General features: G+C 44.6%; 1 protein-coding gene across 1 annotated transcript; it reads right to left on the bottom strand.

Annotated features, from left to right (window-relative positions):
* Positions 1 to 47,410: 47,410 nt before the first annotated feature.
* Positions 47,411 to 141,530, bottom strand: RMI2 (RecQ mediated genome instability 2). The gene is made up of 2 exons (XM_073591195.1): positions 141,113 to 141,530; positions 47,411 to 48,162 (listed from the first exon to the last, which is right to left on the bottom strand). Exons 1-2 carry the CDS (start codon positions 141,405 to 141,407, stop codon positions 48,008 to 48,010), a joined length of 450 nt encoding a protein of 149 aa, XP_073447296.1. The 5' UTR covers positions 141,408 to 141,530; the 3' UTR covers positions 47,411 to 48,007.
* Positions 141,531 to 144,179: the final 2,649 nt, after the last annotated feature.

Here is a 144,179-nt window from a genome sequence, read left to right as displayed (position 1 = left end):
CTCTGTCCCCTGCACCCCCCACTGTGGTGTCCTCTGTCCCCCCCACAGTAGTGTCCTCTGTCCCCCTCCCACTGTAGTGTCCTCTGCACCCCCCACTGTAGTGTCCTCTGTCCCCTGCACCCCGCACTATAGTGCCCTCTGTCCCCTGCACCCCCCACTGTAGTGTCCTTCATACCCTGCACCCCACAAACACATACACTGTGTAGGAAGAACTCTTCTGTACAGCAAGCAGAGCAGCAGAGATCGACATCACAGGGCTGGATGGGGGCGGGTACTACTGAAGTTAACTTTTCACATTAACAGGCTGGTGATTGGTTGCTAGGATCGCCCAGCAACCAATTACTTGCTGTTTAATGTAAATAGTTCCCAGACCTGGGATACTGGCTGCTCGCCACTGTCCAATGAGGAGGACAGTGGCAAAAATGTCCGCAGGCTGGGTGCCCGCATTGTGCGGTGGCGGGACGGGTGCACCCCGAGGGCCGCGGGTTTCAAACCCCTGCCATAGAACCTTGGGGCTATAGCCCCAGTAGCCACCCCCTAGCGATGCCACTGACTGCAGCTGCCCCACAGAGCCCCTCCTTTTCTTTCCTGAAACCAATCGTTCCAGCGAAAGGGACAAGCACAGCAGTTCCAGCCGCTGTCTCTGGTCCTCATTGGATAGATTGATAGCAGCAGGAGCCATTGGCCTCCCGCTGATATCAATCAAATTCAGTGACACAGAGTCCTGCTGTCAACGGGAGCGCGCCTGCACGAGTGCCCCAATGGAAAGCAGCTTTCCGCGGGGGCACGCGATGAAAAGGAGGAACCAGGAGTGCTGCCAGGGGACCCCAGATAAGGAGGAGCGGGGCCGCTCTGTGCAAAACCCTTGCACAGAGCAGGTAAGTATAACATGTTTGTTATTTAAAAAAAAAATAACCTTTACAATCACTTTAACTTTAGAGGATTTACACCCCTTACACTTGGCGCAAGAAAAGGTGCAAGTTAGAAATTGCAACAACCTATGGTTTCTCACATGACGTGGGCCAACTTATTATGAAGGGTATACACAAATTGTAGGTATGGAGGAAAAACAGGTCCAAGGATCCCATGTTCCAAAATAATCCTCCACTATTTTTTATTAATTCTCTCAGTGTGCTTAAATTACACATTATAATCCAATATTATTTTAAATTCATTATTCTCTTTATTCCTACTCAATGTTGCATCCTTATGCTGGAACAATTCAAAGTGTCCCTCTCCATCCTCCTCCTTTTTTCAATCTCTGTCCTAATTATATCCTCCTGATATCCCTTCTGGATAAAACGTTTAGCCAACACATCAGTCTGTTGGAGGAAATCACTAGTGCAATTTTGCCATAATCTCGTGAACTGGCCCCTGGGGCTACTAAAAAGCCAGTTATTATGATGGCAACTATCTATAGCTATATACTGTATCTATTATGGTAAGTTGGTTTGAAATATTTTTTTTCTTTACCTGATTATGTCCAAATCCAAAAAAAGAAATGTTTGTTCTGTTCATCTGCCATGACAATACAATATATCTATTATTGTTGTTCAACCTCTCCATAAAAGGCCTTTAAATTGGATTCATCTCCCTCCCAGACCAGAAACAGGTAATCTATAGATCTCCTTTTAACTGGTACGTCAGTTTTTAAACACAGTTTCTGTCCCCCAGTGGGCTATAAAAATATTGGCCACACTGGGAGCAAACCATGCTCCCATTGCTTCCCCTGTAACTTGCAGGTAATACTGCTGGTCACACCAGAAGTAATTGTACTTCAGACCAAACTCAAAGCATTCAATTAGAAACTTTTTATGCTTCCTGGAGACGTCCGACACCTGTAAAGCTCATTTAACAGGGGAAATAGCATCCTCATGGGCAATAATGGTATACAAAGAATTAACGTCTGTCACTAGGAAACTAGATTCAAACCATGCAGAGCTTATTACTCATGTTCATATAAAAGAACATCTGAATAGCAGTGACCATAACTTGATTTCATTTAAGGTTAGCTGTAGGCAACAAACACATACTGGAAAGATAGGGCTGCTCTCCAAGACTTGGACTGGGAGGGAATATCGATGAACACAGAAGATAATTCTTCAAAAAGAGAATTCTTCAAAAAGACAGTATGTAAACACACTGAAAAATATATTCCCATGGGCAATAAGTGTAAAAGGCTAAAAATAAAACCAATAAAGCTAAAAATAAAAAATAATCAAAAAAGAGCTTTTAAAAATATAGAAATGAAGGAACACTATCATCGTTTAGTTTAAATGTTACAAAGAATATAACAGAAAATGTAAAAAGGAAATCAAGGCCGCAAAAAATCAAAACAGACGACAGATTGCAAAAGATAATAGGAAACCCCACAAAATTCTTCATATATATTAATAGTAAAAAAAGGTCAGGTCTGAGCATGTAGGCCCTTTACAAAATAATCTACAGTGGGTGACTGGGGACAAAGAGAAGGAAAGTTTATTAAATACCTTCTTCAGCTCTGTGTATACAAAGGAGCATAATGGGGATCGTATTGACACAGCCCCAAATGATCCACAATGGCTCAAAATTGATATGGTTCAGAAATATTTAGACAGCATAAAGCATAAAGGTGAATAAAGCACCTGGACCAGAGGGCATACACCCATGGATCCTTAAAGAGTTGAGCTCCGTCATTTCAAAGCCTTTGTTTATTATTTTTGGGGACTCTTTAATGACTGGAATAGTACCACTGAATTGGCGTAAGGCCAATTTGGTGCCTATATTTAAAAAGGGATCAAAGTCTTTACCAAGTAACTATAAACCTGTTAGTTTAACTTCTATAGTTGGGAAGATACTGGAGAGTTTATTAAAAGACCACATAGATGAGCTGTTGCTGGAAAAAAATATATAAAAATAAAAAGGTAAACAGAGTAAGCGTAGTCAAAGCATAGCCAGAGTCCAGTAAACGGATTGGGTAGTCAGCCAAGCCAGAGTTCAGTAACCAGATCGGGCAATCAGCCAGGCCAGAAGTCAGGGATCCAAGTAGAGGAACAGCAAGCAGGATAAGGAGCCAGAAGGGATGTCAGCAAAGCCAGTCTTTAAGCAGGAACGCAGGAGATGGTTTCTTGTAATGTGACCAAGGCGAAGGCAGAGATCAAGTAGGCAGGACTGACGAACAGATCCACAACAGCTGGTTAACTGTGGAGAGAGATGAGAGCTGGCAATCAGCCGACAGCTGAGCGGCCAGCTCAGAGAAGGAAGGGCTGAGCCAGCCTTGACAGAACCCCCCCTCCTCAATGACCCCTCCCCCTCGGAGGACCGCCGGGCTTGAGGGGAAAACGTCTATGGAAATCACAGAGGAGGGCAGGAACATGTATGTCCGAGGATGAGACCCAGGAGCTTTCCTCTGGACCGTACCCCTTCCAATGCACCAGGTACTGTATGCGCCCACGGAAGCTATGGGAATCAACAATGGATTGTACCTCATACTCCTCATGATTCTTAACCTGTATAGGGTGGCACTGAGGTGGTAAAGCAGTTGCAGACCAACAGTTTCAATAAGGAGTCATGAAACACATTTGAGATGCGCATACTAGGAGGAAGGTCCAACGTGTAAGCCACTGGGTTAATCCTGCGAAGGATACGGAGAGGCCCGATAAACCGAGGTCTTGCGGTCAGCACGGAGTCTGTACCTATCATTAGCATGACGCAAAGCCTCCTGGACTTGTGCCCAAGTGGAAGAAAGACCACGGAGATGCTCCTCTAGTGCAGGAATACTCTGCGGAACAAACGAGTCAGGCAACATGGAGGATTGGAAACCATAATTCGCCATAAACGGAGACAATCGGGAAGCAGAATTCAAGGTACTGTTGTGAGCAAACTCTGCCCATGGTAATAGGTCTAACCAGTTGTGATGGTCAGAAATATAGCAACGTAGGAATTGCTCCAAGGACTGATTGGCTCGTTCTGTGGCCCCATTAGACTGCGGGTGATACACAGAGGAGAAAGCAAGCTGAATTCCCAGCTGTGCACAAAAGGCTCGCCAGAACCAGGACACAAACAGACTACCCCTGTCCGAGACAATCACCTTGGGTAGCCCATGTAAGCGAAAGATCTCCCGAGCAAAAATGGAAGCCAGTTCCTTAGAAGTGGGCAACTTCTTAAGTGGAATACAATGACGCATCTTTGAGAACCGGTCAACCACTATAAGGATAACTGTGTTGCCCTGGGAGTTGGGCAACTCCACAATGAAATCCATAGACAGATGGGTCCAGGGCCTCTCTCCATTGGGTATGGGTTGTAGGAGGCCCACTGGAAGGTGTTGTGGAGTCTTACTCTGAGCACACACGGAACAGGCAGCTACGAAGGCAGATACACATAGACTAGTCCACCAGAATTGTTGGCAAATGGCTCAAACAAATTGATTCTTACCAGGGTGGCCAGCTGCCTTGGGAGAATGGTAAGTCTGGAGCACGGCAGTACGGAGACACTCTGGGACAAAGCAGCGGTCACAAGGTTTCTCAGGAGGAGCATCGACCTGAGCAGCAAGAATTTTATCACCCAAAGGAGAAGTAAGACTGGTGTAAACCGTAGCCAGAATACAATCAGGAGGAATCATAGGAACCGGAACCGACTCCAATTTGGAAGTGGAGGAAAATTGTCATGACAAGGCGTCAGCCCTTACATTCTTAGTACCTGGTAAGAATGAGACAATGTAATTGAAACTTGACGAGAAAAGAGCCCATCGCACCCTTCTGGGAGAGAGGCGTTTAGCCTCAGACAAGAATGTGAGATTCTTATGGTCAGTAAGAATGAGAACCGGCACAGTGGTATCTTTGAGATGCTCCATTCTTTCAGGGCTAAAATGATTGCCAAGAGCTCTCTGTCACCAATCTCGTAATTGCACTCGGCAGGTGACAATTTCTTGGAAAAGTAGCCACAAGGATGCATAGCACTCTCAGAGATAGGACGTTGAGACAGAAGGGCACCAACACCAGTCTCAGAAGCATCAACCTCAAGGATAAAAGGTAACGTAGGATCAGGATGTGCCAACACAGGAGCAGAAACAAAGGCAGCCTTGTGACTTTCAAAGGCCTTAATGAACTCCGAAGATTAACTCTATGGGTTTCCGTACCTTCTGGTCATGGGGCTTGACCAGAGACGAGAAGTTACAAATAAACATAGTTGGCAAAACCCAGGAAACGCGGCAGAGGATGTAAACCCACCGGTCGAGGCCACTGTAGGACTGCCAAAAGTTTCTCTGGGTCCATAGAAAAACCAGCAGTGGAAATGACATAGCCCAGGAATTTAACCTGTTCCCAATGGAACTCACACTTCTCCAGTTTACAATAGAGATTGTTCTCTCTTCATTTCTGAAGCACACGACAGACATCTGTGTGGTGGCTCTCCAGGGACTTGGAAAATGTGAGGAGATCATCGAGATAAACCACCACACATAACTGCAACAATTCTCGGAGGACATCGTTAATAAATTTCTGGAAAACTGCTGGGGCGTTACAAAGGCCAAAAGGCATTAAGAGATATTCATAATGGCCTGTTCTGGTATTAAACGCAGTTTTCCACTCATTGCCCTCTTTAATCCTCACAAGATTGTAAGCCCCTCTCAGATCAAGCTTGGTGAAAACCGTTGCTCCCTTGAGGCGGTCAAATAACTCTGTAATCAACGGGATCAGGTAGGCATTCTTAATCATGAAATGATTGACACCCCCTATAATCAATACAAGGTCTCAGTTCACCGCTCCTCTTCTTCACAAAGAAGAAACCAGCACCAGCAGGAGACGAGGATTTGAGGGATAAAACCCCGAGAAAGTGCGTCTGCAACATTCTCCTCCATGGCTTTATCCTCCAAGACCGACAAAGGGTAAACCCGGCCACGAGGGGGATAAGGATCCAGAAGGGATGTCAGCAAAGCCAGTCTTTAAAAAGGAACGCAGGAGATGGTTTCTTGTGATGTGACCAAGGCGAAGGCAGAGATCAAGTGAGCTGGAGATCTTTAAGTAGGCGGGACTGACAAGCAGATCCACAACATCTGGTTAACTGTGGAGAGAGATGAGAGCTGGCAATTAGCCGACAGCTGAGCTGCCAGCTCAGAGAAGGAAGGGCTGAACCAACCCTGACAGTGGATTTATGAAAGACAACAGTTGTCAGACAAGTCTGATTTCTTTTTTTTTAAGTAGGTAAGAAAAATCTTAGAGAAAGGAGTGGATATGGAGATAGTATACTTAAATTATGCAAAAGCGTTTGACGTAGTTCCCCACACAGTTAATCTGTAAGGTTAAGTCTACAGGCCTGGAAAAATCAGTTTGTAAATGGATAGAAAACTGGCTAAAGACTGTATTCAGAGAGTAGTGGTTAATGAGTAATTTCTCTGAATAGTCTAGGGTTGTTCCTGGTGTACCCCCAGGTTCAGTGTTGGATTCCTGTTAAATATCGTAATTCATCTCGATATTCTGTAAACTTATATTGGTGAGAAAAGTCCCAAAATAGAAAGTCCTTCCAGTTCTTATGTAAAATCTCAAAATGGATTTAATAATAAAATAGCATAAGAATAAAAAGCAAAATATTTAAATAAAGAATGTAAAAATAATATCAATAAGGTAGTTATATTCTTGAAATAAACATTGTTTATGTATATTCAGATGTGTGTGTGTGTGAGCCTCCTCACGTCTGCCCAACGAAGGCACACTTTAGTGTGATGTGTAGTAGTAAGGCTGGAGCCCACCAGGAAGATCGCCACTCGCAGGATGGAGACAATAAGGTAGCAGGCCAAGGGAGATGATGCGGCCACTCCTGTGGCCCGTGTCAGAGGAAGGAGAGGGACCAGGGGGGCTCTCTCTCCAATCAGATAACACATTTCAAAGCTCACTGCTTCTTTGTCAAATCTAGTTTGGTGAGGGAGCAAGGAGGATAAATAGTGGTTAGAGTCTTTGTTTTCTTTAGTCATCACCTCAAGTGCTGTTCACAAAAGATTAATGAACACATCTAAAAAATGGTTTGGAAGCAATATAGTTGTATAATGGTATATACTATTATCTAATATATTATATTATCAAGTATATCCTACACCCCATTAAAGGAGGTAAGTATTATGCCAACAGAGTATAATAAATACATAGTTCAATAAATAAACATCCATATAAAAATCATATTTCATGTATATAGAATAAAATTCAAAAATCACAAGATTAATACAAATAATAATAATATTGGTATTGATATTAGAAAATATACATACAATAAAAAAAAATTATAGACTAAAAAAAAAAAAAAATAGCGAATAATAAAAAATGCAATGTACAAAATATAAATGAATAAAGGATCATGATATATACAAAACAAAAAGACACTGATCCAAGGACTACCCACAGACTATGTACGTGACATCACACATTTCTGCACAGGACAACTTGTATGAACCACTACATGCATATACACACAAAACACCTCTATGACATACATGCATGTATATACACTCACGCCCACTTACACCAACACATTCACATGCATATACGTATATGTGTGCATACATATACATATGGCAGCTAGCTGCCATAACCCTGGTATACTCTTCTTCGGCCAGTGGTCTGGTTTCCGATAATAGTAGTCTCTGCGGCAGAGTCGCCGAGAGATCACTTTTAATCGGCGGCAGGAGAGGCCCCCCCACCACGCTCCGGTGCCCTCCGCCGCTTACCGGTGTCCTCCGCCACTTACCGGAGCCGTCGGCAGTGGCGGAGGCGACTGAATCCTTTTCCTTCCTGGGTATGGAGACGAGTGAGGGGAAGATGGGCCCCCACCCGTTTCCATATCATTGCAGGGCAGAAGAGACGTCAAAACGTCACTTCCGCCCATAGCTCTTAAAGGGCCATTTTTTCCAAATTTTTTCAAATGAAAACATTTTTATTTTTTATTACATTTTAGTGTAAATATGAGATCTGATGTCTTTTTGATCTCATATTTAAGAGGTCCTGTCATGCTTTTTTTTTTCTATTACAAGGGATTTTACATTCTTTGAAATAGGAATAAAAGTGACACATTTTTTTTAACCACTTAAGGACCGCCTCACGCCGATGTACGTCGGCAAGGTGGCACGGGCAGGCAGAATCACGTATATGTACGTGATCTGCCTCCCGCGGGCGGGGGGTCCGATCGGACCCCCCCCAGTGCCCGAGGCAGTCCCCTTTTGTCCAGCGGCAATCGGAGATGAAGGGGAGACCATCTGTTCGTGGCCCCCCCTCGCGATCGCCGCCGGCCAATCAGATCATTCCTATGCTGCTGTATGCTAAACAGCAGCAAAGGAAATGATGTCATCTCTCCTCGGCTCGGTATTTTCCGTTTCGGCGCCGAGGAGAGAAGACTTCAATGTGAGTGCACCAAACACACACACACAGTAGAACATGCCAGGCACACAAAACACCCCCCTTTACCCCCCGATCCCCCCCCCCGATCACCCCTAATCACCCCTCCCCCCCTGCCACACTGACACCAAGCAGTTTTTTCTTTTTTTTCTGATTACTGCATGGTGTCAGTTTGTGACAGTTAGTGTGGTAGGACAATTACTGTTAGCCCCCTTTAGGTCACTACCCCCCCTAATAAAGTTTTAACCCCTTGATCACCCCCCGTCGCCAGTGTCGCTAAGCGATCATTTTTCTGATCGCTGTATTAGTGTCACTGGTGACGCTAGTTAGGCATATATTTAGGTTCGCTGTCAGCGTTTTGTAGCGACAGGGACCCCCATGTACTACCTAATAAATGTTTTAACCCCTTGATTGCCCCCTAGTTAACCCTTTCACCACTGATCACCGTATAACCGTTACGGGTGACGCTGGTTAGTTAGTTTATTTTTTATAGTGTCAGGGCACCCGCCGTTTATTACCGAATAAAGGTTTAGCCCCCTGATCGCCCGGCGGTGATATGTGTCGCCCCAGGCAGCGTCAGATTAGCGCCAGTACTGCTAACACCCACGCACGCACCGTACACCTCCCTTAGTGGTATAGTATCTGAACGGATCAATATCTGATCCGATCAGATCTATACTAGCGTCCCCAGCAGTTTAGGGTTCCCAAAAACGCAGTGTTAGCGGGATCAGCCCAGATACCTGCTAGCACCTGCGTTTTGCCCCTCCGCCCGGCCCAGCCCAGCCCACCCAAGTGCAGTATCGATGGATCACTGTCACTTACAAAACACTAAACACATAACTGCAGCGTTCGCAGAGTCAGGCCTGATCCCTGCAATCGCTAACAGTTTTTTTGGTATCGTTTTGGTGAACTGGCAAGCACCAACCCCAGGCAGCGTCAGGTTAGCGCCAGTACCGCTAACACCCACGCACGCAGCATACGCTTCCCTTAGTGGTATAGTATCTGAACGGACCAATATCTGATCCGATCAGATCTATACTAGCGTCCCCAGCAGTTTAGGGTTCCCAAAAACGCAGTGTTAGCGGGATCAGCCCAGATACCTGCTAGCACCTGCGTTTTGCCCCTCCGCCCGGCCCAGCCCAGCCCACCCAAGTGCAGTATCGATCGATCACTGTCACTTACAAAACACTAAACGCATAACTGCAGCGTTCGCAGAGTCAGGCCTGATCCCTGCGATCGCTAACAGTTTTTTTGGTAGCGTTTTGGTGAACTGGCAAGCACCAGCGGCCTAGTACACCCCGGTTGTAGTCAAACCAGCACTGCAGTAACACTTGGTGACATGGCGAGTCCCATAAGTGCAGTTCAAGCTGGTGAGCTGGCAAGCTCAAGTAGTGTCCCGCTGCCACCAAGAAGAAGACAAACACAGGCCCGTCGTGCCCATAATGCCCTTCCTGCTGCATTCGCCAATCCTAATTGGGAACCCACCACTTCTGCAGCGCCCGTACTTCCCCCATTCACATCCCCAACCAAATGCAGTCGGCTGCATGAGAAGCATTTTCTTTATGTCCTCCCGAGTACCCCTACCCAGCGAACCCCCCCCCCAAAAAAGATGTCGTGTCTGTAGAAAACGCGGATATAGGCGTGACACCCGCTATTATTGTCCCTCCTGTCCTGACAATCCTGTTCTTTGCATTAGTGAATGTTTTGAACGCTACCATTCACTAGTTGAGTATTAGCGTAGGGTACAGCACTGCACAGACTAGGCACACTTTCACAGGGTCTCCCAAGATGCCATCGCATTTTGAGAGACCCGAACCTGGAACCGGTTACAGTTATAAAAGTTAGTTACAAAAAAAAGTGTAAAAAAAAATATATATATATATATATATATATATAAAATAAAAAAAAAATAGTTGTCGTTTTATTGTTCTCTCTCTCTCAATCCTCTCTCTATTGTTCTGCTCTTTTTTTACTGTACTCTATTCTGCAATCTTTTATTGTTATTATGTTTTATCATGTTTGCTTTTCAGGTATGGAATTTTTTATACTTTACCGTTTACTGTGTTTTATTGTTAACCATTTTTTTGTCTTCAGGTACGCCATTCATGACTTTGAGTGGTTATACCAGAATGATGCCTGCAGCTTTAGGTATCATCTTGGTATCATTCTTTTCAGCCAGCGGTCGGCTTTCATGTAAAAGCAATCCTAGTGGCTAATTAGCCTCTAGACTGCTTTTACAAGCAGTGGGAGGGAATTTCCCCCCACCGTCTTCTGTATTTTTCTCTGGCTCTCCTGTCTCAACAGGGAACCTGAGAATGCAGCCGGTGATTCAGCCAGCTGACCATAGAGCTGATCAGAGACCAGAGTGGCTCCAAACATCTCTATGGCCTAAGAAACCTGAAGCTACGAGCATTTCATGACTTAGATTTCGCTGGATGTAAACAGCGCCATTGGGAAATTGGGAAAGCATTTTATCACACCGATCTTGGTGTGGTCAGATGCTTTGAGGGCAGAGGAGAGATCTAGGGTCTAATAGACCCCAATTTTTTCAAAAAAGAGTATCTGTCACTACCTACTGCTATCATAGGGGATATTTACATTCCCTGAGATAACAATAAAAATGATTAAAAAAAAAAAATGAAAGGAACAGTTTAAAAATAAGATAAAAAAGCAAAAAAATAATAAAGAAAAAAAAAAAAAAAAGCACCCCTGTCCCCCACTGCTCTCGCGCAAAGCGAACGCAAGCATCGGTCTGGCGTCAAATGTAAACAGCAAATGTGAGGTGTCACCGCGAACGTCAGATCGAGGGCAGTAATTTTAGCAGTAGACCTCCTCTGTAAATCTAAAGTGGTAACCTGTAAAGGCTTTTAAAAATGTATTTAGTTTGTCGCCACTGCATGTTTGTGCGCAATTTTAAAGCATGTCATGTTTGGTATCCATGTACTCGGCCTAAGATCATCTTTTTTATTTCATCAAACATTTGGGCAATATAGTGTGTTTTAGTGCATTAAAATTTTAAAAAGTGTGTTTTTTCCCCAAAAAATGCGTTTAAAAAATCCCTGCCCAAATACTGTGTAAAAAAAAAATTAACCACCCACCATTTTAATCTGTAGGGCATTTGCTTTAAAAAAATATATAATGTTTGGGGGTTCAAAGTAATTTTCTTGCAAAAAAAAAAAAAATTTTCATGTAAACAAAAAGTGTCAGAAAGGGCTTTGTCTTCAAGTGGTTAGAAGAGTGGGTGATGTGTGACATAAGCTTCTAAATGTTGTGCATAAAATGCCAGGACAGTTCAAAACCCCCCCAAATGACCCCATTTTGGAAAGTAGACACCCCAAGCTATTTGCTGAGAGTCATGTCGAGTCCATGGAATATTTTATATTGTGACACAAGTTGCGGGAAAGAGACAATTTTTTTTTTTTTGCACAAAGTTGTCACTAAATGATATATTGCTCAAACATGTCATGGGAATATGTGAAATTACACCCCAAAATACATTCTGTTGCTTCTCCTGAGTACGGGGATACCACATGTGTGAGACTTTTTGGGAGCTTAGCCGGTTTTTGGGACCCTGAAAACCAAGCACCGCCTTCAGGCTTTCTAAGGGCGTAAATTTTTGATTTCACTCTTCACTGCCTATCACAGTTTCGGAGGCCATGGAATGCCCAGGTGGCACAAAACCTCCCCCAAATGACCCCATTTTGGAAAGTAGACACCCTAAGCTATTTTGTGAGAGGTATACTGAGTATTTTGCAGACCTCACTTTTTGTCACAAAGTTTTGAAAATTGAAAAAAGAAAAAAAAAAAGTTTTTTCTTGTCTTTCTTCATTTTCAAAAACAAATGAGAGCTGCAAAATACTCACCATACCTCTCAGCAAATAGCTTGGGGTGTTACGCGGCTAGGTTCCCAAAAAGTCCCACACATGTGGTATCCCCATACTCAAAAGAAGCAGCTAAATGTATTTTGGGGTGCAATTCCACATATGCCCATGGCCTGTGTGAGCAATATATCATTTAGTGACAACTTTGTGCAAAAAAAAAAAAAAATTGTCACTTTCCCGCAACTTGTGTCAAAATATAAAATATTCCATGGACTCAACATGCCTCTCAGCAAATAGCTTGGGGTGTCTACTTTCCAAAATGGGGTCATTTGGGGGGGTTTGTGCCATCTGGGCATTTTATGGCCTTCAAAACTGTGATAGGTAGTGAGGAGTGAAATCAAAAATTTACGCCCTTAGAAATCCTGAAGGTGGTGATTGGTTTTCAGGGCCCCGTACGCGGCTAGGCTCCCAAAAAGTCCCACACATGTGGTATCCCTGTACTCAGGAGAAGCAGCTGAATGTATTTTGGGGTGCAATTCCACATAGGCCCATGGCCTGTGTGAGCAATATATCATTTAGTGACAACTTTTTGTAAATATTTTTTTTTGTCATTATTCAATCACTTGGGACAAAAAAATAAATATTCAATGGGTTCAACATGCCTCTCAGCAATTTCCTTGGGGTAAGTAAATGAAATGAGAATAAAGACGGCGCTGCCCTCTAATTAAATAGGTGCTATACACTAATGTGGTAAGTGAATCCTGGCAATTAAATTAGGTGTCAATAGTGCAATCTACACAAATTATTCAGAAATGACCGAAAAAAGAAGTAACGCCAGTAAATAAGACACTAATAAATAACTAAATCAGATCCCCCCAGTGGGATAATAACATATGCAAAATTAGAAAATAAAAAGATAAAGTGAACTTCTATGATTAAATGAAAAAAGTAAAAATATTGTGTTTCCTCAAAACTCAAAAGTTTTGGGACAAGATGGCGCCAGGGGTGATATGAATTGTGTGATGAAAAAATTATTATATGTGTATGTAATGCTGCTGTAGTATCCGTGTTACCATTACCATGTGTATGTAAAAATTAGGGTCGTGAATTACCCCACTATTCAAAAGTATTGGGACACCGTGGCTCTTGTGAAACGTGAAATATCTTAATGTAACAGTGTAGTGATTGCTTGTCATGCACTTATGAAATCAGAATTTATGGCTTATGTATGCTTTTATATATTTGGATTTAACATACAGGGAGTTTGTTGATAGGGTGTTACATTAAGATATTTCACGTTTCACAAGAGCCACGGTGTCCCAATACTTTTGAATAGTGGGGTAATTCACGACCCTAATTTTTACATACACATGGTAATGGTAACACTGATACTACAGCAGCATTACATACACATATAATAATTTTTTCATCACACAATTCATATCACCCCTGGCGCCATCTTGTCCCAAAACTTTTGAGTTTTGAGGAAACACAATATTTTTACTTTTTTCATTTAATCATAGAAGTTCACTTTATCTTTTTATTTTCTAATTTTGCATATGTTATTATCCCACTGGGGGGATCTGATTTAGTTATTTATTAGTGTCTTATTTACTGGCGTTACTTCTTTTTTCGGTCATTTCTGAATAATTTGTGTAGATTGCACTATTGACACCTAATTTAATTGCCAGGATTCACTTACCACATTAGTGTATAGCACCTATTTAATTAGAGGGCAGCGCCGTCTTTATTCTCATTTCATTTACTTATTCATTAATTGGACCCCTCGGGGCACCAATTGGGGATAGGCAGCAGCTCTTACACTGTCCTAAGCGCGGACCTATCTACCTATTTCCTTGGGGTGTCTACTTTCCAAAATGGGGTCATTGAGGGGGGTTTGTACTGCCCTGCCATTTTAGCACCTCAAGAAATGACATAGGCAGTCATAAACTAAAAGCTGTGTAAATTCCAGAAAATGTACCCTAGTTTGTAGACGCTATAACTTTTGCGCAAACCAATAAATATACGCTTATTGACTTTTTTTTTACCAAAGACATGTGGCCGAATACATTTTGGCCTAAATGTATGACTAAAATTGAGTTTATTGGATTTTTTTTATAACAAACATTTAAAAAAATATTTTTTTTCAAAATTTTCGGTCTTTTTCCGTTTATAGCGCAAAAAATAAAAACGGCAGAGGTGATCAAATACCATCAAAAGAAAGCTCTATTTGTGGGAAGAAAAGGACACAAATTTCGTTTGGGTACAGCATTGTATGACTGCGCAATTAGCAGTTAAAGCGACGCAGTGCCAAATTGGAAAAAGTCCTCTGGTCCTTAGGCAGCATAATGGCCCGGGGCTGAAGTGGTTAAAAAAGAACAGTGTAAAAATAAAAAGGTAATATAAATAAGAAAAAAAAAAATATTTTTTTTAAACGCGCCCTGTCCCACCGAGCTCATGTGCAGAAGAGAACGAATCCGTGAGTAGCGCCCACATATGAAAGCAGCGTTCAAACCACACATGTGAGGTATCGCTGCGATCGGTAGAGTGAGAGCAATAATTCTAGCCCTAGACCTCCTTTGTAACTCAAAACATACAACCTGTAGAATTTTTTAAACGTCGCCTATGGAGATTTTTAAGGGTAAAAGTTTGTTGCCATTCCACGAGTGGGCACAATTTTGAAACGTGACATGTTGGGTATCAATTTACTCGGCGTAACATTATCTTTCGCAATATAAAAAAATTGGGCTAACTTTACTGTTGTTTTATTTTTTAAATTTAAAAAAAGTGTATTTTTTCCCAAAAAAGTGCGCTTGTAAGACTGTTGCGCAAATACGGCGTGACAGTAAGTATTGCAACGACCGCCATTTTATTCTCTAGGGTGTTAGAAAAAAAATGTATAATGTTTGAGGTTCCAAGTAATTTTCTAGCAAAAAAACCTGTTTTTAACTTGTAAACAACAAATCTCAAAAAGAGGCTCGGTCCTTAAGTGGTTAATGTGCTTTTCAAGCATACCCATTTTTCCTCTGTATTCTTTGCTCCTAAGATTTTATCCCAATTATTATCTTCTAGCAAGGATCATAGTTTAGGGAAGTTGGCTCTTTTGAAATTCAGTGTCTTTGTATGTGTAACGAGCCCCTGCTCGCTCGATTCCACTCTCCCGACACTCCTCTGCTGCTATAGACTCAGATTGCAGATCGCAACATGTGATGGTTCGGTCATCCGATGCTCCAGGACTAGAACTACAGCTATGTGCCGTTCTAATCCAGTTGTGTAGCTCAGAACAAACACCAGGCAGGCTGTATGTAAGTTCAACCAGGAATCTCTCTATTATTGACAGGACTACTGGCTCTTTTATACAGTAAAAGAGGTGTATACCTCTTGCTCATATTACTCTAACAATACACCTATAACCTAATTAACCTAATTAACATGAGCTAGTTTACTAACATGACCTTTTGCCCAGACTTGTGGTGACCGAGCTTCACACAGTACATTATACATTATCATAAGTACAACCACAGGACATTTTCACAATAGCAGGAGCTAATTACAATTAACAATACAAACAGTGTTCTCCCCCCTCCTCAGCCTAGTCATCAACACTTATAGTAGGAGTAGATTGTTCGTCTCCTAGCCAGTCCTGGAGGCTAATGTGATCAGCTCACTCAATTAACATGTTGAGTTCAGAATCAAACAAACCAATAATAGTCTTTACATATATATCCTGGGAGATATTGGGGATAAATATTACTGTCCCATTTTAAGCAATCCAAGGCATACCCTCCAAGTCACCATTTCCCATATGGCATACACAGGGTCCCCAGAGTCTGTGTGTCCTGGGGGACCAGGACCCGAATCCACAGTAATACCACCTCAAGGGTCCCCAGGCATACAGCTCACAAAGAGCACCGTTCCCCCAAATGCCAGGGCCCACGATCGATCGGCAAGAGGCTAGCATTCAGTCCCCTCCAAAAGTCTCTCTCCCGGCTAGGTCTGTCACATTTCTCCCCTTCCGGCAGGAGACTAACACAGGAGGAGACCCCAGACGGGTTGACTCCGAAGTTAGTCAGTAGTTCCAGTCCTCTAATGCCTGTACCCACACAGTACCCCAAACAAATTGTTCCAAACAAAGCATTACTCACCCAGCCAACCTCTGCCTCTCTCAGAGAACATATCTGCTGCTGGGGAGAGGCCTGGACTGGCCCTTCTCCCTGAAGTCCTTTCTGCCACTGGAGAGAAGACAGGGTGTCTGGGCTCACTCCATCATGCGGTTGGGGATCTGGGCCGACTGCCTGGCATCCCTGGGGTATACAGGTGGAGACTGAAGTCCCATCCACCTTCACAGGAAATCCATCCTCTGTTAGTTGAGGGCAGCAGTACTCGGCCCTGTTGCCAGCCCTTCTGCCCCACACCATCTGCTCCAGCTAACTGTTGGGGAGGGACAACACACACCTCCTCTCCCTTCTCCCCCTGTATCTGCTGCTTGGAAGTGATTGCTACCTTCTCACCCTGAGCCTCCGAAACTGCCACAGGTGTGGGGCAGAGGTCTTGGACCCTCTGTCCGGTTGCCAGCGCTTCAGCTGGGGAAGTTCCTTGTAACTTCACAGATACTTCTGTTGGTGCTGGGCAGAGCACAGTGAAGTTTGGCCCTAATAACAGCTCTTTTTCTGCTGGAGGCTCACCAAGTTGTTCTTCCTCAGCAGAAAAGTCTATCAAATCCCCTGTCTCTGCAACTGGTGTCTGGGGATAAAGGTTCACCATCTCCTCTCCGTGGAACCCAGAAGATGCTATCAGTGCTGGGCAGAGGTTAGCAGAGCTCTGCCCTGTTGTCAGCACTTCAGGTTTGGGGATGTTAATCTTCAGATTTTCCACTGCCGATTCTCTGGCATGCTGCTGGACAGGCACATTCCTCCATCCAAGATCATCCCATGCAGAAACAGGATCATCAAGGTCAGTCAGCACTTGCTGCATCCGCCATAAGATCTCCGCCTCCCTAGCTGTGGAGGCAGGTTGGCAAAGCACACTGTTACTCTGCCACATTGTCAACTCTTCAGCCAGGATTTCAGAGTTCTCAACTGGTATTTCCTGATAGTCCCAGGCAAAGGGAGCCCCACCCTGCTGCTGAGTGGACTCTAGCAGCTGTCTGTAAGCCATCTCAAGCTCCCATTCCTGAACGGCCAGAAACTCCAAATCTTCCTGTGCCCAGTGCACTTCCGAGACATTCAGTCTTCGCTCTCTGTGCTCCATTATTTCCTCCAAACGCCACTCCCGATTACTCCCAAAGTCAGGGTCCTCGGACAGCCTCCAGTACAACAATCCCAGGCCATCGTAGTCAAAGCCTTCCGTGGGGCTGTCATCCGCTGTCCACGGGCACACTTGGGCTACATACCACTGGAGGGCTCTGTAGCTCTTGTCCAACCGCATTTCTGCCCGGATCAGCCTGCTTAACTCAGCTGTCCACTCCTGGTTCGTCTGTTCCCCAAATAACAGCATTCGCACTTCATACTGCGACCAGTACCTTACATGGATGGAGGAGAGAACCTTTCCCTGGTTTCGCTGCTCACGGGCTAGCGCTTCCTTCCAGAGTTCGCAGCGGATAGAATTAAACCATTTTAGCAGGACCTGCTCTGATACTGGTCCTCTGTGCTGTATCTGCATCTCTCGCAACCTCCTTCTGAATTCCTCTTCCATGGTGGCTGGTATCTGTACCTCTCCTCTCCTGCTATCTGGACCTTGGATCCAGGTGATGATTTGGATGTGTTCACGGCAAGGAAGCACGATCCCACCATTCCCTCCATGGCTCTCAAGTAAGTCTTTCAGCGTGGCTCTCCTGCAGGCTGGTTTGCAGTGTCCCAGTAACTGGAGAGCAAATCCCACGGCTGCCAACCAATGTAACGAGCCCCTGCTCGCTCGATTCCACTCTCCCGACACTCCTCTGCTGCTATAGACTCAGATTGCAGATCGCAACATCTGATGGTTCGGTCATCCGATGCTCCGGGACTAGAACTACAGCTATGTGCCGTTCTAATCCAGTTGTGTAGCTCAGAACAAGCACCAGGCAGGCTGTATGTAAGTTCAACCAGGAATCTCTCTATTATTGACAGGACTACGGGCTCTTTTATACAATAAAAGAGGAGGTGTATACCTCCTGCTCATGTTACTCTAACAATACACCTGTAACCTAATTAACCTAATTAACATGAGCTAGTTTACTAACATGACATTTTGCCCAGACTTGTGGTGACCGAGCTTCACACAGTACATTATACATTATCATAAGTACAACCACAGGATATTTTCACAATAGCAGGAGCTAATTACAATTAACAATACAAACAGTGTTCTCCCCCCTCCTCAGCCTAGTCATCAACACTTATAGTAGGAGTAGACTGTTCGTCTCCTAGCCAGTCCTAGAGGCTAATGTGATCAGCTCACTCAATTAACATGTTGAGTTCAGAATCAAACAAACCAATAATAGTCTTTACATATATATCCTGGGAGATATTGGGGATAAATATTACTGTCCCATTTTAAGCAATCCAAGACATACCCTCCAAGTCACCATTTCCCATATGGCATACACAGGGTCCCCAGAGTCTGTGTGTCCTGGGGGACCAGGACCCGAATCCACAGTAATACCACCTTAAGGGTCCCCAGACATACAGCTCACAAAGAGCACCATTCCCCCAAATGCCAGGGCCCACGATCGATCAGCAAGAGGTTAGCATTCAGTCCCCTCCAAAAGTCTCTCTCCCGGCTAGGTCTGTCACAGTATGTATGTATGTTTGTATGTATGTTTCCTAATCGTGTGATTTATACTAAAACTAATTGACCTGTGATCACTGTTTCCGAAATTGCCCCGTATTTCCACATCCGTGATCAGGTCCGTATTGTTGGTAATCAATGGGTCTAGTTACGGCAGCCTCGCCCAGCTCAGGGAAATCGGTCTCCCCAAAACCAAAGGCACAACACCGGAACAGCAGCTTAGCAGCAGATAGTGCTCGGGAATAGTTTTCTCCCCCGATGTTTGATCTTCTGCAGGACTTGTTCTGCTGACAGCTTACGATTTCTTTCATCACATCACCCAGTCTGCCATCATTTCTGGAGGCTCCAACAGCTTTGTGCACATTTAATTAAAACCGGAGTGTGGTCGGTGACACCGACACCGCTTAGAGATTGGAGATATGTACTGTTGGAAACTCCCGAAGAAATTATTGATCAAGGAGGGTGGATGGTGATCCCTGAGAGAAAGGATTGGCACGGTCTACGGTTATAACTGTAAGAAACCGTTCCCCTCATTCCGTTGCAATTGATCCTCGTCAAGATGTTGCCCACTGTTACCCAGTGCTTGGCGTGAACCCCTATGCTGAAGTGTTTAGCGTTAAGGTCAGGAATGCAGCTCCCAACCTCAAATTTGATTTGAGTGATCAAACCCTACCAGGGGCTTGGAGCCAGAAGCTGACAAAGCAATTGTCGGATTTACCAGACGTGTTCTCAATAAATGACATGGATGCGGGCTGTGCTAGAAGTGCCCAACACACTTTTCAACTAATCAATGTTACTCATTTCCAAGAGAGACCTCAAAGAATAGCACCCAAAGATGTTGATGAGCTGAGACAGACCCTAAAACAGATGAAGGGCCAAGGGATTATTGTGGACAGTAAAAGCCCCTATGCCTCCCCCATTTTAGTAGCGAGGAAAAAGTGTGGCTGTGTGTAGATTACCAAACCCTCAATCGGAGGACCATACACACTACCCAGGATAGAGGAAGCTTTGGAAGCTCTTAATGGGAATCGGTGGTTCACTGTACTAGACGTGTGGTCTGGGTACTATCAAGTCCCGATGGCATCCGAGAACCAGGAGAAGACTGCATTCATATGTCCCTTGGGTTTCTACCAGTTCACACGCATGCCACAGGGCATAAGAGGTAGAAAGTAGACACCCCAAGCTATTTGATGAGAGGCATGTTGGAATATTTTATGTTTTGCCACAAGTTTTCGGAAAATTACCAACATTTTTTTTGTACACAGTTGTCATTTAAATTATATATTGCTCACACATGCCATGGGTATATGTGGAATTACACCCTAAAATACATTCTGCTGTGAGAGACTTTTTTGGCAGTCTAGCCACATACAGGACCCCAAAAACCAATTACCATCTTCAGGCTTTCTAACAGCGTAAATTGCTCATGTCACTTCCTCACTACCTATCACAGTTTCGGAGGCCCTGAAATGCCAAGATAGCACAAACCCCCCCAAATGACCCCTTTTCAGAAAGTAGACATACCAAGGTATTTGCTGAGAGGCATGTTATGTATTTTAATAAAAACATAAGTTGCGCTTAATATGAAAAATAACACAATAAGTGACATGTAATGCAATGAGATTTGATAAATAGTGAACATTCACAAAAGTCCATATGCACGAAATTGGTGAAAGAAAAAATTGATTGTGACAAAAGAAGCAAAAATTTAAATAAAAAATAAGTCCATTGAGGTAGTAAGTTCCAATATTGTCCACCTTTACCAACAGAAGAAGAGGGGGAGAAGGAGGAAATTCTCAGTCTGAGGAGAAGATCCCACTCTGTGTATGGAAACCCTTACCAGAACCGGTGGACCCCCTCAAGAGCGAGGTCATAAATGCAGGCAGATTATGCCCTCTGCGGGGACTGGTAGATCTCCGGCTCCTCCAAAATACTCCTGTTATGACTGACAGACACTCAGCGGAGCTCGATGGAACCAGGCACACAAACACTCCAATCTAGGGATGTACACTCGGACCCAAAGACACGAATGTAAAAAAAGGATAAAAAAGGACTCCAATAGTGAAATACCGTATAAAACTGAGCCTTTAATGGTTAAAAGGAGCGAGTGGTGAAAACTGCAACAATAAAAAAAAAAAAAAAAAAACTTTTTCTTTTATTTGTATTGTTGCAGTTTTCACCGCTCGCTCCTTTTAACCACTTGACAACTGGGCACTTAAACCACCTTCCTAACCAGACCAAGTTTCAGCTTTCGGTGCTCTCACATTTTGAATGACAATTACTCAGTCATGCAACACTGTACCCACATTACTTTTTGTCCTTTTTTTCACACATATGGAACTTTCTTTTGGTAGTATTTGATCACCACTGGGTTTTTTTATTTTTTGCGCTATAAATGAAAAAAGTCCTGTTAACACTCTCTCAATTCAAACTTATGATCCAACTAATAACGGCTGCAAAACAAACAGTGGCCAAGGCATGGAAATCTCCTACATTGGTACTAGCAGAAACAATTCACAGAATGAATAATACAATGTCCCATGCTAAGATGGTAGCCATCGATCAAAATCAAATTCCAAAATTTGAAAAACTTTGGCATCCTAGGATAAAACAACAGTTCCTGTCAAACTTCAATGACTCTGTCCTGTTGCCATGGTAACAGATTAAATGACTTACAGAGACACCCATTCTAAGGCTTCAAAGAGAACTAAAAAGAATAATAAACTGACGAGCGGGACAACCTTGTGGACCATACCTCTACCTTTCAACCCTTTTTCTTCTTTCTCTTTCCTTTTCTCCACCTTACGATTAAAGCTCATTATCAGAATTTATTTGACCTATATACACTCTACTTGTAAACAATATGTATAGTAGGTATAAATCATTTAAATACCTACAAAAGTAACTAAGGAAATGATATATATCTTTAATTTAGGTTTACGTGAACCCAATGTTTAATATTTGAAATTTCATGATATTTACCTATATAAACCCTACTGTAAAACAATGAGCTTACTTTATAGATCCTTGTAAACTTACTTTATGTATCTTTATAACATTGTATACTCAATAAACTTCTTTTGACAAGGAAAAAAGTCCGAAAATTTTGTAAAAAAATGCATTTTTCTTCGTTTCTGTTATAAAATTTAGCAAATTAGTAATTTTTCTTCATAAATTTAGGCCAAAATTTATACTGCCACATATCTTTGGTAAAAATAACCCAAATCAGTGTAAATTATTTAGTCTTTGTGAAAGTTATAGAGTCTACAAGCTATGGTACAAATCAATGAAAATTCTCATTTCCTGAGACACTAACAAGCCAGGAAAGTACAAATACCCCCCAAATAACCCCTTTTTGGAAAGTAGACATTCCAAGGTATTTAGTAAGAGGCACAATTAGTTTTTTTGAAGTTGTAATTTTTTCCCACAATTCTTTGCAAAATGAAGATTTTTTTTTCTTTTCACAAAATTGTCAAATTACCAGGTTTTTTCTCTCACATGGCATGTCCATATCACAAATGACACTCCGAAATACATTCTGCTACTCCTCCCGAGTATGGCAATACCACATGTGTGAGACCTTTACACAGCCTGGCCACATACAGAGTGTCACGTACCTGGTAAGTAGAGCCCGGAATGCAGGGAACGGCCTCTCGTATACCTCCGACTCGGGAACCCCTGATAGTGATGACAGGAGCTCGGGAGAGCGAAGGGGCACAAGTGCCTGACTGGAAAGCTGGATCAGAGAGCTGAGTCTGGTAGTCAGCAGCAGGATGATGAACAGCAGGGAGGTGTACTGTAGTCCAGCAACGGGATGTAGACAGCAAGCAGGGGTACTGTAGTCCAGCAACAGCAGGCAGGTGTCTTTATAGTCCAGCAGCAGGATTGAACAGCAGGCAGGTGTTCAGTAGTACAGCAGCAGGGTACAGGCAAGCCGGGTCAAACACAGGCAGGCAGATCAGGTACAGAAGGTAAATCCAGGAGAATAGTCAAAGTCCAAAGCCGAGATCAGGGCAGGCAGCAAGCAGAGTAATCAGGAACAATCCAACAGGTTATCAGGTAAGCAGATGCAGAGTACAAGGTAACAGGGCAGTAGGGGTCTTCAGGAACGCTGTAGACCGGACAGCAAGGCAGCAATGGAGCAGTTCTCTTTAAATAGCCTGTCTTGGCGCCAAGTGTTGACACAGGGGGCGCGCGCGCGCACCCGCGCGTGCCCGTGCGCCGCTATTGGCGCTATCGCGCATGCGCGTACGCCCGTTCGCGCTATTGGCGCTATTGCGCATGCGCGTACGCCCGTTCGCGCTATTGGCGCTATTGCGCGCACGCGAACGCCGGATGGCGCTTCTGAGCACAGGCACTCTTTTGAACTTCAGTCTGCTGGAATGTTTGCAAGAAGGCCTTTCCTGACACAGAGGCCCAACATTGAAGTAGCACCTTTAGGCATTCTAGGAGCATAAATTACACATCTTATTTCTCAACCACCTATTACACTTTTGAAGGCCCTGGAGCACCAGGACAATGAAAATGCCCACAAAATGACCCCATTTTGGAAAGAAAACACCCTAATGTATAATTTATGAGGCATAATGAGTCTTTTGAATGGTTCATTTTTTTCCAAAAGTTTTTGCAAAATGTGGAAATAAAATGAAAACACTTTTTTTTTTTTTTACACAAAGTTGTCCATTTATAAGATATTTCTAACACATAGCATGTATATAGCAAAAATGACACTCCAAAATACATTCTGCTACTCCTCCTGAGTATGGCAATACCACATGTGTGAGACTTTTACACAGCCTGGCCACATACAGAGGCCCAACATTGAAGTAGCACGTTCAGGCGTTCTAGGAGCATAAATTACACATCTCATTTCTCAACCACCTATTACACTTTTGAAGGCCCTGGAGCACAAGGACAATGGAAACGCCCACAAAATGACCCCATTTTGGAAAGCAAACACCCCAACATATAATCTATGAGGCATAATGAGTCTTTTGAACGGTTAATTTTTTTCCAGTTTTTGGAATAAAAATGAAAATCTTTTTTTTTTTTTTTACACAAAGTTGTCCGTTTATAAAATATTTACAACACATAGCGTGAGCATAGCAAAAATGACACCCAAAAATACATTCTGCTACTCTTCCCGAGTATGGCAATACCACATGTGTGAGACTTTTACATTGAAGTAGCACCTTCAGGCATTCCAGAAGCATGAATTACACATCTCATTTCTTAACCACCTATTACACTTTTAAAGGCCCTGGAGCACCAGGACAATAAAAACGCCCACAAAATGACCCCATTTTGGAAAGAAAACACCCCAATGTATAATCTATGAGGCATAATGAGTCTTTTGAATGGTTCATATTTTTCCAGAAGGTTTTGCAAAATATGGAAAAAAAATGAAAACACTTTTTTTTTTTTTACACAAAGTTGTCAATTTATAAGATATTTTTAACACATAGCATGTATATAGCAAAAATGACACCCCAAAATATATTCTGTTACTCTTCCTGAGTATGGCGATACCACATGTGTGAGACTTTTACACAGCTTGGCCACCTGCAGAGAACCAACATCCAAGGAGCACCATCAGGTGTTCTAGGGACATAAATTACACATCTAATTTCCTGACAACCTATCACATTTATGAAGGCCCTTGATATTTCATGGCCCAGATAGCTTGTACATACCAAGAATTACACCCCAAAATACATTCTGCTGAGCAAAGGGTAAACAAAAGATTACCTGTGGTTTTAGTAGTGCGGTTCTCTACAGGAGGAGAGCCCTGATCCAGGCAGCAGGCAGGGACGTGGCCAGCGACAGTGAATGGAATTGTCTAGGCAGAAATATTGTCCATAGTACAGCTAGGGATACTGTCCATATACAGTCCAGGTAGAGATAATGCCAGCAGTGCCAAAATATTAGTCCTGGTAGTAAGCAGGAACATGGTCCAAGTAGCAGTCCAGGAAAGAATGGGGACGGGGTAGAGGCTTCTCCCACCCAAATCTCTTTGAAGCCTCCGAGTCTCCAGACCCTAATCTGGGAATGAGAAAACTAAAAAATTAGCTTTCTTCATCCAGAAAAACAATTCTGGAGCCCCTCACATATGTGAGACCCCTGTGTTATTAAGCACACTACTCCATTAGCAGAGTAAAAGATCAGTCCAAGAGGCAGGCAAAAAACATGGTCAAACAGTCCAGGGTCAGTTCCAAAGCAGGCAGAGGTAGGTACAGTTTAGCGTTAGGCAGAAGCGTGGTCATATAACAGGCCAGGGTCAGTTCCAGAGCAGGCAGAGGTAGGTACAGTTTAGCGTTAGGCAGAAGCGTGGTCGTTTAGCAGGCCAGGGTCAGTTCCGGAGAAGGCAGAGGTAGGTACAGTTTAGCATTAGGCAGAAGCGTGGTCATTTAGCAGGCCAGGGTCAGTTCCGGAGAAGGCAGCTGTATGTACAGTGGCATAAAGGGGTGTGGCGGTAAATGACAATTACGTTTATCATACTTCCCTAATAATGTAGAGAAGTATGGTAAAGGTGGAAACATTCACCAATACAAAGCCCTGGTTGGGAAGAACATTGGGGACAATAATACACAGTGTCTCTTCTAGCTCTAACTCTGGAGCACACCCGGCATTTCTTCTGACGTTTCCGGTCTGTTTCATGGTGGGGGAGTTTCTCAGGAAAGTGGCGTTTGTGGAGTCTGCTCAATGAATCCGAGCGAATGCTTTCTGGTGGGCCTTCAGGGTACAAAAGGGTGGAGATAATTTCTTCTTGGTACTGAAGATAAGATACGGGGCTCTCTGTAGATTTACGGTAAATAACAAAACTATTGTAAATGGCCAAACTAAAAAGATACATGGAGACTTTTTCATACCAATAGCGGCTTTTTCTTGTGGGAAGGTAGGGTTCGGTCATCTGATCATTGAAGTCGACTGCCCCCATGAACAAATTAAAGTCATGGTCACATGTTGGTTTCTGGATTGGGCCGTTTCTTCTGGGGATTTCCACGTAGGTGTCATTGTGGATCGTTGTGAGCATGTGGACGTTCCATCTGTCTCTCCACCTGAGAGCCAATATCTCTTCATTCCACAAAGACGCTGTCTCCCCTAGTCATAGTCTTTCAGTAACGAGCATCAAAAACACAAAAGGCTCCGCGCTTAGGATGGACAGATAAAGAAAAAGAAAGGTAGGAGTGATCCAAAAGGGAAAGAGAAATGAGAGAGGGGAACGGGAAACAAACAAAAAGAGGAACAAGAAGAGAAAGAAAAAGAAGGGAAGTTAGAAAAAAGAAAAGGGCAGAGAAGAAGGTGTGCTGCCTCCCCTATTTAGACCCACGAAGGGCTAAAGACGTGAAAAAGTATTGGTGGGGGTTAATGGCGCTCCCTTATGGGGGGTATATTATTAAATAAAGTGAATAATACTATAGCATACACCATACTAAGTGCGTAGCCCCCCCTTGCGCGTTTCGTCATCGACGTTATCAAAGGCGGCGCCATCTTACTACACCTCACAGGTTATATGGTAAGCGGACATGCTGGGTCCTCCCCTCCCCCAATGCTATAGAGGATGTAATTGGATGTTCAATCGTAGAGCCCCCCCTCCAGGTACAGCCCTATTGGAAGAAATATAATCCAAATACACTTATCCATAAGCAAATAATATCACGGAACCATGCATCTCTGCTACCCCTTCCACATAATGGCAGACATATTAAAACACATAGAATAACATTGGCATCATACATCTACAGATTAATATATAATACAGACTGAATTGTCCAGATAGATGTATTCCCATAGCAGAATCCTCAGTGGTGAACTACATGTTCACCATCTTGCAAACCCAGTAACTATCTTGTAAAAGTGCAATAAAGAATAAATGCAAAACTGGAGTCCCGATAAGGGCATATATACATATTAAAAGATTCAGAGTGTGTCAGTTGGTGTATTTTATGAGGTACCAGCCTCAATTCTCAAAGCAAAAAGGAGAATTTGCATCTAAAACATAAAGGTTAATACAGACCGGTGTTTATAAAATCACCCATGTATTACATACTAATATCCACTTAAGTATAGATACAAGAGATATTAGTAAAAAGGATGCCCATAGACGCCCCTATATTGGACCGATATATTCCTGAGCATAAATTTTACATAAACACTTATAAATGCAGAAAACTGCCTTCATGTGGGTTGTATCTCATATGCAAAAAACCTTCCCAGTGATAAGTCCCGGTATTATACGATCACCCCTGCAAACCCAGATATTACTTTGCAACCCATCTCAAAAATGATACCTGCAACCCTGAGATGCCAGGGGGGGCCTATACACATGTAGTAGAATGCCAAAAATGCCAGAACATATAATATACATAAAAGTTGCATGCAGGACATGAAGAATATCTATATGTAAAAGCAGCACCCATGTATTTGGGTGTTGCATATAGCGCCGTACATATGGGTATAGGTACCAGCCCCTATCCCTATATATGCACATTTGAAATGTTATTTATGTAGGCTAACTCTGCCTGATTTACTACGTATATACAAACCCAAACGGACAACAAAAATGAAAATGTTTAAGTCATGTCTGTGGCATTGCCCACTACTATCCCATATATCCACTATTTACCTCCCAGGGCAGGCAGTGCAAAAGCAGTGGATTAATTACCTAATGACATTGTGTGTTATTGCATTATAATCATACCCCTCTAAAGCAAAAAAGCGTGGGGGGGGTTAGCACCCCAAATGTTAATAATATTGATCACGTCTATGAATTGGCTATAAAACAGTTGAGGTCTATGTCCAAATTGAGGCCCTTGGGGGCAATAGACCCCAACCGATATATCCAACCCGTCTCATTCCTAGAGACCAATGTCTCTTTATTGCCCCCTCTCCAGTGGTATTTTACCTGATCGATACCATAAAAGATAAGACCGCTTGGGTCTTTTTGATGGAATTCAGCAAAATGGCGCGATAGATGATGTTTAGGGAACCCTTTCTTGATATTTTTAATATGTTCCCCTATTCTAACATAGAGGGGGCGGGTGGTTCTCCCTACGTACTGCAAATGGCAAGGGCATTCAATAATATAGGTGACGTGGGTGCTATGACACGTTATCAACTCCTTAATCTGATATTCTTTATGGTCCACAGTTGACCTAAACTTTTCTTTCTTTCTTGGTTGGGGTTTACTAGCTCTACAAGGTAGGCATCTGTGACATCTATAAAATCCCTTCATATCAGATATAATCTGGATTTGCTTAGGGGGGTCAATGACATTATGTACAAGATGATTGCGAAGAGTAGGGGCTTTCCTATATACAAACTTCGGTTTAGCAGGAAGAACTTTGGCTAGCACACGGTCCTCTTTTAGAATGGGCCAATATTTTTTGATGATACGCTCCACATCCTTATATTGATTATTGAACCCTGTGATAAAGGTTATTTTCGCTTGGTCATTTTTGGCCCCACTTTTCTTCTTAAGTAGTTGATTTCTATTAATGTTCTTGATCTCCAGTTTCAGCTTAGCCAGGTTCTCCTGTGGGTATCCCTTCTCTTGGAATCGTTGAATAAGGACGTCTGCCTGGACTTCAAAATCTTCAAGTGTGTTACAATTCCGCCGTATCCTTAGTAGTTGGCCTTTCGGGATGTTGGATTTCCACTTCGAATGGTGACAACTTGAAGTAGGTATGTATCCGTTCCGATCTGTACTTTTAAAAAAAGTGCGGGTATTGAGGGAGTCCTCTGATTTAAAAATTTCCAGGTCCAGGTAGTCTATTGCCTGCAGGTTCCACTTGCCCGTGAACGTGATCCCATACCTGTTCGTATTCAACTCTTCAAGAAATTTCTCAAACATGTCCAGTGTGCCATCCCATAAAATGATTAGGTCGTCAATATATCTTCGGTACATCTTAATTTGGGGAATGTTTCTATTATAGATGTATTTCTCCTCCCACATGTTCATAAACAGATTTGCAACACTTGGTGCATAGCGTGCCCCCATTGCGACACCTTTAGTTTGCACAAAGTATTCTTTGTTGTACCAAAAGTAGTTGCATTCCATCGCCATCTGTAGGCCTTCCCGAATGTAATTGATCTGCCTCTGTTTCATTGCTGTATTCTCGTATAGAGCCTTTTCTACTGCAAGCAATCCATCATGTTGTTCAATGCTTGTATACAATGAATTGACATCTATTGTTGCCAATACCCAGTTTTCTGCACCCTTTATGCTTTGGAGTTCTTTAATAAGCTGTAAACTGTCAAGCAGGTATGATTTCCCTTGCTGTACCAAAGGTTTCAAGTACTTATCTAGATATTCCCCTAATCTTGAAAAGATCGAGTTTATCCCACTAATGATGAGCCTTCCAGGTGGTTTATCCAATCTTTAATGGATTTTAGGTGTATAATATATCACTGGGGTCATTGTAGAGTTGGAAAATAAATATTCTGCTTCTTTAGCATTCAATATCCCCATGGCCTTCCCTTTAGTGATAAACTTCCTTAGTTTGTCCTCATATTTTTTCTTTGGGTTTGTTTTAAGTTTCTTATACTTATTTTCCACATTTAGTAGATTACCCATCTCTTCTTGATAGTCTTTTTTGTCCAAAATGACCAATCCTCCTCCCTTGTCGGCCGGACGTATAACTACCTCATGTCGCTTCCCTAAATCTTTAATAGTCATCCAGATATTTTTACTCTTCTTTTCCCTGCTTTTTAAATTTCTTAAATCTTCCTCCACCATTTTTTTAAAAGCAGTCAGACACTGACTACCTGGCGTTTTAGGGTTGAAGATAGAGTTGTTCCTAAGGCTGGTTTGAATGTACTCTGGGTTTTCCTTATTTCTAATATCTGTATTCATAGCAAAATGTTTTTTCAGATTCAGTTTCCTCATGAACTTCTGGAGGTCAATGTAGGCCTAAAACTTATCCAAGGACTTGTCTGGAGCAGATTTTAGGCCCAAATCAAGCACCTGGAGTTCTTCAGCTGTAAATGTTGCATTGCTTAAATTATAGATGCCTTTTCCTAGTGTACCCTTCTTCTTTTTCTTTCTGCCTCCTCTGCATCCTCTTGTCTGCCTCTTCTTTCCGGGTTCCTTCGCATCTCTTCTGTGTTCCTTCTCTGGCCGTATTCCTGCCCGTAATTGGAGTTCGTCCTCTCTCCATGTCCTCGATTTATAATTGGGGTTCGTTCTTCCCCAGCTCCCCATTGATCTCCTCTCTGCACATTGCCTCTGTTCGCATTCCGTCCTCTCCATCCATAGACCCTGTGGGGGGGCGGATTTTCCATCTTCCCGGAGGTCTGTTTCTCTGTCCTCCATGAAAATCCCTCTCCTCCCTGAAGCCCCTTCTGTAGAGGGAATAAGAGTCATACTGGTTTCTTAAAGGTGAAAATCTATTATGTATGGGTACATTGTACCTCACGTTACTGGGTGTTCTATACTCGTGAGGTCCTTGATAACTTGCTCTTCTGTGGTTAGATCTATCCAGGATCCTGTTAGGGGGTCTTGATCTCCCACGATTCCTACCGTTGGAGTACTCTGGGGATAAGAATTGGGGATTATCATCCACCAGTCCCATCATCCGAGTTCCAATAGTTTCCTCTGGGGTCTCATCCATACTAATGTCATCCAGTTCATCATTCTGATCTCTCATCATTGATTGCCACTTGTATACCTTCTCATTCCTATAATCAAGGACATCCCTCTTAAATTTCTTCTGTTTCTTCGCCTGGATCTCCCCATCATATTTTTTAATGATTTCCTGAAGTTCCTTCTCTTTATCTTTGTATTCCCTTTGAGTAGAAAAGGGTGCTAGCATATTTTTGATCTCTATGATATTTGCTTCTATGCCCCTCAGCTTAAATTGTCTTCTCTTGACAATATTTCGAAGCAGCTCTCCCTCGCATTTATTGAAGAAAGAGTACCAGTCACCCATAAGGTCTCCATCATCAATATTGTCATTGGGGTGTAAGTCCCGCCTAAGTCTTCTGGGGGTCATTTTTTCAGTAATATACATGTCTAGGGTGGCAATGTCCCACCAGACTCTTAACTGCTTTTCCATAGCATGTCTGAGCTTCCTCATGAGGCTATGCATATCTTGTGTGTTGGTGACCTGTTCCTGACTGAACACGCCCCCTAGATCTATGTTTCTATTGGTCATATACCCAAAGATGTCCATAGCTGCAGAGTGTATTCACACCCTAAGGTGATCAAATAGTATCAAAAACACAAAAGGCTCCGCGCTTAGGACGGACAGATAAAGAAAAAGAAAGGTAGAAGTGATCCAAAAGGGAAAGAGAAATGAGAGAGGGGAACGAGAAACAAACAAAAAGAGGAACAAGAAGAGAAAGAAAAAGAAGGGAAGTTAGAAAAAAGAAAAGGGCAGAGAAGAAGGTGTGCTGCCTCCCCTATTTAGACCCACGAAGGGCTAAAGACGTGAAAAAGTATTGGTGGGGGTTAATGGCGCTCCCTTATGGGGGGTATATTATTAAATAAAGTGAATAATACTATACCATACACTAAAAAGTTAAATACCACTAGTGTACACAAATCTCATTACCCATACAATGAATAATACCTTCAAAGAAGTGAAAGAATGAAAAATATTAATAAAAAACAATTGATAAAAAACATCCCATCCACATATAGTGGGTAAGTGTGGAGTGCTGACCAATTGTGAATAAATATAAAGTGCTGACCAATTATATGCTAATATATATAGTGCATGTGTAATCTCTGACAATAGTCCAACATGCTCCAACAGTTGATATCAAATGCAAACCAGTAGAAAAATAAAATGTTCAAAAAGTCTCATAAAAAAAAAAAAAATTATATATATATATATATATATATATATATATATATATATATATATATATATATATATATATATATATATATAAATATGTGGATAGCAGAACAAAGTTCCAACTGCATTGGTGACTGTGGTGCCCACAAAGAAGGAAATCCATGACTTCTGTGCTCCCCCTTTTGGCTCCCCACTCACCGACTCCCAGTAACCCTACAGGGGTGGCAGGCACTATAAGATTCCAATGCCGTCCTCATGGATGGTGTCCCGTGGTTGCTGAAGTATGGTTCTCCTCTATCCCAGGAATCCCAGGTCAATCATCCATAGCAGCTTCCACCACCACATCCAAGAAGGGGAATCGCCAGAGAAAAAAATCCTCATAGGAAAAAATATCCCTTCATAGTGTAGTATGTATTAAAAAGGCTTTATTAAAATAAACTAATCCCCATATGGGAACAAAAATAAAATAGAAACCAACACTACACCATGGGTAAAACCAAAACCAGGAAGAGCTTTCCCGCGGCGTGCGGTCCAGCTGCGTTCCAGGCTCGCTAGCTCCGTACCCGGAAATGACGTAAGTGCGTAGCCCCGCCTTATGCGTGTCCTCATCGACGTTATCAAAGGCGGCGCCATCTTACTACACCTCACAGGTTATATGGTAAGCGGACATGCTGGGTCCTCCCCTCTCCCATTTCTATAGAGGATGTAATTGGATGTTCAATCGTAGAGCCCCCCCCTCCAGGTACAGCCCTATTGGAAGAAATATAATCCAAATACTCTTATCCATAAGCAAATAATGTCACGGACCCGTGCATCTCTGCTACCCCTTCCACATAATGGCAGACATATTAAAACACATAGAATAACAGGGGGTGAGCGTATAATACCGGGACTTATCACTGGGAAGGTTTTTTGCATATGGGATACAACCCACATGAAGGCAGTTTTCTGCATTTATAAGTGTTTATGTAAAATTTATGCTCAGGAATATATTGGTCCAATATAGGGGCATCTATGGGCATCCTTTTTACTAATATCTCTTGTATTTATACTTAAGTGGATATTAGTATGTAATACATGGGTGATTTTATAAACACCGGTCTGTATTAACCTTTATGTTTTAGATGCAAATTCTCCTTTTTGCTTTGAGAATTGAGGCTGGTACCTCATAAAATACACCAACTGACACACTCTGAATCTTTTAATATGTATATATGCCCTTATCGGGACTCCAGTTTTGCATTTATTCTTTATTGCACTTTTACAAGATAGTTACTGGGTTTGCAAGATGGTGAACATGTAGTACCGGAACTCACCACTGAGGATTCTGCTATGGGAATACATCTATCTGGACAACTCAGTCTGTATTATATATTAATCCGTAGATGTATGATGCCAATGTTATTCTATGTGTTTTAATATGTCTGCCATTATGTGGAAGGGGTAGCGGAGATGCACGGGTCTGTGACATTATTTGCTTATGGATAAGAGTATTTGGATTATATTTCTTCCAATAGGGCTGTACCTGGAGGGGGGGCTCTACGATTGAACATCCAATTACATCCTCTATAGCAATGGGAGAGGGGAGGACCCAGCATGTCCGCTTACCATTTAACCTGTGAGGTGTAGTAAGATGGCGCCACCTTTGATAACCTTGATGACGAAAAACGCGTAAGTGGGGCTACGCACTTACGTCATTTCCGGGTACGGAGCTAGAGAGCCTGGAACGCAGCTGAACCGCACGCCGCGGGAAAGCTCTTCCTGGTTTTGGTTTTACCCATGGTGTAGTGTTGGTTTTTATTTTATTTTTGTTCCCATATGGGGATTAGTTTATTTTAATAAAGCCTTTTTAATACATACTACACTATGAAGTGATATTTTTTCCTATGAGGATTTTTTTCTCTGGCGATTCCCCTTCTTGGATGTGGTGGTGGAAGCTGCTATGGATGATTGACCTGGGATTCCTGGGATAGAGGAGAACCATACTTCAGCAACCACGGGACACCATTCATGAGGATGACATTGGAATCTTATAGTGCCTGCCACCCCTGTAGGGGTACTGGGAGTCGGTGAGTGGGGAGCCAAAAGGGGGAGCACAGAAGTCACGGATTTCCTTCTTTGTGGGCACCATAGTCACCAATGCAGTTGGAACTTTGTTCTGCTATCCTCATATTTTTCATATATATATATATATATATATATATATATATATATATATATATATATATATATATATATATTTTTTTTTTTTATTAGACTTTTTGAACATTTTATTTTTTCTACTGGTTTGCATTTGATATCAACTGTTGGAGCACGTTGGACTATTGTCAGAGATTGCACATGCACTATATATATTATCATATAATTGGTCAGCACTTTATATTTATTCACAATTGGTCAGCACTCCACACTTAACCACTATATGTGGATGGGATGTTTTTTATTGACTGTTTTTTAGTAATATTTTTAATTCTTTCACTTCTTTGAAGGTATTATTCATTGTATGGGCAATGAGATTTGTGTACACTAGTGGTATTTAACTTTTTGGTGTATGGTATAGTATTATTCACTTTATTTAATAATATACCCCCCCATAAAGGAGCACCATTAACCCCCACCAATACTTTTTCAGTAACGAGCCTTTGCGGGAATCCCTTCCTATTGGCTCGCACTGTACCACATGCTGGAGTGTCCTTGCGGTAAAGATTGCGGAAGATGGGCAAACTTGTATAGTAATTACCCACATAAAGATGGTAACCCTTTCCAAGGAGTGGATATACAAGCTCCCAAACCACTTTTCCGCTGGCTCCGATGTACTCTGGACATTCAGGGGGCTGCAGTTGGGTGTCCTTCCCTTCCTACACCAGGAAGGTGTAGATGTACCCTGTGGCTCGGTCACATAGCTTGTAGAGCTTAACCCCATATTGGGCCCTTTTGCTGGGGATAAACTGCTTGAAGCCAAGCCTGCCTGTGAAGTGGACAAATGACTCATCCACAGAGATATTTTGGTCGGGGATAAATAACGGGGAATTTCTCAGACAAAAAATTTAGAAGTGGCCGAATTTTAAATCATTTGTCATGTGATGGGTCATTTCGGGGGGCACTGGGTGTTGTCATTGTAATGGAGGAAATGCATTATCATGAGGTATCTTGATCTTGGCATAATGGAGGAATAGATTGGCATGTGGTGGATGGGGTTGGTGGACCAATAGGAGTATAATTCATTTTTTTTGTGAGTCCCAAATTGAATGTTAGGCCTAAAAATTATTTGAATTCCACCACTGTCAATGCTCTCCACTCATAGGGACGGGCATAACTTGAACCAGGGGTTGCTTGTTATGAATTGCTGTGCATAGAGGTTGCACTGGGCCACAATGGAGGATAATAGGTCTTGGGTAAAAATTAAATTAAAAAAATCAATAAGGGCAAAGTTCTCTGTGTTCACCTGAACATCTGGCTGGGCGGTGAAAGGGGGGATGTTTGCTGCTCTTGAATTAGGGGGAAGCCACAGAGGGTTTTCAAGGGCATAGGGAAGGCCGGCATGGGTCCTAACACTTTGCGGCCAAGATGACACCCTGCTAGTTCTTGGCCTTTGCTGCAGTGGTACTTCATTTCTTCTGAATGGTACTGTGCTACTGGTGGATGGCACTGAGCTGCTAGTTGATGCCACTGCATTTCTGGTGGATGGCACTGAGCTGCTGGTTGATGCCACAGCACTACTTGTGGTAGCCTGCTGCTCCATGCCAGAACGCATTCGTTTCATGGGCACACTTTGCTCTTCCTTCGCTTCTGTATCAGACCCACTGCTTACAACGGGTTCATATTCTGAACCAGAATCAGACGTAGCCTTAGAGAGCTCCCCGCTGCTCTCGCCATTCAAGCTAAGCTGTTGGAATGCCTCCTCAGCAGAAAAAAATCTTTTTGCCATACTGGTGTCTGTGGGCTGTGGTGACAAACTGCTGTGGTAGGGACACTTGGACAGATATGGCTGCACTGATGGGTGCCGATGAGGCTGGTCTAATGAGGCTGCACTGCTGGGTTCTGATGAGGGTGCACTGATGGGAACTGATGAGTCTGCCCTGATGGGTACTGATAAGGTTGCACTGATGTACACTAATGCACAACACTGAGGATGCACTGATTATCTGGCACTGATAAGGTACCACTGATGACCACTCACTTATGGGCACTTATGTGCACTATTGGGTACTGTAGTGGCACCGATGAGCGCTGCAGTGGTGCAGATGAGCACTCTAGTGACGCTGATGTGGTACTGATGGCACAAATGAGCACTGTAGTGGCACTGGTGTAGCACTGACGTGGCACTGCTGGGTGCTGTTGTACTCTATAAATTAGTCACACTCACTGTTTGGCACTCAACCTCTCTTCTCTCCTCTCACACTGTATCGGTGTGAGGAGAGAATAGAGCTGGACCTTTGCATGACCCCAGTTTGTTGACATTGTGATCGCTCCCTCATTGGACCATGATCCGTGTTGCATGGGATCCCGTGAACCCGGCGAGCACGGACACTTCCGTGCGCGCGCCCCAGTGGGCGTGCAGGGAGAGCGAGTTCCGGAGGATGACCATGGATGCCCTTCCAGAACAAGCCGACCGTGCTGTAGCCGTCTTTCGGCTATGGCCCGGTCGGCATGTGGTTAACCACTTCAATACCAGGCACTTAGACACCTTCCCGCCAATTGCGCGGTCATGCTTCACTGTACTTAAATTTTTTTTTTATCATTTTGTTCCCACAAATAGAGCTTTCTTTTGGTGGTATTTGATCACCTCTGCAGTTTTTATTTTTTGCGCAACAAATAAAAAAAGACCGAAAATTTTGAAAAAAAACAAGTTTTTCTTTGTTTCTGTTAAAAATTTTTGTAAATAAGTACGTTTTCTTCTTCAATGATGGGCACTGACAGGCACTGATGGGCACCAATGAGGTGGCACTGATGGGCACTCATAGGCAGCACCGATGGGCACTCGTAGGTGGCACTGATGGGTACATATGGGTGGCACGGATGGGCACTGACAGGTGGCACTGATGACACTGATTGGTGGCACTGATGCCCCTAAGGGTGGCATTTCTGGGCATCACTGCAATATAATGGTGCCAATCAGTGCCCATTTGTGGGCACTGATTGGCACAGATTGGCACTGACTGGGCGCATGTGGATGGCCATGGGGTACATACCTGGCCATCCACATGTTGCCCCCTTCCCTGGTGGTCCTAGTGGCGATCCCTGGTGGTCCAGTGTGGTCATCTGAGGGGGGGCTGCGCTGATAAACAATCAGCGCAGACCCCCCCTGCCAGGAGAGCTGCCGATCGGCTCACCTCTACTCGCGTCTGTCAGACGCGAGTGAGGAATGCCGATCAATGGCTCTGCCTATTGACATCGTGATCAGCCGTGATTGGACACGGCTGATCACGTAGTAAAGAGCCTCCTCAGGAGGCGGCATGTTATCCTGCTGGACGTCATATGACGCCCAGTCATAATAATGGAACCACCGCCCGGCGTCAATCCACTATAGGTCAGGCGGGAAGTGGTTAAGCATTCAAGTATTTAAAAATCTTTGGTTTAGGAGATTTTCACGTCTTTCCACAAATCAACCAAATAATTCAAATTTGTTTATCCATGCTAGTTTGAAGACAAAAAGGGAATACAACAGTGTGCTAAAATATATATATTTATTTACTAAAAATTCAGGGTCAAGTAATAATAAATATAATTGGCGACGATACAAAATTATATATACATATACACCTTCAATTATATGGGTAATACAAATGATGAGAAATTTTACTACAAGCTCTTGCTACAAACACTTCATGACGGTTTAGTAAATACCGTATTTATCGGCGTATAACACGCACATTCATTTTAAGAGGGACGTTTCAGGAAAAAAACTTAAATTTTAAATAAGGAACTTTGAAGTAAAATAAGGGTCAGTGCCCATCTGCAGCCTCACCATTGCCATCAATGCAGCCTGATCAATGCCCATCTGCAGCCTCACAAGTGCCATCAATGCAGCCTCATCAGTCCACATCAATGCAGCCTCACCATTGCCATCAATGCAGCAGCCTCACCACTGCCATCAGTGCAGCCTGATCGATGCCCATCTGCAGCCCAGAGGGGACAGGGAGGGGGGGCGGGATGAGTGCTGACAGATTACATACAGTGAGAATCTCCTATGATAGACAGAACAGTGGTCCAATGGCGGCCCAGGAGACGGAAGTTCCTATTACAGAGGCCGCCAAGTAAACAGGAGATTCTCACTTTATGTAATCTGACGGTGCTCGTCCTGCCCCCCCTCCCTGTCCCCTCCGAGGCAGCTAAAACTGAAGTATTGGTGTATAACACGCACGCACTATTTGCACCCGATTTTCATGGTGAAAAAGTGAGTGTTATACGCCAATAAATACAGTAGCTTTCCGTGGCTTTACAGACTTATGAAAACAAACTAGGTGTTGATTTTAACACGTGATTTCTTCTCAAAACAAAGACCTTCACGCTTTCAAGCTTAAACCTCTTTTACAGTATATGGACAATTTTGTTAACCATATACAAACTTGGTAATTTAACCAAGACTCATTATTAAATAAAAAAAATGTTAGAATTAATCTACGGTTCAACACATACTATGACTGATGACTGATCCAATTATAAGACTTGAAAATCAGTTTTGTTGAGTTATAACATGATATGTATCTCTTTGTTTGAAAGGGAGTCAAATTCATACTGCAGTTAGAATTCAATTCACTCCAAGACTGACACTACCAAGGTTGGTTGGGTTTGTTAAGTATATGCTCAAACAAATTCAATTACCCAAAAAAGGTAAAAGTATAAAGGAATACTTTGCCAGAGATTTAAAAATCTGTTTTGAGAGGCATCAGCTGGATGTCCCCAAAGGACTTCTCTACCATTCCTACATCTTTCCGCCTGCTCTATCTCTCGATCCCCATTTCAAGATTTTCCCCTCCTCCAAGTTATGTGTATACACTTTTATCCCACCCAAAAAGTGTGTGTGTGTGTGTCACTACTACGCAATTAATGTCAAATGATGTGTTGTATCCATGTAACTATGACAACAAAGTCTGGGCAGCATTTTGGACTCTAAATAATTTCATCACCAGGGAGCGGTATTGTATTACAATTAAATATTTTTAACATATCAAATTTAATTCCTGAATAACCTTTTTGACTTAAGCTTAAATAAAAACTATAAAGTACCATGAACTGTCAAACTTGGTAGACTTTGCGTCTAAAACAAGGATATATTTATTATTATACAGGATTTATATTATTATTATTATTATACAGGATTTATATAGCACCGACAGTTTACCCAGTGCTTTACAACATTAGGGCAGACAGTACAAGTACAATACAATTCAATACAGGAGGAATCAGAGGGCCCTGCTCGTTAGAGCTTACAATCTAGGAGGGAGGGTCAAGTTATACAAAAGGGTAATAGCTGTGGGGGATGAGCTAATGGAGAAAATAGTGCAGTTGTTAGATGGAGGCAGGATAGGCTTCTCTGAAGAGGAACGTTTTCATGGATCGCCTAAAAGTGGATAAAGTTGGAGACAGTCTGACAGATTGGGGTAGGGAATTCCAGAGGATGGGCGAGGCTTGGGAGAAGTCCTGGAGGCGGATATGGGAGGAGGTGATGAGGGAGCTAGAGAGCAGGAGGTCTTGGGAGGAACAGAGATGGCGATTAGGTTGGTATTTTGAGACTAGGTTAGTGATGTAGCTGGGGGCAGAGTTGTGGATGGCTTTGTAACTTATTGTTAGTGTTTTGAATTTAATTCGTTGGGCGAGTGGTAGCTAATGGAGGGATTGGCAGAGAGGGGTAGCAGACACTGAGCGGTTTGTAAGGTGGATGAGTCTGGCAGCAGCATTCATGATGGACTGAAGGGGGGATAGTCTGTTTAAAGGTAAGCCAATGAGGAGTGAGTTGCAGTAGTCAAGGCGAGAGATAACCTGGGAGTGTATCAGGAGCTTTGTGGTTTCATTGGTTAGAAAGGGACGTAGTTTAGAGATGTTGCGGAGGTTGAGGTGGCAAGCTTTGGAAAGTGATTGGATGTGGGGCTGAAAGGAGAGTTCAGAATCTAGGATAACACCTAGCACCCTGACATGTGGGGACGGGTGGATGGTTTTGCCATTGCTCTTGACAGAGAAGTCAGGGGAAGAGGAACGTGGGGGAGGAAATATTATAAGCTCGGTTTTGGACAAGTTGAGTTTGAGGAAGTGGTGTGACACCCATACAGATATGTCGGTTAGTAAGTTAGCGATGCGTGAGGAGACTGATGGAGTGAGTTGAGGGGTGGAGAGATAGATTTGTGTGTCATCAGTATAGAAATGATATTGAAAGCCGTGAGAGGCTATCAGCTGACCCAGGGAAGAGGTGTAGATTGAAAATAAAAGAGGTCCAAGAACAGAACCTTAGGGGACTCCGACAGAGAAGGGAAGAGGAGTGGAGGAAGTAGAATTGTAAGTGACACTGAAGGTGCGTTGGGATAGGTAGGATGAGAGCCACTGAAGAACACAGTCACGGAGGCCGAGGGAGTAAAGTTTTTCAAGGAGGAGGGGGTGGTCAACCGTGTCAAAGGCAGCTGAAAGATCCAGAAGTAGGAGTACAAAATAGTGTCCGTTGGTTTTTGCAGTTAGTAGGTCATTTGTGAGTTTTAAAAGAGCAGTTTCTGTGGAGTGTTGAGGGCGAAATCCAGATTGAAGGGGATCAAGAAGGTTGTTTTTAATGAGGTGGTCACTCAGTTGGTTGTAAACCAGGCGTTCAAGGAGTTTAGAGGAAAAGGGGAGCAAGGAGATTGGGCGTAGGTTGTTAAGATTGGTAGGGTCCAAGGACGGCTTTTTGACTATGGGGGTGACCAGTGCATGTTTTAGAGCATCGGGGAAGATGCTAGAGGTGAGGGAGAGATTGAAGATGTGGGTTAGAGAGTGTAGGATGGGGTCAGAGGGTGACCGTAGAATTTGAGAGGGAATAGGGTCCAGGGGACAGGTGGGCGATAGAAAGGAGTTTAGCAACTTCGTCTGTAGTAGTGGATTTGAATAGGGGGAGTGTCAGTTGTACCGGTTGACATGGGGTCTTAGCTGGGGGAGATACATGTAGAATGGAGATTTCATCACGGATTGTATCAATCTTGTTTTTGAAGTGATTAGCGATTTCCTGGGCAGTGAGTAAGTCAGTGGGTGGAGGCGGTGGAGGACAAAGTAGAGAGTTGAAGGTAGAGAAGAGTTCACGGGGATTGGATGAGAAGGTGTTAATAAGAGTTGTAAAATAGGTTTGCTTGGCAGTGTGGAGGAAAGAATAGTATTTTTGGAGGGCAGATTTGTATTGGTTGAAGTCTTTGAGAGACTTAGTCTTGTGCCACAGACGCTCAAGAGCGCGACTACGTTTTTTGAGAATTTTAGTGTCATCTGTTTGCCAGGGTTGTAGGGGTCGAGGCCTGATTCTGCGTGTAGTAAGGGGAGCAAGCTTGTCCAGGGTGGAGGACAGAGATTTATTGTAGATGGACATGGCTTTGTTGGGGCAGGACAGGGGAGAGATTTTGTCATAGAGGTGGTCAGTAGCAAAATAGAGGAGAGAGGAGTTGAAGTTGCAAAAGTTTCTACGGGTGATGGTTAGGCGGTTGGAGGGAAAGGTGGTGGAAGACAGGGGGAGAGAGAAACTAATAAGGTGGTGGTCGGAGAGAGGAAAAGGATTGCTTGAGAAGTTGCATGGAGTGCATAGGTAGGAGAATACAAGGTCAAGGGTGTTGCCATCAGAGTGAGTAGAAGCCTGTACCCATTGCTTCAGGTCAAATGAAGAGGTTAGACTAAGAAGTTTAGAAGTAGCAGGAGTGTTTGTATTAGCAGGGATGTTGAAATCACTGAGAAGGATTGTGGGAATATCCGAAGAGAGAAAGTAGGGTAGCCAGGCAGAAAACTCATCAAGGAAAGTCAATAATGGTCCAGGGGGCTGGTAGATCACAGCAATTCTTAGGGAAGTAGGAGAGAATAGACGTATACAGTGGGCTTCGAATGATGAGAGGGAAAAAGAGAGAGGAGGGTGAATAACCTGGAAGGTGCTCTGGGGGGATAGGAGGAATCCCACTCCACCTCCCTTGCGTCCATTAGGCCTAGGGGAGTGAGTCCAGTGAAGGCCACCCTGGGAGAGGGAAGCAGGAGATATATAGCGCCGACAGTTTACGCAGCGCTTTACAACATTAGGGCAGACAGTACAATTACAATACAATTCAATACGGGGGGGGGGGGGATCGGAGGACCCTGCTCTTTAGGGCTTACAATCTAGGAGGGAGGGTCAAGTTATACAAAAGGGTAATAGCTGTGTGGGATGATCTAATGGAGAAAATAGTGCAGTTGGAGACAGGATAGGCTTCTCTGAAGAGGAAAGTTTTCAGGGATCGCCTAATGGTGGCTAAATTTGGAGACAGTCTGACAGATTGGGGTAGCGAATTCCAGAGGATGGGCGAGGCTCGGAAGAAGTCCTGGAGGCGAATATGGGAGGAGGTGATAAGGGGTAGGCTAAGGAGCAGGAGGTCTTGGGAGGCACGAAGAGGGCGATTAGGTTGGTATTTTGAGACTAGGCTATCGATGTACCCGGCTATGAGACAATTTGGATAAGGTCATTAACTTAACCACATACCTTGAAAGGTAAGTCACGGTATAAGAAACATCCTGGTTATTCAAAATACAAGGATTATTACACAAGTATAGTTTCTATACCCTAAAACTTTTCATAGCCTTACAAACATGCTATATCCATCTTAATAAAGATACTACCATATATATATATATATATATATATATATATATATATATATATTATATATTATATAAAATGATATATTATATAAAAAATGCAAACCAAAATGTGACACTGTTCAGTTAAGTAAACATATACTTGCCCTATTTTAATGTAATATATAATAGGAATTTATGGCCAATATAATTACTTGCAGTGAAAATTGCAATACATTTTAGGTACAGCTTGTTTTGTAAAATAATTTTTGAATGAGCCCTATTCCCTTCTCACATTTAAAGGAAAAAAATACGCCTGTCAGCTCATTTGAAATATGAGTCTCTAGTCTCACTTTAGTATAAACACTGGCCATGGGCCTTCTTATCTCTTCTGGCTGACAGAAATAGAATTTACGATCTGAGAGAACTTAAAATAAGACACTTAAAACCTTCTTGTGAGGGTTTCTTAGTTTTAAAGACAATGATCATAAAATCATGTATAACAATATATGATTTTGGCCTTCTAAATTGATCCTTTTAACCTCAATAGTCCTGACATTACCGCTTTGCGCAGCTTGTTTTCACCATTTCAAAAAAAGGTGCAATTTAAAATGTGCAAATATTTGTTATTAACGCAGTACAGTTTTAAATTTTATATTTAGTAGGAATTTTTGAAAATTTGCCATTTATGAATCCACCAAAGATGATTATAGAATATTTTCAGCACAAAAATATTGTTTTGATAAATATTTGCAGGGCCTTAAAAATCAGTAGCACATTTTTATTCTACTGGCCATGTGCTTTCACAAAATATATGGTTTGGGGGGTCTTTTACAAACTTTGAAAGTTGTAATTGAAAAAATTAAAACCTCCAGATTTTTTGAGGAATTTTTGTGTACATCCGATTTTCACCATTTCTCAAAAAGGCACCATTTAAAATGTACAAATATTTGTTTCATTATTAACTCAATACTGGTTTAGCTTTGATATTTAGAAGGAATTTAGCAGGAATTTTGTAAAATTTGCTGTGTTTGTATCCGCCAATAATGATTTTGGTGCATTTTTAGCAAAAATATTGCTTTGGTAAACATTTGCGCAAATATCATGGGGCCTTATAAAGCAGTAGCACCTTCCTTTTATTCTACTAGTCCTATGCTTTCAGAAAATAGATGGTTTGGGGCTATTCTACAAATTCTGAAAGCTGTAAGGAAAAAATAAAAACCTCCAGATTGAGAGAAAATTAGATATTTACATTTTTGCGTATGTTCGTTTTTCACCATTTCTCAATAAGGCGCAATTTAAAATCTACAAATATTTGTTATTTATTAACTCCATACAGGTTAGCTTTTATATTTAGCAGGAATTTTGAAAAAATTGCTGTGTTTTTATTCTACTGATTATGTGCTTTCAGAAAATATATGGTTTGGGGGTCTTTTACAAACTCTGAAAGCTGTAAGGGAAAAATAAAAAAGCAATAGAAAAAATTGCAAGAATGGTCTGGCCAGTTGAGTTTAAAAGTGGAGCACAGAGCCTGGAGACAAAAAAAAGTTAATGGCACCCCAGTCTTAGTCCGTATGGTTGAATATGGCGTTGGCCCACCCTTTGCAGCTATAACAGCTGTGTCTATGGGAATGTTTGACCATTCTTCCAGAAGAGCATTTGTGAGGTCAGGCACTGATTTTGGACGAGAAGGCCTGGCTCGCAGTCTCCACTCCATTTATCTCAAAGGTGTTCCATCGGGTTAAGGTCAGGACTGTGCAGGCCAGTCAAGTTCCTCCACCCCAAACTCACTCATCCATGTCTTTATGGACCTTGCCTTGTGCACTGGTGCGCAGTCATGTTGGAACAGGAAGGGGCCATCCCCAAACTGCTCCCAAAAAGTTGGGAGCATGAAATTTTCTTGGCATGCTGATGCCTTAAGAGTTCACTTCACTGAAACTAAGGGGCCAAGCCCAACCCCGGAAGAACAACCCTGCGCCATAATCCCCCTCCACCAAATGATTTGGACCAGTGCACAATGCAAGGTCCATAAAGACATGTATGAGCAATTTTGGGGTGGAGGAACTTGACTGGCATACACAAAGTCCTGACCTCAACCCGATAGAACACCTTTGGGATGAATTAGAGCGGAGACTTCTAGCCAGGCCTTCTCGTCCAGCATCAGTGCCTGACCTACAGCTGCACCAGATTTTGCAATCTCCAGTTTTAGTAAAATCAACACCAATGTGTTGCAACAGCTCCTAGGAAAAGGTGAGAAGATTTATTTTCCCTTAGGCAATGTTCACACTGATCCAACACAAAAGTCGCACGACTTTCGTTCTGACTTTGCCCTGCGACTTCAGGTCTAACTTCCATTCGACTTCTATGAACGGGATCTGATTTTGAGATGAATACGACTTTGACCAGAACAATCTGCCCCCCCCCCCCCAAGACCATACCAGACCCTTCATTCTGGTATGGATTTTGAGGTGAAACCCCCACGCCAACAAAACCAAAGAAAAAAAAAAAAGGGGGGGGGGGGGGACGAGCGAGTATCCCCGCAACGCCCCTGAACCATACCAGGCCACATGCCCTCAATATGGGGTGGGTGCTTTGGGGCTGGCTTAACCACTTCCAGACCGCCTCACGCAGATATACTGCGGCAGATGGGCACGTACAAGCAGATTAATGTACCTGTACGTTGCCCTTTAAGAGGCGGCTCGCCGGCGCCGCGTGCGCCCACCGGGAGCTCTGTGACCGTGATCGCGGGTACTGCGGACATGATGTCCACGGGGATACCCACAATCGTCTCATGGTGAGGAAGAATGGGGAGATGCTAATGTAAACGAGCATCTCCCCATCCTGCCTAGTGACACGGTCACTGATCAGCGCTCCCGATTACAGGGAGAGCTGATTAGTGATGTGTCACACACAGCCCCTCCCCCCCACAGTTAGAATCACTTCCTAGGACACACTTAACCCCTACAGTGCCACCTAGTGGTTAACCCCTGCACTGCCAGTGACATTTTTACAGTAATCGATGCAATTTAGCATTGATCGCTGTATAAATGCCAATGGTCCCAAAAATGTGTCAAAATTGTCCGATGTGTCCGCCATGTGGCAGTCACGATAAAAAAAACAAAAAAAAAAAAAACAAAAAAAAAAAAAAAAAAAAACACTGATCACCACTATTACTTGTAAAAAAAAAAAAAAAAAAAAAAAAAAAAAAAAAAATTACCAATAAAAATGCCATAAAACGATCCCATATTTTGTAGACGCTATATCTTTTGCGCAAAGCAATCAATAAATGCTTATTGCGATTTTTTTTACCAAAAATACGTAGTATACATATTGGCCTAAACTGAGGAAAAAATTTTTTCTTCAATATTTTTTGGGGTTATTTATTATAGCAAAAAGTATGCGTTTTTTTTCAAATCTGTCGCTATTTTTTTTATAGATCAAAAAATAAAAACCGCACAGGTGATCAAATACCACCAAAAGAAAGCTCTATTTGTGGGGGAAAAAAAAAAAAAAAAGGACGTCAATTTTGTTTGGGAGCCACGTCGCACGACCGCGCAATTGTCAGTGAAAGCGACGCAGTGCCAAAATGGCAAAAAGTGCTCTGGTCAGGAAGGGGGTAAATTCTTCTGGGGCTGAAGTGGTTAAGCTTTAAAAAAAAAAAAAAAAAACACAAGGTTGGATGAGTGATCTCTCATGCGGTGTCTTTGTATTCTGATCGGTGGACTCCCCCCCACACCAGAATACACTGATCAGCGCTTGTATCCATTGGCTACCATGGCCGATCGAATGCTGGTTTCCATCATGACTGTTCAACAGAAGCTGACGGTTGGATTGCTAGCTAGTCTGTGTATACCCTGCATTACTCCATAACAGCTACTTAGTCAGCCCATAGATAATACAATTTGTTTCGTTCAACCAGGAAGACGAAGACGAGGAAGAACTCAATTCCCCCATCCAAACATTCTATGTGGATGGGGAAATTTTCCCCATTTAGTTATCGTCTGATAGGGGGGAGACTTCAATGATCAGAGCTTCTGGCTGTAGCCATCAGGTCCCTGCTAAACCGTTCGGATTTCGATTTATGTATGGCTGGCTTTAGAAGCACTGCGATTTTTCTTTGTAGACTTTGTAATCACGCCATTGAGGATTTCTACAGGGTGTTGATGCCTGCTGTTAAGAGGTTTCTACTATTTGGTACCATCAATCCTGCAACAGTATCTCCAAGTTCTCTTGTAATAAATGTGGATCCTTTAATTATTGGGTACTCAAACCAATCCTAGATGCTCGAACTCCCTTTGCATAAGGAGTCCTATGTGAGGCAGAGATTTGAACTTCCCCCTATATCCCAACATTGACACTGGCAACATAAACATGATAAATCATGCTCAAAGATTGCACTCACCTCTGTAAAACATCCCAAAACATGACCATGGTGCCTAACAAGAGTCTGCTCCAGGACCCCCAAATTTTACCAGTTGCAGTCAAGGCATTCATGTTCCTAAGGACTCTAGAAAAAAGAAAACGATAGCCCTAGTGGCAATCAATTCTCCTACATCCATCCAGTTTTCACTAGAGTCCAGTCCTCCTTTAGACAGCAGTATAACCCATTTGTTTACTAATCCAGTGTCCCTCAATAACTGAAAGAGAAAATTGGTTTATTCGGGCATTCAACCTGTTACCACCATTCTAAAATGGTCCCGCTATCCAGGTTACATTTCACACCTTAGGAATATCATCTTGATTTGCTGACCAATTAACTGGTAAACTTTTATTGTGCAATTTGGGGGATGGCAGATACACAGTTTTATTCAGAAAATCAAATTAGTTATACAGTATATAATTACACACTGGCAATTCGACTATATATTTAATAGATAAAGCACAGAAAACAGGACAAAAATTACAAATGTTCTGGTTTCCACCATACAAATATTTATTAAATTAGGAGAAAAAAAGCAAACCTGATACTATTACAGACTCTTTGCGAATAGCTATAAATTTGAAAATATCCACAGTCGGTTTGGTGGCGACTCATTTTTTTAAATTCTTCTTATTAGATGTACCCATTTTCTGCAGAAGAAAAATAAAGAGCAGCGCCACGCCACCTAAGTGCAGCAATGTGTTGACATTTATTCCAAGACAGACAAGTGAAAACTCACAGGATTTACAGGGTGTCCGTGCATGTAGGGATATTAAGGTTCATCCACTCCCGGGCAAGACGAGCTGCAGACAGCTGATACTTTCGGCTGCGCTGGTGGCTCCCAGGACTCACAATGGCTCGGACCACATCATGTGCAGTCTATTGTGTCACGTCCGGATGACAGGAGGAGCGCGTGATTGGAGCATGTGTGCTCTTCCATCATACAAACATTTATTTAATATGTAGAAAAAAAAAGCAAACCTGATACTAATACAGACTCTTTGTGAATGGCTATAACTTTTAAAATATCCACAGTCCAGTTTGGTGGAGACTCATTTTTTGAAAATTTTGCAGATGCTAGGTACATCTAATATTCTTGTGTAGATCGTCCACTTCAAACTTCCACATACCCTGGTGCACAGGATTGTCTGAGAGATCCGTGATCTTCACTGCACGTAATACAGGCTCAGGATTACAAGATAAAACAATGCCCATCGCCATTACATATTTCCCTGCATGGAAAGACATTTCAGGTCAGGTCAAATTTTCAGCAAGGTTTCATCCAGCAAAAATGTATTATGTTATTACATGTACTTATATAGCGCCATCAACTTACACAGAATTTTACATATTATACATTCACATCAGTCCTCAAGGAGCTTACAATCTAAGGGTCCCCAACTCACATTCATACATACACATACTAGACAAACTAGCCAATTCAGACAGGAGCTAATTAACCTACCAGCAGGTTTTTGGAGTGTGGGGGGAAACCAGAGTACCTGGGGGAAACCCGCACAGGTAGAACATACGCAGGTGGTGCCATGGTAAATGGTGGTGCTTACCACTTGGCCAGAAATAGTTTTTCCAGTAGGCGAGTGGAAAATTTGGGGGCTGCTAACACTATTACATTTTAATTTTGCAAAGAGTAGGTCAACCTTGTAAAATGTAAAGGTACAGAGCTAGCAAAATATATACACACACACACACACACACACACACACACTGTATCTCACAAAAGTGAGTACACCCACCCCTTTTTGGAAATATATCTTTTCATGTGAAAACACTGAAGAAATTACACTTTGCTACAATGTAAAGTAGTGATGTAGTACAGCTTGTATAACAGTGTAAATTTACTGTACCCTCAAAATAACTCAACATACAGCCATTAACGTCTGAACCGCTGGCAACAAAAGTGAGTACACCCCTAAGTGAAAATGTCCACATTGGGCGCAAAGTGTCAATATTTTGTGTGGCCACCATTATTTTCCAGCACTGCCTTAACCTTCTCAGGCATGGAGTTCACCAGAGCTTTACAGGTTGCCACTGGAGTCCTCTTCCACTCCTCCATGACGACATCACGGGAGTGGTGGAGGTTAGAGACCTTGCGCTCCTCCACCTTCCGTTTGAGGATGCCCCACAGATGCTCAAAAGGTTTTAGGTCTGGAGACATGCTTTTGCCAGTCCATCCCCTTTACCCTCAGCTTCTTTAGCAAGGCAGTGGTCGTCTTGGAGGTATGTTTGGGGTCGTTATGTTGAAATACTGCTTTGCAGTCCAGTCTCCGAAGGGAGAGGATCATGCTCTGCTTCAGTATGTCACAGTACATGTTAGCATTCATAGTTCCCTCAATAAACTGTAGCTCCCCAGTGCTGGCAGTACTCATGCAGCCCCAGACCATGACACTCCCACAACCATGCTTGACTGTAGGCAGGACACACTTGTCTTTGTCCTCATCGCCTGGTTGCCGCCACACAAGCGTGACAACATCTGAACCAAATAGGTTTATCTTGGTCTCATCAGACCACAGGACATGGTTCCACTAATCCATGTCCTTAGTCTGCTTCTTGTGCATCGTCTTTAGAAGAGGCTTCCTTCTGGGATGACAGCCATGCAGACCAATTTGATGCAGCGTGTGGCGTATGGTCTGGGCACTGACAGGCTGACCCCCCCACCCCTTTGGATATGACGCTGAGCATGTGCACTCAACTTCTTTGGTCAACCATGGCGAGGCCTGTTCTGAGTGGAACCTGTCCTGTTAAACCGCTATATGGTCTTGGCCACTGTGCTGCAGCTCAGTTTCAGGGTCTTGGCAATCTTCTTATAGCCTAGGCCATTTTTATGTAGAACAACAATTTTTTTAGTTTTGGTCCAATTTTAGTCTTCTGCAAGTGTTTTAGTCAAAGTCTTACTAAAATGCTATTTACGTTTTAGTCCCATTTTAGTCATCTAAAATCTCTAGTACAAAATTTAGTTGAATAAAATCAATTTAGTCAACTAAAAGAGAATGTGTTTAGTTATATTGTAACGCATTATTTAAGCATTTCTCTATATTTTCCAAACTCATTATATACTCCTGGAGTAAAAAATCTAATGTTATTATTTATAGTATTAAGGTTTGAACAAACTCACAGATACAGCTCAGTGAAAACCGTAAATTACTGTATTTATCAGCATATAACACGCACCCTAATTTTTTGGAGGGAAGTTTTAAGGGAAAAAAAAAAAAAAAACACCTTTCCACAGTCCCCCACCTCTGCACAGTACACAGCCCCCCACTCTCCTGGGACAGCACTACCAGCATACTCTAAAATGAAAAATAAATCACTGCCAGCCCTCTCTCATACACCGCTCCTTCTGTGTCACTCATTGTAAATCAAAGTCTCCCTCATTAGCTCTGTTCTTTCATTGACCTGGTCACATGATTGCTCTCCTCTGACGTTTCATGGATGGTCATGTGACCGCTCTCCTCCTCCAACAAAAAAGCAACACTTGAAAAAGAAGCGAGAGGAGGAGAGCGGCCGACAAGGAGCTATTGAGGTATTTAGGAGCTTTGTTTCACAACGAGAGTGACACGGGAGGAGCAGTGTAGAAGGGGCCGGCAGTGATTTTTTCCTAACTTTAGACTATGCTGGCAGTGCTGTCCAAGGGCCAGGAGAGGTGGGGCGGCCAGCCTGACACCCCCCATAATGTGTGGCACCCAGGGCAGACCGCCCAATTAAAAAAAAAAAACCCCATTGGTAAACGTCTCTCCTTGCCATTTTCGTCCCGTTTTCATTCCTTAATGAAAACGGATTTGATTTTTGTCATAGTTTGTGGACGAAACGGTGCTGTACCTAGTTTCATCACTGTAAATATGCCGCTGACGAAAATGGTTTTGTTGACGAGGTTAACACTGGTAGCAAAGTGTAATTTCTTCAGCGCTCTCACATTAAGAGATTTTATATATATATATATATATCTATTTCAAGGGACTAGGGACTATGTGTTAGCACACCAGTGCAATAACACCATAAAAAGGATTCAGTGTTCAGAAAAAGAAAAAAAAAAAAAAAAAGAAAAAAAAGGGGTAGCTTCACTGTTATTAAAGGAGAAGTGCAGCCCAAGCTCATTTGGCTGGGCTTCTCCTATGGGTCACAGGAGTGCAATTCCTTATGCACTCCTGTGACCCAGTTTCAGCAGAGAGCGGACTGAAGTCTGCTCTCTGCTGACGTCACAGAAATCAGTCCAGGCACTGTGTCATCGCGACAATGGAAGTCGGGATCCACCAGGTGCTTGGACTAATACCCGTTCTCAGCCTCTCAGCGAGCAGCTGAGAGCATGAGATGGCCACTCCCTGCCCCTTCACAGCTCAGCGCTCCAGTGAGCATGGAGGAGCAAAGCTGAGAGGTGCTGATTGACAATTAGCAGCTCTCTGCTTGGGGAGCTGTGAGAAACAAGCCATCAGCGATGTTTGATCCCTCGGTTCTCAGTGTAGAGACACCGGAGGACAAATGCTGCATCCACATAGGTAAGTATGATGGAGGGAAACCCCCAAACCTCTACTTCTGTTTTGAATTTCTGAAATTTTTCTCTACTTCTCAGCTGATTAAAAGAGATCTTACTACACTATTTTTTTCTAGGTGAGAGATCTGGTGTCTATATGTCACTAATTAGCCATTAAAGTGACCACTTCAGGACTGTAGGATGTCCATGGAAGTCCTTAAGTCAAAGTGCTTATACCAGGATGATGCCTGCACCTTGGCATAATCTTGGTATCAATATTTGCAGTCGGCGATTTCCTGTTAGCAGAAGTGATTTCCTGTTCAGCCACTCCATCACTTCTGCGGGTGGTCGAAGGGGGTCCGCGATTAGATGACAGAGCTCGGGTGCGATGCAATTGGGGGCACTACACAGAGAGCGAAAACAATGTTTTTCCTCCCTGTGACCCCAGAAACGACAAGGATTTTGTCACGATTTCAGCTCTTGTTTACCTGGCTGTTTACGGAAAGGAAAGCAGCGAATCAGACTGATCTGTGTCTGATAGGCTGCATTGGAGGCCAAAGAAAAGACCTGGGATCTAATGGTAATGACACACACTCAGTTTGAACTGGATGGACTGAGGTCTTTTTTCAGTTTTACCAACTATTTAACTATGTATCCTCATCCTGAAAAGGGGCCTTTTTGGTTGCCATCACCTGTCAGACATGTCTATGTTGAAGGCTCTTTAAAGGTGCTCCTATGCCCAAGTACATTCTTTCTTCATAAGGTGGTATCAGTCTTCCACCTCATTGGAGACACTGGGGTCAATTCACTAAGCGTTAAATAACGGCTAATAAAATGCAGGAAAAATACCAAATGTGATAAAACGGCTGGGAAGCCGGCCTCTGCGTCCTTAACGGATGACTCATCAGCTGTCAGTGGGTTCCCATACTGGATCCAATTGCTACCAAATCGGATCAAAAGATGAAAGCTGGAGGAGACTCGAAAGCAAATCTCCATCCAGGCCATAAGTGGAAGGCCCCCTGAGCTGGGAACGCACAGCAAAACTACGTCTCTCAACGCAATGACGTTACATGCCATCAGTGTGATGACGTCCCATGTTCCCTGGTGCACATCTAAGCCGCATTGTAAAGTAAATAAGAACTGACGAGCCACCCCTCAGTTTGAGATGTAACCCTTCACGTTACATTGTATGGCAGAAAGGTCGCTCGTCACAAGTAGGACAGCAGGCGACTGTGGCCTGAGTGCGCCAGGCAGCTAAAAGAGGTGGGGAAAGAAGGGGATGTAAAAATGTGCGTCGGGATGTCTATGTATGAAAATGTGATACACGTCACATATCGCCACACAAGCCACAGTGAGAGCAATATTTCTAGCACCAGACCTCCTCCATAATGCTAAACTGATGATCTATAGGGGGCGTTTAAAGCATCGCCTATGGAAAATATAGGGTACCAAAGTGCACCACAGATTTAGGGTTTGACAATCCCTGGCAAAAAAGTATGGAATCACCACTCTTGAAAAAGGAGAGAGAGGGAGAGAGAGAGAGAGGGAGAAGGAGAGAGAGAGAGAGAGAGAGAAGGAGAGAGAGAGAGAGAGAGAGAAGGAGAGAGAGAGAGAGAGAGAGAGAAGGAGAGAGAGAGAGAGAAGGAGAGAGAGAGAGAGAAGGAGAGAGAGAGAGAGAAGGAGAGAGAGAGAGAGAAGGAGAGAGAGAGAGAGAAGGAGAGAGAGAGAGAGAAGGAGAGAGAGAGAGAGAAGGAGAGAGAGAGAGAGAAGGAGAGAGAGAGAGAGAAGGAGAGAGAGAGAGAAGGAGAGAGAGAGAGAAGGAGAGAGAAGGAGAGAGAGAGAGAGAGAGAGAAGGAGAGAGAGAGAGAGAGAGAGAGAGAGAGAGAGAGAGAGAGAGAGAGAGAGAGAGAGAGAGAGGAAGAGAGAGAGAAGGAGAGAGAGAGAGAAGGAGAGAGAGAGAGAAGGAGAGAGAAGGAGAGAGAGAGAGAGAGAGAGAAGGAGAGAGAGAGAGAGAGAAGGAGAGAGAGAGAGAAGGAGAGAGAGAGAGAGAAGGAGAGAGAGAGAGAGAAGGAGAGAGAGAGAGAGAGAAGGAGAGAGAGAGAGAGAAGGAGAGAGAGAGAGAGAAGGAGAGAGAGAGAGAGAGAAGGAGAGAGAGAAGGAGAGAGAGAAGGAGAGAGAGAGAGAGAGAGAAGGAGAGAGAAGGAGAGAGAGAGAAGGAGAGAGAGAGAGAGAGAAGGAGAGAGAGAGAGAGAGAGAGAGAAGGAGAGAGAGAGAAGGAGAGAGAAGGAGAGAGAGAGAGAAGGAGAGAGAGAAAAAAGGAGAGAGAGAGAGAGAGAGAGAGAGAGAGAGAGAGAGAGAGAAGAAGGAAGAAGAGGAGCCACGTTGTGGGCGTCGGCGGTAAAGTGCCGCTATTTTTAGCGGCGCTATTCGGCCGCTAGCGGGGCGATTTCATCCCCTGCTAGCAGGCGAAAAGGGGTTAAAACTGGCCACAAAGTGCTGTATGTGTAGAAGGTGTATGTGGTTTTCCTTCATTTTAAAAACAGAATGTTAAAAACAAGTGAAAATTTCAAAACAACTTTCTTTCATTCAGCGAATGTACAAAGATTTTCCGTCTGAATATTCTTGTCTGTAAATTGATCCGTGTGGCCAGCATAAGGCTCTGTACACATCTATGCACTTTGCTTTTGATCTATTTCTGCAGTGCTCTTTGCTGTGCATTTTGATTTTTGCACACGTGATTTTGCTGTGATTTGCGTTTTTGCATTTTTTTTGGCCAAGTTGTTGTTGGGCAGATTAAAAAACACAAATTTCTGCAAAAATGCAATACATGCTTTTCTGCAGCTACTCCATTGAAGTATATTGAGCCAAAAAAGCACCGTTTTGCGTTAAAAAAAGTCACTGACCCTTTCCAAATACGCAGCGGCTAAAAAAAAAGCATAGATGTCAATGCGTCCCATAGGAAACCATGTAAATGAACTGTAGTGCAACCAGGTCTAAGACGTTTAGTAACATAATGGGGTTAAAAAAAACCCCTAAAATTAGCCCTTTATAGTACAAAAAAGCAGATAATCACTACTGCAAGAGGTTCATTTTTTTTTACTGTAGAACTGTGAAAGTAATATTTACAGTAGTGATTATTTGCTATTTGTACTATAAAGGGCTCAATTTAGTTTTTCTTAACCCCATTATGTTACTGGCCGATTAATCGATTATAAAAGTAGTAATCAATTAATTTCATAATCGATTAGTTGTCGATTAATCGATTAGTTGTTTCAGCCCTACTGCCGACTCACCAAAATTACAGGTGGTGTTCCTGGAACCTAAAACCAGTATACAGGCTAGGATGATTTGAACTCAAGATGAGTCCACATTAAAAAAAAAAAAAAAAAAAAAAAAAAAAAAAGGGGGGGGGGGGGGGGGCTACAAGTGGGAACAAACTGTGGCATTACAAATAGGGATGCACCAATACTTTTTTTTATTTTTTTTATTTATTACTCACCGATACCTAACCCAACTGTTTTGTTTTCACTTCAGCTGTCACCAATGGTACAAAGCATTGAAAAGTTATTTACAAATGAAATAATTGTTTTTTTTTTTTTTTTAAATTTGGGCTTTTCAATGTGAAATGTGTAAATATATGTTAGTTAATATTAAGCAAACAAAAAAAAAAAGTTTTAAATGTTTATCGTTTATAAAATAGACGTGAACGAAAAAAAACAAAAAAGCAGGAAGATAATTAAAAAGGAGGAGAATAGGGAGTTAATTAACGCTGATTAGAGTAAATTAATGGTTAATAAGGGGTTAAACAGAGGAACATTTGTTCATCCCTTTGATCTGCAGATGAAGAAACAGATACAAAAAACAACAACATTTCTTTTTATTTTAATGTTTCAGCGCTGAGCAATTTTTGACAGCTCCAATTACCAGACTTCTATAACACTACAGCTGTCAACAGGGGAGACCCACTGACAGCTCAAAGAACCGAGCCTGAAAGTATCGGTTTCAGGTATCAGTGCATTTGCATGAGTACCAATACTTATGCAAATACGCGGTATCAGCACCGATACTAGTATCAGTGCAACCCTAATTACAAAAGCTCAGTTTTTTTTTTTTTTTGACAAAAATTACATAATAAATCGTCAAATAATAGTTCCTTGCTTGTCAAATGCTGCTCAGTAACATCATAAGCATGCAGGACAAGGTAAACAGAGAGCTCTGCAGGGTGCAAAGACAAAATTGTGTTCCAGCTGAAGAATGGATTCATTCTGATTAGCAAATGGTCAAAGTATCCCAAAATGGGCAACCCCCCCAGGACCCTGTGTCTGAAGCTGTCTCTCCACCTCAATCATGGGTGAACGTTCACCTATGATTGCGGTGGAGAGACAGCTTCAGACACACACGGCTCCAGCACTGTACAAAGAGTTATTGTCCCTCTTCCATCCTCCTAGAGCACAGGACTGCCTTCTCCCCCTAGGACGTACACAGGCTGCAGCCTCTCCTCCATCCAGCCCGTGAGACAAGTCCACCCCAGTCTCACATCAACAATTCAAACACACATACCGTTAACACACCACATAGAACGTTTGAACGTGGACTGGTATGGAGCTCAGAATAACTAACTATTCATCACAGGATACACCTCCCAACTAGCCATTCCTTTTTATGTACACATGTTGGCCTACTGGCCTATACAGACTGTTCTCTGGTTCTCAAGGCTCTGATGAAGAGGTTATCCTCGAAACGCGTCAGTCAATTTTAAACACTCACCTTAACCACTTGACGACCGCCTCACGCCGATGTACGTCGGCAAGGTGGCACGGACAGGCAAAATCACGTACATACACGTGATTTGCCTTCCGCGGGTGGGGGGTCTGATCGGACCCCCCCGTTGCCCGAGGCGGTCGCCATTTCTTCCCGGGGACGATGAGAGGTCAGGGGGAGGCCATCCATTGTTGGCCACCCCCTCCCGATCGCTCCTGGCGAATGAAAACGCTTCCTTTCCCTCTGTAATGTAAACAGAGGGAAAGGAAGTGATGTCATCCCTCCTCGAGCTGGTCTTTTCGATCCGGCGCCGAGGAGAGAAGACATCAAGTAAGTCTGCACAACACTACACTAACAGTAGAACACGCCAGGCACACTTGTCACCCCCCTTCACCCCCTGTCACACTGACACCAATAGCAGTTTTTTTTTTTTTTTGCATTGGTGTCAGTTTGTGACAGTTATAAGTGTTAGGGCAGTTAGGTTAGCCCCCTTTAGGTCTAGGGTACCCCCCCTTAGGTCCAGGGTACCCCCCTAACCCCCCCTAATAAAGGTTAACCCCGTGATCACCCCCCGTCACCAGTGTCGCTAAGCGATCGCTTTTCTGATCGCTGTATTAGTGACACAGGTGACGCTAGTTAGGGTGGTAAGTATATAGGTTCGCTGTCAGTGTTTTATAGCGACAGGGACCCCCATATACTACCTGCTAAAGGTTTTAACCCCCTAATTGCCCCCTAGTTAACCCTTTCACCAGCAATCACCGTATAAGTGTTACGGGTGACACTGGTTAGCTGGTTTGTTTTTTGTAGTTTATTATAGTTTTAGGGCACCCGCCGTTTATTACCTTATAAAGGTTTAACCCCCTAATTGCCCGGCAGTGATATAAATTACGTTTTTAGGGTCAGATAAGGTCTGCGTCGCCCCAGGCAGCGTCAGGTTAGCGCCAGTACCGCTAAAACCCACGCACGCAGCATACACCTCCCTTAGTGCTATAGTATCTGAGCGGATCGATATCTGATCCGATCAGATCTATACTCCCCAGCAGTTTAGGGTTCCCATAAACACAGTTTATGCTAGCACCTGCGTTTTGCCCCTCGGCCCAGCCCTGCCCAGCCCACCCAAGTGCAGTATCGATCGATAACTGACACTTACAAAACACTAAGCACACATAACTGCAGCGTTCGCAGAGTCAGGCCTGATCCCTGCGATCGCTAACAGTTTTTTGGTAGCGTTTTGATACAGTCGCTGACAGTCAGGAGCTTTTTTGCCTGTGAGTCTCACTAGTGTACCCCTAAATTTAGAGCCCAAAATGGCAAATCGAAGGTACACTAGTGAAGAGGCCTACACGTTTCTGAGCATGACAGATAGTGAAGAGGAAGTCACTCATCTGTCAAGTTCAGGCTCAGAATACGATCCTGTAGAGGACAGCGGCTCCATGACAGATAGCTCTGACGACGGAGTTGTGGTCCCTGCTAGGGTCAGGCGTACCAGACTCCGAACTTCTTCTGTCCTTGAAGTGCAAGAACCGCAGGGCTCTCGTATGGAGCAGAGAAGTACTAGTGCCGCTATCCCTTCTGGTGAACTGGCAAGCACCAGCGGCCTAGTACACCCTGGTCGTACATCCAGCACTGCAGTATCACGTGCTGACGTGGCGAGTCCCATAAGTGCAGTTCAAGCTGGTGAGGTGGCAAGCACTAGTAGTGTCCCGCTGCCACCAAGAAGACAAAGACGGGCCCGTCGTGCCCATAGTGCCCTTCCTGCTGCATTCGCCAATCCGAATTGGGAACCCACCACTTCTGCAGCACCCGTACTTCCCCCTTTCACTGGCCAACCCGGAATTTAGGTGGAAACAGTTGACTTTACGCCACTGGATTTTTATTCACTGTTTTTCACCGAAGATCTCTATAGATCTATTGTGGACCAAAGCAATTTGTATGCTGGTCAACACATCGCCACTATTCCCCAGTCCTCCCTTGCCAGAGATTGGAGACCAATTACGGTCTCCGAATTTAAGATCTTTCTGGGCCTTTCCCTCCTCATGGGCTTGAATAAAAAGAGTAAGTTGCGGTCATATTGGTCCACTGACCCAATTTACCATTCGCCCTTGTTCTCTGCTTCCATGGCCAGGGCACGATACGAGCAGATTTTGCGGTTCATGCACTTCAACGACAATGAACTCTGTCGTCCTTGTGGAGACCCTGCATACGATCGGCTCTACAAAATTCGGCCCCTTGTAAACCACTTCAACCAACGTTTTGCAGACTTGTTTACCCCCCATCAAGTTGTCTGCGTTGATGAGTCCCTGATTAAATTTTCTGGCCGCTTGTCATTCAAACAGTACCTTCCCAGCAAGCGTGCCAGATACGGGGTCAAGATGTATAAGCCACAGACTATACATGTAGTTTTATGGTTTACGAGGGCAAAGATAGTCACGTAGAGCCGACAAACTGCCCCGACTACATAGGAAGCGCTGGCAAGATAGTGTGGGACTTGGTGTCACCCTTATTCGGAAAGGGGTACCACTTGTACGTGGACAATTATTATACGAGCGTGCCACTTTTTAGTCACTTGTTTGATCATCAAATTGGAGCATGTGGCACCGTGCGACCTAATCGCCGGGGCTTTCCCCAGCGGCTTGTAGATTCCCATCTTAGGCTGGGGGAGAGAGCCTGCTTGAAGTATAATAATTTGCTCGCTATGAAGTGGAGGGATAAGAAGAATGTTTTCGTTCTCACCTCCCTTCATGCAGACACGACGACCCAAATTACTACGGCGACTGGTGTTGTGGAGAAACCCCTCTGTGTCCACGAATATAACTTTAATATGGGAGGGGTGGACCTCAATGACCAGTTGTTGGCGCCGTACCTAGTTGCCCGTAAGGCCAGACGCTGGTACAAAAAAGGGTCTGTTTATTTATTTCAATTGGCTTTGCTGAACGCTCATGTGCTATACAGAGCTTCAGGACGTACTGGATCCTTCCTTAAATTCCAGGAAGAGATCGTCAGAGCCCTTCTGTTTCCAGACGGTGCTCTACCTCACCTTCCCCAACCAAATGCAGTAGGCCGGCTGCATGAGAGGCATTTTCCTTATGCCCTCCCGAGTACCCCTACCCAACGAGCCCCCCAAAAAAGATGTCGTGTCTGCAGCAAGCGTGGATTTAGGCGTGACACCCGGTGTTATTGTCCCTCCTGTCCTGGAAATCCTGGTCTTTGCATGGGTGAATGTTTTGAACGCTACCATACACTAGTTGAGTATTAGCGTAGGGTTCAGCACTGCACAGACTAGGACACACTTTCACAGGGTCTCCCAAGATGCCATTGCATTTTGAGAGACCCAAACCTGGAACCAGTTACAAAAGTTAAAAGTTACTAAAAAAAGTGTAAAAAAAAAAAAATAAAAAAAAAAAATAAAAACACAAAAAAATATAAAATAAAAAAAACAAAAATAGTTGTTTTATTGTTCTCTCTCTCTCTATTGTTCTGCTCTTTTTTACTCTATTCTATTCTGCAATGTTTTATTGTTATTATGTTTTACCATGTTTGCTTTTCAGATATGCAATTTTTTTATACTTTACTGTTTACTGTGTTTTGTTGGTAACCATTTTATTGTTTTCAGGTACGCCATTCAGTTGCAGCGCGGATTTATTTATCTTGACAGCAACAGCGTTTGCTCCCACGATATATAAAGGCGTGACTCCAGCGCTGTCGGAGGTGATTTCACCACCACAGTTACATACTACATATATGCCGAAGCGTGGGGGCAGCAGTGGGTGGAGGAGTGATTTGCTCCTGCCTTTTGCGGGAGGATGCCCCCATGCTTCGGCATATATAAATGGTGCATGTATGCCCATCATTAGAAGTGGGTGGATGAAGGGAGGTATTCTAATGGTGGGCATACCCACCGATCAATATCTTTTTTTCGTTCAGACCACAGGCTGCATGAAAAAAAAGTTTACAATATATGCCCAACAAGGACCAGCAACGTACTGGTATGTTGCTGGACTTTGAGTGGTTATACCAAAATGATGCCTGCAGGTTTAGGTATCATCTTGGTATCATTCTTTTCAGCCAGCGGTCGGCTTTCATGTAAAAGCAATCCTAGCGGCTAATTAGCCTCTAGACTGCTTTTGCAAGCAGTGGGAGGGAATGCCCCCCCCACCGTCTTCCATGTTTTTCTCTGGCTCTCCTGTCCCAACAGGGAACCTGAAAATGCAGCCGGTGATTCAGCCAGCTGACCATAGAGCTGATCACAGACCAGAATGGCTTCAAACATCTCTATGGCCTAAGAAACCGGAAGCTACGAGCAGTTCATGACTTAGATTTCGCCGGATGTAAACAGCGCCATTGGGAAATTGGGAAAGCATTTTATCACACGGATCTTGGTATGGTCAGATGCTTTGAGGGCAGAGGAGAGATTTAGGGTCTAATAGACCCCAATTTTTAAAAAAAAAAAAAAAAAAAAAAAAAAAGAGTACCTGTCACTACCTATTGCTATCATAGGGGATATTTACATTCCCTGAGATAACAATAAAATTAATAAAAAAAAAAATAAAAATGAAAGGAACAGTTTAAAAATAAGATAAAAAAGCAAAAAAATTAGAAAAAAAAAAAAAAAAAGCACCCCTGTCCCCCCCTACTCTCGCGCAAAGGCGAACGCAAGCGTCGGTCTGGCGTCAAATGTAAACAGCAATTGCACCATGCCTGTGAGGTATCACCACGAAGGTCAGATCGAGGGCAGTAATTTTAGCAGTAGACCTCCTCTGTAAATCTAAAGTGGTAACCTGTAAAGGCTTTTAAAGGCTTTTAAAAATGTATTTATTTTGTCACCACTGCACGTTTGTGTGCAATTTTAAAGCATGTCATGTTTGGTATCCATGTACTCGGCCTAAGATCATCTTTTTTATTCCATCAAACATTTGGGCAATATAGTGTGTTTTAGTGCATTAAAATTGTCACTAAATTGCGAAAGCATTTGACACAGTTCCCCATAAACGTTTACTGTACAAAATAAGGTGTGTTGGCATGGACCATAGGGTGAGTACATGGATTGAAAACTGGCTACAAGGGCGTGTTCAGAGGGTGGTGATAAATGGGGAGTACTCAGAATGGTCAGGGGTGGGTAGTGGGGTTCCCCAGGGTTCTGTGCTGGGACCAATCCTATTTAATTTGTTCATAAACGACCTGGAGGATGGGATAAACAGTTCAATCTCTGTATTTGCAGACGATACTAAGCTAAGCAGGGCAATAACTTCTCCGCAGGATGTGGAAATCTTGCAAAAAGACCTGAACAAATTAATGGGGTGGGCGACTACATGGCAAATGAGGTTCAATGTAGAAAAATGTAAAATAATGCATTTGGGTGGCAAAAATATGAATGCAATCTATACACTGGGGGGGAGAACCTCTGGGGGAATCTAGGATGGAAAAGGACCTGGGGGTCCTAGTGGATGATAGGCTCAGCAATGGCATGCAATGCCAAGCTGCTGCTAATAAAGCAAACAGAATATTGGCATGCAATTAAAAGGGGGATCAACAGCAGAGATAAAACGATAATTCTCCCACTCTACAAGACTCTGGTCCGGCCGCACCTGGAGTATGCTGTCCAGTTCTGGGCACCAGTCCTCAGGAGGGACGTACTGGAAATGGAGTGAGTACAAAGAAGGGCAACAAAGCTAATAAAGGGTCTGGAGGATCTTAGTTATGAGGAAAGGTTGCGAGCACTGAACTTATTCTCTCTGGAGAAGAGACGCTTGAGAGGGGATATGATTTCAATTTACAAATACTGTACTGGTGACCCCACAATAGGGATAAAACTTTTTTGCAGAAGAGAGTTTAATAAGACTCGTGGCCACTCATTACAATTAGAAGAAAAGAGGTTTAACCTTAAACTACGTAGAGGGTTCTTTACTGTAAGAGCGGCAAGGATGTGGAATTCCCTTCCACAGGCGGTGGTCTCAGCGGGGAGCATTGATAGCTTCAAGAAACTATTAGATAATCACCTGAATGACCGCAATATACAGGGATATGTAATGTAATACTGACACATAATCACACACATAGGTTGGACTTGATGGACTTGTGTCTTTTTTCAACCTCACCTACTATGTAACTATGTAAAATTTAAAAAAGTGTGTTTTTTCCCCAAAAAATGCGTTTGAAAAATCGCTGCACAAATACTGTGTGAAAAAAAAAATGAAACACCCACCATTTTAATCTGTAGGGCATTTGCTTTAAAAAAATATATAATGTTTGGGGGTTCAAAGTAATTTTCTTGCAAAAAAAAATAATTCTTTCATGTAATCAAAAAGTGTCAGAAAGGGCTTTGTCTTCAAGTGGTTAGAAGAGTGGGTGATGTGTGACATAAGCTTCTAAATGTTGTGCATAAAATGCCAGGACAGTTCAACCCCCCCCCCCAAATGACCCCATTTTGGAAAGTAGACACCCCAAGCTATTTGCTGAGAGGCATGTTGAGTCCATGGAATATTTTATATTGTGACACAAGTTGCGGGAAAGAGACAAATTTTTTTTTTTGCACAAAGTTGTCACTAAAGGGATATATTGCTCAAACATGCCATGGGAATATGTGAAATTACACCCCAAAATACATTCTGTTGCTTCTCCTGAGTATGGGGATACCACATGTGTGGGACTTTTTGGGAGCCTAGCCGTGCACGGGACCCCGAAAACCAAGCACCGCCTTCAGGCTTTCTAAGGGCGTAAATTTTTGATTTCACTCTTCACTGCCTATCACAGTTTCGGAGGCCATGGAATGCCCAGATGGCACAACCCCCCCCCCCCCCCCAAATGACCCCATTTTGGAAAATAGACACCCCAAGCTATTTGCTGAGAGGTATAGTGAGTATTTTGCAGACCTCACTTTTTGTCACAAACTTTTGAAAATTGAAAAAAGAAAAAAAAATACATTTTTCTTGTCTTTCTTCATTTTCAAAAACAAATGAGAGCTGCAAAATACTCACTATGCCTCTCAGCAAATAGCTTGGGGTGTCTACTTTCCAAAATGGGGTCATTTTGGGGGGTTTTGTGCTGTCTTGGCATTTTATGGCCTTCGAAACTGTGATAGGTAGTGAGAAGTGAAATCAAAAATTTACGCCCTTAGAAATCCTGAAGGCGGTGATTGGATTTCGGGGCCCCGTATGAAGCTAGGCTCCCAAAAAGTCCCACACATGTGGTATCCCCGTACTCAGGAGAAGCAACAGAATATATTTTGGAGTGTAATTCCACATATGCCCATGGCATGTTTGAGCAATATATCATTTAGTGACAACTTTGTGCAAAAAAAAAAAAAAATTGTCACTTTCCCACAACTTGTGTCAAAATATAAAATATTCCATGGACTCAACATGCCTCTCAGCAAATAGCTTGGGGTGTCTACTTTCCAAAATGGGGTCATTTGGGGGGGGTGTGCCATCTGGGCTTTTTATGGCCTTCAAAACTGTGATAGGTAGTGAGGAGTGAAATCACAACTTTACGCCCTTAGAAATCCTGAAGGCGGTGCTTGGTTTTCGGGGCCCCGTACGCGGCTAGGCTCCCAAAAAGTCCTAAACATGTGGTATCCCCGTACTCAGGAGAAGCAGCAGAATGTATTTTGGGGTGTAATTCCACATATGCCCATAGCCTGTGTGAGCAATATATCATTTAGTGACAACTTTTTGTAAATTTTTTTTTTTTTTGTCATTATTCAATCACTTGGGACAAAAAAAAATAAATATTCAATGGGTTCAACATGCCTCTCAGCAATTTCCTTGGGGTGTCTACTTTCCAAAATGGGGTCATTTGGGGGGGGTTTGTACTGCCCTGCCATTTTAGCACCTCAAGAAATGACATAGGCAGTCATAAACTAAAAGCTGTGTAAATTCTAGAAAATGTACCCTAGTTTGTAGACGCTATAACTTTTGCGCAAACCAATAAATATACACTTATTGACATTTTTTATACCAAAGACATGTGGCCGAATACATTTTGGCCTAAATGTATGACTAAAATTGAGTTTATTGGATTTTTTTTTTTAACAAAAAGTAGAAAATATCATTTTTTTTCAAAATTTTCGGTCTTTTTCCGTTTATAGCGCAAAAAATAAAAACCGCAGAGGTGATCAAATACCATCAAAAGAAAGCTCTATTTGTGGGAAGAAAAGGACGCAAATTTAGTTTGGGTACAGCATTGCATGACCGCGCAATTAGCAGTTAAAGCAACGTAGTGCCAAATTGGAAAAAGACCTCTGGTCCTTAGGCAGCATAATGGTCCGGGGCTCAAGTGGTTAACATGGGCTTGTGTGACTTGTAACCTATTTTTTCCTTTTATTTCATATTTTGTTACCTGTTTGCATGAAACGTAGTAGTTATTTATTTGGTTTTACTTTCATTATATATGAATAAATTATACACACTTTGATGTGAGCAATTGATCACGCACCCTCCATCCACCCTTCTCCATATCCAACTATCCATAGTATCAACTATCCAGCTACCTCAAATCCTGCTTCAGTCCACGACAAATCCCTTGCCAGTGTTCATTTATTAATACAATGCTTCAGCGGGATTAATACTCTTATTTCAGAAATATACTCTAACCTTGTCACCCACCAGGCCTCCTAGTACCGCATCCTTCCTTTGAAATCCTGGGCATCTATCCCGGATATCCAAGATGCCCCAGAAAAGATTCTTGCAGGATACCAAATAATCCGCTCCCTAGTAGTCTGCGAAGAATGGCGAGAAACTCAATTCAAAACCGCTCATTGTGCATATCTCCCATTTTGACACAGCAAATTAGATCCCTCCCTCTCTATGTGCCCCTGGTGCGACACCTCTTGACCGTCTGTTTCATAGACTGTGGACTTGCCAAGCTACCTCCACCTTCTGGAACCAGGCACTTAAATATATATTAACAAGATTCAACAGAGACTCCACCCCAAAGACCCATCGCTGTGCTTTTTAGCTGTGATGCCTTGATGTCCTCTTCCTCTACCTGTGCCTCACTCCCACAGTGGGTCCATATTTGCCTTTTGATAGCACGTAGAGTCCTCATGCAAGTCTGGATTCATCCCACCCGCCTCCTATTGCTTCAGTAAAACATGCGCTACAAACCCCATTTCTCATGGAAAAGATGGACACTGTTACCCAACACTCTTAAGTCCTTGAAATGTTTTATTGCCAGATGGCAACATTATATGGAGCACTCCTTTTCTCCAGTAGAGATCTCTCAACATATGACACCCTTCCAATATACGGACTGGTACTTGCCTGCGGACCTTGCCAATACGCTGGGTAATAAATGTGTGTAATGTGAAAAATTAAACAAAAGCTGCTGATCTCCAAACTGGGTGAGAAATCCAGTGCAAATGAGAGAATGTGTGTAGTGGGGGGCGGAGTCTACTGTTAGCTACAATGTATAAAAATGTGGAACCCAACAGCAATATTTTAAATATACATCAATGTGCTATACAAAAAAGCTATATATTAGCATGTAAATACAACGTATTGGAAAAGGATAACATCCGTGTCGTTTAAGCATGTATTGAAAATAAAAATAAATGTCCTTTGTGAGAAAAAAATATAAGAAAACGTCCATATGCAATTTCATAAGGTTAGAAAAATAACTCAAATAGGTGACTCTTCCGCTGATTAGATGAACACGTTCACCACCAGTGTTAAACACCCAAAGTGCTCTGTGTATGGATGTCCGCTTACCAGAAGTTGTTGACCTTTTTAGTTAAAAAAAAAAGATCAAATGGGCTTTTAGCAAGAAATGACTTGCTGTAATGAGAAGGATGAGCCGTGCTGGGTAGCCTTTTCCTCTCGACCGGTAGGGCACCAGGATATATGCATAAGGATACAAGATGGGTTACAATAGTGTAATCCCATTTATTGAAAAAACAGTTAAAAACAAAAAGCCAAATGGCTGCTTACATCTCAGGGTGCCTTCTCCCGGCACTGAGGCTAAACTGCTCGTAAGAGGCTGAGAGCTCAGCTCTGCACGTGGTGACTGGTGTGCATTCCAGCATCAGCTGCAGACAACCACAGGAACCGGAATTGGAAATCGAGAAAATTACGTAACCAGGCACGCCTCGACGTATGTTTTGTTTCTCGTCTTCAGGAGGCGTGCCTGGTTACTGAAAGCTCATACTAAAATAGTCAAGCGATTTAGCCAATGAAAATTTGAGTTGTATAGTTGCTAGCAGATTAGATGTTCTGGAAGTTTGACCAATAGAAATTAAACCTGGATAGTAGTTAGGCAGTATGACAGCCTCAGTGTCGGTAATAAATATGACTGGACAACACAGTTAGCATGCCTATCTATGGACACCAAAGCACTACATATGCAGGCAAAAGACCATAAATAAATGACCTCCTCTCATAACCAATCCATAGATATTCTCATGAGGACAGTAGATTATAATATATAAATAGTACTATAAAAGTTACATATGAATACAGATAAAAATATATGACAATATAGAAAATAATATAAAAATAAGAAAAATTGCTATTATGAATACAGATAAAAAAATACATGACAATAATAGCAATTTTTCTTATTTTTATATTATTTTTTATATTGTCATATAGGAGATATGAAACCTTGGTAGCTGAAATTAGGGAAACCTGCAGCGGCATCAGACAACATATTGCGCAACTTCCATACACCTGGCTCAGGAAACTCAAAAGGAACACCATCAGACAAGTAAATGACCTTATCCAAAACAAACTAGGATAATTCAGGAGGGATATTGGTGATTATACCAACAACAAGGTTTTCTGCTGGAAGAAAAAACTGGTTGCTCCACCACCCTGGGGACCTGCACCTAGGTCACTCTCAACAGGCCCCTCACCGACAATAACCACCCAGCACTCCCACCATAACCCTTCACCCGTCCCTGTTCCCCAACCCCTCCTCCCACTTATTCCCAAACCAAAGCAAGTGGTAAAAATCAACAAAAACAAAAAAAAAAAAATAACCCCCAGTCAAAAACAATGCCCACACCAGTCAACAATACCCATGCGGATCCAGATCCATTACCAGCTTCACCTTCAAACCCAGTGGTTGAACCAAACTCTACTACACTTTGCCCAAGTACTCCTCCCTTCAATACTAGGGTTTAAACAATAACACAGTCCAACCCAGTTACCACCCTTTTTCCTACTTCATCCTATAGCCCCACAGTGACCACAAACCCAGAAACAACCAAGGATGATTTTTTAGGGTCAGCCCCCCCACTCGGCACCTTCAAAAGAAAGTACGCAAGAGAGGAAGAAGGGGGGCAGAGGAAAACTCAAAAAGAAAAATACGGAAAGTATAAAGATTTTCAACTTATCCACCCATATATTATCTATGGAAGAGACTTCACTTTTGAGCAAAGGTCTCACCTTTGCACCTACCATCCGCCCAAACTTATTCATGTTATTCAAAGACCTTAATAAAATTTATACGAGACTTGACAGTGAAAAGATTCTACAATATCCAATCCTCTCTGAAACCCCCACCCTCGCAAGAACCCATTGAAACCATTAACCATGATGCCCTCTCAATAGATACAGACACAGATTCCTCCATCATCTTGGACCCAGATGAACTCCACACAGAAAATCCCTTTGCAGATATGGAATTGTACACTCAACACTATCAAACATCCCCTCCGATTCAACATACAAAATTCAAACCCAACTCCATCTTCAACCCAGTACATAGAAAAGGTCCCTATTTACAGACAATCAAGTCATGTATACCGACCTTGTCCAAATGTGTAAATCGGCTCCCAAGAAAAGAGCTAACCTCTCTAAAACAGAACAGAAGGCCCTGGATGAATTAACCAACAATCACATCATCATCATAAAGGCAGCAGACCAGGGAGGCGGCATTGTAATACAGAACAGTTCAGACTACATGGCGGAATCACTCAGACTATTATCCGACACCAACACTTATTCTAAACTCACCCATGATCCCTTACCAGAATTCACCCAGAAAGCTACGAAATTAGCCCACAGAGCCCTAGAAGATGGTATTATTTCCAAAGCTGAACTGTCATTTCTCATCAAAGGTTTTCGTAAAACTCCCTATTTTTACCATAAATCCATAAATATCAGTCTAACCCACCAGGCCATCCCATAGTAGCTGCTATGGAGAGCATCACCAGTGGGTTTTCTATGTACATAGACCATTTTCTCCAACCCCTTGCGCAACACCTCCCATCTTATATTAGAGATAGTACCCACCTATTGGAGATGCTTTCCTTCTACACCTGGGAACCCACCTACCAGTGGGTGTCCTTGAAAGTTACATCTCTATACACTTCCATCCCCGACACAGTAGGCCTCAGAGCAGTAGAACATTTTCTCTCTGAGGACCCCCTCATCAATCCCAGACAGGCACAGTATATCCTGGAGGCCACACAATTCTGTCTAGAACACAACTATTTTGAGTTTGACCACACCTATCTACAAACTCAATGTACTGCCATGGGTGCCAATTTTGCCCCAAGCTACGCCAACTTGACTATGGGCTACTGGGAACTACAGTACGTCTCACATAACAACCCTTTTGCCGCCCATATCATATACTATGGGCGCTACATCGATGACATCATTCTGATCTGGGAGGGCACATCAGAGAGTGTAGAGTCCTTCGTCAAGCATTGCAACTGCAACTCCCTAGGGTTATCCTTCACCCATGTCATAGACCCCGAAAAACTAATTTTTTTGGACTTAGAACTTTTTAATAGTGAATCTGAAATACATGCTACAAACTTTGTCAAACAACACTTCCACCCTGCGAACCAGTAAGTGTAATCTTTACACTAACTTTCATTTTTGCAAAAATAAGCTACTACAGTTGGCGCCTCCACACCCCCCCTTTCTCAACATTTCTTGCTAAAGGCCCATTTGATCTTTTTTTTAACTAAAAAGGCCAACAACTTCTGGTAAGCGGACATCCATACACAGAGCACTTTGGGTGTTTAACACTGGTGGTGAAGGTGTTCATCTAATCAGCAGAAGAGTCACCTATTTGAGTTATTTTTCTAACCTTATGAAATCGCAAATGGACGTTTTCTTATATTTTTCTCACAAACGACATTTATTTTTATTTATTTTCAATACATGCTTAACCACTTCAGCTCTGGAAGAATTTACCCCCTTCCTGACCAGAGCACTTTTTGCGATTCGGCACTGCATCGCTTTAACTGACAATTGCGCGGTCGTGCGACGTGGCTCCCAAACAAAATTGATGTCCTTTTTTTTCCCACAAAGAGCTTTCTTTTGGTGTTATTTGATCGCCTCTGCAGTTTTTATTTTTTGCGCTATAAACAAAAATAGAGCGACAATTTAAAAAAAAAAACAAATTTTTTACTTTTTTCTATAATAAATATCCCCCAAAAATATATAAAAAAAACCCATTTTTTTTCCTCAGTTTAGGCCGATATGTATTCTTCTACATATTTTTGGTAAAAAAAATAAATAAATAAAAATCACAATAAGCGATTGATCGGTTTGCGCAAAAGTTATAGCTTTTAAAAAATAGGGGATAGTTTTACGGCATTTTTATTAATTTTTTTTTTTTTAAATGGCAGCAATCAGCGATTTTTATTGTGACTGCGACATTATGGCGGACACATCGGACATTTTTGACACATTTTTGGAACCATTGTCATTTATACAGCAATCAGTGCTATAAAAATGCACTGATTCCTGTGTAAATGACACCGGCAGTGAAGGGGTTAACCACTAGGTGGCAGTGTAGGGGTTAAGTGTGTCCTAGGGGCGTGTTTCTAACTGCGGGGGGTGGCTACATGTTACACGTCACTGATCTCTGCTCCGATGACAGGGAGCAGAGATCGAGTGACACTGTCACTAGGCAGAACGGGGAGATGCCGTTTACATCAGCATCTCCCCGTTCTTCCTCCTCGTGAGGTCAATCGCGGGCATCCCCGCAGTGATCTAGTCCGCGGGACCCGTGACCCGACTCACGGAGCTTGGCGTGCGCGCGCCCGCTTCTTAAAGGGCAACGTACAGGTACGTGGTTTTGCCTGTACCAGCCCTTCTGCCGCAGTATATCTGCGTGAGGCGGTCGGCAAGCGGTTAAACGGCACGGATGTAGTCCTTTTCTAATACCTTGTATTTGCACGCTAATATATAGCTTTTTTGTATAGCACATTGATGTATGTTTAAAATATTGCTGATGGGTTCCACATTTTTATACATTGTAGCAGTAAATTTAGACTCAGCGCCTCCCACCACACACATTCTCTCAACACGCTGGGTAAACTCAGGATCCGAAGTACCCCTGAACACCAGAATCCACTCGTCCCTCCCATAGCATTCCATATACTCCATTTTCTCTTTTGCTGCTCTATTTGAGGTTAAATGTGTACTTGTTATTAAAGGGGTTGTAAAGGTAAAAATTTTTTCACCTTAATGCATTCTATGCATTAAGGTGTAAAAACTTTTGACAGTACCGCCGCCCCCAGCCCCCCCGTTTTACTTACCTGACGCCTCGAATCTTCGCTGCTCGTCCTCGTCATCTTCATTGCAGCTCAGCCTGGTCGCTGATTGGCTGCAGTGGATGGATTGAAAGCAGCGCAGCCATTGGCTCGCGCTGCTGTCAATCACATCCGATGACGCGGCGCGCCGGGGGGCGGGGCCGAGTGATACAGCGAGCGGCTATAGCCGCCGGCTGTATCACGGGAGCGCGCCCGCAAGCACTCACCACCATGCGAGGGAGCTCGCATTAAGGTGGTAAATGCTTGCGGGGAGGAGCTGAAACAGCCGCCGAGGGACCCCAGAAGACCAGGTTCGGGGCCACTCTGTGCAGAACGAGCTGCACAGTGAAGGTAAGTATAACATGTTTGTTATTTAAAAAAAAAAAAAAAAAATACCTTTACAACCCCTTTAACACTAATAGTCCCTATTCCCTTATCCGGTTAGAATGTATACTCGCTGCCACTCAGGTTGTTTCTTTGGTGCAATTTCTTTTTTTTAAACAGAAAAGAGTTTTTATTAACAAATCAGCATTACAATATATTCAACAGTCGGTATTCAAGTATTTAGTTTTTTTACAATGTCAGTCTGAGCTATCCATTTCAGAAAGTTAACATCTTACAAGTCCATAATGTCATTACCCTTGCATTCCTTAACCGGTGAATTCCAAGCGTATTCCCGTCTAGTGCCCACCCTCAAGTTCAGTATAGCATTTAATCACTTTCCCTCTGGGAGACCGTCAAGTACATAAAACATTTAAATTCAATTTCTTTAATCTTCATCTGGTAAAATTGGGTAGCGCTCCGTGCCAGGGGAAGGGGGGGGGGTGAGTAAGCCCAACCGAGCAGGAGGGGGATCCATCACTTGGTCCCCTACCTCCCCGGTCCCTCATCCACTCATGCCGACCAGACTGTCAAATTTGCAAGGGCACTGTCTGCTCTCGTAGGCGAGTTTGTATAGGGGTAACACTGAATCCACTGCCTTTTTACAGGAGTTAAGGGTAGGGGGTTCGACCGACTTCCAGTGCAGCATTATCTCCCTCCTAGCATAGCACAACGACAATGTAATGCAGAGCTTAGTGTATCTGTCCCCCTCCACCTTGCCCAAGTCGCTCAGCAGGAGTACCATGGGGTCTAGTGGCACCCTAGTTCCCCCCATGTCACTAAGCATGTCCGCTACTCCCTCCCAGTATGTTCTGAGCCTTGGGCAGGCCCATACCATATGCCAGAATGTCCCCTCCTTAGTCCTGCATCTAGGACAGTACTGGTCCAGATGTGGGTATATCCTGGCTATTCTGTGCGGGGTGAAGTAGGCCCTATGTAGAAATTTGAGCTGCATGAACCGGTCTTTGGCGGCCATCATAGATGGAATGTAGGTAGAAACGCAGTCCTCCCACTCATCTTCCCCCAGAGCTGGGATGTCCTCCTTCCATTTGTCCATTGAGCGGGTGGATTTAAAGTTGTGGGCTACCGTCAGGTATAGGTACAGAGTGGAAAGGGGCTTCCCCATCATGCTCGAAGTCAGCAATCGCTCGATTGAGTCTGGTTCCAGACTCAACTTGTTTGGGAGTTGAGCCCTCGTCGCATGTCTCAGTTGCCAGTATTTAAACTGAAAGGACTGGGGCAGGGAGTACTGTCGTTTCATTTCATGGAAAGGCATGATCTTGCCATTTACTATTATGTGCATGAGGGTGGTGATCTCCCGTTTGGCCCATTGTGAGGGGTCTGGTATTTCGTAAAGGTAGGGGAGGGCAGGGTTACCCCATAATGGGGTGTGTGGAGAAATTAAGTTTGGTTTAGCATAGATAGGCCTCCCTCCATGCTGTAATAGTTGTCTTTATGAGGACCGTCAAGGGATGGGGGGCTTTGGGTCCCCTATACACTAGATTGGTCAAGGCCGCGTACGATCCCAGAATGGCCGCCTCGAATCTTACCACAGGATTTTGTCTGGCCTGAGAGAACCACCAGCACACCGTAATCAGGATGGCTGCCCAGTAATACAACAAAAAATTTGGGAGAGCCAAACCTGCTCCCGACAAGGGAAGATATAGTATCCACTTTGCCACCCTAAGTGGCCTCACTTCCCAAATGAAGGCGGTCGGTACTCCCTTCAGGCGTCTAAAAAATGATCTAGGTATGTGGGAAGGGTTGTTATTGAAGAAATATAGAAATTTAGGAAGGAACACCATTTTGAGCAAGTTGACTCTGCCCACCGGGGTGAGCGGTAGGGTGCACTTGACTGCAAGCAGGGAGAGGAAAGGATGCACATTCTTTTCTATAAATTTGTGTGTGGTGTTGCTAATTTTAATGCCTAGATAGGTGAATTCACCCACCCATTTGAGCAGGGTACCGGTATCTGCCCTGGGAAGCGAGGGATGCAACGGAAATAAGACAGACCCAGTTTATGCGGATGCCAGAGAAACGGCCAAAGTCCTCAAATAGGCCTAGTGCCTTTCTCAGCGATTGTGAGGCATCCGCAAGGTAAAGTAGGGTGTCGTCAGCGTATAAGGACACCTTTTCTTCTATTGCACCAACTACTATGCCCTTCACCCCCACTTCAGCCCTCAGAGCAATGGCAAGGGGCTCTACGGCCAGGGCAAATAGCCCTGGTGATAGAGGGCAGCCCTGACGAGTGCCTCTGCTCAGTGGAAAGGTTTTGGAGAGCATACCATTCGTGCAAATCCTCGCTCTTGGGCCAGCATAAAGCATCCTCAACCATGCCATGAACTTCGGTCCAAATCTGAACTTTAAGAGGACCCCCCACAGGAACTCCCACTCCGAGTCGAAGGCTCTTTCGACGTCGAGTGAAGCCACCACTCCTGCCGACTCCGGCCGTGCCCAATCCATATGAGTGAAAAGTCTTCTGATGTTGATGTCTGTTCCCATCCCTAGCATGAACCCTGTCTGGTCTGGATGTACTAAAGCGGTTATGGCTAACACTTTGGCCAGGAGTTTTTGCCTGGCTTGGGAATCACAACTACCACTGCCTCGCTCAGGGAGTCTGTGAGTGCCCCTAACCTCTGCGCCTCAGTTAACATAGCATGTAGTTTGCCTGTCAACTCTTCTGCATATTGTTTGTAAAACTCACCAGGTATGCCATCACTCCCCAGTATTCCTGCAACGCTCCCTTAAAGTGACCATCCACCGCCTCGTCCGACACCCAGAACCTAGACAGTCTCCACAAAGTGTTTTCTGGGGTGGAGGAGAGTTCCAGCGTCAGGAGGAGCCGCGCATGGACAAAGCAAGGCCGCCCAGATACGCCAGAGGGATGCACCGATACTGGTATCGGTGCCGATACTTAGCATTTTCGGGGGTATCGGTACTCGTGAAAATTCACCGATACCAGAAACCGATACCGGAAGGAACGTCAGCTTGTGCGGAGCTCGGGAACTGGATAAGGTTGCGGCCTCTCCACGCGGTGGTGAGTGCCGTTTCCCTCATGACAGACATGCGTTTTGCTGCTGCTGCGACTGCTACATGGCTGCCCCACATGGCGAGCATCCTCCTTACACCATGTCCCCTCATGGCAGCCAGTGAGTGCTCTTCTTTATTTCTGACTGTTGCTTGCTTGCTTTCTTCTTATGTGTCCCACGGCCGGTGATTGCTGTACAGTACTACTAGCTTACATCATCATTTGCCTAACATAGCGGACGGCCTGTGTTAACTTAAGTTAGTTTTGTCCCACACTGTCTCTCTCTCTTGCCCAACATAATGTCCACTGTCCAGCATGGCCGCCAGCCTGTTTGTGTGTGTTACATAACTTAGTGTCCCACATTGTCTCTGTTGCCTAACATGTCCATGGCGGCAAATGACTGCTGCTGTTACTTAAATCATCATTGTCTGTTGCTATAACAGTTTCCTGCATGTGCCTTTCTGACACCATCCTCTGCTTTTTGTATTGTAGAGATACCGACCATACCCAACTGATGGATGTCATCATCCCCGCTGGTTTACTTGGCCATACCAAGATGCTGGGATGCAGCAGGAACACACAACAAGCACCAGTGAGAGCAGCTTCATTATTCTAAAAAATAGTAGCTGTCATGTGTGGGAAAAAAAAAAAAAAAAAAAAAAAAATCAGAAAACAAAACATTTGGGCTCAAAATCCCCCCCCCCCCCCCCATTTTCCTCATTTTTTCCCCCCCTTAAGGTGGAGAGACTTGCTTATTTCTGACTTCAAGTGCAATGCAAACGGATGCCACTGCCACCAGCAAAATGTCAGCTGTCTGGAAGTTTTTTAAAATTGATGAAACCAAAACGCATTGCAGACTGCAAACTCTGTTCTGCCAAAATATCCAGAGGAGGTTCAAAAGTTAGTTCTTATAATACCAGTAATCTCATAAAACACCTCAAAATGAAACACAAGACTGAGCATGGCGAATTTACAGATGTCACTAGCTCTTGCATGACATGTTGCCACAATTACACAACACAGGGAAAAAACACATTACCAACATGCTACAGGAGGACATAAAGGCTATCAGTTTAACCACAGAAATTTGGTGCAGTAGTGTGAGTCCCATGTCTGTAATTAGCTTAACTGCACAGTGAAATGATGCCAAGTCATGCTGCACGCAAAGAAATTTCAAGGCTCTCACACAGGCCAAGCTATAAGAAGCATACTAGAAGATATGCTTGACACTTGGGCGATTCCCAAAAGTTCTGTCCATGTGGTAGTACATGATAAATGGCAGAAATATGATAACAGGTGTACAAGATGTTGGTCTTCAGAGTCTTTCATGTGTGGTACATACACTGCAGCTGGCTGTCTCAGAGGGGCTTTTATCACAGTGCAGCATTACGGAGGCTGTGGGAGTTGGGGGCAAAATAGTTGGGCACTTTAAACATTCAAACCTGGCATATTCTCGGCTGCAAGATATTCAGATCCAGCTTGGTCAACCCATTAAAAGACTTCAACAAGATGTTCAGACTCGCTGGAAAAGCACTTTTTACATGCTGTAGTCTCTGATAGAGCAAAAACGGCCATTGGAGTATATGTGTCAGAACATGAGCTGCCTAAAACTATCACTGCAAATCAGTGGAATCTCATGGAGAAGATGATCAACATCTTGGCTCCCTTTGAAGAGTTGACTCGGCATGTGAGTTGTTCAGATTCTTTTGCCTCGGATGTAATTCCTGCAGTGACTGTGCTACAGCGATAATTATCTAAAGAAGTGGATGAGGACCACTGTGTTAAAACAATGAAGAACACATTGCTTGGTATTTTGCAGAAACGGTTCTCTGACATGGAGCAAAATCCACTTTACTGCATCGCTACCTTACTCGATCCAAGGTAATCAATTATTGCTGGCTGCTATTTTGCATTGTTTTTATTTGAATATTGATGATATGATTTTGTTTTTTGGATGAAGGTGATATTTTACAATGTTATTATCACTTGCTTGCATTAAAAAAATTTTTTTTTGTAATGCAAGTGATAACACTGTAAATCTCACCTTCATAAAAAAAACACAAAACAAAATAGAGAATGACAAACACACTTACCTGCTCTGCCTCTGTGTAATGGTTTTGTACAGAGCAAGCCAGACAACTGTTTTTGCCGTGTCTCCCAGTTGCTCCTCCTCAGGCCTAACATTATTTAACTGTATTGCACTTGGGTTGATGTGATGACGTGAACTTGTGATGTTTGTTTTATACGTGGAGTCATCAACAATAATGATATTTCATGTTCTGTGTGACATTTGAGATTTTCATTTTCAAGGCATAATGCCTGTACAATGCAGCTAAAAGCATCTGCTCCTCAAGGAGTTTGAGTTTTTTTCCTGCCTGTTAATGCCTCCCATCCATGTCAGCCCATTGCACACTAGTTTTAGGAGTTTAGTGGCAGGCAAGTTTAGCAGCAGAAAAAAAAATCCAAAAAGATTTCCAAAACCAATTTCTTTGGATTTTTTTTTCTACCTGCTGCCTGTAAACTGCCCTGCCACTAAACTTCTTGAATGAACACATAGGCTAACATGGAGGGTAACAGGTAGAGAAAAAAAAAAAAAAGCTCAAAAGAGCTAAAACACCTGGAGAAGCAGCTGCTTTGAGCTGTGCATGAGGCCATACTGCAGCCTACATGCCACCTAACACACATCCTTGCCATCCTGGAATGTTCTGTGAAATGAGTTTCTCTTACACATGTGTAAGTTGAACGGGAAACAAACACGTGTTTTTTTTGGTTTTTGAAATTTTATAAATAATGTCTTGTGTTGTGAGTTGACTGAGGTACTGTACTGTTCTTGCTTGTCCTCAAGCCTAAACATTGTGAACTTGCAATGTACATGTTATGACATTGACATTTTTTATATAACGTGTTCTGTGCAATTTGCGCTTTAACAGCTTTGTGACCAGCGAATAAACATGTTTTCTTTCATGATGTCTTTTGACTGTTTCAATCCCTCATATTATAGCGAAAATGTGTTTTTTTTTTTTTTTTTTTTTATAAAGAAAAAATTAAAGTCACATGACCAAAATCGGTTATCAGTAATTGGTATCGGCGAGTACATGATGTCAAGTATCGGTACTCGTACTCTGTCAAAAAAGTGGCATCAGTGCATCCCTACCCTGGTGTGAGGATTCTTCCAGCGCCACACATCCATCAGTCCATACAGCTCTGCCCATGCCGCTACTCCCAAGTGGGAATGTCCACTAGCGGACATCCTGTCCACGTCCGGGTCAGGAACCATATTAAAGTCTCCCATAATAGCCATGTTGTCATTGGGAATTCTACTATCTTTGAGACGATCTGGTGTAGAAGAGACATTGACGCTGGAGGGGGCAAGTACACTCCTGCTTTAACCCACTTCATAGAACGGATCTGAGCATGAATTATTGCATATCTTCCCTCCGAGTCCAATACCAGGTCTAGCAATCTAAAGGGGAGAGACTTGTGGACTAGGATGCTAACGCCCCTTGCGAAGTTTAAGTGTGTAGAGTGGTAATGGTATCCAATCCAGGGTTTTTTTTAGGGCCAATGTTTTACTACCCACCAGGTGGGTTTCCTGGAGGATGCAAATGTGTGGACTGTGGGCCTTAATGAACTGGAACACCAGTGATCTCTTGACTGGGGAGTTCAGACCCCTGGTGTCCCATGACAGTATGTTAAGGGATGTCATATTTACGTCTTGGAAAGGTAATGATAGGACTAGAGGGATGTTCTCTCCCTGAGACTGTTCACCTGACTCGGAGGGGGGCAACAAGAGGAGACATACAGTACTGACATTTGTAATGCAATTTCAAAACATTAGCAACATCATTTTTTTTCAAAAACCAAAAATTAACCGTAAACCATGAACCAGCTCCAAGGGGGCAACCTCCCCTCCTCCCACCCCACCCCTTAAAACTGAGGCAGGTATCAATCCCAACCAAAATCAGCTCTCTGGCTACAAAGGGGGGTCCTGTGCAAGAGGCGCTCCCAACCCCTCAAAAGTTCTTGGGGGTCACAGAGTGAGCTGAGCTGCTCCCTCCCGGCTGAGGCTTCCGCCGGAATGTTACTTAAACTGAACTGTTGGGGACCAGCAATAAGAGGGAAAAGGAAAAAAAAGTAAAACGTAGAGCCGGGTATGTCCCTTCAGTGAAAGAAAAGAAAAAAGGGAAAAAAGGTAGGTGTGTGTGGCAGTCAGGTTCCCTGAAGCCCCTGTATGTGAGGGAATAATGCTTGCAGTGTCGGCCTTGAGAGTCTCCTGGGTCACCTAGCCAGGGGTACTATATTATCCCGTCTTGGGGCAGTTCCTGAGCCTCTTGCGCAGGCAGCCTTTGTGTAAATGGGCACAACAGGTGCAACTTAAGCCACCTTGCATCAGGGATTGAGACAAGTGGTGTAGTGTTCACAACAGCAGCAAACTTGATCCCAGGGTCCAGCGTATGTTAATCGACAGTAGGTACTCACATACCAAGCTCTCGGTTGTTGATCATGGGGCACAGAGTCCAGCCAGGTGGAGGCCTCTCTGGGGGAGGTGAAGAAGTGGGTTGTCTCTCCATCCTGGACCCTCAGGCGGGCTGGAAATAGGACACTGTACCGAATGTTGCGCGCCCTTATTGCTGCTTTCACATAGACAAATGATTTCCTGAGTTTGTGTTTCTACTGAATAGTCAGGGAAAATCAGTTGGTTGTTCTGATGCCTCAGTTCCCCCACAGTTCTGGATGCACGGAGGATCTCATCTCTGTCCCGGAAATTGAGGGGTCTTAGAATGAATGTTCAGCCGGGGGATCAGGTTTGGGTGGGATCCTGTACACTCTTTCCACTGCATAGTGAGGGGATAGGCGGGCGTCAGGTAGAAGGTTGCGTAGCATGTCTTCAACATAACATGTGGCGTTGTTACCCTCTGCACCCTCCGCCAGACAAACTATGCACAGGTTATTGCATCTATTCCTGTTCTCGGCGTCTTCTGCTCTATACTCCAGGGCTCTAACTTTAGTTTGAAGTGAGTGAAGTGCCGCACTGTGTTCTGCAACCGTATCCTCTGTGTTGCTGACCCTCTGCTCTGTTTCTGCCACCCTATATTGGAGCTTATCCATATCCTGTCTTAAAAGGCCCACGTCCATTTGTACAGCCTCTATTTTTGCAGTGAGTGTGGACTGACATGTGGCTATGGCCGCCATGACCTCTGCTAACCAGGGGGGTCTTGCTTCCTCAGCTTTCATTGGGCCTATCTGTGTTGCCCTATGCGTGCTGCGAGTGGCCCTGGGGCCTGCTGGAGCATCTGGCAATGGAAGGGGGGTCTCTGGGGAGGGAATTTATATTTTATCCCCTTCCCGGCTGTTGCACCCGACTGGCGGCACCTCATTCAGGTGTCTGTGTCCGCACGTTGGAGGTCTCGTGTGCCCCACGATCTGAGCGCTGTGTCCCACTGGGGGGGCTGGAGCAGGAGGAGGAGAAGAGGTGGCCGGAGGCCGCTGGGGGCTGATACGATGCCCATGGTCGGTTCCCTGGCCGTCAGCATCTGGGGCTCTCCCCGCCAGTATTCAGGCAAGGCAAGGCCACGGCTCTGCCGAGGGCCTCGTGCCTGCCGGCTACGGCGTCTTGTGGGGGGGGGACCCAGAGCGGGAGGATAAGAAGTGAGCGGCAGCTGCAGTGGGTACGGATGAAGCCCGCAAAGTGATTTCCCGGGCAGTCAGTGCCAGGAGGGATACCCACTCAGGAGATCAGGCCAAAACCGCGGTCCCACCGGAGGCCTTGTGTGCGCCGACTCTGCGTGCCTCGTGGGGGGACCAGAGCCTGGGGAGAAAGAAGGGATAGCCACCGCTGTGGAGCACTCTGCAGTCCGCTGGCTGGTTCTCCAGGGTGGCTATGCTGTGGGCTACCTCCGCCTGTGGTTTGTCAGGGTTTTAGGCACTGATGGATCAAATGGCAGCTGAAATTCTGGCGGAGCTCAGAAGGAAGCGTCCGCTCACAGCGCCATCTTGGACACGCCCCCTTGGTGCAATTTCTTAATTAGTTACTACTTACTAAATTAGTTAGCCAAGTTGTCAAGGCTGATTCTATATTACTGTTATTTTTGTTCTACTGTGCAAAGTTATCTGTCTTACAGCCTTCACGGATACATGATTTGTGTTTGCAAGACTAAGAATTTTCATTCAAAAAATATAAAAAACAACATTTAAAAAAAAAAAAAAAAAAATGAAATTCCAGAAAACGTACCATAATAATTTGTAAACACACTTTTGCACAAACCAATAAATATACGCTTATTGATTTTTTATTTTTTACCCAAGACATGTGGCTGAATACATTTTGGCCTAAATGTATGACTAAAATTGAGTTTATTGGAATCTATATCAATATATCAAAAAGTATTTTTTTTTTTTTTTCAAAATTTTCAGTCTTTTTTCATTTATATCACAAAAAATAAAAATCCCAGGAGGTGATCAAATACCACCAAAAGAAAGCTCTATTTGTGGGGGAAAAAAGACGCAAATTTTGTTTGGGTACAGCATTGCATGACCGCACAATTACCAGTTAAAGAAGCACAGTGCCAAATTGTAAAAAGTGCCCTGGTCATTAACCATTTCAGCCCCGGAAGGATGTACCCCCTTCCTGACCAAGCCCTTTTTTGCGATACAGCACTGCGACGCTTTAACTGACAGTTGCGCGGTCTTGCGACGTTGTACTCAAACAAAATTGACATACTTTTTTTCCCCACAAAAAATTCTTTTGGTGCTATTTGACCTCTGCGGTTTTTATTTTTGCGCTATAAACAAAAAAAGGGCAACAATTTTGAAAAAAAAGCAATATTTTTTACTTTTTGCTATAACATCCCCAAAAATATATAAAAAAAACCCCCAAAAATTCTTCCTCAGTTTAGGCCAATTTGTATTCTTAGACATATTTTTCATCATGGATAAAAAGAGAAATCCTAATTAGAACAACGGAGGATGGAGGTCCTGCCCTTCCGGACTTTATAAAATATTCGCGTGCAGCATCTATAACTAGGATTATTGATTGGTTTCATAATGCTAAATATAAACAGTGGGTAACCCTTGAAGAAGATATCATTTCTTTACAGCTTAAATCACCTCCCATGGATTACACCCAACTTTCGACCTTGGAAAAAAGAACTAACAATTTTTGTCACATCAACATTAACAGCTTCAGCCCCGGAAGATTTTACCCCCTTCCTGACCAGAGCACTTTTTGCGATTCGGCACTGCCTCGTTTTAACTGACAATTGTGCGGTAGTGCGACGTTGCACCCAAACGAAATTTACCTTTTTTTTTTCCCCACAAATAGAGCTTTCGGTGGTATTTGATCACCTCTGCGGTTTTTATTTTTTGCGCTATAAACAAAAAAGCAACAATTTTGAAAAAAAAAAAAGGAAAAGGGCAATATTTTTTACTTTTCGCTATAATAAATCTCCCCCAAAAATATATAAAAAAAACAATTTTTTTCCTTTTTTCTACATTTTTTTTACCAAAAACGCAATAAGCATATATTGATTGGTTTGTGCAAAAGTTATTATGTCTACAAAATAGGGGATAGATTTATGGTATTTATACATTATACATGGTATTATATACATTTACATTTTTTTTTTACTGTGTAATGTTTTTTACTGTGTAAATGTCACTGGCAGGGAAGGGGTTAAACACTAGGGGGCGATCAAGGGGTTAAGTGTGTTCCCTCAGTGTTTTCTAACTGTAGGGGGGATGGGCTCACTAGAACATGATAGAGATCACTGGGAGCAGTAGATCCCTGTCATGTTGCTAGGCAGAACAGCGAAATGCCTTGTTTACATGAGCATCTCCCCCCATTCTGTCTCTCCGTGCCACGATCACGGGCCACCAGTGGACAGAGTTCGCGGGACCTGCAAACACGCTCCCACTGCCGTGTGCGCTCCCGCTAGCCGCCGATGACGGAGTGACGTACCCATGCCACTTTGCAACGTATATCGGCGTGAACTGGTTGGCAAGTGGTTATAGCAGAGTTCCACCCAAAATGGAATTTCCGCTTTAAGTACTGGTGACCCCCTGACATGCCACATCTTACATGTAAAATTGTGTGTGTGTGCGCACGCAAGTACCCAGCTCCCACTTCCTCCCCTGGCACCAAGGTGCTGGAAGGAAGTTCACCTTTCCCCTCTGCAATCTTCTGGGACCTGTGACTTGTCCCAGAAGATTGCCCTGCCATTCACAATGCACAGTGCGCGCCAGGCTGTGAAGCCACAGCTGGGCGCCCACAGTTACAATGCCGGCGGCATCGCTGGACCGCGGGACAGGCGAGTGTTTATTAAAAGTCATCAGCTTTCCCTTCCACCTGTGTGTCTGGCATTCCACACACTCTTAAAGGGCCAGTATTTTTTTTATGATAATGAGTAGCGGGTCGCCACTGAGCGAGCGCAATAATTCTAGCACTTAGACCTCCTCTAACTTTAACCACTTACCTACAGGGCACTTTCACCCCCTTCTTGCCTAGGCCAATTTTCAGCGCCGTCACACTTTGAATGACAATTGCGCGGTCATGCTACTCTGCAACCATGTGAGATTTTTACCATTTTCTTCACAAAAATAGACCTTTCTTTTTGTGGTATTTAATCACTGCTGGGTTTTTTATTCTTTTTTTTTTTTCTGTAAAGGAGTTTGTTTCGGTTAGTAAATGTTGTAAATAAGTAATTTTTCTCCTTCACTGTTGTGCGCTGATGAGGAGGCACTGGTGTGCGGCACTGATAGCCGACACTGACTGGCATCACTAATGGGCACTGATTGCTGGCGCTGGATTGTAATCAGGGCACTTATGATCACATTACATGTCTGGACATCGCCTGCAAGGAGATGCCGCTGATCAGCACTCCTCGGCACATAGTGTCAGTGTGAGACGAGGAGAGTCGATTACAGTCATTTCTGTGTTTACACGTGACCGGCTGTGATTGGACACAGCCAATCACATGGTTAAAGAGCCGTGTCATAGCAACATGGCGTGGCTGCCATCGCCGCACGCCCTCACGGACGTTTGGATGCGCCGTCCTATGACATCCACCCAGAACGAGAGCAGCACCGTCCCTCAGTCATGTGTCGATGGGCGGGCAGCAATCGATTAAACAGATAACTTGTAAAGGAGTTTAAAGAGTCGCCTATGGACATTTTTAAGTACTGTAATTTGTTGCCATTCAACAAGCTTGTGCAATTTTAAAGCGTGACATGTTAGGTATTTTTTTTACTCAGAGTAACATCTTTTACATTATACAAAAAAATTGTGGTTTATTTTAATTTATTAACCCTTTCACTGCCAAGTCCGTACACCATACGGACCTACAGAAGTGCCCACAGGTGGCCAGGTCCGTACGGCTTATGGACCTGCTTTCTCCCTCCCCTATAAGCTTATGGTCACTTCAAACTGTCCACCCCCCACTTTCTTCTCCCCTTCACCCCCAGCACTGATTACCCTCCCTCCACCCGATCTGACACCGACAAACATAGTAAGATCCCCCAGGTCCACTCGCACTCACTCCTTTACGGTGACAGTCCCCCCCCCCCCCGCACTCACCCCTCCACGGATACCCCAGCTTCTCCTCCCAGGCAACCCGATCCAACCTGCTTGGCCAGGAGGAGAAGCCGGAAGAGGATAGTGAATATTAATTCGCTATTGTCACAAATGGATGGGTTCGGGGTGCAATGCTCTGTGCCCCGAGCCCAACCTTTTTCAAGCCAATTAGAGTCTCCGGCTCTAATCATGTGGCTGAAAAAAAAAAAAAAAAAAAAGCACCTCAGTGTCTGGTGCCCTGCAGGGCAAGCAGATCCGCCTGCTCAGCAGGGGGGGGGGGATCTGTCTGCTGATCCCCGCTGAGCAGGCGGATGACAGGTCCGTGTCCGCTCCACTGATGCAGAGCGGACATGGACACAGCTCGCTATTCTCTATGGGATGGTCAGATGGAAACGGACCGCCTGTCCATTGCCATCAGATACCATTTGATCCTATCTGCTAGAGGATGGGGAATGGACTCTCCATCCGTCTGTTTTTAGCGGACTGGATCAGATGCAGGCGGGTGTAAAAAGACACATGTCCATTTACATCAGCCTCTCTAGAGAACAATGGGTAGTCCTATGGGGCCCCCTGAAAAACAGACAAGCAGACCCAAACCGGTGTGCTTGTGTGAAAGGGGCCTAAGGCCTTGCTCACACGTGGCATACACAGCATACCTTTACAGGGATGCACAGGTGTTCTCTGCATCTCTGCGCAGGCAGTCCCATTGATATCAACTGGGATGTAGCAACTGCACCAACAGAGCCGTTGCTCCCAATTTTACACCCATGTAGGTCCGCATGCATGTCCCTGAGCTCACACTGTGTACGGGGTCATGTACCCACACCCACACAGATGTCAGATTGGGAACAGCAGCTATGCCTGTGCAGCTGTTGCATCCCAATTGACATAAATGGGACTGCCTATACGAAGATGCATAGAACACCTGTGCATCCATGTGTGGGTAAACATGGCCCCCCATGGTGGTACACTTTAGTATGCCACATGTGAACGATGCTTTAGTACTAATTTAGCAGGAATTTTGTAAGTTACGCTGTGTTTATGTGCAATATTAATGATTTTAGTGTATTTTTAGTGAAAATAGTGATATGATGAACATTTGCACAATTATTGCGGGGCCCCAAAAAATCAGTAGCACTTTAATTCTACCGGTCATGTGCTTTTAGAAAATGTCTAGTTTGAGGGGGTCTTTTCAAATTCTGAAAGCTGTAAGTGAAAAATGAAAACCTCCAGATTCTTAGAGAAATTTTTGGGTATGTTCGATTTACATTATTTATTAACTCCATACAGGTTACGCTTTTATATTTAGTAGGAGTTTTGTAAAATTAGCTGTGTTTTTATCATCTGCAAATAATGGTTTTAGTGTATTTTTTGCAAATATATTGGTTTGATAAACATTTGCGCAAATACCGCGGGGTTTAAAAAATCAGTAGCACCTTCTTTTTATTCTAGAGGTCATATGCTTTCAGAAAATATTTGGTTTTTGGGGTCTTTCACAAATTCTGAAAGCTGTAAGGGAAGAATGTAAACCTTCTGGTTTTTAGAGAAATTTGGATATTTACACTTTTGCGTCTGTTCAATTTTCACCATTTCGCAAAAAGGCACAATTTAAAAAGTTACAAATATTTATTTCTTAACTCAATACAGATTAAGCTTTTGGATTTAGTAGGAATTTTGTAAACTTAGCTGTGTTTTTATCTGCCAATAATGGTTTTAGTGTATTTTTTGCAAATATGTTGGTTTAACAAACATTTGCGCAAATACGGTGGGGTCTAAAAAAAAAATATATATATATATCAGTAGCACCTTCTTTTTATTCTAGAGGTCATATGCTTTCAGAATACAGAAAATATTTGTTGTTGTGGGGGGGGGGGGGGGGGTCTTTTACAAATTCTGAAAGCTTTAAGTGAAAAATAAAAAAGCAAAGTAAAAATTGCAAAAATGGTCTGGCCACCTGAGTGTACAAAATGGAGCACAAGGCCTGGCAGCGAAAGGGTTAAAGTGTATTTTTTCAGTGCGACATAAAAAATTGCAACAATTGCTATTTTTTTCCCTAGGGTCTCTGGTATAAAAAAAAAAAAAAAAAAAAAAGGCATGTTTTGGGGGTTATAAGTAGTTTTCTAGCAACAAAAAATTACTGATTTAAACTATTGATTTTAACCACTTCAAGACCGCCGCACGACAATGTACGTCCAAACTTTGAACGGGGATATCGTTGTTATGGCAGCAGCTAGCTGCCATAACCCCGGTATCCCCGTTTTCGTGCGGCGACCGGCTGTCAGATAAAAGTGGTCCCTGCGGCGGATTCGCCGCGAGATCACTTTTAATCGGTGGCGGGAGAGGGCCTCCCGCTGCGATCCGGTGTCCTCTGCCACTTACCGGAGCCGTCGGTAGCGGCGGAGGCGATTGCGTCCTATCCTGTGGTATGTCTGGAGACAAGTGAGGCCAAGATAGCGCTCACTCGTCTCCAATACACTGCTGGGCGGAAGCGACGTCAATACGTCACTTCCGTCCACACCTCTTAAAGGCACATTTTTTTCAAATGTCATTTTTTTTTTTTTTATTGCATTTTAGTGTAAATATGAGATCTGAGGTCTTTTTGACCCCAGATCTCATATTTAAGAGGTCCTGCCATGCTTTTTTCTATTACAAGGGATGTTTACATTCCTTGTAATAGGAATAAAAGTGACACCATTTTTTTTTTAAAAAACAGTGTAAAAATAAATAAAATATTGTAAAATAAATAAAAAAAAAAAAAATTTAAAACCCCCGTCCCGACGAGCTCGCGCGCAGAAGCGAACGCATACGCGAGTAGCGCCCGCATATGAAAACGGTGGTCAAACCACACATGTGAGGTATCGCCGTGACCGGTAGAGCGAGAGCAATAATTCTAGCCCTAGACCTCCTCTGTACCGCAAAATATGCAACCTGTAGAATTTTTTAAACGTCGCCTATGGAGATTTTTGAGGGTAAAAGTTTGACGCCATTCCACGAGCGGGCGCAATTTTCAAGCGTGACATGTTGGGTATCAATTTACTTGGCGTAACATTATATTTCACAATATAAAAAAAAAATTGGGCTAACTTTACTGTTGTCTTATTTTTTTTATTCAAAAAAGTGAATTTTTTCCAAAAAAAGTGCGCTTTTAAGACCGCTGCGCAAATACGGTGCAAAAAAAAGTATTGCAATGACCGCCATTATATTCTCTAGGGTGTTATAAGAAAAACCATATATAATTTTTGGGGGTTCTAAGTAATTTTCTAGCAGAAAAACCTGTTTTAAACATGTAAACACCTAAAATCCAAAACGAGGCTGGTCCTTAAGTGGTTAAAAAAAAGCGGAGTTCCAGGCTTTTTTTTATTTATCAAACAGACACTTACCTGTTCCACGGTCCATCGATGCAGTTCCTCGGCGCCTCCATTGAAACTTGCGGCTTCATGGCCGGGCGCTCACTGCGCGAGTGGGGCTGCGCTCTCCCAGTAGACAGGCAATCTTCTGGGACATGTCACATGTCCCAGAAGATTGCTGAGAGGAAGGGGCTGCCTAGGGGGAGAGAAGAGGAGTCGTCACCTAGGCACCCACCCCCCCCCCCAAAAAACAACATGCCAAATGTGGCATGTAAGGGGGCGAGGAGTACTTAAAGCAGAAGTTCCACCTTTGGGTAGAACTCCGCTTTAAAGAAGAGCTCCAGGAAATATATAATACAAAAGCAAAAATTCTTCGAACAAGGCGATAGGAATGGCAGACTGTTGGCGTTGATGTCCCATCATGACACCCCCACTACCTTTATTCCAGAACTTACCTCTCCGACAGGTGAGGCCATCTCTTCTTCAGTAGCCATATTGCAAGAGTTTCACGACTTATCAATCCCTATACACCACTACATTGCCCTCTCAGACTCGGAAACAACTCCTCTAGTTGAGCCAATTACCACGGAGGAGGTTCTTGCAGTGATCAATTCCCTGTCCACTGGCAAGGCTCCTGGCCCAGATGGTCTCCTGTTGGATTTTTACATAGCACATGCATAGATGTTGGCTCTTTGGCTGGCCAACTTAGATTTATTGCTTGGAGCAGGGTGCTCTCCCTCCCTCCATGAAGCACGTTATACTTATTCCTAAGACTGGTAAAGACCCTAAGCTATGTGCCTTCTATAGACCCATTGCACTCCTGAACAATGACCTTAAAACTTTAACTAAGCTCCTTACTGCTAGACTTAATCCCCTACTTCCCTCCATTATAGACTCAAATCAGACCGGTTTTATGACCCACAAGTCTACGGATATTAATCTTTGTAGATTCACTAATCTGCATGCAAAACATGACACTCAAGGTACCAGAGTAGTTCCAGCTCTCGATATCGAAAAAAAGCTTTCAACTCGATTGAATGGCCTTTCCTGTGGGAGATTCTGCGGGATGGGATTTCCCTTAGTGTTTATCCAATGGTTGGGGATTATCTATCGATCGCCAGCCGTTGCCATTTGCGGGGTCATCTGTCTCCCTCTTGTGAACTCTCCAGGGGTATGCGGCAGGGCTGTCCTCTCTCTCCAGCCCTTTTTGACATTGCGATGGAACCAGTGGCTGAGGCACTTCCTGTCTGGCCACGTATCAAAGGGTTAAGATTGGCCTGGTTGAAGGAGAGGGTAGCCCTACATGCAGATGTCCTCCTTTTTTTAAACGACGCTGGTCCCTCTCTGTAGGGAGCTCCGTTGGCCCTAGATGAATTCTCAGCAGTAACAGGGCTTAAGGTTAATTGGTCCAAGTCGCAATAGCTTGCCACTGATGATGCAGCTAAAAAGGAAGCTCTGGCTGCGCTTCCACTGCAATGAGTGGATGAATTTACCTATTTAGGGATACATATCTCTAGAGATGTGGCTGACTTTATCCCACCACTAAACTTGTCTCCAGTAATTAATTCAGTTAGAGCCAAGCTGATCCGTCTGGTCGTATTAATCTCATCAAAATGAAAATCCTACCCAAATTTACATAATTTGTTTTGTAATTCTCCTTAATGGATTCCCAAGTCCTTTTTTTCCCAATTAAGCAAGATTTTCTCTTCCTCTGAGGCCCACGCCCCTCCCCAGGTTCAAGCTAAACACCCTTTTGCGCCCTTGTTCACAGGGGGGCTTAGCATTTCCAGACTGCCACAAATATTTCATTGCTGCTCAGTTAGTCACTGCTTTTTGGTGGCTTGTTCCGGATAAGTCCAACTCAGCCTTGCTCGCCAAGGCGGCGGTGTTACGATCTATGGAGGCTTTGTCCAATCTCCCTCTGCGGGGCCCAAAAGCTCCTTATGATCTAACTCCCTCCACGTGTACCACCCTTAGGGCCTGCAAGGTGGGATTAGTCTGCGAAAAATACCCTGACTGCTGTTTACCCAAACACCCCCCTTTGGAACAATCCCAACTTACCACATTTGTTCAATATTCTGGACCCTGTTTTAAGGGCTAAATATATTAAAAGTGCTTTCAGATATTACCTCTGATCTTTCTATTTCTTCATTTGATCACCATCAGGCCAGAGGCAGCGATTCTTCGCTGTGATTGCGCTGAGAAACCGCCCTCTGTGCTATACGCACACCTCCTCCGGGTCTCATCAACGGAATTGTCTAGGCTCCATCAGCAATGGATCCAGGAATGTTCTGGATTTTAAAGGGAAAGTCCCACATATCCTCCCAGTCCCCGAGGGATTTTCCCTTTAAAATGCTTGTCTCATTCAGTATAAAATTGTTCATAGGGCCTATCTCACTCCGGCACCGGGTGTACAAGATGAGGTCCTCTCTTTCCCCGGAGTGCTGGCGCTGTGACCATACCCCTTCTCACACATGGCATAGAGCTCAGAGCTTCCCGATGATGGCCTTTCCCATTGGCTGAACACGTCGAGGCCTGATCGCGTCATCACATCCATCCAAGAACCAAACACAGGGAATCAAACCAAACCATGTTTGAGCGGTATCCACTGGATGGCAGCTGGACTGTTCCTCTTGAAAATACATGCTGAACATACTGGGTGCCAGGTTCCAGGCAGCAGAACATGTGAGTGTACACAAGTTTGTTTTTACTGGAATTTCTAATAAAACAGTTTTACGCTATAGGCTCCCCCTGTCATTTTTCTCACCATCCATGGAGGATTAGTTGCAGTGTGTCTGACTATTAAAAAGATACCATCTGTGGGTCCCTTTCCTCACAAAGAACAAGTAACCACACTAGAGATAGGTGGTCAACATCCAGGGTGAGTTTACATCCATGTGGGGCACTCTGAACACTGAACAGTGGATATCCGATTTTTATATTTTTCATTGGAGCACGATTGTGGGACATTTTATATTTACTTAATGTCTGATATATATTTTGAAATGATTCATTAATTTGCACAAGCTAATGCCAATGTGTTTGTTTATACATTTCTGATTTGCAGCGACGTTGATAACTAACATTTACACTGCTGCTGGCAATTGTTGCTTATATTTGTTTTTTCCTTTGGTGCCAAGTTATTTAGTTTTTTCCAACATCCAAGGTGTACCTTCAAGCATTATCCCCTTTAAAGCTTAACTCCAACTTTCTTTTCACTAGAACTGAATGGAATGATCAGTCACAGCACAGATTATACTTCTGTACCATGTTGCTCGGTTGTCTGAAGATCCTCTGAAATTCTGAGTTTAGTTGTGGCTTTGTACGATGTGATATTCTGAATTATCTGCTGTAGACAGACCCGTCCACAGCCACTTCCTGCTACATCTCTAGAACAAAACGCACCCCTCATAAGTCTGAGACTGTGCAAATGATGTAACTTCCTTCCAGCTCTGATAATGGGTGGGATGGAATACTTCTAAATTACCATTCAATCCCACCCAGTCACACCTACAGGAAGAGTCCAAACCTCCCAAGTCTCACATTACAGATCAAATCATTTTTCAAATAGGAGACCCCTTCATACACTGCCTGTTCTGAAAGCTAGTTGTGATGCTGCTGTGCAGGACTGAATGGACCACCCATCAGATGCCACCCTCTCCCAGAGCCCTGCTCTCTGTAAAGGAATTCATTATTATATGAAGGAAATGCCTTCATAATAACTCCCCATAGGCCTTCCTCTGTAGTCTTGCAGTAAGCAATTCTTTGGCATGCTGCAAGACAGGAATGACACAGGAGGAGGTATGACATTTACATGTTTGCAGACTGAAGAGTGATCTGGCATTCAGATCACTCTTCAGAGAGCATTTGACAGGTGGCGAGGAGTTGCATCACCTCATTACCTATTTTAACCCCCTAAATGCTGCAGTACTGCACTGCAAATATACACATTGGAGCCACACTGCAATTGAACACATTCACTAGAATTGGTTGTGCCCACCTAGCACAACAGGAGGTATAGTTCCCACCACAGTCATGAAGCAGAGTATCGCAGGCCTGGTATGCGTTAACCCCAAGCCACTGCTCTTTCAACTAAAGGAGGAGCAGTTGGGGTACAGTAAAACCTTGGGATTGTGCTGAATTTTCACCAATAATTTAAACAAGCCCTAAGACTGCAATTATTTTAGTATGGTAGTGATCCCTTGCATCTAAGGCCCCATTCACACTTTGTGTAGAAGGAGTGCACATTTCTGCTCACAATAAGTGTTTGGGGACTATGCATACTCTTTACAACAACCAAAGATTTGTGTGCACAAACACTAACTATATACACACACACACACACACACATATACATACTGTATACACACACACACACACACTACATATCAGGTCTTCAACAAGGTCAATTTGCTGTTTCCCTGTTAAAAACACACAAAAAAAAAACACAATCATGTGATCGGTGTTATATTTGTGTGCCCTTTACAGACACAGAAATATGCGTTATAAAGCTAAATGAGGCAAGTTACACATAAGCCAACACTAGGGATGAAATTCATTTACATGTATAATGCATCTGTTTTGGGGAGGAAAAGCTGGAGTTCTTCTTTAAGACCAGGCCTTCTGACACTTTTTGTTTATAAGTAAAAATCTGTATTTTTGCTAGAAAATTACTTAGAACCCCCAAACATGATATATTTTTTTAGTAGAGGCCCTAGAGAATAAAATTGTGAATTTTACAGTTTTTTTTTAATACTACAGATTCTGGATGGACTCTGCACACTGCTATACACCCTTTGCAGCAAACTATGCAATGAAAAACAGGGGTCCTTAGTTCACACAAATTGCAATACATGTTTAAAAGTGGTTTTAAACAGGAAAAAAAAAAATAAATAAATAAAACCTGCAAGACAAAGGCATAATGAGCTAGTATGCATCGCATACTAGCTCATTATGAAATACTTACCTTCGAACAAAGCTATTGCAGCGGTCCCAGTAAACCGCTGTGACGGGCGTCATGTCTCCGGAATGTTACTTCCGTCCAAGTTCGTGGGCTCCGGCGCTGCGATTGGCCGGAGCCGCAATGACATCACTCCTGTGCATGCGTGTGGGAGCCGCTAGTCACGGCACAGCAGCTGAAGAAACGGCACAAACGAGCAGTTTCTTCAGTGTGCATGTGCCGATGACGTCGGCACATACAGATACAGTGAATATCTCCTAAACCGTGCAAGTTTAGGAGAAATTCACGGTACCTACAGGTAAGCCTCATTATAGGCTTGCCTGTAGGCAAAAGTAGTTATAAAGGGTTTACAACCACTTTAAGCCGGCCAACTGCGTCAAATTCCTACACTGCTTTGCAACTGCAAATGCTACAGCTTAAACATGTACAGGTGCATCTCATACATAGTTACATAGTAGGCGAGGTTGAAAAAAGACACAAGTCCATCCTATGTGTGATTATGTGTCAGTATTACATTGTATATCCCTGTATGTTGCGGTCATTCAGGTGCTTATCTAATAGTTTCTTGAAGCTACCAATGCTCCCCGCTGAAACCACCACCTGTGGAAGGGAATTCCACATCCTTGCCACTCTTACAGTAAAAGAACCCTCTACGTAGTTTAAGGTTAAACCTTTATAATAAATTCAATACCTTTTTCTGATATTTGTTGGTTTCAAGTTAAATTCATTTTTTTTGCTAGAAAATTACTTAGAACACCCAAACATTATATATATATTTTTAGTAGAGACCCTAGAGAATAAAATGGTGGTTGTTGCAATATTTTATGTCACACTGCGCTTGCGGAGCGGTCTTTCAAATAGAATTTTTTTGGAAAATAATTACTTTAAGGAATAAAAAAAAAAAAAAAAAAAAAAAAAAAAACCCCACTAACCAGTAAACAGAAAATAGGCTTTGGGGTAACCAACCCCGGGACTTTAATGGTGTTTGTATTTTTAAATATCAATTCATCAGAGTTTTAGATTAAATAAAAATGATTTTTTATTCTAACATTAAAAAAATCACAAGACATGATTATAATACAGAAAGAGGATTTTTTCATAAAATTCAGCGACATATCATAAAAAGATACCACTTTGCTCAACATGTTTCGCTCATTGGAGCTTCCTCAGGTGACTTGTCATGTGGCATCATGTTTAACTGGAAATTACAAAAATACATAAAGTGAGTACTATAGTTGAAATATGAATCCATACTTCCAATATGAATCAATTATTATCATTATGATAGAAGAAGATATAAAGAAGTAGTAAATAAACATTGTATGATGAATAAAATGAATAGGACAACATCTATAATGATGAAATAAATACATGGTACACTGAAGATAGCCGTAAAGTTGCGAAGATGAACCTTACACAAACTGATGATCAAATATGTATATGAACTCAAGATTGAGATCAATAAAATAGAGTTAGGTACCTGGCAACTCTTTTTCTAAGAAGTCTTCCAGGGCAGCATCTGAGAGATAGGCTCTTCCTCCCTGAAACAGGAAACACATTAGTCCACCATTATAAAATTTTCAGTCTTATCTGCGTGCCTCAGTTGTATTAAAGCACTGAAGGAAATCTCAGTACATTTTAAAAGCTCCTCCGTTGTACCTGGTATTTGTCTTTAAGGGTGGGAACTAGTGCTGCCCTGGAAGACTTCTTAGAAAAAGAGTTACCAGGTACCCATTTTCTCGAATCGTCTTCCAGGGCAGCATCTGAGAGGATGCATCAAGCAATACTTACTAGGGTGGGGATAGAGACTGGAGCGCCTTGCGACCAAGTGCCTGGTCTTGGTCAGACAGCTGGTCTATGCGGTAGTACCTTGCGAAGGCACTGCAGCTCGACCGTGTCGCTGCCCTGCAGATCTGCTCCGGAGTTGCCCCTGCTTTCTCTGTGACCGAGGTAGCACAGGCTCTGGTTGTGTGGTCTGATCCCACTTGGCGGAATGAGGTTTTGTGCCTCATAGGTCGCCGTCTGCATGGCCATTCTTATCCATCTGCTGATGGTATTCTTGGAAGCCTGTTTCCCTTTGTTGACTCCTGCATAAAAGTACAAAAAGGGAGGTCGTTCTTCGCCAATCCTTCGTTCTTTCGAAGTATATTTCCTACGTCGAGTTTGTTGTAAGTGTCTCTTTTTTCGCTATCCATAGTTTTTGGAAGCAAAGGTATGATATTTTGGGTTCTATGGAATGTTGAGGAGACCTTGGGTAGAAAGGCCGGGTCTGGAGAGAGAATTATTTTGTCTAAATGTATTAGGCAGTATGGTTCCATTATAAACAGTGCTTGGATTTCGTTCACTCTTCTGGCTGATACTAGGGCCACAAGAAGTACAGTCTTTAAGGTGAGGTTTTTGTCTGAGCTATCTTCCATCGGTTCAAATGGAGGGGAAAGAAATCCTTTAACTACTGTGGGCATGTCCCAAGTTGGAGTTCTATTCATTTTGGCTGGTCTAGCTCTTTTGAGTGACATCAGAAATCGCTTTATCTGCGGGTCCTTTGCTAGTCTTGTATCCATGAACATGGAGAGTGCTGCAACATGTACCTTCAGCGTACTTGGGGAAATATTTTTGTCTGCTCCATCTTGTAGGAAATCCAGGATTGTTGGGATTATTCCTCTTTTGGAAAGCGGTTTGTTTCTGTTCCAGGAGACAAACTTTTTCCTCACTATCTCGTAGAACGCCCTAGTTACGGGTTTCCTGCTGTTTAGGATGGTATTGATCCCATTGTCTGACAATTCTTTGTTCTGAAGTCTCACCCTTTCAGTACCCAGGCCAAAAGCTTCAGGATTCTGTGGTTCGGGTGGTTGACTGGTCCCTGTGATAGGAGATCTGGATGGTCCGTCAGTGACAGCTGTGGCTGGATGCTGAGGTTTTTCAAGTGGCTGAACCATGCCCTTTGTGGCCAGTGCGGTGCTATTAGTATCACCATTGCTCTCTCTGCCTTTATTTTTTGAATTACCCTTGGTATTATGGCAGTTGGAGGGAATGCATACCATAGTTGCCATCCCCAGCTCTGGTTGAAGGCGTCTACTCCGCTGTTGCCATCTGTGGGGTCCAGAGAGAAAAATGTTGGCGATTTTGCATTCGCTTTGGAGGCGAATAGATCTACCTCGGGTACTCCCCACTTTTGAGTGATTTGTGCGAAGGTCGCTTGGTTCAGAGACCACTCCGTCTGTTTTATGGTCTTCCGGCTCAGGAAGTTTGCCAGCGTATTGTCTGTGCCTTTCAGATAGATACCTGATATTGACTTTATGTTTGATTCTGCCCATAGTAGGATTTTCTCCATCAGCTTCATCAAGCTTCGGGCCTTTGTCCCACCTTGCCTGTTTAGGTATACCACAGGCGTGACATCCGATTGCAACTTTACGCTTCTCCCCTGTATTGCTGGTTTGAACACTTTTAATGCTTCCCCCACGGCTTTTAGCTCTCTCATGTTTCAGGAGGCTTGGGACCATTTGGAGGTCCATTTTCCCTGTGAGCAGAGGCCCTCCAGGTGTGCCCCCCAGCCTAGGGCGCTGACATCGGTGGTGATCCTGATTGGATCGGATTAGGCCCATTTGCGTCCTTCGATGTATCGAAGCAGATTGAGCCACCATTGTAGTGTTAGTTTGACTGTGGTTGGAACAGGAATGGACCTGTCTAGGGATGAGTGGCTGCCATCCTACTGGGACAGAATGTAGTTCTGTAGAGGTCTCATGTGAATCTGTGCCCAGGTGATAGCTGGAATAGAAGACATTATCAGTCCTAGTACGGCCATACCTTGTCTGATTGTTATAGTGTTGGTCCTTATTAGGAAGGTTACTGCCTGTGTGATTTTTTTCGTTCTTTTCTTCCGTTAGGAAGGTTTTCGTTAGTCTGGAGTCCAGTATATAGCCCAAATATACCACTCTCTGGCTTGGGGTCATCTGTGACTTTTCTGCATTTATTATCCATCCCCGGTTTTGCAGGTAGGACAGACTTGTGCACAGGTTGTTCTCTAGGGCCTCTGCTGAGTCCACAAAGAACAGTAAATCGTCTAAATATGGTATTATGCCAATACCTTGTTGTCTTAGACCTTTTAACGCTTCTGCCATTATCTTTGAGAAGATTTTTGGTGCAGAGGAGATGCTGAAAAGGAGAGCTGTGTATTGTGGGTGCAGCGTAGTTGCTGGCCCTTGTACTGCGAACCTCAGGAATTTTTGATGACCCTCTATGAGGACATGTAGGTAGGCATCCTGTAGGTCTATTGTTGCCATAAATGTCTCCAGTGGAAGGATGTTCCCTAGGTGTGTCACTCTCCAGAAGATCTTGAAGCTGGGTTAGCTAGATTGATAAAGTCCGGGCTGTGCAGGTGGAAGCTATTGCCGGATTTCCATGGGGTCATACCCACGTCGTCAAAGGTCAAGTCAGATTTATTTGTGACTTTTGCCAGAGAAACTTCCACTTTGGGGCATTTAGCCCAGGTTTTGGTGTCTGTCTCTGCAAACGGGTCTGCGTTTGACTGTAGCTGGCATGAAGAGTTCTTTCTCTGGGTCTTCCCACTCTTTTTTAAAAAATATCTTTAAGAGTTTGGTGTATAGGAAATGTTCTAGCTCTTTATACATCTTGTCATGTATTGTGAGTTCTGCGGATTTTTGTTCTTTAATACCTAGCGTGTCCGCTATGGCTTTTAGAAGGCTATCCGTATCCTCTGATAGAAATAAAGTTGCCCTCTGAAACCGTATCTTCCTCGGAGTCTGAGCAAAGTTCATTCTCCAATTCGGATTCATCCGAATCCTCTTCTTGTTCTGTCTGTTCCGTTACCTGAAGGAACGCACATCCCTCTAGTAGACGGGGTATTGGTCTGACTGACGCTTGATGGTGCTTCTAACTTTTTAATAGCTGAGCGTAGAGGCGCCATGGTGCTCTGCATTTCTTTATTGAAAGAGCTGAGCAGATCTTTCAGATACCCTTGCGATTCTTTGGCCACCATTTTGTCTATACATTTTTGACATAGGGGTTTTTTCCCCATTCTGGGGAAAACTGGTGGCTGCACGAAGCACATGTTTTGTTGCTTTCCACTTCCCTTTCCTCAGGGGTCTTTGCCCGAAATCAAGCGCAAAAAAGGTCCCCGTGAGGTAGGCGTGTAAAGGCTGCCTGTAAGTAGGCAGTTTTACAGTAAGGTTAAGACAGAGGTGACTCTGGAGTATTCTGGCTTACCTTGGAGCTGTCCTGGATTGCAGGATCTGCAGGGCAGGGTGGAGAAGGGTCAGACATGGTCAGCCACCAGGATCCTCTGCTTAGAGGGGCCTTTTTAACTGCTTCCTGCTAAAGCTCCGGCCCCGCCCCCAGCTGACCCCATGCATGTTGGTGGATATACCTGCACATGCCGCTGCAATTGGTATCCTCCCTTCTGGGTCCAATAGGGAGGGGGACTCTGCTGCAGTATGCCTGTATATTTATATATTTGCTATTATTTAAAATCCCTTTTTTTTTTTTTTAAATTCCCGCCCCCGGAAGTGATGTAACCGTAGTCAATGCTGTATCCCTGGAAGCAGGCTCCAGGAAAATGGTCGCTAACCCTGAACCGGAAATGTCTCCGGCGCCATCTTGGTACACCCCAAAGAGCCTCCATGAGAGGCTTGTTCTGCGGTGTGTAGAGGATGCCGATCGCGGCGAAAACACCGGCAATCAAGCGGGCGGCGGGTGCGGACATCACGGGGTAGGGGAGGAACAAAAAATAAGCCTACCCGTCCGGCGCGGCAGCGGCTGTAATCAGGGGGTGAGGCATCCATGCACCCACACCGCTGTACGCTCTTCATGTCTGGGAGTATGTTTCCAGAGTTTGCACATGGAGTTCCCTGGTGAAAAACTGCAGCAGGTCCCTTGAGCAGCGGCATGGGGGAAATGTCAGTGCATTATTGCAGACCCCTCTGTAGGGGTGAAACCTCAGGCAGAGCAATACTGCTCAAATAAGCTGCCCCTGCTTGCCCTCCCAAGGCCCGCTGGGCTGGATGGGATGCTGGCAGGGGGTCTTCTGCAACTAGCACAGAGACTGAAGTAAAATAACAAACATTTCTTTTGCAGCTCCTGTGGGTCCGGAGGAAATACAAACAACTGAGGCACGCAGATAAGACTGAAATTTATAATGGTGGACTAATGCGTTTCCTGTTTCAGGGAGGAGGAGCCTCTCTCTCAGATGCTGCCCTGGAAGACGATTCGAGAAAATAAATTCTAGGGTTGCTTTCCTTCAGAGATGGGTCTTCAAAAGTGTTTGCAGAGATACAAAATGATCAGCAGATTGGCCCTTTCTTTATCAAAAAGGACTCCATGTATATAAATAATATTTAAAAAGAGGGAAAATAATTTACATGGGAATACTCATAATATTTAATTGTATAGAGAAACAGAAAAATTTACCTAAAGATGTTGGTTTTGATAGAATCAATATTGTCCATGAATAACATCCTCCGTGAAGCTGGAAAAATTTACTCAATGGCGGGATGAATAAAATAGAAAATTTCAGAAGTGCTTAGTGCATATAGGTCTTGCATCCAAAACGAGCCAGATTCTAGGATATATATCAGGTAAAAAACCTGCAATAAAAAATATACTATAAATAAATTGTCTGCTGGCTTAGACATTTGACAGCCCAAAGGTGAAAAATCCAAAAGGGAAGCACTATTTGCCAAGGCACAGAAAGGAACATACCTGAATAAGGAGCAATGTGAAAAGTTGACGGGGGAGGGAGGTGTACCTCCCGCCTAGCTCATTCAGTAGCCGACAGCAAATGACGGGGAACGAAGGGTCCATTCCCCGTCTTTGTACATACTCCGACGCGCCGCGGACGTAAGAGGAGTGTCCTTCGCGCATGCGTCCCCAGCATTAGTCAACAACCGCAATGACGCAGCAGGTGCGTGGTCGCAGCCGGCCATGTTGAAACATCCTCTGCCCTCAACTGGGTGGAATTAAGGGGCAGAGATGTGGGGGACGGAAAGCAAGAGTGGATAGACAGAAAACCAAGCCACAATTGTATACCCCGATGAAAAAGGAGGCTAAAAAGAAGAACGCAGGGGATTTGGCAGCAACGAAGGACACAGACGGCATGGAACATTGATTAGGTACCAAAAAACCGAATGTGCCCTTGCAAACTGAAAGAAAAAAAAAAAAAGGACCCAACCTAGAGGAGAAAATAATAATAGATATAGATATATATCAATTAAAAACAAAGAGATCAAGTGATTATTAATGTAGATAAATAAAGTGGGTGAAACTATCAACCTCTAGAGTTACAATGTATAGAGACATATAAATTGGGGAGGGTTGATCTGCAATTTATGGTATTGACAATAATGTTTGTACACATTATATTGAAAATTAATTTCGGAAATTGAAAAAAATATATATATTAGCCAGCCCCTCTTTTTTTTTTTCTTCAAAGGGGCTGGCTAATTTTTTTTTTTCAATTTTCTAAATTAATTTTCAATATAATGTATACATTATTGTCAATACCGCAAGTTGCAGATCAACCCTCCCCAATTTATATATCTCTATACATTGTAACTCTAGAGATTATTATTATTATTATTATACAGGATTTATATAGCGCCGACAGTTTACGCAGCGCTTTACAACAACATTAGGGAAGATAGTACAAGTACAATACAATTCAATACAGGAGGAATCAGAGGGCCCTGCTCGTTAGAGCTTACAATCTAGGAGGGAGGGTCAAGTTATACAAAAGGGTAATAGCTGTGGGGGATGAGCTAATGGAGAAAATAATGCAGTTGTTAGATGGAGGCAGGATAGGCTTCTCTGAAGAGGAAAGTCTTCAGGGATCGCCTAAAAGTGGATAAATTTGGAGACAGTCTGACAGATTGGGGTAGGGAATTCCAGAGGATGGGTGAGGCTCGGGAGAAGTCCTGGAGGCGGATATGGGAGGAGGTGATGAGGGAGCTAGAGAGCAGGAGATCTTGGGAGGAACGGAGATGGCGTTTAGGTTGGTATTTTGAGACTAGGTTAGTGATGTAGCTGGGGGCACAGTTGTGGATGGCTTTGTAACTTATTGTTAGTATTTTGAATTTAATTCGTTGGGCGAGTGGTAGCCAATGGAGGGATTGGCAGAGAGGGGTAGCAGACACTGATCGGTTTGTAAGGTGGATGAGTCTGGCAGCAGCATTCATGATGGACTGAAGGGGGGATAGTCTATTTAAAGGTAAGCCAATGAGGAGTGAGTTGCAGTAGTCAAGGCGAGAGATAACCAGGGAGTGAATCAGGAGCTTTGTAGTTTCACTGGTTAGAAAGGGACGTAGTTTAGAGATGTTGCGGAGGTTGAGGCGGCAAGCTTTGGAAAGTGATTGGATGTGGGGCTGAAAGGAGAGTTCAGAATCTAGGATAACACCTAGCACCCTGACATGTGGGGACGGGTGGATGGTTTTGCCATTGCTCTTCACAGAGAAGTCAGGGGAAGAGGCACGTGGGGGAGGAAATATTATAAGCTCGGTTTTGGACAAGTTGAGTTTGAGGAAGTGGTGTGACATCCATACAGATATGTCGGTTAGTAAGTTAGTGATGCGTGAGGAGACTGATGGAGTGAGTTGAGGGGTGGAGAGATAGATTTGTGTGTCATCAGCATAGAAATGATATTGAAAGCCATGAGAGGCTATCAGCTGACCCAGGGAAGAGGTGTAGATTGAAAATAAAAGAGGTCCAAGAACAGAACCTTGGGGGACCCCGACAGAGAAGGGAAGAGGAGTGGAGGAAGTAGAATTGTAAGTGACACTGAAGGTGCGTTGGGATAGGTAGGATGAGAGCCACTGAAGAGCACAGTCACGGAGACCGATGGAGTGAAGTTTTTTTAGAGATGGATAGTTTCACCCACTGTATTTATCTACATTAATGATGACTTGATCTTTGTTTTAAATTGATATCTATATCAATTTATTATTGTTTTCTCCTCTAGGTTGGGTCTTTTTTCTTTCAGTTTGCACGGGCACCAAGGGCACATTTGGTTTTTTGGTACCTAATCAATGTTCCATGCCGTCTGTGTCCTTCCGTGTCCTTCCTTGCTGCCAAATCCTCAGCGTTCTTTTCAGCCTCCTTTTTCATCGGGGTATACAATTGTGGCTTGGTTTTCTGTCCATCCACTCTTGCTTTCCATCCCCCATATCTCTGCCCCTTAATTCCACCCAGTTGAGGGCAGAGGATGTTTCAACATGGCCGCCCGCGACCACACAGCTGCTGCATCATTGCGGTTGTTGACTAACGCTGGGGACGCATGCGCGAAGGACACTCCTCTTACGTCCGCGGCATGGCGGCGATGTCAGACGCCGCCACACCGGAGTATGTACAAATACGAGGAACAGACCCTTCGTTCCCCGTCATTTGCTGTCGGCTACTGAATGAGCTAGACGGGAGGTACACCTCCCTCCCCCGTCAACTTTTCACATTGCTCCTTATTCACTATCAGGTATGTTCCTTTCTGTGCCTTGGCAAATAGTGCTTCCCTTTGGATTTTTCACCTTTGGGCTGTCAAATGTCTAAGCCAGCAGACAATTTATTTATAGTATATTTTTTATTGCAGGTTTTTTACCTGATATATATCCTAGAATCTGGCTCGTTTTGGATGCCAGCCCTATATGCACTAAGCACTTTTGAAATTTTCTGTTTTATTCATCCCGCCATTGAGTGAATTTTTCTAGCTTCACGGCGGATGTTATTCATGGACAATATTGATTCTATCAAAACCAACATCTTTAGGTAAATTTTTCTGTTTCTCTATACAATTAAAATATTATGAGTATTCCCACGTAAATTATTTTCCCTCTTTTTAAATATTATTTATATACATTGGCCCTTTCTTTATCAAAAAGGACTCCATCTGCTGATTATTTTGTATATCTCTGCAAACACTTTTGAAGACCCATCTCTGAAGGAAAGCAACCCTAGAATTTATTTTATTGATCTTAATCTTGAGTTCATATACACATTTGATCATCAGTTTGGGTAAGGTTCATCTTTGCAACTTTACGGCTATCTTCATTGTACCATGTATTTATTTCATCATTATAGATGTTGTCCTATTCATTTTATTCATCATACAAATTTACTACTTCTTTATATCTTCTATCATCATAATAATTGATTCATATTGGAAGTATGGATTCATATTTCAACTATAGTACTCACTTTATGTATTTTTGTAATTTCCAGTTAACCACTTCCCTACCCGGCCATAGTAAAATGACGTTCATAGATGGGATCTCCCATCCTGGGTGGACGTCATATGACGGCCTGGGCTTCCCGGCCATCTAGGGGGGGCGCGCGCTCCCGCCGCGTTGCTCGGGACCCGGTGCGTGTGCCCGGCGGCCGTGATGTCCGCCGGGCACCCACGATTGCCCGTTAACCGGGCTGGACCGTGGATCTGCATGTGTAAACACACAGATCCACGTTCCCAGTACAGAGGAACACCGATCGTTCTCCTCCCCTTGTGCGTCCCCTCCCCCTACAGTTAGAATCACTCCCCTAGGAAACATTTAACCCCCTCATCTCCCCCTAGTGGTTAACCCCTTCCCTGCCTATCACATTTATACAGCAATCAATGCAATTTTTTAGCATTGATCGCTGTATAAATGTGAATGGTCCCAAAAACTCTGTCAAAAGTGTCCGATGAGTCCGCCATAATGTCGCAGTCACGGAAAAAAAAAAAAAAAAAAAAAAAAAAAATCGCGATCGCCGCTATTACTAGTAAAAAAAATAAATAAATATATTTTTTTTAAAAATGCCATAAATCTATCCTGTATTTTGTAGACGCTATAACTTTTGCGCAAACCAATCAATATACGCTTATTGCGATTTTTTTACCAAAAATATGTAGAAGAATACGCATCGGCCGAAACTGAGGAAAAAATTCGTTTTTTTTTTTTTAAAATTGGGATATTTATTATAGCAAAAAGTAAAAAATACTGTGTTTTCTTTCAAAATTGTCGCTCTTCTTTTGTTTATAGCGCAAAAAATAAAAACCGCAGGAGGTGATCAAATACCACCAAAAGAAAGCTTTATTTGTGGGGAAAAAAGGAAGTCAATTTTGTTTGGGTAAAACGTCGCAAGACCGCGCAATTGTCGTTTAAAGTTTTTCCACATAAGGATAATAGCTTTCCTGGCGTAGAATAATAGGAGACTCAGTAAACATGCGTATTGCCACTACTGAAGATAAATCTTGAACCAGGCCCAGCATAAATATCTGCAGAGAGGGTGCAAACACAATGCCAGGAACGGTACTGAGGAGGACCACTGATTCCCAGAATTGAACAATGTTCAGGCAGGACCAAAAGATGTGGGTGAAGCCTCCCATCTGGGGATTACAGCGCCAACAATTTGGGGAGCACAAGGCCATTTTGTGAACTCTATAGGGAGTGAAATAGGTTCTATGTATTATCTTAAAATTGGATGAGCCTATCTAATGAAACAAGGGGGTTTATTTACTAAAGCTGGAGAGTGCAAAATCAGGCTCACGTCTGCAAAGAAACCAATCAGCTTGTTCAATTAAGCTTTGGCAATAAAACCTGGAAGCTGATTGGTTTCTATGCAGAAGTGAGCCTGATTGTGCACTATCTAGCCTTAGTAAATAACCCTCAATGAGTTTAAATGGGATATCCCAGATATCCGACCAATCATCTCCATCCAAATTCGGGATATCTAATAACCAGCTATGCTAGATAGAGTCCAGAGCAGTCAGGGTGACCACGCACAGGTGATTGTAGGGAACAGACATTGGTTTAGCAGAACAGTCAAATCGAATCACCTCCTCAAGAGCGGACATGGATATAGTCACAGTGGAATAAGAGAATTGGCTACAGAAGGCATGAGATTACTGCCAGTATCGAAAAAAGAATGTGTTAGGAACGTTAAATTTTGTACGGAGAATAGGAAAGGAAATCAGATTGCCCTGATCAACCAGAAGTGACAGCAATTTAAGGTTATATTTAATCAAGGTTTGAGGGTCTAAAAGGGAAAAAAAAAAAAAATAGGTAGGCCGGAATCCTGCCCAAGATGGATATTCTTGGAAAATGGTTGTGGGGTGCAGGATTCGAAGCTAGAGCTCATTTTCCAGGCCTTAAGGGTGGTAAGCATGGATGGGGTTTGGGGGGGGGCGCTTTGGCTCTTCTATAGAGAAAAGACATCCAAAACTGATGCCATGTTGGTAGCATCTGGGCACAGCCACCAGTGGATAGTAACCAATTTGGCAGCCAGGTAATATTTGAAGCAATCAGGGGGTGCCAAACCGACTTGAGAGAAGGGCCTAATAAGGGTGGACAGTTTGCAACGGGGCAGGTGGGGGCCCCAGAGAAAGGAAGAAAATACTTGGGTAAAATTTAGTGAAAAACCATTTTAGGTGTCCATTGAGGGGAGTTCCTAAACAAGTAAGTGAATTTCAGCATAATCTTCATTCGGATGATATGACCTAGTAATGACCGTGGCAGATTCTCTCATGCCTTAAGCTTCACCTTCACATCAGAGAGGACTGGCAATAAATTCAGTTCGATAAAATTGGAGGCAGTATGAGAAATTCTAACACCTAAATATTTGAACCTGTTCACCCACTTCAACGTCATATCAGGAGAAGCCAGGGCTTTTGCTTTAAGGTTAACTAGGAACAGTTGCGACTTGGTCGAGCTCATGCAGAGGCCAGTTATTTAAAATCATTTAGTATCCAAAGAGCGCCCTGTAGGGATGAGCTTGGATCATTCAGAAAGAGGAGCAGGTCATCCGCGTACAGGGCCACCCTTTCCTCCAACCAGCCTATGTGGAGATCTTTGATGTGCAAAGAGGGACAGAGGGCTTCAGCCACCAGTTCCATAGCAATGGCAAAAAAGCGCTGGAGAGAGGGGGCATCCCTGCCACGCGGCACCAGCATCTTTACAATGGGCAGCCAACTGTGACAGCTTGTGGCTTTACAAAGCAGCGCTGCAAACTGAATGGTCCCGCAGTCTTCTGGGACCTGTCCCATAAGACTGCTGGAAGGGGGGTGGGGGGGCGCCTGCTTCCAATCGCCTAGGCGGTCAGAGTGGAAGTAGGAGCGGGTACTAGAGCTGCATAATTTTGGAAAAAATGAGAACTCACGATTCTTTTTCTTAGAATAAAGATCAGGATTCTCTCAGAATTCTTTTTTTTTTTTTCACAAGAAAAGAAATGTTTATTCAATTTTTAAAATACAAGCGATGCATATACACAGTTGTTCACAGAAATACTGTTACACGAATTATCACAGAACGAATGAGCGTCACCTTAAAACAGGATAAAGATGTACAGAACTATTGAGTTACATCACATCAGGAGATGAGATCAGAGGTAATAGGTTCCAGTAGTACTATTTGAGGAGGTCTTGGAGGCAGGGGGGGAGAGGGGAGGGGGAGGAGGGAGGGCCGGAGAAAGGACCTCATCCATCTTGCTAGGTTCACAGGGCTCAAACAATGATTAGACAGTCAGAAGATCAAAACAGTGATAAACTATTGCAGGGCGAGTCCAACAGCATCAGCTTGGTGATCATCCTCCTCCTCTGTGCCCCATGCATCTATCCATCCTGACCATATCTTGTCAAATTTGGCAGGACAATTTCGGTTGGCATAGGTAAGTTTATATAATGGTAGCACAGAGTTCAATTGAAGGCGCCATGAGGATACCCTGGGTGGGGTATTGTCCTTCCAGTGAAGGAATATCTCTCTACGAGCATAAAATATAGCATAATTCAATAATAATCTAGTATATTTGCCCCTTACCCTAGAGTCAAAAACATTGAGCAGCATCATTTTGGGGTCTGTTCCCAGCTCCAGAGAGGTAACCCGACTAAGGGTGTCAGCTATCTTCAACCAATAATCCCAGAGGCGGGGACAGGACCATATCATATGAAAGAAAGTGGCGGAACTCTGACCACATCTAGGACAGGCCACCGGGATGTTAGGATTCATAAGTGTTAACCGCCTTGGAGTGTAATAGGCTCTGTGGAGGAATTTGACTTGCATAAAACGGTCTCTGGCCGAGATCATATTAGTGACAAAGGATGATACACATGACTCCCATTCCTTCTCTGACAGATCTGGGATATCTATTTTCCATCTATCATGGGTTTTTTCAAAGGAGCTATGGACAAGTGGAAATATAGGGAGGAGAGGGGTTTATTTATGACCTTGGCCGTGAGTAGTCCCTCCACAGAGTCTGATTCCAATATGAGTTGTGCTGGGAACTGTTTCCTATACGCGTGTCGAAGCTGGTAATAACGAAATAACATCCATCCCGGCAGCGAGTAGGCATTTTTGAGATCCGAAAAGGATCTCAGTTTACCCCCTAGAACTATATGCTTCAGTCTGACTATACCCTTCCTTGCCCAAACTTGGGGGTCAGGGATGGTATTCATATGTGGTAGGTTAGGATTACCCCAAAGAGGAATGTGGGAAGAAAATGTCTCGAGGGAGGCAAAGCGGGCCCTGCCTCTATTCCATATATTGATGGTTGTACGCATCAACTCTGATGCCAGGGTGAGACATCGCCCCCCTAAACACCACGTTACTGAGAGAGGAGTATGAACCCATTATGACTGCCTCCAAGGTTACCACTGGGTTGTCCTGCAGTTGGGAAAACCACCATCTGACCATCACCAGAACGGCCGCCCAGAAGTAGATCTGAAAATCTGGTAGGGACAGACCACCCTGGGTGATGGGCAGCTGGAGGGTAGTAATGGCCAGTCGCGGGGACCTACCATTCCAAACAAAGTAAGAAATTATACTTTTTAGTCTTGCAAAGAATGAGGCCGGAGGGATTAAGGGGGCATTACGAAAAAGGTAAAAAAGGAATTTGGGAAGAAAAACCATTTTAACTAAATTTACCCTACCCACTGGTGATAAGGGAAGGGTCCTCCAAGCTATACATTTTTGTGAAAATTTTTTTAGAAGTGGTTGAAGGTTTAGCTCATAATATGAGGCCAATGGAGTCCCAATCCTTACTCCCAGGTATTTGAACTCAGATGTCCAGTTTAGGGGGGTGCCTGTTGGTGGATTGTGACCCGATGCATTCAGTGAGAAAAGGAGGGATTTCCCCCATTTATTCTTAATGCCCGAGAATGATTCAAATTCATCTATTATTTGTAGCGCTGGTGGGAGGGAAGAGATGTCTTTAATTTGTACGTATACGGGCTGTGGGATTGTGATATAGCATCTGGACCCAGCTAATAAAAACGAGGGCCAAAGCCAAATTTGCAGAGAACCGCCCAGAGGTAGCGCCACTCAACTGAATCAAAAGCCTTTTCGGCGTCTAGAGAGGCGACTACCTCTTGGCTGTCTCCGCTCGCCCTAGACAGATGCGTGAGGAGACGCCGGATGTTTATGTCGGTCCCTCTGCCCAGCATGAATCCAGACTGGTCCGCATGCACCAGTGCCGTGATCACACAGTGTTCAAGCGACCAGCTAACACCTTGGCATCCACATTAAGTAGAGAGATAGGACGATATGAAGAACAGTGTTTAGGAAGCTTGCCCGGTTTAAGAATGACTACTATTACTGCCTCAGCCATTGTCGGGGGCAACGAATTCCCCTCCCTGTCGTTTTGCAGCACTGTTCTGAACGATGGTAGTATTTCTTCTGCATAAATTTTAAAGAATTCGGCAGGTATCCCATCCGGGCCAGGTGTTTTGCCAATTTGCAAGGAGGCCACTGCCCTCTGTAATTCCTCTAAGAGGATAGGACCATCTAACCCTTCTCTAAATGTGGATGTCAGGCAAGGGAGCTCCACCCCGTCAAGATATGTCGCCAGTTCTGCATTCGTGCAGTTCATTCGAGAACCATAGAGCTCCCGGTAGAATGAAGCAAATCTGTCATTAATGGATGAGGGCTCTGTTAGGGTCGTCCCGCCCAGGTCATAAATGGTCAAAATAGTCACCGGGGAAGAGCTTTCCCTCGCCAGCCATGCCAGCATACTACCGGTCTTTTCCCCGTGCTCGAAAATTCTTTGGGACTGATGTAGGAATTTAGTCTTAGTGGCTGACGTTCGTAGTAGGAGAACATCCCGTAATGCTGCCTGGAAGTTAGAGTATGCTCTCGGAGTCCTTGACTCCGAGTATTCCTCCTCAAGTACCGCCACTTTCTCGGGTCTCTTCCCTCAGATCTTTACAGACCTTAGGGATATGCGACTGCAGATTACCCTTAGTGAAGGCCTTAAAAGATGAGCCTGCTCTGGGCGAGAGTTTGTCCACCCCAGGGTCTGGGGCCAAGTTAAAATCCCCCAGCATTACCACATTATCTGTAGCCCAAGTAGCAATTTTAGAGATAAGCTGATTAACCACTTGCCGACCGCCTAACGTAGATATACGTCGGCAGAATGGCATGGGCAGGCAGAATCACGTACCTGTACGTGATCTGCCTCCGGCGGGCGGAGGGTCCGATCGGACCCCCCCCCCCCCGGTGCCAGCGGCGGTCGGCATTTGACTGGGAGCGTTGGGAGGCGAGGGGGAGACCATCCGATCGTGGCCCCCCCCTCGCGATCGCTCCCAGCCAATCGGAATCCTCCCCTGCCTGTGTGTAGTTTCACACAGGCAGAGGATGTGATGTCATCTCTCCTCGGCAGTTTCCGTTCCAGCGCCGAGGAGAGAAGACATGTAAGTGCACAACACTACACACAACACAGTAGAACATGCCAGGCATACTTTACACCCCTGATCCCCCCCCCAATCACCCCCCCCTGTCACAAACTGACACCAAGCAGTATTTTTTTTTTTCCTGATTACTGCATGGTGTCAGTTTGTGACAGTTACAGTGTTAGGGCAGTGAGTGGTAGCCCCCTTTAGGTCTAGGGTACCCCCCTAACCCCCCCTAATAAAGTTTTAACCCCTTGATCACCCCCTGTCACCAGTGTCACTAAGCGATCATTTTTCTGATCGCTGTATTAGTGTCGCTGGTGACGCTAGTTAGGGAGGTAAATATTTAGGCTCGCCGTCAGCGTTTTATAGCGTCAGGGACCCCCATATACTATCTAATAAATGTTTTAACCCCTTGATTGCCCCCTAGTTAACCCTTTCACCACTGATCACTGTATAAGTGTTACGGGTGACGCTGGTTAGTTCGTTTATTTTTTATAGTGTCAGGGCACCCGCCGTTTATTACCGAATAAAGGTTTAGCCCCCTGATCGCCCGGCGGTGATATGCGTCGCCCCAGGCAGCGTCAGATTAGCGCCAGTACCGCTAACACCCACGCACGCAGCATACGCCTCCCTTAGTGGTATAGTATCTGTACGGATCAATATCTGATCAGATCTATACTAGCGTCCCCAGCAGTTTAGGGTTCCCAAAAACGCAGTGTTAGCGGGATCAGCCCAGATACCCGCTAGCACCTGCATTTTTCCCCTCCGCCCGGCCCAGCCCACCCAAGTGCAGTATCGATCGATCACTGTCACTTACAAAACACTAAACAAATAACTGCAGCGTTCGCAGAGTCAGGCCTGATCCCTGCGATCGCTAACAGTTTTCTTGGTAGCGTTTTGGTGAACTGGCAAGCACCATCCCCAGGCAGCGTCAGGTTAGCGCCAGTACCGCTAACACCCAAGCACGCACCGTACAGCTCCCTTAGTGGTATAGTATCTGAACGGATCAATATCTGATCCAATCAGATCTATACTAGCGTCCCCAGCAGTTTAGGGTTCCCAAACACGCAGTGTTAGCGGGATCAGCCCAGATACCTGCTAGCACCTGTGTTTTGCCCCTCCACCCGGCCCAGCCCAGCCCACCCAAGTGCAGTATCGATCGATCACTGACACTTACAAAACACTAAACGCATAACTGCAGCGTTCGCAGAGTCAGGCCTGATCCCTGCGATTGCTAACAGTTTTTTTTGTAGCGTTTTGGTGAACTGGCAAGCACCAGCGGCCTAGTACACCCCGGTCGTAGTCAAACCCGCACTGCAGTAACACTTGGTGACGTGGCGAGTCCCTTAAGTGCAGTTCAAGCTGGTGAGGTGGTAAGCACAAGTAGTGTCCCGCTGCCACCAAAAAGACAAAACACAGGCCCGTCGTGCCCATAATGCCCTTCCTGCTGCATTCGCCAATCCTAATTGGGAACCCACCACTTCTGCAGCGCCCGTACTTCCCCCATTCACATCCCCAACCAATTTTTATGTCCTCCCGAGTACCCCTACCCAACGAACCCCCCCCAAAAAGATGTCGTGTCTGCAGCAAGCGCGGATATAGGCGTGACACCCGCTATTATTGTCCCTCCTGTCCTGACAATCCTGGTCTTTGCATTGGTGAATGTTTTGAACGCTACCATTCACTAGTTGAGTATTAGCGTAGGGTACAGCATTGCACAGACTAGGCACACTTTCACAGGGTCTCCCAAGATGCCATCGCATTTTGAGAGACCCGAACCTGGAACCGGTTACAGTTATAAAAGTTAGTTACAAAAAAAAGTGTGTAAAAAAAAAAAAAAACACAAACAAAAATATAAAATAAAAAATAATAGTTGTCGTTTTATTGTTCTTTCGCTCTCTATTCTCTCTCTATTGTTCTGCTCTTTTTTACTGTATTCTATTCTGCAATGTTTTATCATGTTTGCTTTTCAGGTATGCAATTTTTTATACTTTACCGTTTACTGTGCTTTATTGTTAACCATTTTTTTTGTCTTCAGGTACGCCATTCACGACTTTGAGTGGTTATACCAGAATGATGCCTGCAGGTTTAGGTATCATCTTGGTATCATTCTTTGCAGCCAGCGGTCGGCTTTCATGTAAAAGCAATCCTAGCGGCTAATTAGCCTCTAGACTGCTTTTACAAGCAGTGGGAGGGAAAGCCCCCCCCCCCCCCAACGTCTTCCGTGTTTTTCTCTGGCTCTCCTGTCTCAACAGGGAACCTGAGAATGCAGCAGGTGATTCAGCCAGCTGACCATAGAGCTGATCAGAGACCAGAGTGGCTCCAATCATCTCTATGGCCTAAGAAACCGGAAGCTACGAGCATTTTATGACTTAGATTTCGCCGGATGTAAACAGCGCCATTGAGAAATTGGGGAAGCCTTTTATCACACCGATCTTTGAGGGCAGAGGAGAAATCTAGGGTCTAATAGACCCCAATTTTTGCAAAAAAGAGTACCTGTCACTACCTATTGCTATGATAGGGGATATTTACATTCCCTGAGATAACAATAAAAATGATTAAAAAAAAAAAAAAAAAAAAAAAAAAAAAAAAAAAAAAAGCACCCCTGTCCCCCCTGCTCTCGCGCTAAGGCGAACGCAAGCGTCGGTCTGGCGTCAAATGTAAACAGCAATTGCACCATGCATGTGAGGTATCACCGCGAACGTCAGATCGAGGGCAGTAATTTTAGCAGTAGACCTCCTCTGTAAATCTAACCTGTAAAGGCTTTTAAAAATGTATTTAGTTTGTCGCCAATGCACGTTTGTGCGCAATTTTAAAGCATGTCATGTTTGGTATCCATGTACTCGGCCTAAGATCATCTTTTTTATTTCATCAAACATTTGGGCAATATAGTGTGTTTTAGTGCATTAAAATTAAAAAAAGTGTGTTTTTTCCCCAAAAAATGCGTTTGAAAAATCGCTGCGCAAATACTGTGTGAAAAAAAAAAATGAAACACCCACCATTTTAATCTGTAGGGCATTTGCTTTAAAAAAATATATAATGTTTGGGGGTTCAAAGTAATTTTCTTGCAAAAAAAAAATATTTTTTTATGTAATCAAAAAGTGTCAGAAAGGGCTTTATCTTCAAGTGGTTAGAAGAGTGGGTGATGTGTGACATAAGCTTCTAAATGTTGTGCATAAAATGCCAGGACAGTTCAAAACCCCCCCAAATGACCCCATTTTGGAAAGTAGACACCCCAAGCTATTTGCTGAGAGGCATGTCGAGTCCATGGAATATTTTATATTGTGACACAAGTTGCGGGAAAGAGACAATTTTTTATTTTTTTTATTTTTTTTTTGCGCAAAGTTGTCACTAAATGATATATTGCTCAAACATGCCATGGGAATATGTGAAATTACACCCCAAAATGCATTCTGTTGCTTCTCCTGAGTACGGGGATGCCACATGTGTGAGACTTTTTGGGAGCCTAGCCGCGTACGGGACCCCAAAAACCAAGCACAGCCTTCAGGCTTTCTAAGGCCGTAAATTTTTGATTTCACTCTTCACTGCCTATCACAGTTTCGGAGGCCATGGATGCCCAGGTGGCAAAAAACCCCCCCAAAATGACCCCATTTTGGAAAGTAGACACCCCAAGCTATTTGATGAGAGGTATAGTGAGTATTTTGCAGACCTCACTTTTTGTCACAAAGTTTTGAAAATTGAAAAAAGAAAAAAAAAAAGTTTTTTTCTCGTCTTTCTTTATTTTCAAAAACAAATGAGAGCTGCAAAATACTCACCATGCCTCTCAGCAAATAGCTTGGGGTGTCTACTTTCCAAAATGGTGTCATTTGGGGGGGGGGGGGGGTTTGTGCCACCTGGGCATTCCATGGCCTCCGAAACTGTGATAGGCAGTGAAGAGTGAAATCAAAAATTTACACCCTTAGAAATCCTGAAGGCGGTGATTGGTTTTCGGGGCCCCGTACGCGGCTAGGCTCCCAAAAAGTCCCACACATGTGGTATCCCCGTACTCAGGAGAAGTAGCTAAATGTATTTTGGGGTGCGATTCCACATATGCCCATGGCCTGTGTGAGCAATATATCATTTAGTGACAACTTTGTGCAAAAAAAAAAAAAATTTGTCACTTTCCCGCAACTTGTGTCAAAATATAAAACATTCCATGGACTCAACATGCCTCAAAGCAAATAGCTTGGGGTGTCTACTTTCCAAAATGGGGTCATTTGGGGGGGTTTTATGGCCTTCAAAACTGTGATAGGTAGTGAGGAGTAAAATCAAAAATGTACGCCCTTAGAAATCCTGAAGGCAGTGATTGGTTTTCGGGGCCCCGTACGCGGCTAGGCTCCCAAAAAGTCCCACACATGTGGTATCCCCATACTCAGGAGAAGCAGCTAAATGTATTTTGGGGTGCAATTCCACATATGCCCATGGCCTGTGTGAGCAATATATCATTTAGTGACAACTTTTTGTAATTTTTTTTTTTTTTTGTCATTATTCAATCACTTGGGACAAAAAAAAAATGAATATTCAATGGGCTCAACATGCCTCTCAGCAATTTCCTTGGGGTGTCTACTTTCCAAAATGGGGCAATTTGGGGGGGTTTTGTACTGCCCTGCCATTTTAGCACCTCAAGAAACGACATAGGCAGTCATAAATTAAAGGCTGTGTAAATTCCAGAAAATGTACCCTAGTTTGTAGGCGCTATAACTTTTGCGCAAACCAATAAATATACACTTATTGACATTTTTTTTACCAAAGACATGTGGCCGAATACATTTTGGCCTAAATGTATGACTAAAATTGAGTTTATTGGATTTTTTTTAGAACAAAAAGTAGAAAATATCATTTTTTTTCAAAATTTTCGGTCTTTTTCCGTGTATAGCGCAAAAAATAAAAAACGGCAGAGGTGATCAAATACCATCAAAAGAAAGCTCTATTTGTGGGAAGAAAAGGACGCAAATTTCGTTTAGGTACAGCATTGCATGACCGCGCAATTAGCAGTTAAAGCGACGCAGTGCCGAATTGTAAAAAGTGCTCTGGTCAGGAAGGGGGTAAAACCTTCCGGGGCTGAAATGGTTAAGTAATCTCGTGGAGGCCGGGGGGGGGGGGGGGGGGGAGGTACAATCCCACCACCACCAGTTCTAATCTACCATAGCATTTAGTATAACGAAAACGACCTTCCAGGTCTAGTTACGACCTTCCAGGTCTAGTTCCAGCGCTAGCAGTTTAAACGGTAGAGATTTATGAACTAGAATGCTGACCCCCCTAGATTAGCTGGTGTAAGTGGAATGATATTGATGTCCCACCCAGGGCTGCCTGAGGCTCAAGAGCTTACTGCTTGTCAAGTGAGTTTCTTGTAATATACATATTTGGGGATGATAGGTTTTGAGAAATTGAAATACCAATGACCTTTTCACAAGATGCAAGGTTCGGACCACCATATAGGTCAGGACATGGCATCTCAAACATCTAGTGAAACATATTTTTACATCGTTTTTACCCAACCAACCCCTCCACCCTGCCAACCCCAACTTTGTTCAGGCTCAGGACCCCAATTTCCAACCAAGGCGATCATGCCTATAAAAGGGGAATGTGTGCAAAACGGCATGCGCAGTTCAGCAGTTAGATCTTACATCTAGTCTCTTGCTGGAGACCGGACTATTAAAAAAGCAGGTGCAGGCTCCTAGCAGCCGCCAAGGGTACAGACTTAAACATTAACGTTGCAAAGTTAATCCAAATGTTTCGGCCATTGTCAAAGGAGAAGAAACAGAGTGGCAGTGGACAATGTAGGTCAGGAGGCCCTGAGTGGGCCAATGTATAAGAGAGGCACGTCTTTAAGGCCACATATGGTTAAGGCAATTAAAGGCCGGATTCCCAACCGTAGGGATAATGGTAGCTGAACATATTTTTTCACATTCAGAGTCGTTAGTGGGCCTGGGTCCAGGATGTGCAAATATGGGGGAAGGGGGAGAGGGAGAAGTAGGATACAGACCTGGATCCATTTTTGCATTAATGAGACCTTGAAAAGCCTCTCAGGGTCTGGCTGTCTGATCCGAGAGTTCAGAAGTAAAAAACCACATGTGGAGGATGTCAGAATCCAGCAGGAAGACCCAGGCCGACGGGTAGGATAAGGCACGGTACAGGAAGAACAGTAGACAATATCAGTCCGCTTAAGCGGGTGATCAAGTAGGTCACTTATCTGGGCGGGAGTGTGTCAATCCAAGCGGAGGCCTCCTCTGGAGACACAAAGAACCGAACAGACTCCCTGTCCTCCACCCTCAGCCTGGCCGGGAACAGCATGCTGTACTTAATATGGTAGGAGCGAAGCCTCATTCTAACAGCATCAAAGGATTTCCGTTGCCTTGGGTTTCCAGCAAATAATCCGGGAAGATTAGGAGCTTGGCATTTTCGAAGCAGAGTTCGCCTTGGGCTCTGGCCTCCCTCATCACAATGTCCCGAAAATGAAGGAGTTTGAAGATAAAGGTACGGGGCGGTGCTCCCTGGGGCCCCCTGGTGGTGGGTATGCGATGGGCCCTTTCCACAGTAAATAATGGGGAAAAATGCGCTGAAGGGACAAATTATTCCTCCGGTTGCGGTTCTCTGCATCTTCTGCGCGGGACTCAAAGCGTCATTACCCTGGCTTTAAGTGCATGAATATCAGCCCCATGGTCACGCACCGTATCCTCCGCCTGGGAAACCCTTTGCTCCACCTCAGATACTTTCCCCTAAAGGCATTAAAGTCCTTCCTAATAAACTCTACATTAGCTTGAATATGATCCACCTTACCAGTCAGGGTGGTTATGGCCTGCAGAACTGCCTTAAAAATCGGCCGCCGTGGCAGGCAGCCTGCAGGGTCTTCGTTCTGGTTCTCCATCCGGTCAGGAGTCTTAGGCGAGGCCCCGGCTGTGGCCCTGTCTGATGTCGGACCTCGCTGACTTTTTCTGGGATCTAGGCTGACTTTCTTTTTTGCATACCCCAGGGAGGGTACCAGGAGTGGAGGGGGACAGGGAGAGCTGGAACTTCCATCTGCGCCGTCCGAACGGGCACCGCGCCGGCTGTGTGAGGCCGCGGGCAGGATTTTACAGGCGAGGCCGCGGCTTCGGCCTAGTCTGCGATTTTTTTTTTATTTCAGCCGGCCGATTCTTCTCCCCTTCAAACTGAAGTGAACCCTCGGTCTGGAGGGATCCAGTAAGGTCGATTTTTTGGGGGTCTGCACCCAGTAAAACAGGATGGTTGGATCCGGTCTCAGGGAGCTCAGACAAACACGTCTGCTCCCTCTGCCATCCTGGACACGCCCCCCCTCTCAGAATTCTTAGCATAACGTCATCTTTCACATTATACAAAAGAGTTGGGCTAAATTTATGGTTTAGTTTTTGTTTTTTAATTCATACCGAATCGCAAAAAGTGCTCTGGTCAGGAAGGGGGTAAAATCTTCTGGGGCTGAATCGAGATTTTTTTTAACGATTAATCGTGCAGCTCTAGCAGGTACCTGTTAAAATCAGGATCCCCTCCCCCAAAAGCACCATTTCACAAACAGTAGCCGGGAAGAAGATCTTAAAACGGAACTTCCCCTTTTGGGTGGAGCTCCACTTTAAGTTACATCAAAAACTTACCAGACCCATGTGCCTATCTAGGAACAGATTAGACAAACAAGGCTCATGTCAGGTACTTAGGCTGTTGTCCACCAGTTCCTCTGCTCTCCCTTCACAAATGCCTCAAATGGATACATAAAAAAAGAGCAGAGGAGAACACCAATGGTGTGATAATTTTTTTAAGGACACTAAAAAACTACGCACAGACTGCAATTTTACAGGCACATCAAAACAAGATTTCCTGTAGAGTATATGCAGCAGCAGGGTGATTCACCCTCTTGGGTGGGGGTGGGGAAGCTTTGGATCAGTGTCTCTTGAGCAGTGGAAGGGTTGTGAGCAGTCCAACAATTTGAGCGGCTGGCAGGCTAATTGCTGCATCCTTCTGCATATACCCTTCTCAAGTCCCCCACCGGGGGTCTCGGCAACTCCTTTTTTCTGAGTGCCGCCATAGCAAGCCAGTTGCTATGGGGACACTTGTATGGGCTCAACCTCGAGCCAGGCTCGGCCCTGTCACCTTCTCACAGGATTTGATTAGCAGCAGGAGACAATGGCTCCCACTGCTTGCCTCTGAGTCCTGGGAGGAAAGAGCCCTTGGATACAGCGCTGGATCGTTTTTTTCTGCATTAAACTCCCCAGCATGTTATCCTATGTATCCATACACACATAGGTTTTTATGTGCATTTTTTTGGCATGGGAGTTTTCTGGAAAAAAACCCCAGAACTAGTGGGTTTGAAGAGGAGTTTTTTCCCCATCTGTAAAAAAAAAAAAAAAAAAAAAAAAAAAAAAAAAAGCAGCTATTCCACATTTATGATCCATAAGCTTTTGCGGGAGTACAGTTCTGCCAAAACTTGCTAATGCAAAAAACGCGGCATTCTACAGCTAAAGCAACTGACGTTTTTGGAACGCCCAGTGGGCATGAGGCCTAAAGAGGAGCACCAGTCTCCCCCAAAACAATTAAAAGTAAGCAGCTACAAATGATGTAGTTGCTGAGTATAAGAACCCTTTCACAGTTTTCAGGCATTTTAGCACTAGAAACAGCCTCTAAAAAGCATCTTAAAACTGCCTGCCATTCATTACACTGATTGCTTTCACACTCGGGCAGTGCGCATGCGGGACGTTAGGAAAAAAAGAAAAAAAAAAAAAAAAGGAAGAAGTAATTTTTACGTCATACTTACCTGTAAAGTCCTTTTCTTTGAGTACATCATGGGACAGAGTCAGGCTAATAGTCATTACCTGCTGGGTTATACTTCATCTCCAGGTGAATGGACACTGGTAGACCAAAGGTCTTTAGACAGGAAGTGATCCCCTATACAACCCCTCCCATACAGGAAGCACTTTAGTTTTGTAGCAAGCACTGAATACTCAAAAAAGAGGGGCGGGATCGGTGTCCCATGATGTACTCAAAGAAAAGGATTTTACAGGTAAGTATGGCGTAAAAATCCTATTTTCTTTTTCATACATCATGGGACACAGAGTCAGGCTAATATTCATTACCTGCTGGGACATCCCAGAGCAATAGCCTTGAGGGGAGGGAGACACCCTGCCAAACAATAGCCATCAGAACTTATACGGCAGCCCGCAGTACACTGCGGCCGAAAGCCGAATCTTGGGCTGCTCGAACATCCACTTGATAAAATTTTGTGAACGTATGCACTGAAGACCAGGTGGCAGCCTTACAAATCTGAGCCACAGATACCTGATGGCGAAAAGCCCAGGAGGTTCCTACACCCCTGGTAGAATGAGCTCTCACCTTAAAGGGAGGAGCTTTATGTTTCAGACCGTAGGCCTGAATGACCAATTGACCATCCCAATTGGCAATGGAGGCTTTGGAAGCTGCCTGCCCCTTCTTGGGCCCCAAAAAAAAAAAAAAAAAAAAAAAAAAAAAAAAAAAAAGGGGGAAGGAGTCAGATCCTCGGATCTCCGCAGATCTAGACAAATAAACCTTGACTGCCAGCACAACGCCCAAAGAAAGCAGTCATCTATCTTCCGCCAAACGAGGCTGAGAAAAAAGTAGGCAAAATAATGTCCTGTTTTAAATGAAAGGCTGACACCACTTTTGGCAAAAAGGATGGATGGAACAGGTCATAACACAACTTTGTCATGGTGATCAAGTACGGTTCCCTGCATGAAAGGGCCGCTAACTCCAACACCCTTCTAGCCGAGGTGATAGCCATCAGGAAGGCTAGCTTGCGTGACAGCAAGTCTAATGGAATTTTCTTAATAGGTTCAAAATGGTTGGTTTCTGTAACACAGACAGCACCAAGTTCAAGTCACAAGGACACATAGGTGACCTAATGGGGGGGGGGGGGGGGGGGCAAGCGAGTTACCCCTTGCATAAAAGGTTCGGACCAGTGAATGGGAGGCTAAAGGCCTTTGGAAGAATACTGATAGGGCCGAAAGTTGACCTGACTGTACTCAAAGTTAATTTGATTTCCACAGCTGACTGTAGAAAAGAGAGAATTCTCCCAATCACCTATTTCGGAGGATGCCATTTTCTGGCTTCACACCAAGCAATACAAGTCTTCCAGACCTTATGATAAATCTTCCTAGTGATAGCTTTTCTAGCATTCATTAGAGTAGACACGCTGGTCCCAAGATGCCATGGTCCTTTAACACCCTGGCTTCAATAGCCATGCGTCAAATTTAGAGACTGTAAATTGGGGTGGAATATAGGACCTTGAGACAGTAGATCGTATCGACGTGGAGGCGTCCATGACACGTCTATTGTCAGTCTCGCAATCTCCGGGAATCAGGGCCTTCTGGGCCAGGCTGGTGCCACCAGAATGACTGGAATCCCCTCTCGCCGAATCCTTTGCAACAAATGTGGAAGGAGAGGGATTGGAGGGAAAGTATAAAGCAGGGAGTACTGGCTCTACGGAACTATCAGAGCATCTGCTCCAATTTCCAGAGGATCTCTTGCTCGAGACACAAACTGTTGTATGCTGTAGCTTGTTGTTGAACCTGGATGCCAGTAGGTCGACCTCTGGCTATCCCCAACCTTGGCAAATTTCCTGGAACACCTCTGGGTGTAGGGACTATTCCCCTGGGCAGATCAGCTGGCGGCTGAGATAATCTGCCTTCCAGTTCTCTACTCCCGGATTATGGACTGACGATATTATTGGCACATGTCCCTCTGCCCAGGCTAGTATGTAGTTCACCTCTTTCAGAGCTGAACGACTCCTGGTACCACCTTGGTGGTTTACATAGGCCACTGCCATGGCATTGTCGGACTGAACCCTGATGGGGCAGTCCTGAAGCTCCACCATCCAGGATCATAGGGCCAGACATACTGCCCGTAATTCTAGGACGTTGATGGGCAGAGTCTGCTCTGTACCTGACCATTTCCCGTGGGCTGTGAGCCCGTCTAGGGTCACTCCCCAGCCTGAGAGAGACTGGCATCTATAGTCAGTACTCTCCAGGTTCTGATCCTGCAACCACCAGTTTAGGCTTACGCATGCCTGAGATAAGCACATTGGATAATCCAGGGCTTTTCTTCCTCTGTTCCAAGCCAACAAGATGTCTTGTTGTATAGGCCAGGAATGAAACTGGACATAGGGCACTGCCTCGAAGGAGGATACCATCCTCTCTAGAAGACTCATACAGAGCCGAATGGAGAGTTGTCTTGTGCCCCTTATCTAACACACCTGATCCTTCAGGGCACAGATCTTTACGGGTGGCAAGAATACTCTTGCTTGGACCGTGTTTAGAATCAGACCTACATATTTTAGACTTTGAGCTGGTCTCAAGGCTGCCTTTTAGGTATTTATGATCCAGCCTAAGCTTTTCAAATACCTCACTGTGTATATTATGCTCTGTTCTAGAGCCTGTACTGAGTGATCTCTGAGCAGGAGGTCTTCCAGATACCCCAGCACCAGGATCCCTTGGACCCTTAAAAGACACAGTACTGGTGCTAGGACCTTTGTGAACACCCGGGGAGCTGTAGCAAGCCCAAAAGGGTAGAGCCACAAACTGAAAATGACATTGCTCTACTGCAAAATGTAGGAACCTCTGATGAGACTGAGATAGGCATGTGCAAGTACGTGTCCTTTATATCGTTGGAGGCAAAAAAGTCTACCCTCTGGAGTGAGGTTACTACTGAGTGGACAGACTCCATTCGAAAGGATTGTATCAATAGATACTTGTTCAGGGACCTTAAGTCCAAATTGGCCTTGTGTCCCAGTTTGGTTTCTGAACCGTAAACAGGTTTGAGTAAAACCCTGTGCCCCTTTCAGATACCAGAACCTCTACAATCACTCCTTGATGCACTAGATGATGATGTAGTGCCTGAAGGAAAAATTTCTTTTTGGAGGATCCGAGGGAATGCTGGATCTTAGAAACCTCTGAGGGGGCACGATATAATTGGAGGTGACCTGAATTGTTGTTTTCCAAATGTCTACAAAGTGCAGCAGCCTCCCCCCCACCCGATAGAGTGGGGGCATCCCCTCAAAAGGAGGGCTTGGTGCTGGGTTTAGAAGAATTTTGGACCCAGGGCTTTTTCTGGCCCTGGCCTTGTGGCTAGCCCCAGGCCCTAGCTCCCTGTTGGCGGCGGAACCGTCCTGACACGTTTGAGGAAGCTGTCCCTGGGTTTTAAACGAGGGACGTTTGGTGCTTTTCTTCACTGGAAGTAGAGAACTCTTCCCTCCGGAAATCATTTGGATATATATTTATCCAAGTGATCACCGAATAAAAAAAGTTCCCCATGAAACAAGAAACCTGCCAATAACTTTTTACAAGGAAGCTCGGCTGACCAGTTCTTAAGCCATAAAAAAGTCTGCGCATATGTACAGACAAGAGAGCCAGGCGAGAAACCTGCTGTATTGAATCCTTTAAAGCATCAACAGCAAAACACAGCACTCAAGGAATATCTGTTACTTTCAGGCAGATCATCCTCCTGGTTAGGCCCATACAGCCGTTTGACTTGATCCTTTACGGATTGGCAAATACCAATTGCTGCAACAGCTGGCTGACTGGTTGAACTGGCCAAAGAAAAGGAAGCCTTTAACAATAACTCCAATGTCTTGTCAACAGGGTCTTTCAATCCCTGTGCGTTATCTACCGGAAGTTCTTGTTTAAGGAAGAGACTGCTGCATCCACAGCTGGCATGCTCCATTTTTTTAAAGAACTTTTTACCCACGGGATATAAAAGGGAAAACCTTTTTAGGAGGCAAAAAAGCCCTGTCAGGATGGGGCGTGGCCTGGACATGGCTGAATAAGGACGCACTTTATGAGAGCTCCCGGTCCGACCCTGCCTTCCCCGGCTAATTGATCCCACTACCACCGGTATGCTATCGGCAAAGCGACATAGAACAAGAGCAACCACCCGTGCAACACGTTCCAGCACTTCTAAGGGAGATTTACTTCACTATTTTTCGCAACTCCAGAACTTGTCTCCGGGCGCGAGAGTGGCGGCTCCACGTGGCTTCCCACAGAGGCCCGAAGTACAGACGAGAGACCATTGTCTCCCAGCCCCTCAGCTACGCCGAACTTCCTCTCTGGGACCCCGCGGGTCTTCCGACCAGATATGTCACTTACCCCACCACTGTTGGAGGTAAACCAGTTGGACCAAGATATTCGGTCCATGTTGCAGGCACTCCCGACACGTACAGACATTGAGGCACTAGTCCTGAGGCTGGAGGAAACTCACTGACGGGACATACAGGAGGTGAGAGAGGACGTGACCAATCTGACGGATAGAGTGGCCTCGGGAGAAGCAGCATTCTCTGACCTGACGAGTAGAGTAGCGGCTTTAGAACAGACCCGTGACACCCATCGGGATATGTCCGTGGCCCTCCAGCTACATATCGAGGATGTCGAGGACCGGAGCCGCCGGAATAATCTGCGGCTTCAGGGCCTCCCGGAAGCCTCTGGAGCGGAGGACCTCAGTGTGGTGGCAGTGGCGATCTTCCACGGGGTTTTGGAATCTCCCTCGGAGGTGCTGGTCATGGATAGAATACACAGAGCCCTTGGCCCTAAATCCCTAGACCCCGCCAGACCCTGAGATGTAATATGTAGATTACAATCACTACTCTCAGAAAGAAGCCATACTACGCAGGGCTTGGGAACAGGGGGATATCGAGTTTGCTGGAGCTCACATCCAGATCTTGCCAGACCTCTCCCGAGCGACACTGAAGAGAAGAGCCCTCTTGCGCCCCGTCCTGGAGCTGGCCAAACGCAACGGCTACACATATCGTTGGGGTTACCCGCTGGCCGTCACTTTTAGGAAGGATACGAAGGTTTTCACCCTGTACGCACCAGCGGAGCTCCTGGCGCTGTTTTAGTTCCTCGAGACTGATCCCATACCGGTACCTGACTGGCTAACATACATCCAACACCCTACCGGCAGGCAGAGCTCCTTCACTTACCGAGGCTGGCAACCAGCTCACCCGCAACGCCTCAGGAGGGGACCTCGGGTGCCGTCGGGTGAAGGAGCACGTGAGTTCTGAGCTGTGATCATTCCTGTGGCCTCCTGCTCCCCCCTATACAGACTCTCTGAGTGACCCGACCATACACCCGCCAGTGAAGGTGGACATGCTGCGGCTTCCAGCCGCTAGAACCTTTTGACCCCTCCCCCCCTCTTTTTGGGACGACACTCAGTTCATCTCCAGCAGCAACCTGTAATGGCGGATCCCGAGTAGTGCACTGCAATACCCCAGTCTGGGTGTCCTATGCGGGATGCTCGCCTCCCCCTACCCTTAACCAACGTGAGGTGGACCTTTGAAGAGGGGGTTTTTGAGTCCTGCTCCCCCGAAAACACAAGGATGATGTTATTATAGACACAAACTTTGCTGCTGAACCGGAATTAGCTCTCATACACCGGTGTACTACTGTGCCCACTCATCAGGAGGGGGTGTGTTCCTGCCAGACTTTGGACAGACTACACTAGTTCTGACGTAGCTCCCCCCCCCCCCTTTTTTTCTTTTTTTTTTGTTAATTATGCTCTATATGTCTTGAAGCCATAAGATATCAACACAATGTATATTAACATGTTATGCAGGTGGGCGTTACTTCTCTGAGCTATCAACCAGACACACGCTGAGTTCAGTGCTGGGGGATGCGGGTTTTCATGCAAGGATACCCGCACCAACTTCTGGTGGACCATGGGGCCTCGGTTCTCTGCCTCACCTGCTCAGGGACCCAAGCAGGGGACGCGGGGATGCAACTCCATACGGCCGCTTGCTGACGACCACAGGATCCATCTGGGACCCAAAGTGCCGGACATTGGGGATCTTGCCGAGATGTGCCATGGTTGGGGGGACGGGGGGGGGGGGGGGTAGCACCACGGGGTCAGGTCTAGTGAGACCCCAGATTTGGGGACCCTTTTCTACCCTTCATGCCAAAGGTTTCAATTCAGGGGAAACGGGAGGAAGCAGTAACCTCCTAATCGATGGCAGAGTAGATGGGAGGGACACTTCTTACCCACACATAGCCTGGGGCTGGACGGGAGACCACGGTTAGGCAACAATATGATTACCCAGCTCATGTGTTTTTTGTTTGTTCTTCTATTTGTTCTTTGTACCTGTCTACAGTTGCCATAGGGAGGCAGTCACATTCTCCAACTATGCGCATTATATGTGGGGAAACGCACCTCTAATTCGCATAGGTGTGAAACCGGGCTTAATCTTGGGTGGGGATTTTAACTTCCCACTGATCCCTGCGGAAGATACCTCGTCAGGGTCTTCTGCACCATCGCCGGGCATCCGGAAGCGAATCGCAAAATCCCTCCATAATGCACAGTTGGTTGATGTCTGGCGCCTGTCCCACCCCGGCGAAAAGGGACTACACTTTCTTCTCCACACCTCATCAAGTCTACTCCCGTATCGATTACTTCCTAGGCCCACATACCCAGCTGCATGCGGCTCGCGACACCTCTATAGGAACCATTACTTGGTCGGACCACGCTCCAGTGCTAATGTCCTACGCCCTGTCTGAGGATATCACGGCTTGAAACGGCACATGGAGACTGAACGAGAGCCTCCTACAAGAACAAGACGTAGTAGCTGAAGTAGTCAAAGAAATAGGGCACCATTTCCACACCAACGACATAGCCGACAGCGACACAGGCACGGTCTGGGAGGCCCACAAGGCGGTCATTAGGGGAGTGCTTATTAAAGCACGGCGCCCGGATCAAATATCAGCGTACTACTCAATTGGCATCCCTTCTGCGCACTCTACAAGCCGTAGAAGCTCGACATAAACACGCCCCGTCACAATCGTCAGGAACGGACCTCCTCAAAATTACAGACCTCCTCCACTATAGAGCCAAAAGCAGCAATACAGGTCTGCCGTAAGTGTACATACGAGTCAAGTAATAAATGTGGAAGACTGCTGGCCCAGTCCCTCCGCGCACTGAAATTGGCATCCTATATACCCCACATTACATCCACCTCCGGCCGTACAACCTCCATGCCTCAATACATCACTAAGGAATTCCAACTTTTTTACAAATCGCTCTACAACTTGCCTACAACCAATCCGTCACAGGAACATATCTTGGAGTACAAATTCTCCTCCCACATGCCCTCTTTGACGACCGACACGAGAGACCTCTTGGATGAACCCATCACACTGCCAGAGCTTCAACTGGCAATAGGGAGCACTAAACCAGGAAGGCGCCGGGGCCTGACGGCCTCACGCTCCAATATTACAAGACCCTACTCCCTGTCCTCGGAAATCACATGGTTAAACTTTTTTAACACCCTGGGTACAGGGTCAACGTTTCACGAGACAACCCTACAGGCAAATATAGCAGTGATCCCAAAAGACGGCAAAAGACCTATCCCTCTGTGGGATCTACAGGCCCATCTCCCTATTGAATACAGACCTTAAACTGTTCACGAAAATCGTAGCCACTAGAATACAGCAACACATCCCTGACTTGATTCACTTAGACCAGGTGGGATTCGTACCACTTAGGGAAGCCAGAGACAATACAATTAAGGTGCTAAATTTGCTTCATATAGCCAGCACCACTAAAACCCCATGTGCGTTTATTGGGACGGACGCGGAAAAGGCCTTTGACCAGGTACACTGGCCATTCATGTTTTCGGTCTTACAATATATAGGTCTGGGCAGCAAAATTTTGAACTGGGTGAGGTCTAATCCATCAGCCAGGGTTAGGGCAAACGGGGTCTTATCGGAACCCTTCAAGATCGCTAATGGAACCAGACAGGTCTGTCCCCTCTCACCGCTCCTGTTCGCCCTGTCCCTGGAGCCCTTTTTGTGCCACGTGCGACTTAAACCTAGATATCACAGGGGTAGAGGTGGGAGACTCGCAACAAAAAGTATCCGCATATGCGGACGACATGATGTTCTCCCTTACAAAACCAGTCATTTCCCTTCCAAATCTACTACACGAATTTAAAATTTATGGGGCACTGTCTAATCTAAAAATTAAATTTTACCAAGTCGAAAGCCATGGGGGTGGGTATATCCCAGAAACAACTACTACAACTCCAAACAAACTTTAATTTGAAATGGACTAACACCGCACTGAAATATTTGGGCACCTACATTCCACCAAAATTTTCCAATCTATTTAGCCTGAACTTCTCTCCTCTGCTAAAATCAGTTCGGTCTCTTCTTAATGCTTGGCACACGGGCTTACACTCGTGGCTAGGTCGCTGCAACATACTGAAGATGAGCAACCTTCCTAAATTTTTAGATCTTCTCCAGGCCTTGCCTATCCATAACCCGGCAGATAATTTTAGGATGACGAACTTGTTATTTATAGAGTTCATTTGGGCACGTAAACCCCCACGGCTGAGACGGGCGCTACTCTCCCTACCCAAACATCACAGCGGCCTGGCCATGCCGGATATACGTACTTACTATTACGCGACACACCTTAATAGGCTTATAGATTGGTGCCGCCATCACAACGCTAAGCTATGGCCCAGAGTGGAACAGACATAAAGTAGTGTACCTCTGAACAGAGTACCGTGGTGCTACACATCGCTTCCCACAGGTGTCAAGAGGCACCCCCTCATCGGCCCCACAATACAAACTTGCGCCAGACTCTTACACCAGACCACACTCTCCTCCAGAGACTCGCCCCTGACCCCTATTTTAGGCAACCCACAATTCGCACCTGGTATTAGCGACACACTTTTTCAAACCCTAATCAGGTTGGGACTTTTTCAGGCCTCCCATTTTCAAACGGGAAGAAGATGGGTGTCGCTATCTGAACTTATGGACCCAGTAGGACCCTTCCGATTGGACTGAGAGCACTCCAATTAGACCATTTCCTAAAGTCCATGCCACTCCCTAGAGACCCTGACCAACCCCTCATGACCTTTGAAGAATACTGCTCTGACTCGGGAACCTTGCCACACACGCTATCGCTCACATATAACCTGTTAAATATGCCACCAGATGACTTTCAGCACCCAGGTATAGCCGGATGGGAACGGGACTTGAATCGATGCTTTAATCCGAGACAGCGACTTCATATCTTCCATTTCGCACACAAATCTTCCATCTGTACAAAAGCGCAGGAGACCAATTATAAAATTCTGTCTAGGTGGTATAAAACCCCAGCTCAATTGCATGAATACTTCCCTGCAACTTCTGATCTCTGCTGGAGATGCCGGAGGGAGAGAGGGGACATCCTACACATCTTTTGGTCATGTCCCAAGCTCAAAAGCTTTTGGGAGACAGTCCGCCAAATTATGCAAAAATTTACGAAAGGTCCCATTCCGGATGATCCGGCTTTCTTCCTCCTTCACTCCACGAGGATCCCAGTGAGAGTGTACAAGAAATCTGTACTTCGACATCTCGACTCTGCCAAAGCTTGCATCCCCTTCCTGTGGAAATCTCCTCACCCACCGACCATTGCTATGTGGCTTAGAAAAGTCACCGAAATAAACAAAATGGAAGACCTCATACTCACAGACAGGCACCAACAAGACACATACTCTAAAACTTGGTCTCCGTGGAACCTATTTGTGTTCTCAGTTGAAGGCCAGGCCCTCAGGGGCAATGACGTAGATGCCTGAACTTCGAGGCATTCCTCCATCTACTTCTTTGCTCAACGACATATGTATCGATATAGGCTCTGACACGCTGAACCTTGGACACCCCAGGGATCCATGCTCCTGGGTCCCCCCCCCCCCCCCCCCCCTGACTCTTTGACTTTTAATTCTTTTCTAAGATCTGTAATCTACAGACGTTTTTATTTTCCCTCTTTACTTTTCATTTAATTGTAAAAAAAGGTGCCGGGAGAGGCGAGGCCCGTGGGAAGATGCATCTGTCTCACCATCGTGTGGGCAGAGAATATCTCATGGTGGAGTAGAATATACAGTGCACTAAAGTATGGTGTAAGTGCTAACCAAGCCAGTATGATAGATCAGGACCTTCAAAGATGTACCTGTTCATAATTTTATGGACCCCCACGAGGTGTGTTCTCGTCTATAACATATAGAACTGTGTGTCTTCTATGTGCTACCCTTTTAATTATGTTGACCCTGCGGCTCTTGTCTGTTCCAGACTGTATAAATAATACTTTTTTTTTTTTTTTTTCAAAAGTCCTGTAAGGATGTTCCCAATCAGCATACACTGCCTGTTCCAGCAGGGGGTATAGCAAGAAAGTCTGTGCAACCTGAAAAGGTCTCAGAGATCCCAAAAAAAAAAAAAAAAAAAAAAGAAGGACCAGGGGGGCTCAGTCACCTCTGCAAGAGGCAACTTAAAAGGCAGAATGAACCATTTCGGTCAGAGTCAGGATCAAAAACCTCTGCAACTGAGAGGCAGACATCGAGTGGATATCTTCTTGTCCAGATTGCTCGGAAGCAGACTCATCTGTCGGGCACTCCACCGAACCGAATCCTGAGCTTTAAGCTCTTCCCCATCCCCAACCCATTACTGCTCCAGACGAGGAGACTCCAAGGAGGGGGATCTGTCACGCTTCCTGACACCCTGCGGCATGGAGGCAATTCTGTGCTCTAACCCGGCTAGGGCTGAGGACAGTTCATCCCTAGTGATAAAGGGTGAAGTAGCAGCGTTGACTGTAGGCACAATACCAGATAGGCGCAGCGGCTCAGATTGCCTGGGAGCCTCTGGTCTTTCAGGGGATACAACACTAGGGATACGACTAGGTTCATCAGGGACTACTGATGACGTAGGTGTGGCCTTCCCTGTGGTGTTAGTCCCATTCCTCTTTTTGGAAGACATTCAATGATGCAAACAAAGAGTACTTGGGTGTAGTTAAAACACCTCAAAAAGGGAGACACTTTAATAGGTCTTACAAAGCCCCTATGCAACAATCCTGCTAAACACCTTTAGCCTGCCAAGCAACACCTGTTGACTCACGTGACCCAGGTAAGGAGAATGAACCACTGCAAGTGTCTGTTCAGAGCTTGCTCTGTGTCCCACAGCTGCCTTTTGGAAGTACCACAAGCTTGGCATACACAGCTTAAATAAACTGTGTGTGTGCCCAAACATTCTATGCGTGCGCACGCATGTGCGAGGTCCCGGCGAGTGGGCATGACTGCATTCGCATACGACACAAATCTTCGTGCACCCAGACAAAGGCTACGGCGCATGTGCGGCGAATCCGCGTGTGCCATGGGCGCCAAACAAACATTAACTGCTGAGCCCTGCGGTGCTTTTGCGAACGCACGTGCGAAATGGTGAACCAAGGCGAAATGGCGCACCATCGTACAGGTAAAAAACAGCTAGACACAAGGAAAAAAAAAAAAAAAAAAAAAATAGGATTTTTTAAAACAGCTTACCTGTAAAATCCTTTTCTTTCGAAGGACATCACGGGACACAGAGCTTCAGTAATTACTGATGGGTTACATAGGTATCACTGGTGATTGGACACTGGCACACCCTATGAGGAAGTTCAATCCCCTATATAATCCCTCCCCCTTGCAGGGATACCTCAGTTTTGTAGCCAAGCAATATAGTGTATTAGAAGAGGGGCGGGACCTCTGTGTCCCGTGATGTCCTTCGAAAGAAAAGGATTTTACAGGTAAGCCGTTTTAAAAAATCCTATTTTCTTTCTCGAACTTCACGGGACACAGAGCCTCAGTAATTACTGATGGGATGTCCCAGAGCAATGCTACCTGAGGGGGGGGAACCACGACCAAGTAGGTTGCAATCAGACCTGAGGACCCTGTACCGCTGCCTGCAGCACACTACGCCCAAAGGCGATATCCTCATGCCTTCTCACATCCACCTGATAGAATCTGGTGAATGTATGAACTGAAGACCAGGTTGCGGCCTTGCAGATTTGAGCCATAGAGGCCTGGTGATGCACTGCCCAAGAAGCACCAATAGCCCTTGTGGAATGTGCCCTGATCTGAAACGGAGGAATCTTCTGTTTCAAACCGCAAGCTTGAATGATCAACTGTCGAATCCATTTAGAAATGGTAGCTTTTGACGCTGCCTGTCCTCTATTGGGACCCTCTGGCAGCACAAACAAAAACATCCGTCCTGCGGATCTGAGCAGTTGCCCCTAGATAGGCCTTAACTGCTCTTACTACATCCAACGAATGTAGAGATCTCTCTTCCGGAGAACAGGGATCTGGAAAAAAGGAAGGTAGAACAATGTCTTGGTTTAAATGAAAATCAGAAACCACCTTCGGTAAAAAACTAGGATGAGGGCGTAGTACCACTCTATCCTTGTGTATAATCAAATAAGGCTCCTTACAGGAAAGAGCTGCTAATTCTGATACTCTTCTAGCAGAAGAGATGGCCACCAGAAAAATTAACTTCCTTGTCAACAACAAGACCAAAGGAATCTGACTTATTGGTTCAAAAGGCTGTTTCTGTAACACAGCCAGGACCAAGTTCAAGTCCCAGGGGTTTAGGGGCGCTTTAACCGGAGGATTAAGACGCATCACCCCCTGCATAAAGTTTCGGACCAAAGAATGCGAAGAAAGTGGCCGCTGAAATAATACTGATAAAAGCAGAGACCTGGCCCTTGATGGTACTCAAGGCCAGCTTCATCTCTAATCCTAATTGTAGAAAATCAAGAATTCTACCTATGGACATATTTCCTGGGATGCCAACCTCTGGATTCACACCAGGTTATATAAGCTTTCCAGACTCTATGATAAATCATCCTGGAAGCTGGCTTCCTTGCATTAATCAAGGTAGATATGACAGGACCTGAGAGCCCACGACTCTTCAGAACGTGGGTCTCAATAGCCAAACCGTCAAATTTAGCATTTGTAAGGCAGGATGGAACACTGGACCTTGAGATAACAGGTCTGGGCGTTCCGGTAGGGTCCACGGGGAACCTACTGTCATCCTTACTATTTCTGCATACAAAGTCCTTCTGGGCAAAGCGGGGGCCACCAGAAGTACCGACTTCCTTTCCTGCCTGATCCTGCGAAGGAGTCGTGGTAATAGCAGAATAGGCAGGAATGCGTAAATCAGTGAGAACCGATGCCACGGAATCACCAACGCATCCTTCCCGCATGCAAGAGGATCCTTAGTCCTTGCCACAAATCTGTCTATCTTTTTTGTTGAATCGGGATGCAAAGAGATCTACATCTGGAACCCCCCATCTTTGGCATATGGCCTAAAAGACGTCGGGATGCAGAGACCATTCCCCTGGAAGTAACTGCTGGCGACTTAGATAGTCCGCCTGCCAATTCTCTATTCCCGGGATGAAAACTGCCGATATGCATGGCACATGCATCTCTGCCCAGACTAAGATCTGGTTCACCTCTTTTTGAGCAGCTCGGCTCCAGGTGCCTCCCTGATGATTGACATAAGCCACTGCTGTGGCATTGTCGGACTGGATCCTGACCGGACAACCCTGTAGCCTGATAGTCCAGGCCTTTAGAGCTAGGTGTATCACCCGGATCTCCAGAATGTTGATGGGTAATGTCCTCTCTGTCTTGGACCATACCCCTTGGACCGCAGCCTGTTCCAGAACTGCTCCCCACCCTGACAGACTGGCATCTGTTACCACCGTCCAGGTAACCGGTAGAAAGGATTTCCCCTTCTGCAGGTTTTCGGGTATGAGCCACCAATTGAGGCTCTGACGCACCGCATGCGACAGGTGCATCGGAAAGTCTAATGCCTGAACTTTCCTGTTCCAGGTCGACAGAATACTGTGTTGCAGCATTCTTGAGTGAAACTGAGCATAGGAAACTGCTTCGAATGAAGACACCATCTTCCCTAGTAGCCTCATACAAAGACGGACTGAGGGACCCTTCTTGGTCCTTACTGTCAGAATCAGCTCTCTCAAAGCAGTGATCTTTGCCTGGGGTAGAAATATTTTCTCCTGGCCTGTATCTATAATCAGACCTAAATACTCCAGTCTTCTTACTGGTTTTAGGAAAGACTTTTCTAAGTTGAGGATCCAACCCAGGTGTTCTAGATACCTGACTGTGGTCCTCAAGTTTCCATTCAAAGAGGCTACCGACCGGTCTATCAAGAGCAGGTCGTCTAGGTATGCTATGACAGCTATACCCTGAGCCCTTAATCTGGCCAGAGGAGGAGCCAAGATCTTTGTGAACACTCGAGGTGCAGTGGCTATCCCGAAAGGCAGAGCCACAAACTGGAAATGGCGCCCTCCTACCTCGAAGCGCAGAAACTTCTGATGAGCAGGAAAAATGGGCACATGCAGATATGCATCTCTGATGTCTATTGATGCCAGAAATTCTCCTCCCTGCAGGGTGGGAACTACTGTTCGAATTGATTCCATGCGGAAGGATTGAATCCTTAGGAATCGGTTCAGATCCCTTAAGTCCAGAATGGGCCTGACATCCCCATTTGGCTTTTGGACCGTAAAAAGGTTGGAATAGAAGCCCAATCCCTGGTCCTTTGCGGGAACTATCATAATGACCTCCTGCGACAAAAGTCGCTCTAACGCTAGAAGGAGCGACTGCTTTTTCTCTGGGTCTCTGGGAACACCTGATCTGAGGAACCGAGGAGAGAGGAATTCCTGAAACTCCAGCTTGTACCCTAAGGTTACCGTGGAGATTACCCATCTGTCCTGGAAGTCCTCCTGCCAGAGCTCTGAGAACTGTCGCAGTCTTCCCCCCACTCGAGTGAGCGGGGGTGCCCCCTCATGCAGGAGGTCTTAGTGTTTTGCCTAGTAGGCTTCTTTCCCCAGGACTTCTTTTGTCCCTGGGGTTGACTCTTGTCTCTGGACCCTGATGGAGGCGGCCGTCGAGACTGCCTGGAGGCTGAAGCCCCCGGCGCTGGGGAAAGAGTCCGTTTGAAAGAGGGACGCTTACTCTTCTTCTTGACAGGTAAGAGAGTGCTTTTCCCACAAGAGATTCTCTTGATATAGTTATCCAAGTCCTCTCCAAACAACCTTGCACCACGAAATGGAAACCCAGCCAGTAGCTTCTTACATGGTGCTTCGGCTGACCAATTTTTCAATCATAGGATTCTACGTATATGCACCAACTCCAGTGAAACACGGGAGGTTTGCACGATAGAATCTCTAATGGCGTCAACCACAAAGCATAAGGCCGCTGGAAGGTTAGCAAACCCCTGGGCCTGCTGTTCAGGTAATACTTTGATGACCTGCTTAACATGGTCTCTTAAGTATTGACAGACTCCAATCGCTGCTACTGCAGGTTGGGCCACTGATCCTGCTAAGGAGAAAACATCCTTCAATAGGGATTCCATCCTTTTATCTACAGGATCCCTGAGCATCTGAGCATTGTCTACAGGACAAGTCAGGCTATTATTTACGGAGGAAATGGCGGCATCAATAGGCGGTATTCCCCACATTTTAATAAACTTTTCTTCCATCGGATAAAGTGTTGAAAACTTTCTCGGTGGAAAAAAACGCTTGTCTGGGTGATCCCACTCAGAATAAATGAGCTTTTCAAGTAAAGTATGAACAGGAAAAGCATGTGCTGCTTGGAAAGGTTTCAGTGACCCCAAAGCAGAAGAGGATTCTTTAGCAGTTTCAGGTATGGGCAACTTAAATGTGGAGCGGACCAATCCAGTAAGGATCTGCACTAAGACTTTCTCCTCTTGGGAAGTCGCAGAGAGTCCCTCTCCACCTGATTCCTTCGAAGAGGAATCATCCGTCCCATCCCGATCCTCTGAAAGGGATTCATCTCCTTTATCCCAGAGCTCCTCTGTCTGAGGGTCTTGGGGAACAGAGGAAAGCCTAGTGCGTTTTCTTCCACTGAGTGAAGACGTAATCACGGCCATTAATCTTTCCTCTAGACCATTAATGGTTGAGGAAAAAACCTCTTGTGTAATTTATACAGGGGCTGGAGTGCCAGAAGCAGGTGTAGCCCCTGACCCCGATGGCTCTCCCTGGCTAGCCATCCCCGGCCCATCTTTAGGGGGGGAGGATGCTGCCGACAGGGGGCCCTCAGAACCTGAACGAGATCCCCTAGTGTCTCTGGTTCCTGGGGTGCTTGAACCTCTTCTACCCATAGTGCAAAGCAACAAGGTGTGAGGTATACAAATGAACACTGCCCGCTGAGCGATGTAGTCTGGCTAAAAGCCTTGCTACCCAATGCTCAGTCTGGTGTTACTTCAGTAAATGCTGCCTAGGAGAATGCCTGTGTCCCACCTTACATGCGACCGTCAGCTCTGCGTCTCTCAGAAGGCTGTGTGCACCTGTACAGAGTGCCTGCAGCTGGCCTGAGTGGGAGTCTAAGCACCTGTGCTGACGTTCCCGCCCCCTCCTCTACAGCCCCCCCCCCCCCTCGAGTTTTGAAAAAAACGAGTGCTTCCCGCGCTGGCCGACTCTCCTGTCATGCTTCTGGAGAAAGGCTGGGGATGGGGGGGAGGGAGGCTGGTAACAAGATCTGCCTAAACGGCTATCTTCAGAGATGGTGGCCATTAGGCCGCAGAGCCCGGGTGGTATAACCACTTTCTAGACCCCTGTGGCCCCTCTCTAGCCTGGGGGGGAACATTCAAACATGAGAAATCCCCCCTTCCATCTTACCTTTTTGCAGCCGGCTTGAGACGCTGGGACATGAACAGCGATGAAAACACTGAGACAAACAGTCAGCACGTGCAGGTTTGTGCTCTTGGCAGCCCCCGGTGGTCACAATAGGCATAGCATGCATTTACCTTAAAGGAGAAAAGCCACTAGAACTCAAAAATTCTGTGGAATCTCCTCTTACCTTATCCAGCTGCAGGGTGCTGTTTACACAGACCCAATCTTCACCTCTCACGGTGGGCTCCGTTTGAAAAAACCGTCAGAGACTGGGGCCCCCCTACGAATAGGGGGATCCAACAGTTCTGGGACCGTAAAGCACCTCGCCAGAAATTAGGAAGTTTAAAGCCATTTTCTGATCTGCGGGGTCCAGCTCTCTAAAAAGAGAAGCGTTACGGGTAAAACCTCGTTTCTTCGGACACGAGGCCCGGGTACCATTCAATTCGGCCATGAAAAGAAACTTTGAATGGATCCGGTTCGCCTGGCTTGCCCCAGTATAGGATCTTAGGATATTCCCTTTGGAGCTCAGCACAGGACATCTTTACACGTCCATCACCTAAGACACTGGCGTAAAAACTGAGGTATCCCTGCAAGGGGGAGGGATTATATAGGGGATTGAACTTCCTGATAGGGTGTGCCAGTGTCCAATCACCAGTGATACCTATATAACCCATCAGTAATTACTGAGGCTCTGTGTCCCGTGATGTTCGAGAAAGAAAAGGGTACACTTTGCAAACACTCACAGCTAGCCCAGAACTCCTCCGTATGGTCACCGCACACAGATGTCCAGCCCTTAGCTAGCTAGATTGTAACAATCACTGTTACACCCCACAATAATAAAATAAAGGGGTTTCACTTACCCGTCCAGGCACAGGGCCACTTAGGAACTAAGGGCCCAATCTTCACCCTTCACGGCAGGTTCCTGTCACTTGGACCTTCAAGGACTGGGTACCTTTCATGTTTAGGGTCCACTCCCTTGGACCGGCACAGCACCCTGCAGGAAATGCCTTAGAGCTGTAGTGTCCAGTATTTCCACTCTGCAGGATCCATCGCCCGGAGGCCACATTACAGGCAAAACCTTGCAGGATCTTAAGTCTTCTTTGCGAGGCTTGGGTACCATTTATCCAAGCATAAAAGCCTGTGTCAAATGGATCCGATCGGTCAATCCCTTGATTCATTTTTGGTACCGCTTGTGGGACTAGAGACCTGGAGCTCAAACAAACCGTGCCATCCACCTTGCAGACGCTGGTAAAGAACTGAAGTGCTTCCTGTATGGGAGGGGTTATATAGGGAATCACTTCCTGTCTAAAGACCTTTTGTCCAGTGTCCATTCACCTGGAGATGTTAATGAATATTAGCCTGACTCCGTGTCCCATGATGTATGAAAAAGAAAGTACTGCAAGCAGCATCTTAAAATTCATTAAAATTAATGGGCAGCGCTTCCAAAGCACCACAAAACGGGGCTTTATATCTTTTTTTTCTTAAAACGACCGGCGCTTTAGCGGTGCTGCAGTGTGAAAGGGGTCTTCATAGAACAGTGATGGCAAAACCTTTTTGAGCCCGAGTGCCCAAACAGCGACACAAACCAACTTATTTATTTCAAAGTGCCAACACAGAATTAAACATACCAGTGGCTCTGTACAGAGGATGGGACTAATCATCCCTCTGAATGAGCCCTAAGGGACCAAAAACAGAATGCAGTGATCAGGAGTGCGTTGTGCAACATACACTGACCTACCTGACACATACTTTCTGCACAACTCACCCCACACACATACAGTACAATGTAGATCAGAGGATCCATCATACCTCTCCAAGGCCTCATCGTCCAGCTCTCTCCAGTACCAGGCAGGCAGTATTGCAGGAGTCCCCGCCATCCAGCCGCTCCTTGGTATCCCCGCCGCCGGAAGGTCAGCTAGCAGCCACTACACCTCTCCCATGGTCATGATCTGCTCCGAGCACCGCCCCTCCCCCTCCGCCATTCCATAGGTTGCAGTGCCAGAGGGACAGGCTGAATTTGGGGGTAGGGGGAGCTGGAATAGGGTGAAGCAGCAAGGAATGCCCAAATGCCTCACCGGAGGTGTAGGGGTCCGGGGAAGGCAATAAGCTGCAGCACAGGAATAACTTTACACCCCCCCCTAAATGTCGCAACTGGGGCGAGATGACTGGCTGCCCACTCCCCCTGCCGACACCACTGATGCAAGGAAGGGAGCTGGCTCCTCCGTGCCTGCACCGCCAGTGCAAGTGACTGCCTGGCTGGGGGATTCCACCTCTATGCTGGCGGCGCTGGCTCCGTAAGCTTGCGTGCCCACAGAAAGGGCTCTGCATTCCAGCTACAACACACGTGCAATAGGTTTGCCATCACTGTTATATAGAGTGAAAAATGGGGAAAAGGGGAAGGGGAAAGTCTTGGGACTTTGAGTGAGGCCGTGGCCTGGTAAGGCCATGTGCCTCTATCCCTATCAATATATAAAAATAGAAAAAGGAGCAAAAAAGGGTGGGACTTTGAAAGAAGCACGTGGTTGAATTGAATGCAATGGTGGATATTAAAATGTTTAATATTCTGTAAATACATGACTACATACATAAATTCCATATACATAGAAATACACACACTAACTGTGGTGTCATTTTCTAGAGCAATGGTAACTGATATTAACATGGTTATAAATGGGTAACATGATAAGATTACAGAGTCACCAAATGTCATGATTGGGTACACATATAATGCAAAATAACATCTGTATGGCCTATGACCTTGCTGATCCCTGTCACGAAAAGTGATGGTAGAAATATAATGTCATTTAGACCTGATAGGGCTATAGTACTATGGTACACGGCAGTTGGTAGCTGAACGAGTTTCGCAGCTTGGTGCCACTCATCGGGAGCAAGCACACAATGTAACGGCAAGTAGGTGATAGATGTTGGAATAAGTAAACTTGTATTAATAAAGGGGGGAAGATGGATGGGAAACTCCCCCCCCCCCCCAAGAAATCACTTACAGGTATATGTGCAATCGGAGGCGCAATGCCAGGGGCCGCGGGCCACCCAAAGGAATCAATGTCGGGAGCTGAGGAGACATGTCCAGCAGCGGCACCCACCACGGGCGGCAACCCAGGCAGGACTGGGCACACAGAGCACCCGTGGTATGAACCTGTGACAAGATAGTGATGCAAGAGTGAATGAGCCAATTAATAGCAATGCAGAGGCTATATGACTAGGGAAGTGAATACAGTGAGGGCTGTGCTATGTGGTAAGGGCCAGTCTGTACGGGGGGGGGGGGGGGGGGGGGAGCATTTGCTGGGGATAAATGGTCTGGGGTAAAAGTGGACAACCATAGTGAAGAGGTTGCCACCAAGACACTTGGGGACAGGAGTCAATGTGGATGCAAGAAAAGCGGAGTGACTGATGGTAGTGCAGAGATTAAAGAGAAAAAAGTTCGCAGTAAGTGGTCATCAGTTAGCAGCATTCAGTTGAACATGAACAATTCTCCAGAGGTCACCGAGGAAAACACAGAAATCACTGCTAGTTGACGCGTTTCAAAGGGTAAGTCCTCTGCTGACTGCTGTGCTCTGAGGAAGGGGGGACTTACCCCTCGAAACGCCTCAGTTAGCAGTGATTTCTGTGTTTTCCTCCGTGACCTCTGGAGAATTGTTCATGTTCAACTGAATGCTGCTACCCGATGACCACTTACTGCGATTACGTTATTAATGTTTTGTAAGTAGGCTTTATCTTCTTAATAAAATTTTTTATCCAAAGATAATGCACTAGGCTGGTGCGCCCTTTTTTCTCTTTTATCTTTGACTATTAGGATTTCCCCATCCTTGAAGGCAGCAAGGCTTATGTCATTACATATTTGTCTGGGTATCCACTTGAGCGCAGGAGTGTTTTTTTCTCTGCTATCAAGGTAGTGCAGAGACTACCTGATGATGGAAAAAGGGAAGGAAATAGGACCATAACTAAAGGGTGGGTGTAAGTGCAAAAGGGGCGAAGTGACTAATAGTGCAAAGATTACCTGGTGCTAGAGAGAGGGAAAGAGATAAGACCATGATCCAGGGAGGGCATGGAATCTGGTGTGTGTGAGAGCCATGAGTATCCGGCCCAGTCAGGGCAGCCGCCCATAAATGAGGCACACCGCCACCGGACCACCCCCAACATCACACGCACGAGCAACATGAAGGGGAGGCGGCGCCAGCACCCGGGCGGCGCTACCATAGCCATACCCAGCCCTCATGGAGATGGAAAATGCCCACCGGGAAAGCAGCGCCATGAGGACGCCGCACATTCCGCATGCAGTGTGTGAGGTCGATGCGCAGTAGGGCTGCAACTAACGATTATTTTCATAATCGATTAGTTGGTCGATTATTGTTTCGATTAATCGAGTAATCGGTTAATAACCTTAAAAAAAAAGTGTGGTGTATAATTTAGTTGATATGTAAAGTTTTTAAAAAAAAGCAATTTATTGTTAAATATATCTATGCAGTGGTAAATATAAACAACCAACTATATGGTTAGGGAGCAAAATATTGAATGCACTCTGAGAACAGACAGAAGAGATATACTGTATACACTATTAGAAGAGAAATACAGTTTTTTGACCAATTTGTTGTTAGGCAGATTAAAAAATACAAATTGCTGCAAAAACGCATTACATGCTTTTCTACAGCTTCTCCATTGAAGTATATTGAACCAAAAAAGCACTGTTTTTCGTTAAAAAAATAAAGTCCTTGACCCTTTCCAAATATGCGGCTGCTGAAAAAAAGCATATATGTGAACGTGTCCCATAGAAAACCATGTTAAATGAACTGTAGTGTGTTTCTGCAAAAAGCACCAAAAAACACAAAGATGTAAACCAGGTCTAAGACGTTTAGAAACATAATGGGGTTAAAAAAAAAACTAAAATGAGCCCTTTATAGTACAAAAAAGGCAAATAATCGCTACTGTAAGGGGTTCATTTTTTTACTGTAGAACTGAAAGTAATATTTACAGTAGCGATTATTTGCTCTTTTTGTACTATAAAGGGCTAATTTTATTATTTTTAACCCCGTTATGTTACTGGCCGATTAATCGATTATGAAAATAGTAATCGATTAATTTAATAATCGATTAGTTGTCGATTAATCGATTAGTTGTTTCAGCCCTAATGCGCAGTGACTGGGCGCCCGCCCAAGTGCCACAAAGGGCAGAGAGGCGCATCGCAGCTACCGTACAAGATGAGAACCGGTTGGCCCCACGGACCACAACACATGCCACCGGTCGCACATTACTAAAATGTAAAATACCTATGATTGCACAGATGGATCACTAAAGTAATTAAGGAACAATATGGTTGCTCGTAAAAACAAATTTTATGAAAGTAGGGTAGGGAAGGTTAAAGTGACACTAAAGGTTGTTTGTTATTTAAAAAAAAAAAAAAAAACCCATGTCATACTTACCTCCACTGTGCAGCTCGTTTTGCACAGAGTAGCACTGATCCTCGACTTCTGGGGTCCCTCGGCAGCTCCTCCTCACAGCAGATAAGCCCCTGGGAGAAGCGCTCTCCCGGGGGGTTACCTTTGCAGGCGTGCTCCCGAGTCCAACATTCGGCATCCATAGAGGCCAAATGCAGGACTCAGCCCCGCCCCCACATCACTGGATTTGATTGGCAGCAGCAGGAGCCAATGGCTGCGCTGCTATCAATCTATTCAATCAACAGCCGAGCACCCCGGGCAGAGAGGCAGTATGTCCCCGTGAGACAAGTTCAAGGGGTAGGGTAAGGTAAGTAAAATGGGGGGGCGCGAGGGGGGAGCTGGGGGCCGGTCACTGACAGGTGTTTTTTTTACCTTAATGCATAGGATGCATTAAGGTGAAAAAACACAAACCTTTACAACCCTTTTAACACTGGGCCACCAATGAGCAGAGTGAGTTGTATAAAGCCAGTTAAAGGATCACTAAAGATTTTTTTTTTTTTTTAAATAACACACAACTAACATGTTATACTTACCTCCTGGTCTTCTGGGGTCCCTCGGCGGCTGTCTCGGCTCCCTCCCGGCAAGGACTCAACACCTTCATGCAAGCTCCCTCGCATGGTGTTGAGTGCTTGCGGGCGCACTCCCGTGATACAGCCGGCGGCCATAGCCGCTCACTGTATCACTCGGCCCCGCCCCCGACACGCCGCATCATTGGCTGCGCTGCTTTCAATCCATCCACTGTAACCAGTCAATGGCCAAGCTGAGCGGCGAAGAGGATGTCGGGGGCAAGCGCGGGACTTTCGAGGGGTCAGGTAAGTAAAACGGGTGGCTGGTATTGTCGGATGTTTTTTCACAAGGTGAAAAAAACTTTTACCTTTACAACCCCTTTAAATGCAACCATGTGCTTCCATCCCTGTTTAAGTGAAGAATGGGGAAAAGGGGAAGTCTTAGGACTTTGAGTGAGATTTGCAGATGTTGTTATTTTGCATTATAGGTGTACCCAATTGTGACATTTGGTGGACTCTAATCTTTTCCTGTTACCCATTTTTAAACCATGTTAATATCAGTTACCACTGCTATAGAAATACACACTAACCGTGGTGTCATTTTCTAGGTGTATGGAATATACGTATGTAATCATGTATTTACAGAATAAACATTTTAATATCCACCATTGCATTCAATTCAACCACGTGCTTCATTCAAAGTATCATCCTTTTATATAAGGACACTTAAAAGGAAAAACACTCCCAAAAAAAAAAAAAAAAAATTTTTTTTTTTATAATATATATATATATATTTCTAAGCGCTGAAGCTTGAAAAATGCTTCTAACATAAAACAGTGGGCATGGACTCATAGGATAACACTATTCGCTTCTAGGAGCAGGAACAAAAATGCTCATAATAGCTTCTAGGAGCTTAAAAAACACCAGTATGCACGAAGCCTAAGTGTGGCAGTATGGCCCTCTGCTTCATGGGCTCACATGTGGATATCTAGAAGACTTTTTGAAGACAACGTGCCTAAAGCGGGCTTTGCACAATTTTCACAACTGGCAACACTAATTACTTCTATCACACTAAACGTGAGAAAGCCAGTAATAGTTTACTCCACATAGCGTTACCTTGCTCCAGGCATGGCTTGCCTTTAGGCGCTCTGTCAGCCCCGAAAACAGTGAAAGTGTGAGTGTCATCAGTTAAGCGCAGGCTGACGTCTCGCTCTTGCCGTACTTCAATCACCCGGCCCTGCATCCACACTAGACTGACCTCTGCCTCTACACCGCTTCTCATTTCCAACCAGAAAGACGGAGAAGCACCGAGCCGTTTCTTACACTCCTTCAGCTGAGCTGCTAACATCTTCATCGGAGGACAGCTAAACTGTGTCCAGCTGCAGGAGAGCTGGCTGTCTGTATTATTCATGGTGGAATTCAAAGCAGTTGCAGCCCTGATTAAACACCGTCATTAACTTAAACTACCCACTCTGCCTCTCACCTCTGCCTGTCTACTGCGGCGGCCATTTTTTTGGAGACCACATTTAATGCCAATTATAAAGCTGAATGTAATGATTTTTTTTAACAACACCAGGGACGGTTCTTACAAGCAAGTGTATGGTCTGTGGCTGTAGAGTGGAAATCCTCAATTCTCTGCCCCCAGTTAACCCGGTGTTCTGCCATATAGTGTCCTCGTATCAGATAGTGTCCGCCTCGTACTGCGCAGGCGCAGCGCCTGCGCAGTACGGAGGAGCAGGAGATGCCGAAAATGCCCGAAGTTGATCAGCTGACCATCAGCTGTACACGGCGCTCGGGCACCTGTTAGCGATGGCAGTGTAAGAGGGCCCCTCGCGGGCTCGCTTCGCTCGCCACGCTTCGGGCACGGCCTCGCTGCGCTCGGCAAATATTTATTCTAACTCTATGTCCACTTGGATAGTAGGGAATGATCCTGGACATAGGGTAAGAATAAATGCGCAGGCGCCGTGTACAGCTGACGATCAGCTGTTGAACTTCGGAGACTTTCGGAGTCTCTTTTGTCCTCCGTACTGCGCCTGCGCAGTACAGGGAGGACACTATATGATAGGGGACTGAATTCGATAAGACACCGGAACAGTGATCTTGTACTGTAAAGTGTGATCGGAAAACTCAGAGAAGTTTTATTGTTGGAACATATAGCCGCTATTAATGGAGCAGGGCTGTATCCGGGGGGCAGAGGATTTAGGATTTTTGGTGTATTGATCAGCATACAGGACACACTTCATTGCATATAAGTATTCTCTCTGGTGCTTTCTTTAAGGTTGCGACTAGTTCCCATCCCGCAGATTCACCTAGTCAATTCTGAGGATGGGAACTAGCTTGCTCAATGTGAACTGGCTAGTTCCCATCCCACAGAATAACCTTTTTGCCCCCTAGTGGTCAGGTCATGTATAAGGATGGGAACTAGACAGTTCACTATGAAGGAGCTAGTTCCCATCCCGCAGATTCACCTAGTCAATTTTGAGGATGGGATCTAGCTTGCTCAATGTGAACTGGCTAGTTCCTATCCCTCAGAATAACCTGTTTGCCCCTAGTGGTCAGGTCATGTAGAAGGATGGGAACTAGACAGTTCACTATGAAGGAGCTAGTTCCCATCCTGCTAAATGACCTTTCTTCATTATTACCATACAGGTATCATAGAGGGATGGGAACTAGACAGTTCACTATGAAGGAGCTAGTTCCCATCCTGCTAAATTACCTTTCTTCATTATTACCATACAGGTCATATAGAGGGATGGGAACTAGACAGTTTACTATGAAGGAGCTAATTCCCATCCTGCTAAATGACCTTTCTTCATTATTACCATACAGGTCATATAGAGGGATGGGAATTAGACAGTTCACTATGAACGAGCTAGTTCCCATCCTGCTAAATGACCTTTCTCATTCGTTCATTGGCAGACACAGCCCTTCCTTATTCAGAACCATAGGGTTATATCGCCCCCTACAAGAGTAGGACACTAGGCAGAAAAAAAGACTTGGCTACGCCCATAGACAGTCCTAGGTGATATACACCCCCCCCCCCCCCCCGCTATAGTCCTTCAGTTTTTTCTGCCTAGTCAGGAGTAAGGACCTAGTTCCCTGCTGGGATCTCTAGTCCTGGCAAATGTTATTTTTTTGTTTGTTGTTTTTTTTTTTTCTGGATTTTTTCCGGTGAGATCTGCAATCAACTGCCAGACTGGGCAACGGGCTGGACATTTGATCCAGTGATCTCCCCAGTCTGGCCAGCGAGTGCATGATCTCCCTAGGTTGGCCGTGACATAGCCCCACTGGACGGGGCTGGCCCTGCGAGTTAAATGTCTCGTGAGGTCGCATAAGACCAGGTCTCGGCTTGAGTGGCAGCGTCCCTCATGGCCGACAGCCCCCCCACTTCGGTAGCGAGGAGGTTCTGTCTGGAGCAGTGGCCGCCTGGTCTTGGTATGGTGAGTAAATGCCCCCCCCTCTCCCCTTGGCAGGTTTGTGGTGGACGCGGGCCCCTCCCAGGGTTGGTCGGTTTCCCTCCGCCCTTGCACCCTCTCTTCCTGGGGTGGATGGTCCCTGGAGGTCCCCTGGTAGCCCCCTTTCCCCCTCCCTCCTCTATATTAGGTAGTGTGGTGCCATTATGGATCCTGGGGGATGAGTACTGGAGGACAGGGGGTGCGCGCCGCCAGGTACAGTGCTTACCGGGGGGGAGGCACTGGGTGCTCCCGGGGGTCCGGTGCCCGGATCCTCTCTTTCAGGGGCTTTCCTGGGGCTGTGTCAGCCTTGTGTAGCGCGTCTTGTGACCATTTTTCCGTAGCCGGCGTCTTTTCCCCCTAGTGCCTGCTGACTTTTTATTGCTGGCGGCCATGTTTGTGTAGCTCGGCGGCCATGATTTGGTGTTTTTTGTGCTCAGGCGGGGCCCATTACTGTGTAGCCCAAATGGCGTTTTTAGCAGGCGGAAGCTCCTCCTTTTAACCCGGTGCTGACTCCTGTGTTATCCTCTTCCTCGGACGCCACGTGTGTGCGGGTCTACACCTGAGGCAGCAAGCGCTACGCCGGTGGGGTGGTGAGTCTGGTGGGGTCCCTTCCTCTCTCTGCTGCAGGCTGTGGGGTGTCCTGGTATCACTACCGGTGTGGGGGTTGTCCCTTTGCAGTGGTCGCTCTTGGTGGGGGGGTCTCTTCTTCCCCTATGGAGTCTCAGGAG

This window comes from Aquarana catesbeiana, linkage group LG06 (genome assembly GCF_042186555.1).
Source record: "Aquarana catesbeiana isolate 2022-GZ linkage group LG06, ASM4218655v1, whole genome shotgun sequence".
Taxonomy (NCBI): Eukaryota; Metazoa; Chordata; class Amphibia; order Anura; family Ranidae; genus Aquarana; species Aquarana catesbeiana.
The sequence above is the reverse complement of the archived record's forward strand: the minus strand, read 5'-3'. Positions and strand labels throughout refer to the sequence as shown.

Bases quoted from the DNA above. Each gene is read 5' to 3' on its own strand.
- RMI2 (XM_073591195.1), bottom strand. From the start codon at position 141,407: ATGAATAATACAGACAGCCAGCTCTCCTGCAGCTGGACACAGTTTAGC. The intron at 48,163-141,112 runs GTAACGCTATGT...CTTTCCATGCAG, and splicing joins CAAGCCATGCCTGGAGCAAG to GGAAATATGTAATGGCGATG.